The sequence below is a fragment of the Hibiscus syriacus genome, unplaced genomic scaffold, assembly GCF_006381635.1.
Source record: "Hibiscus syriacus cultivar Baekdansim isolate YM2019G1 unplaced genomic scaffold, ASM638163v2 tig00110637_pilon, whole genome shotgun sequence".
Classification (NCBI taxonomy): Eukaryota; Viridiplantae; Streptophyta; class Magnoliopsida; order Malvales; family Malvaceae; genus Hibiscus; species Hibiscus syriacus.
Genome location: NW_024062808.1, coordinates 1,844,115 through 1,988,293, shown reverse-complemented (window position 1 = coordinate 1,988,293; position 144,179 = coordinate 1,844,115). Strand labels below are relative to the sequence as shown.

Sequence of the window (144,179 nt, the reverse complement as noted above, 5' to 3'; positions counted from 1 at the left end):
AATTAATCGGATTAAAATAAAATATTAATTAAAAGATAAGGGATTAAATTGATTATTTACCTTAAATATAAAAATAAACATGCAAGGATTAAATTATAAATGAAACAAAATTAGAAGACAAAATTAATATATGCAGAAGTGTAATTCCAATGACTAAAATAGAAATTTATAAAATATGAAGGGTCACGGATGGGGTTTAACCACTCTAAAATTACACATACACCCTTCCCCAAAATGACACTATTCAGAGAGTGGTATATAAACCCTATAACCGATCCTTTTAGGGCCATTTTTACCCATTTTTCACTTTTGGGTTCTCTCTCTAAAGAGAGAACCTTCTCGCCTCTCTCTAAACTCTCTCAACAGAAAGAGAGCCGGCCGCCGACAACCACCGGAAATAGCCACCGTCGGCCACCATTCACGGCGGCCGGAACTTGGAAAATAACCTAAATTGAAGCTTAGCTTCCCCTAAAGCTGAAACCGAGAGTTGTTTACCTTAAAAACCCTCCGATCGTTCTGAGGTCGTATTTTCGACGATTCAACTCTTCGAAAATGGAGAGTCCGACGGTTGGGGGTAAGTTCCTTTTCTTTATTTTTCTTTTGGTTTGCTATCTTATTGTTGTTGTTGTCCTAGTTATGCGTTGTTGTTCCCGTATCTTTGCTTGCTCTGTGTGTTGTTGGGTTGTTGTCTTGTTCCTCATTCTTCCCTTCTTTTTTTTCTTGCAGGTTCGGTGGTGGCTTTTATAGCCACCACAGTGTTCGGTTAGGACCAGTCCAAAGGGGGAAGCTTTGGAAAGTCACCAAACTATGGTGGTGACTCACCCTTAGAGCAGCGACGTGTGTGGCTTCGTGGCGGTTCTAGAGACTTCGGCGATGGTGGTGTCGTGGCAGCAAGGAGTCGGCAACTGATGGTTGGGTCACTTGGCGTTTGAGGCATCGGCAGCAGCTGGATAGTTGAGGCAGCGACGGTTGGGATGTAAACCCTAATTGAGATTAGGGTTACACATTTGGGTCTTGTAATTGGGCCTTGGGATTTACTATTTGGGCCTATAAATAAATAAAATTATTTAATAATAATAATAATAAAATAATTATAATTATAGTTATTATAATAATAAAAATAAAAAATAATAAAACTGAGATAAAAATTTAGTGTCTTCATATAGAGTATGAAAAGATGTAGAGAGAGTGAGATATGGATTTACCGAAAGAGTGACGTGGTGACATTCTGGCTCTGTTATTGAGCTATCAACGGAAGCTGCTTTTGTACTCTGGATAAATCAGTGACGTTGTTGAAGAAATGGAGGCCAAGGGCGATTTTACCGAAATATCACTCTGACAAGTAATAATTACCTATCAGGCACCCTTTCTCCTAATTTTACTTATCTAGCACCCTTTTTGAAAAGGCGCAGATGACGGGGTTCTGTCCGAGCTGGCATCACGTCATGAAAGGCGTGGGTCACCATTTGCTCCTTATCCAAGCTGGCGCCACATCAAGACAGACGCGGATCATCATCTATGCCTTTTATTATTGGTACCACCCGAGTAGCTCGGCCTTTAAACCATCCTCTCCCCTAAAAATAACATCCCGTCTATGCAAACATCACCACATCAATTCATTCTATTTTTTGCTTCATTAATTGCTTCTATTTTTGTTGTAAGGTAAAATTATTTTTTATTATATGATATTTATTTTATATATGATTATTTGAAAAAAAATATTGTACTAATTATTTTGTATTATTATTTTTTACGATTGTAAATTTGGAAAGTGAGATCATACCTCGAGACATTTTTGTATATACGGTAACAATATAAATTATATTATTTAAATTATTATAAAAAATTTTAAATTTTTTTGATTAGTTTATATTTTAATTCATATATTATATATTTAATTAGGTGTATTTCATATATTGTTTTTGCATATATGAGACTCTCATTCTTTCAAACTCTTATAATGACGCGTATTTCAGCTATTGTTTACTATGCTATAGAAATTCACGAAGATGAAATCGGCATCGTCTTCGCATCAAATCATTCTGTCAGAATATCCTTCAAGAGAAACATAACTCTTGAGAAGCTGATAACGAAAATTTCAAGGAAGGTTCATGTTGGAAGTACTAGAAGATTGTCCTCACTTCAGTACAGATTTCCAACCGCAGTATTTCCGTTAACTTATATAGCGTTCGAACTATCCAACGATGAAGATTTTGTTATGATGGTTGATTCTCAAAATCATTATTCAGACGACGATAAACAGATGTATGCGAAATTTGTTGAAGTGTGTGTTGTTCGTGGTATGTCATTATGCTCCCACTATGTGCTGGCTCAACAAGGTGATCAAGTTGGCAACCCACTCAAGTAATATGTAATTATTTTAACTAGTTAATGGGAAATCCACATCATGGTGCCATCCCATCAAGTTTAATGGGGAGACATTCATCGACAACTTCTTACGATCTGTATCGAGGTGGCTCCACAAACAATCCGTATGACAACTGTCGTAACCGGGTTTTGCCCGGGCACGAATTGTTTTTTACTTGGTGGGAAAAGTGATATGAATAAATGGTTTTTAAAATGTTTTGGGAGTCGCCATCGGTCTTTTGGGTCAGGTAGGTCGAATACCTAAAAATTATTTTTAAAAGAGTTTTTAAGAAAACATCAGTAAAAAGATAAACTGGTTTGCGTTTTAACCAAAAATTCGTTCTTTTTGATAATAAAAAGGGATTCGTGGTCGATTACATTTGGGGAAGGACTAGCACCCCCACAACGCCCAAAATTGGTACTCATTAATTATAAATTGTCTCTATTATTGGAAATTTAAAAATTTTAAAATATATTTAATTCATAATCCTGCTATTTCAAATTTATTAATATAATTTTAAGAAAATATATATATATATATATATATTCATTTTTATAAGATATTTATTTACTTAGAAATATCAGAAAATGACTTCTAGGTGTTTTAAGACAGCATATTTCTTAATATTAAAAAATAAATAAATATTAATAAAATATTTCTCTAAAAATAATTAAAATAAATTAATATATAATTTATAAAAATAGGATATTTATTTATTTAAAAATATCAGAAAATGACTTCTAGGTGCTTTAAGACATCCCATTTCTTAATATTTAAAAATAAACAAATATTAAAATATGATTATTTTTCTTAAAAGTAATTTATATAAAATTAAATTTATAAATAGGATTTTTATTTAATATATATATATATATATATATATATAATAAATAAGTAAATAAATATTATTTATTATATATATTTATATGGCTACATAATAATTAAAATAATAATTTAAACATATCAAAAGTAAAAAGGTAATAAAAATAAAATAAAATTACAATAAAATAATGATCAAAATAAAAGAAATTAAAATTATAGCATCATATTCATAAATATATAAGCTTAAAATGTAAAAATAATAAAACTTATGATTAAAATGAAAATTATATAAAGATTACTGATCAAATTATAAAATATAAACAATTAATGGACATAATTAGAATCATAAAAAAATAATTACTAGTAGTGTAATTAACCCTTATTAATTAACCAGTGATTAAAATATAAATTATTAAAATCTAAGGGACTAAATATGTTATTTACCCTAAAGATATATAATTATACTGGAAATGACTGAAATAAAATAAAATAAAATTAAGAGACCAAATTAAAATGATTATAAATCGATTTAAGTGACCAACTCGTAAAGTTATAAAACTGCAAGTATTGCGGAAAGGGTTTACTCTTTTTGAAATTACATAGAAGCCCCTCCCCCAAAACGGTGTCATTTGGGAGAGGGTATATAAACCCTTTAACCGGCCCAAGAGAGACAACTTCTCTCATTTTTCTCATTTCACTTCTCTCTCTATAAGAGAGAAGTTCAAATTTTCTCTCAACTCTCTCTTCAATTCCCTCACCGGAGGGAAAAGTATATGGCCGGCAGCCGCGCTCCAGCGCCGACCACCACCGTCGGCCACCATTCACGGTGGCCGAAAAAATCCCACAATACACCAAAATAAAGCCCTAAATACCCCAAAGCCAAACTTGGTTTTAGTTTCCCCTAAAAATCTCCTAATCAGAGTAGATCTAAGAAAAAACCGATGGTTTTACCTCGGTTTTCACACGGGTTTCGATGATGTTTGGGTTTTCCGAGGGTAAGTGGTTCTCTCTCTTTTTTTTTCTTTATTTCTGTTGTGGTTGCTCTCTGGTTTTTGCTTGCTCTCTATCTGTTGGTTGATGTTGATAGTTCTTGGTTGCTCTCGTTTCCTTGCTTGCTTTTCTCCCGTGGCTCTCTGTCTTGCTCTGTTGGTCTCTCCGTTGTTGGTTTTTTTCTTTCGCATGTATGGTGGCCTTTATAGGCCTTACCGGTGTCTTCTTCGGACCGGGTAAGGATGAAAGCCTCGGTGAGTCACCATAGCTATGGTGGTGACTCACGATAGGGCTCAACGTGGGTGGATTTGTGGCGTTCTGGAGACTTCGTCGGAGGCGGCGTGGCAGCAGGGGAGCGTCGGCAGCATATGGTTGGGTCATCTGGCAGTGGAGTGTCGGCAAGGCGGTTGGAAACAGAGGTGACGCCGCGTGGATGTTCTGGAAGATTGGAGGAGGCGGCTGGGAGCTAGGGTTTAGAAAACCCTAGCTAAAATGATACAAACCCTAACGGGTTTGGGTCTTCTGTTGGGCCAGATTGGCTTCTGTTGGGTCTGTGTCGTAAACCGGTCGGGTTTGATATATTTGGGTCTATAATATATAATAATAATAAGTTAATAATAATAATATAATAATAATAAAATAATAATATTAAAAATAATATTAAAATAAATAAATAAATAAATAAATAAATGGATAAAAAATTAATATCTTCAACTGCCCCTCTTTGCTCATTCTTGTATTAACAAGAATAGGGCAAAGATGAAAAGATAATAATTTTTTTTATCCATTTGACTTCACTTGATGGCAATGTTGAACAAATTCTTCTTTGGGATTAATTCTTCTCATTACGAACTCTTCCACTAAGGATGACAATTCATCTTCTTCTATGATGTAATCTAGCAAAAAGTTGAACACATTCTTCTTTTTCATATGAGTTCTTCTTATTATGAACTCCTTCTGGAAATGCTGATTTTCAAAATAGGGGTTGTTAATTCAACTTCAATATATGATGAATTAAGGCAAGGTTGAACAAATTCTTCTTATTATGAACTTCTTCTCCTTCTTCAGATGAGTTCTTCTCATTATGAACACTTCTGGAAATGTTGATGCTGATCTATCTCATTCTGTGATAGAATTAAGCAAAAAATTGAACAAATTCTTCTCATTATGAACTTCTTCTTCCTCTTCAGATGAGTTCTTCTCATTATGAACTTTCTCTGGAAATGTTGGTGCTGATCTATCTCCTTTTGCGATAGAGTCATGCAAAAGGTTGAACAAGTTCTTCTCATTATGAACTTCTTCTCATTCTTCAGATAAGTTCTTCTCATTATGAACTTTCTCTGGAAATGTTGGTGATGATCTATCTCCTTCTGCGATAGAGTCATGCAAAGGTTGAACAAGTTCTTCTCATTATGAACTTCTTCTTCCTCTTCAGATAAGTTCTTCTTATTATAAACTTTCTCTGGAAATATTGATCCATCGAGTGATGGAAATTTTTGTTTATAGTGAAACTGTCTCAAGCGAGACGAATCTTGTTTTAAGAAAAACAATCTCAAGTGAGATAAATTATTGTTTCGAGTGAAATTGTCTCAAGCGAGACGCATTTTGTTTTAATAAAAATGATCTCAAGTGAGATAAATTACTATTTGAAAACATCCTACACTGAAGGTCTTATGGATGGCACGTAGGACTTATAAATTTGGGAAATAGTTTACTAAGTAAGAAACTTTGGAAATCATTTTCTTACTATTCAACAATTTCATTTTCAGAAAATATTAAATGAGAAACTTTGGAAATCGTTTTCTCATTATTTTTGAAAATAACATGTTGATTGGGTAGCATGCCCCAATCTCAAGATAATGCTTATTATTGTGGATTGCGTCCATCCATTCTTCAGATGTTTGCGTGATTCCTGCATTTGAGGTTTTGAATTCTATCTTCTTCTTGTAAGGTAGTTTTCATCATGAATCATCTTTTTCATACTGAGATCTGAAAAAAACCTTATGTTTGAATGTAATCAAATGTATTAAGGCCATGCATTGTCTATTGTGCAAATGATGTTCTTATGAATGCATGAATGTTGAGTGTATTTTTTACTCCAAAGTGGAAAACTTGGTCTTCCTTCACTTGGTCAAAATGTCATTTCAAGCTGGCATTAAAGTCTTAGAAGAAATGTTGCATTCACAAAATTCTTGCTGCAGTCAAAACTATGACCTTGATGCCCCATTTTGTCTTTAATAAAATTGACTTTCTTCATCTAAACTTGTGTAAGAATATAATAAAGCTTTCATCTTTAAAAGAGAATCTATCATCTTTGAGAAAAGAATTTATCATCTTTGAAGGGTATAGATGTAGATATGCCTGACTCAGCAGGGATTAATTAGGATAGTAGAGTCTGTTTTGATTTGAATCTTGAAACTCATCACAAGGAGGATTTATCCTAATTCATTTCATGTCTCCACATCTAATCAGATCTCAAACAAGGCAACTTGGACCATATCATGTCGAAATGCTTAACAACAACCTGTCGTTCAACCTTAGTTGGATCCACTAGTTTTTTGTTGTTAAAATTTCTACTTCCCTTCTATGGAAAGAAATCTTCATCATATCACACTTCAAAGCTTGGTATTGAAGAAGATAAACTTCATCTTGGATCCATAAATGGAAATGCCATATGATTGCAATATTGGTTCAGCACCATAATTATTGGTTCGTAAAACATTTGACAACACATTCATTTTTTCCTATGGTTTCTGCTCAGATGTTCGTCAGTGAAGCTCTTTCATAGTGTTCAGAACTTTTGTATGATGTCACAAGACCGCTTGAGAACAAAACTCAATGGGAATATAAGTGAGATTTTGGCATGTTTCATGACCAAAGAGTTGGTCAAATTCACAAAATATGCTAGTGTCGAATTGAATAAGAGATATCAACTGATCTTGACATCATTTCGGGCAAGGGAAAAGGTGATACCGATCATGTTTTCTTCTATACTGATTGTTTTAGGAAGTAGAAACACATCAACTATAGGAGCCATGTACAGAAAAAATGTTCATGGAAGTCTTGTTGTTGTAGATGAAACGTACATGTTAAACCAAATAGATGAAAACTCAGTTCATCCTAACTGGCAATAATAACCCCAGTAACAACGGGAATAAGGGTAATATACTTAAGATGAGCTTCTTTCTTCACTGTCATCAAGTAAGCAGAAACTGATGTGAAAAATGATTTCGTAGCCTCAACAGCATGATTGAAACTAACTGCCAGGAATCTCAAAGAAATATTTCCAATCATCACCGACACATAGAATACAAAATTCAAAGCCGAGATTTTGAGGAACTGAATCCTAGATCGAATGATCTATAAGGGGACCATATTTATCCATGCAACTGTGATGTAGCTTAACAAAGAACACGCTGTCATGTGACACATGGTTAAGAAGATTGGGTATTTGAAACCATACTTGTTGAGTAGATATTTGTTCAACACCAGGACCCTAATGCAACTGTCTGATGAACGAATCAATTATGTATAGTCAGCTCGATTGTCACTGCTTCACTATTTTCATTATTCATTCCTTTCTGTCTTATTGGAAATATTTGTTCAAAACAATGATATTTTCACGTGATGATGTAGACCTTCAGCATACCCCACTATTTGCTAATACAAGCGTTCAAAATATGTCAATATTCCTCATTCTGATTGAAATGGGCTTTCGAAATGCCCCAACATTTTGCTCTTGATTCACTCTCAATGTATATTTGATTGGAATATCATGATCCCCACGAGGTCTAATTTTTCTAATGCCCGATTGAGGGTACTTGTGGTTTTATTTTTGCCCAAATCTGTTAATCTTGAATACTCTCATTCTGATGTCGCTAAATAGCAGTTGTTCAGTAGCTTAAAGAGTTTTTCTGTTGTTGCCACAAACTTTAAGAAGTAATCAATCATTTTGAAGGAAATGTCTAAGATATGTGACTCTTCTTAATGAGGTGCCCATTTTTTAATCTAGAGGGATCTACTCGGACAGAGTGGTATAGATCGCTTGGTAATTCATTCCAGGTCGACACAGTGAACCTTGTTTTTAGTGAAGGCTTTTTTTGGAATATACTTTTCTCTGATTATGAAGCGATCTTTTAGGATGATTTCACAGATATTAATAGTTCTTCTGATACCGAGGAAATCCTTAATTCTGATTCTGATGAGGAGAATAAAATGTTATACTTGACGAAAATGGGGTACTCAGAGGCTGAGGCTTTAATAACCATGGAGAAATGTGGTCCAGATTCATCAATTGCAGAGTTGACAGATTTTATATGTGCTGCTCAAATGGCTAAGGTTGTTGACACACTTCTTCCGGTAGAAGATAGGAAGCCATTATGCAACGACCCCAATTACAAGAAAAGGCAAAACTCGGGCTATGATTTTTTTAAAAGGAAGAAGCAGATGAAGCATAAAAAGAAGCTTATTAATGAAGACGATCATGCAGTTCATCTTCCAAATCCAATGATTGGTTTTAGGGTTCTTACCAAACCAGATCAGATAACTTAAAGGACACTTCCAGAAGATGCTATTGGGCCTCCTTATTTCTACTACGAGAACGTGGTACTTGCTCCAATTGGTGTTTGGACCGAACTATCACGGCACTTATACGATGTAGAGCCAGAATTTGTAGATTCAAAGTATTTTTGTGTTACTACACAGAAAAGGGGCTATATTCATAATCTACCAATTGAGAACAGATTTCCTCTTATTTCGCTTCATCCACGCACCATACATGATACTTTTCCATTGACAAAACAAATGGTGGCCTTCTTGGGATCCAAGAACAAAGTTGAACTATTTACAAACATGTACAGGAAGTGCCAAATGGACAGAAAAGATCCGTAAGGCTCTTAAAGCTTATGACGGTGAGCCACATTCGAGTGTCCAGAAGTATGTTCTTGATGATTGCCGAAAATGAAATCTGGTAAGGGTTGGAAGGAATAAAGTTATTCCACTTGAACCTGAAGAGGTGGAAATGCTTCTAGGTTTCCCTAAAAACCATACACGAGGAGGATCTGATAGAGACATATCCTGTCTCTTTTCTCTGAGATCAGTGATGCAGAGATTGCCTTCTACTGTCTTGGCATACCTTTGAAAACAGATGTGCAAGAACTAAATGGTGATCAGTTGGAGCAATTGATGAGTAGATTTGGCAAATTTGACCTTGTTGTTGGTGTCATCCAGTGTAACAACCTTACTAGAAGAAATAAACATCATCGGGATGAACTAGACGATTTTTGTTAGTGCATTTTCTTGCAATGAATGTTATAGTGACTGTATCTTCTGTTGTTCCCAGATACTCACTTCTATATCCCCCTCTTCCCGAACCATGGAAAAGTTTAGTTGATAGTAAAAATGGTTATCGTTACTTTTGGAATCCTATAACCAATGTTACCCAATATGAAAGGCACACAAGTGTAGAATCTATTCTGATATCAAATTTAAGTTCAACAATCTTCTGGAGGACATAATGAATATAATCCTGACAAGGAAAATAATCGACATGGAAGAGGCAACAATGATGCATCAAGATCTGAGCCAGTATCACGGTAAAACCAGAGTGCAGATGGTGGACTTGTTCATTCCCATAATACACCTTAATTGGATTTATAGCTCTGTGATGTAATCTTCTAGAGAACATGGATTGATAGTTGGGGAAAATAATTTGTCTGGTGATGCTTATTGCCCTCAGCATGAGATAAGTGATAATCTTTCTTGATGAATTGCTAATAATGTCACAGGAGAGCGTCATAAGTTCAATTCTCCAGACTTTCTGGCTTCTTGGACCACTTACTTTCAAGAAAGTGAAGTGCTTCATCATTCTGGCCTCGTTTATTCTTTTTCTTCAATAGAGGTAGAATAGACAATAACTTGCTACAATGACCTTCTTCATTTGAGACTATCATGTTTGAAAATGTTTTTTCTCCTTTCTTTATCAAAGAATGAAAGAATTTTGTAAAATGTTGCCTATCACAGGTTCACAATAGAATCAAATCATAACCATGAATTTAATGAATATCAAATAAATCAATTACACTTTTAAATAAAAAAAATCATAGTCCTATGACAAGTGTCAAAATTATTGATTGATTTAAGGTTTAGGTTAATTCTGGTAAAGTAAGGTCTCTTCAGGTTGGTCTAGGATATATGTATCTTTGAACTTCCACTATCTTGCAGGAATGGTTGTTATGCTCATCTCATAGAGATACTTCTTGACTCCAGAATCTCAAGAACATCTTTGGGATGTGCGGTGCTTCATTAAGAGCTTAAGATCGTCTCTTATGTTGTTGTTGCACCATTCAATATTCGAGCCGCCTTTTCAGGTTTTCAACTTGAATCCTCATTTGGTTCCAAGATGTTATTTAAAAATTTACATCTTGAACCCCTCTTTTATCATTTTTTATATCATACATTAAAGATTTTTTTAAAAAAAAACCAATTTTTACAAATAAAAAATCAATCTTGAAAGGCAGAATGAAATCTGAAGATAATCTATTTCACATAGAAATTCATGTATGATTAGAATGGACTTTTTAGGTACGTAACATAGGCCAAGGCTCATGGTTACAAAAGAAAGGGATAAAAAGGCTCAAACAAGTATTTAAGGGTAATTGAACCAAGGATCAATTCATTCTGATGCCTTCAATATTGCCTTTCTTGACTTGGATCTGCTTTGCTTCTTGTCATTCTTCTTTTGGATCCCTTTAGACTGTTAATTTTATGGGTTCATTTCCATTTTTTCACATCTTGCTCTTCTTGTTGAATATGAATTTTTGAATTAATTGCACTTGATCAACCTTGTAGCTCGAGGCTCAATAAGTCACCCATCTTGATTCAATTTTTTCATTTTTTCCTTTTGTTTTACTTTTTTCCTCTTTTTTTTGATGGATGAGTATATGACTTCAATTGCTTTGAGCACCTCCTTTTCCTCTTGCATTTTGGAAATTCTTTCGTTATTCTTGAATGGATTGATCTTCAAGCACTTTGCATTTGATCTACCTTGTAGTTCAAAACTCTCTCCATTTCATGAAGATTTGCCTTTGTAATTGACAATCTTTATTCCTGTGAGCAGATATCCTTCTTCTTGCCCCCCAATGTGGAGGGTGATCCTTGGTTAAGGTTGAATCAGAAGAAAAATCATTTAGGCTCAAAAGGGGACAATAAGGGATATATATACATATATTTGAAAAGATAAATGAAACAATGTTGTTTGTCATCTCATACACAGAAGCATTTTTAAAAAGAGTTATCCCCAGGGGGATGAATATTCAAGATTAATCTTTATTTACATGAAAACAATATAATTAATGCATGATATATTTATGTAAATCAATATTTTTTCTTCTTCTTTGAGTATGCCCCAATCACTCAAAATTATCTTCGATAAGTTGATCTATGATGCCTCATCTCGTCTTTTCTTGCAGGAATATTCACGAATAATTTGAAAGTTTGGTTCTTTTGAGGTCTTTTGGTTCATGATGGTTTTGTATTTGGAATGACAAATGTGTGACTTTTGAAGTCATGTATATAGTGGAGGGTAATGAACCAATCAACTCTACCCGAGAAGGTAAACATCTGGATTTGGTGTCTCAAAAATAGGTAAAGGCATTATTCCTGAGTCTCAGATAAATGTATGGTTAAGATTAGATTTTGGTGAGGATAAAGTAATTGACATTGGATAAGATATGGAAGGTATAATTTTATCACTTGCCAAAGATCTATAATTCTTGAAAAAGAATATTTAATCTACTTGATATTAAAAAAATTCAAGATTAAAATTTAATTCTTTGCTCATAACCATAAAAGCAACACAACTTTATTTATTGCACAAAAACGGAGAAAGGAACAAAAACAAATTCAAACAAGATGCTGAAAATAGAAAGTACTACAGTGGTAGATAACACTTCCACTTGTTTATGCATCATTACTTCTCTAATGTTGGGTGTGTAATAGGATCAATGTCATTGTCCTCATTTGCCCCCCACTTCTTGATCATTTCTCTTATCTAGTCTCGTTTGGATGATTTCTCAGACGTAGCAATCTCTAATTTTTTCTTAGCAGCTTTGTGGTCAGATCTTATCTCCTCGTTTATCAGTTTGAATTTGGGCTCAAAACAATTCTTATTGGTGACAATAGCTTTGTCCCAATTCTGAACATATATTGCAGCTGTGATTGGCGTAGTATTCGTCATGTTCTCTAAACTGCCCAAAGTTTCATCTGTCCTTAGGAAGTCTGATATGGGTGTTTGAGATGGTTGCATCTTCCTAGTTTATTTTTTAGACCTATGGGCCAATCTCGGATTACATTCATGAGAACCTTTTTGCTTTGATTTCCTTTCCCATTTTCTTGTGTCTGATATTCTTCACAGGATTTGATCACATTAGTCTCAGTCGAGGCAATAATTTCTGAGCATTGAACTTTAACCCCTTCTTTTACCTTGCATTTTTGAATCGCTTACTCCAAAGGATCTTGGAAATTTCCCTCAAGGTTACCAGGAACCTTACCTGAACAATTTGAAATTCCAGTTTGGTTTATCCAAGAAACATCTATAAGTCCAGTTCTCATTTAGAGGCCACTGTGGTTGAACAAGTCGTGGAGTAGTTAATCTGGCTGAGAGCATTTTTAGATGTAATTTTTCACTTGAATAGTAGAAGGAAGGAAATTGAAAACCCTGCACATTCTTTTTTTTCTTGATCACTCTACCACGTTTAATTGAACAAGACCTCACTGCATTAATCTCAGCTTTTTTCTCGACGTCAGTATTGTCAGAGCCTCTTATCTTGCCATTCTTGATAGCTATCTCGATCATTTCTCCACTCATGATGATGTTAGAAAAAATTATTAGGGGCAACCCCTACCATGTGATTAATATAGGGAAATTTTAATGTACTGATGAACAAAGTAGTGAACTCCCTTTCAGTCAATGGTGGATGCACTTGAGAAGCAACGTCCTTTCATCGTTGTGAATATTGTCGAAAGCTTTCATTGCACTTCATATTCATGTTTTGCAGAATTGTTCGATTAGGGGCCATATCAGCCATGTGCTTGTATTGACCCAAAAAAGCTTGAGTTAAGTCTTTCCAAGAACGTATTTGAGTACATTTTAACTGATTATACCATTTAGATGCGGACCCATATAAATTGTCTTGGAAATAGTGGATTAACAACTTTTCATTCTCCAAATAGCCAGTCATAAAACGATAGTACATAGTGATATGATATGAAGGGCATGTGGTTCCATTATACTTCTCAAAATCTGGAACTTTGAAATTTGGTGGGAGAACTAATTCAAGGACCAAACTCAGCTCTTTGGCATCAAACCCATAAAATGACTCAACCGTCTCTCTAGAAGCATCACAAAATTCATTTGGCTTCAACCCAGAAGCAGTAGGACAATCAGTGGGCAATGATGCTCCTGCTTGATATTGTTAGTTCTTAACAGTGAAGTGAACTGGTGATTGGATTTCCTGATGTACAGAGGTGTGCTCAGGAATATGAACAAGTGTAACACCCAAATGATTTGTGGGGTTTTCAACAAGACTCTTTCCAGTGGTCTGGTGCTTCCCAATCATTTCTTTCATATTGTTCAGTAGATCGGTATGGGAATTTGTGATATTAGCTTCAATTTGTGCCAACTTGCTTCTTAATTCTTTCTGCCTCTCGTTTTGCTCTATCTCAAATTTGGATAGCCTATCCTCAGTTTCTTTAGACATTTTTCTTATGGCGTGCTAAGCGTTCTTGCTACAAGGAAGAACCAAGATCACTTCGGTTGAAATCCTTATTTTAATGAATGAATGTTTTAATGATATAAGTTTGAAACTATAGATGTAACTGTGCAACGATGCAAATGCAATTACAACGATGCAAAAATAAGAATGCAAATTGTGCAATACAAAAACAAATAACAAATGCAAAATGAAAATGTAAAGATGTAAAATGCAAATGCATGTATGAAAAGGTGTTGCTCAAGAGTGATCATCTTAGAACATATTTCATTGAACACATAAGTTTCCGTGCATCAAACAAAACTTTACATATAGGGGACAGCTTTCAGTCTTATCTTCAACAAAACTTTACATATATGGGAATATTTTCCCATTTTCTTCTCTAAAGTCAAGTTAGTCTAACAGCTTATGGGCCATATTGCTTGTCTGGAGTGCTGCTTCTTCCATAACATTCTTTTTCATCGTATGTGTCACTTCTCGGAGTTGCTTGTTTTCCCTTGTAAGAGAACCTTTGTGTTCAAGAAGTTTTTGGACAAGATATTCATATATGTTGCAATTCGTTTTCAGTTTGGTGACCCCTGTTATCCACTCTTCTGGAGTGTTTCCTATGCCAGCATTTTGAAAGGCTTGACTGATCTTTTGGAAATCTTCATGCATGGTTTCCAATTATGTGCTCAATTTCTTGTTTTGGTCCTTCAAATAACATGCTTGAGCTTCATAAAAACCTCCTTTATTCTGAATGTCCCGACTGATGCTCTTACCGTAGACTGCTTTTGGTATCAATCTGGCAGGATCTTCGTGTAATACTTTTGGTATTAATATAACATGATCTCTGTGTGCATTGCTCGCTTTTATCCTCTGAGTTTCTTGAGGATGTCTTTTCTTGGCCGCGTCATATTTTGTTTGATCATAAACTTTTTGTGCATTTATGAATTCTTTTGAATTTGATGAACAATCTTTCAAGTAAACACATTTTGTTTATGCCATGATCATGCAATGCAAACAAAAGAAATCAATATAAACAAGTTAGAGCAAAACAAAATGTATGAAAAATAAAAATGAGAAAGAAAAAAATAAATTGATTAGTATCAGTTAATGAAAAGAAAAAAAATCCTATCTATCATGGTACATAAATCCTAATCTCATGCTTTCTAGTTCCATGCTTTGTTTGGAAGAATTAACCTAACTGCATGATTTCTAGTTCGCATGCGTTTATTCAGGAAATAAAATAAATTAAAAGCTAGAGTTTATTTCTCCTTTGTGTATACCTACGGACAGGGTTTAAGTATTGTCTTAGATAAGGAGAATTTCTAGGGTTTATTATATACAGGGTTTCAGTTCTAGGAGTATATGTACTCGAATTGTCCTTGTTGATGCCCTCTTGGGCTGCCAACCCTCAATCCTAGTCTACTACAGACTTAAGCGAATCGAGTTCAATTCGAGAGGACACATTTCCCTATGCCTGACACGGAGAATAAATTCTCCCGAAGACATAGAGCATATGAATCCTGAAAGCTACTTGCTAGGTCTGACACGGAGAATAAATTCTCATGAAGACGTCGCTTTCACTCCCACTTAAAAGGGACAAGCTTGATTATAAAGCTTATGTTATGCAATGTACGTGTTGTGTGTGAGGAGAAATGTTCAAACCTCTGACAAACAAATAAATAATTAATAAAATAATAAAGTTTAATATATGAAAATAATAAAAAAGAATTAATAAAGAAGAATATATAATAAATATTATGAAAATCATAAAATATTTTGAAAGAAAAGAATTATAGATAAAATAAATATGAATTTTTAATTTCTAATTGATAGAGACAATTTATAATTAATTTCAAAACTTGACCTAGTCCCCAGTGGAGTCGCCAAGCTGTCGTAACCGATTTTTGCCCGGGCACGGATTTTTTTTTACTTGGCGGGAAAAGTGATGTGACTAAATGGTTTTTAAAATGTTTTGGGAGTCGCCATCGGCCTTTTGGGTTAGGTAGATTGAATACCTAAAAATCATTTTTTTAAAGAGTTTTTAAGAAAACATCAATTAAAAGATAAAATGGTCTGCGTTTTAACCAAAAATTTGTTCTTTTTTATAATAAAAAGGGATTCGTGGTCGATTACGTTTGGGGGAAGGATTAGCACCCCTACAACGCCCAAAATTGGTACTCATTAATTATAAATTGTCTCTATTATTGGAAATTTAAAAATTCAAAAATATATTTAATTCATAATCCTATTATTTCAAATTTATTAATATAATTTTAAGAAAATCTATTAATATATATATATTTATTTTTATAAGATATTTATTTACTTAGAAATATCAGAAAAGGACTTCTAGGTGCTTTAAGACAGCTCATTTCTTAATATTAAAAAATAAATAAATATTAATAAAACATTTCTCTAAAAATAATTAAAATAAATTAATATATAATTTATAAAAATAGGATATTTATTTATTTAAGAATATCAGAAAATGACTTCTAGGTGCTTTAAGACAGCCCATTTCTTAATATTAAAAAATAAATAAATATTAAAATATGATTATTTTTCTTAAAAGTAATTTATATAAAATTAAATTTATAAATAGGATTTTTATTTAATATATATATATATATTTTAAATAAATAAGTAAATAAATATTATTTATTATATATATTTATATGGCTACATAATAATAACATAATAATTAAAATAATAATTTAAACATATCAAAAGTAAAAAGGTAATAAAAATAAAATAAAATTACAATAAAATAATGATCAAAATAAAAGAAATTAAAATTATAGCATCATATTCATAAATATATAAGCTTAAAATGTAAAAATAATAAAACTTATGATTAAAATGAAAATTATATAAAGATTAATGATCAAATTATAAAATATAAACAATTAATGGATATAATTAGAATCATAAAAAAATAACTACTAATAGTGTAATTAACCCTTATTAATTAACCAGTGATTAAAATATAAATTATTAAAATCTAAGGACTAAATATGTTATTTACCCTAAAGATATATAATTATAGTGGAAATGACTGAAATAAAATAAAATTAAATTAAGATACCAAATTAAAATGATTATAAATCGATTTAAGTGACCAACTCGTAAAGTTACAAAATTGCAGGTATTGCGGAAAGGGTTTACTCTTTCTGAAATTACACAGAAGCCCTTCCCCCAAAACGACGTCGTTTAGGAGAGGGTATATAAACCCTTTAACCGGCCCAAGAGAGACAACTTCTCTCATTTTTCTCATTTCACTTCTCTCTCTATGAGAGAGAAGTTCAAATTTTCTCTCAACTCTCTCTTCAATTCCCTCACCGGAGGGAAAAGTATCTGGTCGGTAACCGCGCTAAATACCCCAAAGCCAAACTTGGTTTTAGTTTCCCCTAAAAATCTCCTAATCAGAGCAGATCTAAGAAAAAATCGATGGTTTTACCTCGGTTTTCACACGATTTCCGGTGATGTTTGGGTTTTCCGAGGGTAAGTGGTTCTCTCTCTTTTTTTTCTTTATTTCTGTTGTGGTTGATCTTGGGTTTTTGCTTGCTCTCTGTCTGTTGGTTGCCGTTGATAGTTCTTGGTTACTCTCGTTTCCTTGCTTGCTTTTCTCCCGTGGCTCTCTGTCTTGCTCTGTTGGTCTCTCCGTTGTTGGGTTTTTTTTTCTTTCGCAGTATGGTGGCCTTTATAGGCCTTACGGGTGTCTTCTTCGGACCGGGTGAGGATGGAAGCCTCGGTGAGTCACCATAACTATGGTGAAGACTCACCATAGGGCTCGACGTGGGTGGTTTCGTGGCGTTCTGGAGACTTCGTCGGAGGCATCATGGCAGTAGGGGAGCGTCGGCAGCGTATGGTTGGGCCATCTGGTAGTGGAGTGTTGGCAAGGCGGCTGGAAACAGAGGTAGTGCTGCGTGGATGTTCTGGAAGATTAGAGGCGGCGGCTGGGAGCTAGGGTTTAGAAAACCCTAGCTTAAATAATATAAACCCTAAAGGGTTTTGGTCTTCTATTGGGCCTGTGTCGTAAACGGGCCGGGTTTGATATATTTGGGTCTGTAATATATAATAATAATAAGTTAATAATAATAATAATATAATAATAATAATAATAAAATAATAATAATAGTAGTATAAATAAAATAATAATAATAATATTAAAAATAAATAAATAAAAAATGGATAAAAAATTAATATATTTAACAACATCGCGTCCAGTTCAAGGGGAATGCATTCATCTACCAATTTCTTTGACCTAAATATGAAGATGCCCTCGATGCAGCAATCTGTGCAATACCCATTTGACACGATGCCTTCAAGCTCCAAGGGGAGGCATTCAACTGCGAGCTTTTTCGACCTTAATGTCAAGATGCCTACAAGTTCAAGGGGAAGACATACAACTACTAGCTTGTTCGACCTAAATGTCGACATCGTGGAGGAACCCTTATCTCCACTAGAAGAACCTCTTCGTGAGTCGGGTGCGGATGGTGCTAAGATTGGACTATTTGTTCAGTCAGAATACCGCGGTCCAACATAGACTTCGATAATTATGATGTATATGAAGTTCCCAGAAATGCAGTACACACCGAACCTCCATCACACATGTATGGAGCTGACTATGGTGCAATATACGAGCCAAAATTTATGGATATGCCTAATTTCGGTGATTATGGATTTAACTCATCAGTCAATGATGGCGAGTTATATAAAGGAATGGAGTTTCCATGCAAAGAATAAGCGAAGATGGCAATTAAGAATTACAATATTCGTAATTTTGTTCAGTCCAGAGTCGACCGTTCTACCACCAAAAAGTATATCTATCATTGCGTATTGAAGAGGAAGAGGAAAACAATATATGGGAAGTAACTATATACAACGATCTTTACATATGTTGTGCTGGAGGGATCAACCAGGATCATCCCAACTTGGACTTTGACATTATCTTCCAAGCCATTATGCCCATGGTAAAAGCAAGCACCTATATAGCTATTGCGATGATGATTTCAGCTATACAATCGCAGTATGGGTATACCGTTTCATACAAGAAAGCATTGAAGGTAAAACAAAATGCCATTAAAAAACTTCACTCAGAATGGGATGCATCTTACAATGAACTACAATGTTGGTTTAGGGTAGTGTACAGATTGAATCCTGGGACAATTATCAACTTCAAAACTTGACATACATACCATAATGATCGAGTGCTTCGATATCGATGCCAATTCTACTTGCTTTTTAAGACTTACTCACAGTGCATTAATGATATGAAATACTACAAGCCCATTGTCCAAATCGACGAGACATTCTTGTATGGAAAATACAAGCAAGTTTTAATATTGGTAGTTGTCTAAGATGGTAATCGCACCATTCTTCCAGTTGCTTTTGCCCTTGTTGGAGGAGAATATACATATTCTTGGGCTTTTTTCCTCATAAACTTACGCTTACATGTTATCACAAAGGGGAAAAATATGTGTCATTTCAGATCGTAGAGTTGGGATTAAAGAAACAATAGATTCTTTGGGTCCAATGTGGCAACCACCCTATGTCCAACATCAGTATTGTATCTGACACATTGCTGCTAACTATCATGGAAGGTTCAAGAATAATTATGAGCGCCAATTACTTGTGCGCATGAGTATGTCAAAATGCTATTTTTTATTTCTCAATCATTTTCATTTTTTATGGAAGCAAAGTTATTAAGTTCTACAATTGATGCTCAGGTTACGAACTACTACCTAAAACATTTGAGTCCATGCTTTAAGAATTGTGAGGAAAGAATGATGAATGATACAATTACATCAGCCTCATCAACAAAGAAATGTGGACAAATGCATATGATGGTGGATATCGATATGGACACATGATGACCAACTTGGCTAAGGCTATCAATTTGACCTTAAAGAGGGCATGCAATTTACCAGTAACGACTTTGGTAAAAATGACATATTTTCATTTGGAAGCACTTTTTGCCAAGCTCAGGATTACAATATCAAACTTAGATGCAAAACGGTCATGTCTATCACCCAAGATTAGTTATATATCTACAAAAAATAATTGATGCATTAAATATAATGTTTGTGACAAGCTTCTCTAGAATCCATTAATTATTTCGTGTCACAAAGATGTCGTGACCTCTTCAAGGGATTCAAGCTAACTCGTTCAGAGTTAATCTACGAGACAGATGATGCGACTGTAGGTTTTTTCAAGCTCTGAAGTGTCTACACTCTCTTGTCATAGCATCTTGCTCTCATACCCGTCAAGACTATATCTATTTTTTGGATCCTGTATATCGACTTTCAGAAGTTTTTATGGTATATGAATTTGAGTTCCCCCATAGGTAATGAGAAAGACCCTGATGAGGTTCAAAATTGGCTTCCGATTGTACCAGATTTGTCCTTATTGAGGGAGCCAGGTCATCCAAAATCCACTCGAATTCATTGTGATATGAATATTCATGAGACATCTAGAGAAAACAAAAGATGTGGGCATTGTAGAAACCTAGGACACAATAGGAAAAATGTCCATATTTTTGTCATCAAGTAACCGTTGATGTTGTGCTTGATGTAGTTGTTGTTTATGAAATATAAGTTTATGTTATTTAATTTTCATTTATTTTCAGTTAATGTCATTTTAGTATCACCGATTAATTGGAAACTAACTAAATTAAATAATAAAAACAATTCGAACAAACTAAAAACAAGAAAATGATACAACAAAAAATTATAAAGAACTAAATAATAAAAACAATTCGAACAATTAAGTAATAAAAAATTAAGAAACAAAATAAATAAAAAATTTACAATTGAAAGTAAACAAAAAAATTAAATAAAAAAAATAATGAAGTAAACAACTCTATCGATCCGGCGTCTTGAATGTGTTCCACAGAGCGGTAGCTGTCTGTGTCGAAGAAGATTTCTTCGTATAACTTGTTCTGACTCCTCACTCTCATCATCATCATCATCAAGAGCATATACATTTTGTTGATGAGAGACGAAAGTCGATGTAGCACCTCCATATAATAAGGACCCTGGAGGTGTATGACTGAATATCCCACCACTCACAGAAAACCGTGAAAATTACAAAAAGACCGACATCGATGAGTGAGAAAACTGTATAGTAGGTGTCTATGCATGTGGTGAAGCTTCACCCGTCAAATAACCAGCATATGAACCCCAAGTTGGATCTACAAGCATGGAAATATAATATCCGCCATGAGGGATCATATAACTCTGCAACGGTGGCGTCTGACCTAGCTGCAGTGGCATATGAAATGGTTGTGGTGCCATCTGATATGACTGCGATGCCATCTGAAATGACTGCGGAATGTACAATAGTATAGACGATGGCTACTATGATGGTTCTGGTGTTGCAGCTGAGGACGAGTCAGAAGCGTCTGCTCTCCGTCCATGAGTCAGGGACGATGATATTGTGATGGTGGACGTCTTTATCGACGTCGATGAATGCTCACACCTCGTGCTTCTTTGAAAAGTAGGAATAGTTTCCCATTCCTGTTGAACCACTCATAATAATCATCCGCAACCGAGTAATGATCAACATAAATGAGTTATGTTCGGGAATTTGGCCACATCAATCCTCTCATATCATTACCCACTCAATGTGCTTCAGAAGCCAGTCGACTTCTTTTTTGCCTCGTCTATCGATGAGATGCAAATCGTCGAGATTCTTAGGTGCTTCCAAAATAGATTGTACAAAACCAAATTCACGGAGCATGCAATCAGTGGGATGCCACTCAACAATAGCATAACATATCAGAGGGATCACCTCTATCCAGACATCTAATGGGCCTCTTAAGTGATGTGGGATGCAAATCCTCATCTCTTCAGTAGAAGAAAGAGTCCATTGAAACTAAAACAAATATATATAATTCTTATCAAAATAATATTATAATTATATAACAATAATTAAAAGTACATTTTTTATTTAAATACATACCTCTGTGCCAGCCTTCTGATCAATGAGTAGCCTAATTTCTTCCAATTCATCAAGTAAATCCCAATGATCTTTTCTTGCACTTGACCACCTATTCAATGAAATAGTTTTTACTATATACTAAAAATTTATTAATATACGAAATCAATATTGAAATTACCTCAATAATAGCGAGAAGACTAACGAGTTTTTCATCACTGGACATAAAAAGGGCATGCGATACCACACCTAAGACTAGAGCAGAAGGAGACATCCGCCCATAGCATTTTTTCTATAGTCAGTAGCTCAACACATTTCCCTATATTACGGAGCCCCAACTGAGTGTGCCATCATGATGAAAATTTGCGAGGTGATGCAACCACATACAATGAACTTGGTTGCAAATTTTTCAAGCATCATGATCCCTTTTATGAGCTGTAGTATGCAAGCCCGTGCATACATTTTAACATGCTCCTTGGAGGCGTCACCACTCAAATGCTTGAAAGTTGTATCTAACCAATTTAACAAAATTCGACCACCATTTGGGACACCTCAAAGATTCTTCTCGCACAAGGAATGATAGTCACTATCCGCCACCCCAGAAATCGCATCCCTATCTACCGGAATCCCCAAATGCATGGAAATATCTTCCAACATAATTTTGCACCCTTCACACGGAAGATGGAATGTGTGTGTCTCTAATCTCCACCGCTCAAACAATGCAGAAATAAGGTTGGATTCAAGGTTACAGTATCCTTCATATTTTGCTATGTAACTGAATCCAACATCAACTAAATATGGCCATACACGAGTAGGTATATCTAACTTAAGGTTACAAATGAATAGATCTAATATACAATCTCTCTCCTAATTTAATAAATATTATAGAAATTAAAATATAAACTAATACTATACAAAATAAATAAATAAAATATTAACAATAATTAAAATTACAATAGAATTTAAAATTGTTACCGTATCAGTAAAATGCCTCGAGATATGATGTCCATCTAAACGTAGCAATCCACCTTCTATTTTATAGCTGCAAAAATTAATAAAAAGTTAGTATAATAAAATTTAATAAAATAATTATTTATTAATTTATTATAATACAATAAAAACATGTTACCTTATTAATAGAAAAATTGATACTTGGAATAATGAGAGAATTTGAGATTTGAGAGTGGTTTGGAGGTTGTGTTTGAAGGAAGAGGGGATGGGTATTTATAGGAAGAGGGGAGGGGGTAGATGTATTTCCCATAAATATGGGAGGTGAACGGTTGGGATATTAAAAGATAGGCACGGATGGTGATCTTCGCCTTACGTACGCGTGGCAGATGCCTCAGAAAGGCGCAAATGGTGATATGCGCCTATCCTTTAATATCCTAACCGTTCACCTCCCATATTTATGGAAAATTCGTCTAACCCCTCCCATTTTCTTATAAATGGATGGTTGTTTCTTCATTGGATATGGAAGATCATGTTTGTTAGCAAATACAAGCAACACAACATTTTGTAGCTTATCCTCATTCAACATTCTATGTAGTTGGATACTTAAACTTTTTCTTTAATGGATGGTTGTTTCTTCATTGTGTTTTTATTTGTTTTGCTTATGGTTCTTAATGACTTAAGGTTGTAGGAGCTATGATAGTATTCATTCATTAGGAAAATACTTAGTGTTCGAGAGAAACTAAGTAGCTCATCTTTAGTGTTTGAGAGAAACTAAGGAGGATCAACATAAGCAATGGTTCTTAGATAATAACTAGACCTAATCTATATTTAGACATAAGGTTAGGATTTCAATCGAATAAAAGGAATAGTGCTCGGTCGAGAGGTTAGATGCTAGTGCTAACACCGAGTGGTATTATTGTGACATATTCTATTGATCTGAACCAATGGGATACCTGCACCTGCTAAAGCCGAGAGGTATTGCCAATGCATTCTCAACCTGTCGAGTCCCTTAACTAGAGATAGTGTAGGACACCTTTAGTAAACTATGTTGGGCAAGTAAGACGTAGAAGTAGGATCATCCTGAGAATATAGACGTAAGTTTCCTGAGAATATAGACTTAAGTTTCCTGAGTGACTCTTATTATTCATTCCTATAGTAGCTTGTTGTGTGAGGATTATCAAGTCATTTTATTCAAATCCAGTGTTTACATTTTCTTTGCCTTTATATTTTTATTTGACTTCACTACACTCAATTTATTTTGCCAAGACATTTCCATCCATTTTGCCACGACATCCCTATTTGCTCCCACATAACACTATCATTCCATCTCCACCAACATATATTTCACATTGCCTCAGTATTCTCATTGGTACATATCATCACACTAACTATACTTAGATAAAGTAGTTATTTGATTTGATCGAACTTATAAATTTCCTCCATTCCCTGTGAATATGATACTCACTCATCACTTTGTTACTTGTTCAATTTTGTATACTTGCACATATTTCACAAAACGCGTACAGTAGGTTTTATTGATAAATTATATTATGCTCGATTTGGTTTCTTTATGATTACTTACTAGTTTCCCTTTGCCTTTTTTATTTTATTTATTTATTAATTTTACTTTCATTTTTCCATTGCACTGTTCATTCCATGGTGTTTATCTGTGACCAATCTCTATATAGAAGGATGGTAATATGGAACGAATGGTTCAAAATAAGGTAGAAGACAATGTATATGTTCTAAGATGGTCTGAGCAATCCCAATTTAAAAATTGAGATAGCTTACCACCTGGATATGTGTAAGATTTAATTGGTTACACTCACATTAATGTTCGTCAAAATGATTTAGGTGAGCTTAAGGAGATCTGGGAAATATTGGAAGCAGTTGATAAGCAATTTTTTTACCAGTGGTATGGTGACATCTCCTATCTTTTAGATGTACCAATTGACCAAAATTTGTTTAGGGATCTTGCACAATTTTAGAATCCCGCCTACAGTTGCTTTATTTTTGGCTGAGTGGATCTGACGCCTACCATAGAGAAGTATCATGCCTTGATTCATTGTCCGAGATTCCAAGTAGACAGTGTGTACACTAAACCTCCAAACACTCTATATTTTAGAAATAAATTGCTTATGATGACTGGGATGAATGAATAATGGGTCATAAGAAGCATCAAGAAAAAAGAAGATAATGAATGCATCATCTGGACTGCTTTTAAAGAGGTAATTGATCTTCATTCCTACAAGATAAAGAAGATTGACTTGTTTACTTTGGGTATTTATGGGCTAGTCATATTCTCAAAAGTCCTTGGGCATGTTATTGTGTTAATGGTTGATTTGTTCGAGAGATTGGACATGTGTGTGGACCCTATTCCAACTATTTTAGTCGAGACTTTTTGTTCTTTAAACTCTTACAGGCGAAAGGAGGAAGACGCTTTATAGGATGTTTACCACTGTTGCTAGTTTGGATCCTCAATCACTTCAACGACGTTGATAGAGCGCATGGACGAGTATTTCTAGAAGGGTTTTCGCTCTTGAAGGATTTCATTTCCCGAGAATGACATGGGGGTTTCATTGAAGAAAAATGGATTATCATTTTCAAAGATATCAAAGATGGTGATATACTTTGGCAATCTTCATGGAATATCTCTTCAGACATATTATATAGGTGTGGAGAGTAAGATTGGGTTCAGTTGTAAGGCATATAGGGTTATGTGGGATATGCACATATATTAGTTTCTCCTTACCCTAAATGGTATGATGCTAATGTCCAATGTGAGTATCACGCAGGGGTACCTGGATATTTTATAGAGAATAGCATTTCCTTTAAGAAGATTGTCCAAAGGTTAAGGCAAAAGAACGCCATCAACTTTGGTGATAGTGAGTAACCAAATGTGGCTCATAACCCACTACCAAACCATGTAGGTACAAGGTTCAATGCAATTACTGAGGAAAAAGGAAAGAATATCATAACAAGGTGAGTGAGGTAAAATCACTTATGCATTGGATATGGGGTCAAATGATCAAGACAAGTCGTTGGTCTCTAATCTGGCAGTTACAGTTAAGAGCAAACATGTATGCTAATATCACAATTATGAGGGACATATCATACAAGACTATTATGAATTTTGAGCTTTGATACAAAAAATGATGGACAACAAAGAGATGAAATTTTATAAATGATCTGTTGAAGAATAACGCTAGTCTTTTCTCCCATTGTCTGAGCTAGTTGATTCATGCATCACGAGGCCATCTGTCTGGGGCTCGGGACCATATACAAGATATATCATCTTGTCAAATGAGTGTAGGCTATTGTAAACTTCTTCAAAAATGAGTGTTTCGTGACTGTACAAGATTGTATCTCTGAAAGATGAGTAGGAAGGAGGCAACGAACATAGGAGGATCAATCCTATATCTTTTTAATCATACTTCACTTCTAAAGTCTCTAGCTCAGAGTCAATTTCCTTGAATGAGGTCAGGTGCTCTTTAAGAGACAAAATTTCTGCCAACTTAAGTGAATAAAGACGTTGCTTTAGGTGCAACTTGTTGGTCAATGATTTTTGCATGCAAAGTTGCTCCAATTTCACCCACAATGATTCAACTGTTTTTTCTTTTAACACATCCTATAAAATTTGATTTAATAAGTGTAAACGAATATGAGAAAGAGACAATATTTATGCTTTTCCTTATTCATCCATTGTGTTTTCGACTTCTCATCAAATCCTTCTATTTCATCGTCGAGATCTAATTGTGCAAGAACATCCTGAATCTTTACCTGCTATAACGAGAACCTAGTGTTCAATCCAACAACGGAATATCATACTTCATTGTTTCCATAATCTTGAACCTGAAGATCTGATATCAATTTGTTATAATATCAGAACGATGATTATCGGTAAACAAATAAACACGGTCGAAAAACAAAAAAACAAAGAACACCAAGATTTACGTGGAAAACTCAAAATGGAAAACCCACGGGCAGAGGAGAAGAATTTTACTAATATGAAGGAAGAAAATACAAGTGGATTTTGGTAAAAAAAGAACTTTATTTCTAGCTCTGACCCTTAATATCTATTTATAGGGACAGACACTTGATTACAAAGGAAAATCAAATAAATTAGAAATCTACTTTAACAAAGTTTTTAATTTTTAACCAAACTGGGTTTCCTACTTTCCCAATATTTATATATTAATTAATTTGTGCCACTTTAAATTCGAGTTAAACTCTAACAATAATAATTAAGTAGAGTATAACATGTCTAAACCGAATGGTGAAAGGGGGTACAAATCAAAATTATTTTTATTTAAACTTTGATTTGAGTTATTGTGACTTTTATTTAGGTTTCATGAAAATATGAACTGAGGATTGAAAAGTAAGAGGAAAAACTTTCATTATTTATATGATTCAATGTAAATGGTGATCAGAGGATTATGGTGTCGTACGTCAACAATGGTATCAACGCTGTTAGATTTATTGAGTTTTTGGTGTTTTCAGTTTAAACAGACATTGTATTCACATTTAGAATTGTCATTGGCCTCTAGTGACGGTGTTAGCGGTGGTTAGAATGACCATCGACGTAGTTATCAAATTTTGAATTCGTTCCTATTGAAGAAAGAAATTAAAAGAAAAGAATAAGAAGAAAAAAGAAAAGAAGAAAAAATGAAGGAAAAATAACTTTTTAGTTATACTAAAATAATATCATTTTGGTATAAATTTTATTTTTTTTGTAAGAATACTGGTTGTCATTTCATAAAATTGTTAATCGTTTAACGGTAGAATGACCAAAACAGGAACATATCAAAAATCGAATAATTAAATTGAATTTTTTTTAAACTTTAATTATCAAAAAAGAGTTAAAAATAGTTTAGTGATGGATGATGTAATTTACTCATTAAATTATCACAAAAGACAAGGTAAACTAAATAATCTAAACTATTAGTTTTTGTTTATTTTAGTACCTATACTTTCATTTTTTTTAAATTATACCTAACATTTAGTTTTTGTTTCATTTTAGTATCATGTTGTTACAAACTTAATGCGTTTAGTATCTAAACTATTAGTTTTGGTCCATTTGAGTTGTCGTAACCGGTTTTCGCTTGGGCACGAAATTTTAATTGGCGGGAAAATAATGTGGATAAAAAATGATTCTGATTTAAAAAATATTTTGGGATTCGCCGTCGACCTTTTTGGGTTAGGTAGGTTGAATACCTAAAAATTATCTTTTAAAAGAATTTTTAAGAAAACATCAGTTAAATTTAAAAGATAAATTGGTACGTGTTTAACCAAAAATTTATTCTTTTTAGAAATAAAAAGGGATTCGTGGTCGGTTACGTTTGGGGAAGGATTAGTACCCCCACAACGCCCAAAATTGGTACTCATTAATTATAAATTGTCTCTATTATTGGAAATTTAAGAATTCAAAAATATATTTAATTCATAATCCTGTTATTTATTAATATAATTTTAAGAAAATATATTAATATATTTTAATTTTTGTAAATACGATATTTATTTACTTAGAAATATTAGAAATGGACTAGGTTCTTTAAGACATTCCATTTCTTAATATTAAAAAATAAATAATTAATTAAAATAAAATAACATATATAATTTATAAAAATAGAATATTTATTTATTTAAGAATATCAGAAAATGACTTCTAGGTGCTTTAAGACAGCCAATTTCTTAATATTAAAAAATAAATAAATATTAAAATATGATTATTTTTCTTAAAAGTAATTTATATAAAATTAAATTTATAAATAGGATTTTTATTTTCAAAAAAATAAGTAAACAAATATTATTTATTATATATGTTTATATGACTACATAATAATAATAATAATAATAATTAAAGTAATAATTTAAATATATTGAAATTGAAATGATAATAATAAAAATAAATTGCAATTAAATAGTGACTAAAAATAAGAGAAACAAAATTTAAAATATCAAAATTTAAGGACATAATTCGAATTATCATAAAATATAAATACTAATAGTGTAATTAACCCTTAATTATTTAAACAATGATTAAAATAAAATTTATCAAAGTTATGGGGGCTAAATCTGTTATTTATCATAAATAGATATATTTACTGATTAATGATTAAAACATAATAAGGTCAAATTCGAAGACAATACTAATATGCTCATAAATGTAATTCCAATGACTAATACGTAAAATTACAAAATATAGAGGGATTGCGGTAAGGGTTTGGCCAGTAGTGAAATTACGCACATACCCCTCATCAAAATGGCATCGTTTTGATGAGGGTATAAAACCCCTATAACTGGCCCACTAAAGGGCCATAATTTCCCATTTTTCATTTTGGGTTCTCTCTCTTTAGAGAGAACCCTCTCGCCTCTCTCTAAACTCTTAACAGAGAGAGAGTCAGCTGCCAACAACCACCGACAATAGCCACCGTTCACGGTGGCGGAAACTTGGAAAATAGCCTAAATCGAAGCCTTATTTCCTCTTAAGCCTAAATCTAGCATATTTTCCTCTTAAAACCCTTTCAATGGCCATAAATCTAAATAAAACTGAAGGATTATATCTTCGATTAAACGGTGGTTTGACGACGTTTGGCTTCCGACGACGCTTGGTAAGTCTCTTCACTCTTTTCTCGATTGCTTTTCGTTGATTTCTGTCGTCGGTGTTACTGTAATTTGCTCGTTTCTCTTGTGTGTGTTTGCTGCTCGTGTTCTTTGCTCTGTCCGTTGCTCTCAGGTTCTTGTTCTTTTTTTTTCTATTTGCAGGTGGTCGATTATGATTTTATAGCCACTCTGGTGTTCCCTTCGATCCATGTAAAGAGAAGAGATTCGGTGAGTCACTAAACTATAGTGGTGACTCACCTTTAGGGTTTTAACGTGGAAGGGCAGTTGGTGATTCTGGAGTCTTCAGTGAGGCGTGGAGTCGACGTGGGGCGGCTGGAATGTCAGCAATGGTCGATTGGAGCACTTGGCAGCAGAGCGGCGGTGGGCTTCTGGCTGAGAGGCGGTTGTTCTTCTTCCCAGCGGCAGCTGGGTGCATGGGATACAAACCCTAATCAATTTAGGGTTTTGTTGGGCCACCGAGGTTAGGCCTGGAACTATAATCAGGCCCCGAAATTGGCGTTGTATTTTTTATTTAATAATAATAATATATAATAATAATAATAAGTAAACTGAAAAATTCTTTGTTCATTCTTGTGTTAACAAGAATAGAGCAAAGACGAAAAAGACAATATTTTTTTTTCATTTGGATTCTTTTGAGTAGGAAGAAAATGTTGAAAACATTCTGTCCAGAGGTCTTGAAAACATCATGCACTGAAGGGCTTACAGATGACCCAAAGGTTTTGAAAACATCATGCACTGAAGGGCTTACAGATGACCCGAAGGTTTTGAAAACATCATGCACTGAAGGGCTTACAAATGAACCGAAGGTTTTAAAAACATCATGCACTGAAGGGCTTACAGATGAACCGAAGGTTTTGAAAACATCATGCACTGAAGGGCTTACAGATGACCCGAAGGTTTTGAAAACATCATGCACTGAAGGGCTTACAGATGACCCGAAGGTTTTGAAAATATCGAAAAGCTCCCGAAGACTTTTTGAAAACATCCTGCACTGAAGGGCTTACAGATGACCCGAAGGCTTTGAAAACATCATGCACTGAAGGGCTTACAGATGTCCCAAAGGTTTTGAAAACATCATACACTGAAGGGCTTACAGATGTGGGAAATAGTTTACTAAGTAAGAAACTATGGAAATCATTTTCTTACTATTCAACAATTTCATTTTCAGAAAATATTAAATGAGAAACTTTGGAAACCGTTTTCTCATTGAAATAACTTGGTTGATTGGGTAACATACCCCAAAATAATACTTCTTTTGTGGATTGTGTCCATCTATTCTTTAGATGTTTGTGTGATTCATATATTCGAGGTTTTAAATTCTACCTTCTTCTTGTAAGGTATCATGAATCTTCTTTTTTCATACGAAAATATGGAAAAAAAAACTTATGTTTGAATGCAATAAAATGTATCAATGTAATGCATTGTTTATTGTGCAAATGATGTTCTTATGAATGCATGAATGTTGATACAATCTTCATTTGACTTCAAAGTGGTGAACTTGGTCTTCCTTCACTTGATCATTTATTTCTAGGGTTACCTTTGGATATCAGTGTAGCAATGTATGTTGTATTTCTGAAGAACCATCTAATCAATCTGCATCTTTGTGTCTTCTTTGTTTCATGAAAGTCTCAGAGAAAATGTTTCATTTATGGAACTCTTGCCGTAATCAGAATTATAACCTTGTTGCCCCATTTTATTGTGGATAAAACTGACTTTCTTTGTCTGGACTTGTGTAGAAATCCAATAAAGCTTTCATCTTTGAAAAGAGAATATATCATCTTTGAAGAGAAAAGCTATCATCTTTTAAGAGAAAATATATCATCTTTGAAAAGAGAATCTATCATCTTTGAATAGTGTAGATGTATATATACCTAACTTAGTAGAGATTAATTAGGAAAGTAGTGTATGTTCTGATTTGACTCTTGAAACACATCACAAGGAGGATTTATCCTAATTCCTTTCATGTCTCCACATCTAATTGGGTCTCGAACAAAGCAATTCAAACCATATCATGTCGAGATGATTAACAACAACCTATTATTCAAACTTAGTTGGCTCCACTAGTTTCTTGTTGTTAAAATTTTCAGCTTCCCTTATGTGGAAAGAAATCCTCATCATATCTCACTTTTAACTTTAGGGTCGAAGAAGACAGACTTTATCTTGAATCAAAAATGGAAACCATATGATCACAACATTGGTTCAGCATCAGAATAACTGGTTCGTATAACATTTGATAATACATTCATCATCTCATGTGGTTTCTACTTAGATGTTTGTAAAGCATTTGACAACACATTCATCTTTTACTGTGGCTTCTGCCCAGAGGTTCGTAAAATATTTGACAACACATTCATCTTTTCTTGTGGCTTCTGTCCAGAGGTCTGGTCAAGGAAGCTCTTTGCATAGGGTTCAAAGCTTTTGTATGATGTCACAAGACCACTCAAGAACAAAACTTCAATTGATCTTGATATCATCTCAGACAAGGGCAAGTGTGATATCGACCACGCTTTCTTCCATAATGAGTATTGTAGGAAGTAGAAACACATCTGCTATAGGAGCCATGTACAGAAAGAGGTCCATGAAATTCTTGTTGTTGTAGATGAAACGCACATGATAAACTAAATAGATGAAAATTCAGTTTACCATGGCTAGCAATGATAACCCCAGTAACAACGGGAATAAGAATAACATAAGCTGAGCCTCTTTATTCAATGTCATCAAGTAAACAAAAACTGATGTGTAAAACAGCTTCGTGACCCCAACTGTATGATTGAAACTAATTGTAATGAATCTTAAAGAAATATGTCTAATTATCATTGAAACACAGAATACAAAATTCAAAGCTGAGAGTTTGAGGAACTGAACCCTGGATTGAATAGTATGCCTAGGGACCATCTTTATCCACGTAACTGTGATGTATATTAACAAAGAACATGTTGTCATGTGACACATGGTTAAGAATATTAGGTATTTGAAACCATATTTGCTGAGTAAATATTTGTTCAACACCAGGACCCTGATGTAACTGCCTGATGAATGAAGCAATTATGTATAGTCAGCTCGACTGTCACTGCTTCTCCATTTTCATTCTTCATACCTTTCTGTCTCATTGGAAATATTTGCTCAAATCAATGATCTTCATTATATGATGATGTGGGCCTTCAGCATGCCCCAGCATTTGCTGATATGAACGTTCAAAATACATCAATATTCCTGATTATGTTTGAAATGAGCTTTCAGCATGCCCCAACATTTGCTGCTTGTTGATGTGAGCTTTCAAAAATGCCCAAATATTCATGCTGACGTGGGCCTTCAGAATGCCCCACATGAATCAATTATGTTTGAAATGGGCTTTCGAGATGCCCCAATATTTTGCTTCTGATTCACTCTCAATGTCTGTTTGATTTGAATATAATAATCCCCACGAGGTCCAATTTTGACAATGCACTGTTGTGGGTACTTGCGGCTTTATCCGTGCCTCAAATCTGTTTATCTTGGATACTCTCATTTTGATGTCACTAAACAGCAGTTGTCAAGTAACTTGAGGAAATCTCTTCATGTTGTCAAAAACTTAAAAAGTAATCAATCATTCTGATTGAAATGTCTGATATATGTATCTCTTTTGAATGAGGTGCCAATTTTTTGGATCTGGAGGGATATAATCGGACAGAGTGGTATAAATCGCTTGGTAATTCATTTCAGGCTGACACAATGAACCTTGTTTTCAGTGAAGGCTATTTCTGGAATATACTTTTCTCTAATTATGAAGCGATCTTTCAGGATGATTTCACAGATATTGATAGTTCTTCTGATACCGAGGAAATCCTAAATTCTGATTCCGATGAGGAGAATAAACTATTATACTTGATGAAAATGGGGTACTCAGAGGCTGATGCTTCAATAGTCATGGAGATATGTGGTCTGGATTCATCAATTGCAGAGTTGACAAATTTTATATATGTTGCTCAAATGGCTAAGGCTGCTGACGCACTTCTTCCAGTAGAAGATATGAAGCCTTTATGCAATGACCCCAATTACAAGAAAATGAGAAACTCGGGGCAATAATTTTTTGGAAAAGGAAGAAACAGAGGAAGCTTGAAAGAAGCTTCTTAATGAAGACGATCATGCAGTTCATCTTCCAAAACCAATGATTGGTTTTGGGGTTCCTACCGAATCAGATCAAATAACTCAAAGAACACTTCCAGAAAATGCTATTGGGCCTCCTTATTTCTACTACGAGAATGGAACTTGCTCTAGTTGGTGTTTGGACCGAAATGTCACGGTACTTATACGATGTAGAGCCAGAATTTGTAGATTCGAAGTATTTTTGTGCTAATGCGCTGAAAAGGGGATATATTCATAATCTGTCAATTGAGAACAGATTTCCTCTTATTCCGCTTCCTTCACGCACCATACATGACGCTTTTTCATTGACAAAAATAATGGCCTTCTTGGGATCCAAAAACAAAGTTGAACTGTTTACAAACATGTACAGGAAGTGCCAAATTGACAGAAAAGATATGTAAGGCTCTTGAAGCTTATAACGATGAGCCACTTTCGAGTTTCCAGAAGTATGTTCTTGGTGAGCGCCGAAAATGAAATCTGGTATGGGTTGGAAGGAATAAAGTTGTTCCTCTTGAACCTGATGAGGTGGACATGATTCCAGGTTTCCCTAAAAACCATACACAAGGAGGAGAATCTGCTAGAGAAATGTTCCCCAGTGGTATCAATGTATTGTCTCTTTTCTCTGGAATCAGTGATGCAGAGGTTACCTTCTACTGTATAGGCATACCTTTGAAAGCAAATGTGCAAGAACTGAATGGTGATCGGTTTGAGCAATTAATGAGTAGATTTGAGGGATTCGACCTTGTTGGTGGTGGCATCCAGTGTAACAATCTTACCGGAAGAAATAAACATCATCGGGATGAACTAGAAGATTTTTGTTGGTGCATTTTCTTACAATGACTGCTACAGTGACTGCCTTTTCTGCTTCTTCACAATACGCATTGTTATATCTCACTCTTCCCGAACCATGGAAAGGTTTAGTTGATGGTAAAACTGGTTGTCTCTACTTTTAGAATCTTATAACCAATGTTATCCCATATGAAAGGCCCACAAGTATAGAATCTATTCCAATGTCTTATTATGTGCCATGAGTCCTCAAATTCAAGTTCAACAATCTTCTGAAGGACATAATGGATACAATCTTGATAAGGAAAATGATCGACATGGAAGAAGCATCAATAATATATCAAGACTTGAGCCAGTATCACGGTATAACCAGAGTGCAGGTGGTGACTTGTTCATTCCCATAATACACTTTAATGGGACTTATAGCTCTTTGATTTGAGGGTCTACTGGGAGACATGGATTGATGGCTGGCGAAAATAATTTGTTTGGTGATGTTTATCACCATCAGCATGAGATAAGTGATAATTTTTCTTGATGAATTGCTAATAATGTCACAGGAGAGCGTCACTACAAGTTCAATTCTCCAAACTTTCTGGCTTCTTGGACCACTTTCTTTCAAGAAAGTGAAATGCTTCATCATTCTGTTCCCATTTTTTCTACAATAGAGGTAGAATAAATAACAACTTGCTTCAAGGACCTTTCTCATTTGAGACTATCCTGTTTGAAAATGTTTTTCCTCCTCTCTTTATCAAAGAATGAAAGAATTTTGTAAAATATTGCCCATCACAGATTCACAATAAAATCAAATCATAAGCATGAATTCAATGAATATCAAATAAATCAACTACACTTTTAAATAAAAAAATATAGTCCTATGGAAAGTGTCAAAATTATTGACTGATTTAAGGTGTAAGTTGATTCTGGTAAAGTAAGGTCTATCAGGTTGATCCAGCATATTGAGCTTCCACTATCTTGAAGGAATGGTAGTTATGCTCATCTCATAGAGATATTTTTTAGTTCCAGAATCTCAGGAACGTCTTTGGGATGTGTGGTTCTTCATCAAGAGCTTAAGATCGTCTCTTATGTCATTGTTGCACCACTCAATATTCGAGCCACCTTTTCAAGTTTTCAACTCGAATCTTCCTTTGGTTCCAAGACGTTATTTAAAAATTTACATCTTGAACCCCCCTTTTTATCATTTTTCATATCATGCATTAAAGATTTAAAAAAAACCAATTTTTGCAAATAAAAATCAATCTTGAGAGGCGGAATGAAATCTGAAGATAGTCTCTTTCACATAGAAATCCATGTATGATTAGAATGGACTTTTCAGGTACATAACGTAGGCTAAGGCTCATGGTTTTGAAAGAAAGGGATAAAAAAATGCTCAAACAAGTGTTTAAGGGTAATTGAACCAAGAATCAATTCATTTTGATGCCTTTAATCTTGCATTGCTTGACTTGGATCTGCTTTGCTGGGGGTTTTTCCATAAGATCCATTCATCTCCAGCATTTCTTGCGCTTCTTGTTGAATATGAATCTTTGAACCTATTGCACTTGATCAACCTTGTAACTTAAGGCTCAAATGAGTCACCCATCTTGATTCAAGTTTTCCTTTTTTTCCTTTTCCTTTTTTTTCTCTTCAATAGGTTTGAGCACCTTCTTTTCCTCTTGCATTTCGAAAATTCTTTCGTTATTCTTGAATGGATTGATCTTCAAGTACATTGTATTTGACCTACCTTGTAGTTCAAAACTCTCTTTATTTCATGAAGATTTGCCTTCTTATTTAAAATATATTTTGGGAGTCGCCATCGACCCTTTTGGGTTAGGTAGGTCGAATACCTAAAAATTATCTTTTAAAAGAATTTTTAAGAAAACATCAGTTAAAAGATAAATTGGCCTGTGTTTAACCAAAAATTCATTCCTTTTAGAAATAAAAAGGGATTCGTGGTCGGTGTCGGTTACGTTTGGGGAAGGATTAGCACCCCCACAACGCCCAAAATTGGTACTAATTAATTATAAATTGTCTCTATTATTGAAAATTTAAGAATTCAAAAATATATTTAATTCATAATCATGTTATTTATTAAAATTAATTTTAAGAAAATATATTAATATATTTTTATTTTTATAAATACGATATTTATTTACTTAGAAATATCAGAAAATGACTTCTAGGTGCTTTAAGACAACCCATCTCTTAATATTAAAAAATAAATAATTAATTAAAATAAAATAATATATATAATTCATAAAAATAGGATATCTATTTATTTAAGAATATCAGAAAAGGACTTCTAGGTGCTTTAAGACAGCTCATTTCTTAATATTAAAAAATAAATAAATATTAAAATATGATTATTTTTCTTAAAAGTAATTTATATAAAATTAAATTTATAAATAGGATTTTTATTTTTAAAAAAATAAGTAAACAAATATTATTTATTATATATGTTTATATGACTATATAATAATAATAAAAATAATAATTAAAGTAATAATTTAAACATATTGAAATTGAAATGATAATAATAAAAATAAATTGCAATTAAATAGTGACTAAAAATAACATAAACAAAATGTAAAATATCAAAGTTTAAGGACATAATTTGAATTATCATAAAATATAAATATTAATAGTGTAATTAACCCTTAATTATTTAAACAATGATTAAAATAAAATTTATCAAAGTTATGGGCGCTAAATCTGTTATTTATCATAAATAGATATATTTACTGATTAATGACTAAAACAGAATAAGGTAAAATTCGAAGACAATATTAATATGCTCATAAATGTAATTCCAATGACTAAAACGTAAAATTACAAAATATAGAGGGATTGCGGAAAGGGTTTGGACAGTAGTGAAATTACGCACATACCCCTCATCAAAATGGCGTCGTTTTGATGAGGGTATAAAACCCCTATAACCGCCCCCTAAAGGGCCATAATTTCCCATTTTTCATTTTGGGTTCTCTCTCTTTAGAGAGAACCCTCTCGCCTCTCTCTAAACTCTTAACAGAGAGAGAGCCGGCCGCCAACAACCACCGACAATAGCCACCGCCGGCCACCGTTCACGGTGGCCGAAACTTGGAAAATAGCCTAAATCGAAGCCTTATTTCCTCTTAAGCCTAAATCTAGCATATTTTCCTCTTAAAATCCTTTCAATGGCCATAAATCTAAACAAAACCGAAGGATTATACCTTCGATTAAATGACGGTTTGAAGACGTTTGGCTTCCGACGACGCTTGGTAAGTCTCTTCACTCTTCTCTCGGTTATTTTTTGTTGCTTTCTGTCGTCGGTGTTGTTGTGATTTGCTCGTTTCTCTTGTGTGTGTTTGCTACTCGTGTTCTTTGCTCTGTCCGTTGCTCTCAGGTTCTTGTTCTTTTTTTTTGTTTGCAGGTGGTCGATTATGGTTTTATAGCCACTCTGGTTTTCCCTTCGATCCGGGTAAAGAGAAGAGATTCGGTGAGTCACCAAACTATAGTGGTGACTTACCTTTAGGGTTTCAATGTGGAAGGGCAGCTGGTGATTCTGTAGTCTTCAGTGAGGCGTGGAGTCGACGTGGGGCGACTAGAATGTCAGCAATGGTCGATTGGAGCACTTGGTAGCAGAGGGGCGGTGGGCTTCTGGTTAAGAGGCGGCTGTTCTTCTTCCCAGCGGCGGCTAAGTGCATGGGATACAAACCCTAATCAATTTGCGTTAAACACAATGTTTTTAAAATCGAACCGGACATTGAACTGGTGAAGGTACTAGTTCACTAGTTCAACCGAGGTTGAACCGGATTTTTATATAAAATAATATTTTTTTTAATTTTACATAATATTCAAAACAATACTAATATATATGTAACACTTTTTTTAAGTTTACAATATTAAAAGGTATAAAAATATCACAAGTCATAACATATATAAATTAAAAATCATAAAATCAAGTGAAACAAAATGATTCAAATCAACTACAACATAATATTTAAGGTAAAACATATTAAATAATAAATATAATTATATAATTATAATTAAAAAAATAAAATTAGGGCTTAAAAAATCATAACAAATGATGTCATTTGGTTTAATTTAAAAAAAACAATCTCACATGGTTAAGAAACATAGAAGAGCATCCCAAAAGTTTAAAGAGTAAAAATATGATAACAAAACAATCTTACATGGCTAAGAAACATAGAAGAGCATCTCAACTTACTTCTATAAATAATAGAGGTAATTTGACATTCAAAATCATTGAGTCTTTTGGTGAGCACAGAGCGAATTATTTTTTCGCTTCAATTGAGCTCAAATTTTAGGCTTCAATCGAACTTTTAAATTTTTTTTGAGTTCGAGCCTTTTTCGAGTTCAAGTTTTAATATTATATTTCGAGTTCGAGTTGAACTTGATAATTTTTAGCTCGTGAGTTTTTTAGTCGAGTTGAGCTTACTTTTTTCGAGTTCGAGTCGAGCTCAACAATACTCGAATTTGACTTGGCTCGTTGAATAAACGACGTCGTTTGATTTAATTTTTTTTTTAAAGAAAAAAATGAACCGACGGTTCAAACCGGTTTTGCCGATTTTCAGCCGGCTCACCCTAATTTTATCGGTTTTCAGTCGGTTCATTGCCAGACCGATTTTGTGAGGTAACCGGACCAGACAAGCTACCGGTTCACGGTTCAACCGGTTGAACCGGTCGGTCCGGTCCGATTTTGATAACCATGGTTAAACATGTATGCTTGATGAAAACCATATGGGGTCAAATTGTAGCTTTGGTCCTCAAAATTTGAATTTAGTTTTATTCCTATCAAATTGCCTTGAGCATGCATAGGGATGGGCATGAGACCTAAAACCGATGGGTTTCGACCCGACCCGATCGGGTTGAGGTTTTTTTAAAAAAAAATGGGTTCGGTTCGGGTCGGTCTTGGTTTTTTAAATGTGATGTTCGGGTCGGGTTCGGGTTTAGGGTGAAAAATACCCGATCCGACCCGACCCAAAAAAATATATTTTTATCTAATTACAATAATACCCCTCTCTATATATATTTTTCAATTAAGTCACTGTTTTATTGAATAAAAATAATATTTTTTATTAGTTCGGGTCGAGTTTTTAAGTTATATATCGAGTCGGGGTCGGATCGGGTGAAATCTTGTTTCATGCTGGTCGGATCTCAGGTGGAGGAATCATTATTCTTGGGTCGGGTCGGATGGATCAAAAATCCGACTCATGCCCATCTCTAATCATCTATGTTTTATGAAAAGCAGATTGGTCAAATTGTAGTTTTTGTCCTTTTTCTATACTAAGATTCTGGATTTTGTATTTTTACTGTAGTTTAGAATACTGTCTCACTTCTGTCAAATTGTTGATGAAAAGCAAATTATTAAAATGATAGTTTTGGTCCTTTTTCTATACTCAAATTTAGGATTTAGTCTCTCTACTTAATTTAGAATAATTTGGTTTTTTACTTTTTATAATATCTTTGTCCAAATAGATAAATTTTTAATTATTCCAGTAAAATACAGATGTTGACTTTCCAAACAAAATATCATATCAACTCCATGAGTTAAAATCAGCATTTATTAGAAAAAATCCTATTAGTAGAGTATATACAATGGTGAAATCTCAAATTGGAGCGTAGTAGGAGGACCGAAACGATAATTTGACCAGACAAATTTGATGAATTTGCACAAGCATACGAGTATGAGTTTTTTGCATGGATTGTTCGTGCTAGTTCCCATGTACTATAACTTGTATCATTTTGCAGGCAAAATATGCAATTTCAAGTGAACCCAAGAAACCAAGCTCCATTAGTTTATCTTCATTACAACCACCCAGAACCTTAATTCTTGGTTTTAGCAAGGGTGGTACTGCAGTTAACCAGCTTGTTACCGAACTCGGTTCTCTGGAAGACGAAGCCCCAGTAAATCCTAGCCGTGTAAGAGAACAGCCTGGGGTTGATGAATCATCTGTAGTCCACAAAGAGATTCAGATGATTCCGACCACGAAGGAAAGCTTATTAAACAGCATCTCGGAGATTCATTACGTAGATGTGGGCTTAAACTCTTCTGGTGCATACATCACCGACAAAAACGTGATCGAAAGTATATCGAAGCGCCTTGTGCATGGAGGAGCTCTGGGGATTCGTTTTGTGCTCCATGGAACTCCAAGACAATGGTGCGACAGCAGGCGGACTTGGATACGGGACGAAAAGGACAGGTTGTGTCATTTGCTTGAATCCGAAGCTCAGAGAAGTGGTGGCAGATTAAAGGTGTGTGAGAGGTTTTATTTTGCCGATAGAGCTCCTGATATGCAGATGCATTTTGAAGTTATTGAGAAGATGGATGTTAGTTGATTGCTTAGTGTACGCGTTTCTCAGTTGTATATAATCTTGAAAAGATGGTTGATGTTGGCCTCTTTGTGTTTGTTTCTCCTTAAGCGTCTTTTTTCTCCGTAAATATATAAGGAAATGCCAAACTTTGCGTCGCCATTGCTGGTGCTGCCTGAATTTTGTTGTTGTTTTTGTGTTTCGTCGAGGAAGACGACGGTGAGAACCAAAGCTTCGAAGAAAACACACTATAACGGAGAGCAAACCCTTAGAAGTTTAGAAACACAAGAGAGCTAGCCAGCCCTATTTAAAGTAGATATTGAAAGCAGTTTAGTAACGGTAGGCATCATTTAGAAGAAAATAATAATTGAGTGACCAAAAAAGAAACGAGGTAATAAGTGGATGAACAAATTGGTAATTTATCCTAATATTTAAGGCAATTACTTCGAAATTCGTACATAATTCAAATGGTTTTTTCTGTTCAAAATCCAACCCGAAGGGGCACAAAAGAGCGGCCGTGATAGATGAGAGCTAAAGAAGAACACTCGAAGTTGCACTCGCTGTGGCGTTCGGTAGAGAGAAAATACTTGTACCTTCTCCGACAAAAGAACACAAAAGCTACTCTCCTCCAAATCCACGCTTTCATGCTCCGTCACTCCATCGAAACCAACCTTAATCTCTTTACCAAGTTCATCACAGCCTGCGGTTGTATCTCCTGTCTTTCCGCAACCAAACACGACCGCCGCAATATCACGTTTTTGACCCTCGCTAAGTCTTGTGCCTTAAACATGGCTACCTGGGAGGGTTTACAGATACATAATCACGTGATGAAATTTGGGTTTTGCTTGGATTTGTATGTTTCGACGGCTTTGCTTGATATGTATGCGAAACTTGGAACCATGGGTTCAGCAAGAAAGGTTTTTGAAGAAATGCCTGAGAGAAGCGTTGTTTCGTGGAAAGCTCTGATTTGTGGCTATGATAAAGCTGGGGATATGGAGAGAGCAAAAATGATTTCGGGTGAAATGCCAGAGGAGGATTCTGCCTTTTACAATGCTATGATTGATGGATATGTTAAGTTGGATGATTTGGGTTCGGCTCGAAGTTTGTTTGATAAAATGTCGGATAGGGATGTGATTTCGTGGACTAGTATGATCAATGGATATTGCAATGGTAGTGATGTTGTTTCTGCTAGGAATTTGTTTGATTCCATGCCTGAAAAAAATCTAGTATCTTGGAATGCAATGATCGCCGGGTACTGTCGTAACAGGCAACGCATGAAGCTTTGAAATTGTTTCACGAAATGCAATCAACGACGTTGTTCGAGCCAGATAAAGTAACCATTGTGAGCATTCTCCCACCTATTGCTGATTTGGGCGCTCTTGAGCTGGGTGAGTGGGTTCACCATTTTGTTCGTAAGAAGAAGCTTGATAGAGCAACCAATGTATGCACTGCTCTTGTTGATATGTATGCAAAATGTGGAGAGATAAATAAAGCGAAAAAAGTTTTCGATGAGATGCTGGAAAGGAAATAGCTTCATGGAATGCTTTAATAAACGGATATGCAGTCAACGGATGTGCCAAAGAAGCACTGGAGGTATTTTCAGAAATGCAGACTCGAAGAATTATGCCAAACGATGTGACCATGATTGGTGTTTTATCCGCTTGTAACCATGGTGGTCTGGTGAAGGAAGGTAAGAGGTGGTTTAAAGCGATGGCGGGATTTAGGCTCACCCCGAAAATCGAGCATTATGGTTGTATGGTTGATCTGTTAGGGAGGGCAGGATGCGTGGACGAAGCTGAGAAGTTGATAGAAAGTATGCCCTATGAGGCCAATGTGATTATCCTCGATTTGGCAGATTGTATTAAACTTGGATCGAACTAGTTCCCGTCTGGTTGATTTTTAATTCAAGTCACTTGAGATAGTTCGACTTTAACATTCGAAATATATGGTTTCGAAATAATTTTTAAGTTCTCATGAGGTCATTTGTAACTACATAGAAGACATTTTTGCAATGAACACGGGAGACAGAAAAGATGAGGTACAGGAATTACATCAAGATCCCATGAAATTTACCCAAACCTAAAAGCAGACTCCAATAAGCAACATATTGCGAGACTAAAGGGGAGCACTGAACGATGGAGTGCAGTGTGTTTAGTTACCATCCAAACTGTCATCGTATGGAGCTTACGAATATGTGTGATTAGGAAAGTGCTGTCACATGAAGGGTCAATCTGGATAACTTGGGTCTATTCCTATGTTATTAAGGAGGGCTTCTTTTGGCAGGTGGTTAGTCCTCAGGGGTGTAGCTAAACTTGAAGACGCTTATTGCTCGGGCACAGTTTGAAGGACGTCTTCACTACAACCAGACGTGCCTCATCTCATTGATTAGGAAACTGTTGCTACATTAAGGGTCAATCTGGATAGTTTGGGTATATTCCAATGTTATTAAGGAGGGTTCCTTATGGCAGACGGTTAGTCTTCAGGGGTGCAAGCAAACTTGGAGAAGCTTATTGCGCTTGATGGATAAGGCTGCTGTCTCTATCCAAGGGCTGTTAGGAGCCATTCTCCTCAGTTGTTCTAATTTAAAATGACACCTGACCTGTAAGGGATTAGGTTTCTTGGAGCGATCAGCCTTATCCCTGGGATGGGTATTACAACCCAAGCAATGACCGGAGTAATAGATTGATTAATCAATTAAACATGTAAGGATTAAATTGAGTAATAGATTGATTACTGGGATGGGTATTGTAAATAAGGATACATGTTTAATTGGAATCTTCAATTTGCGCCTGCTAGGTAATTGTTGTTGGTTGATCAGTTTAAAGCACAGAGTGACACACACCTATCCATACCATTAATGATGTGTACCGATATACATCATTAATATAAAATTATAATAAAATTAATAAATGATCATTAAATTTATTTAAATAATTTCATTTTTCATTGAATTTTTAAAAATTATAAAAATGCATTAAAGTTCAGATTTTATTAAAAATTAAGTAATGATCCTGAAATATTTGTTTAGGAGGTGACGTGACATGTTAAATTAGAAAATATTTTATTTGACCTTTCAATTATAATTAAAATTTTGTTTTTGATATTTTTAAGTAATAAATTTAAAAAAATAGAAATTTAGATTTTTTTAAAAAAATATATATAAAAACCGTTTATTTTTTTATCATATTATCTCAAAACTAATTATGTGTTAACAGTGATTTTGTTTGTAGAATTAAAAAATTATAATTTTTGAGATCTAAAAAATTGAATTATCAAACAATGGAATTATTTTATTAAATGATGTGACTCAAGCATTTGACTTTTGCTTAAGAAGTTCAGAAAATTATAGTATCAACTGAATAAAAAAATTATATCTAATCTTAAATAAAAATAATTGAAACAATTCTTAACACTATATCAAGTAATTTATATGGTATAAATTCAATATTTATAATATTATATTAAAAATAATATTTAATTGATTTATATCTATTTTATTTTCAATTCGAAGAACATAATAAAAAATATTTTAATTAAAATCAACAATAAAATAAAATTTTAGTTACAATTAAAGGATAAAATAAGATATTTTCTATTAATTTAACATGTCACTTCACATCTTTAATGATAGATAATGATCATTGTGCCTATTTTGTAACAAAATTTAAAGTTTAATATCTATTATATAATTTTTAAAAATTTAGTATTTAAAAATATCATTTTGATATAATTTAATATCTATTTATGAATTTTAATTTATAAAATTAACGATGGATATAACATGTGATGTCTATTTTAGATTTTTCCTAATTAGTCTTTGCTAAGATATGAATAGTTGAACCCGTCTTTAACCTACTTGGATCGAAAAGAATATTGTATATCAAAAGTAGAGGGATTACATTTTAAAGTATGAAAATGTACGGGGGATGCGTGATAATTAGACCAAATAAAGACGCTAGAAGTAACTGCTAAAGTTTGCCAGGCCATCTATCCAAGTCAATACTTGTTTTCATCTAAACCATCCATCGTAAATCATCAACGCCCAATATTCGTCGTTCAGATTTTCTCACGGATTACAATCCCAACTTAGAACTCCCACTTGCCCCTATAAATCCCTCACAATATTGTTCCACCCCGACAAATTCCCAATTGAATAGTCTAAATCTTTTGTTTTTGATTGAAGATGTCGGGAAGAGGAAAGGGGGGCAAGGGGCTGGGGAAGGGAGGAGCAAAGCGCCACCGTAAGGTCCTCCGCGATAACATCCAGGGCATCACAAAGCCGGCGATTCGACGCCTTGCTCGACGGGGAGGAGTGAAGCGTATCAGCGGCTTGATATACGAGGAAACCCGCGGAGTTCTCAAGATATTCCTGGAGAACGTCATCCGCGATGCCGTGACCTATACCGAGCACGCAAGGAGGAAGACGGTGACCGCTATGGATGTGGTCTACGCACTCAAGAGGCAAGGTAGGACTTTGTATGGATTTGGCGGGTAGACGAGTTTAGGGTTTATGATTGTAATCGAAGCAGAATTTTAGGGCTCAGTCGAAAATTACAAGTTGGGTTATGTTGTAATCTGTAATTGTTCTATCAATTACGTACTCTGGTGGAATTCCGATTCATATGGATGATGGCCTAAATGGTCCTTAAGCTATAAAAAACCTTTCAATTTGGTACTTTTACTTTCAACGCGTCTGTTTTAACACCCAAAGGTCAAAGCTTACGGTGAACTAATAAAATAATTATTCAACCTTTAAACTATTACATGACAACGTAATTAGGAATGAAGTCTAATGATGTGATATTACTCAATGATACGGTGGTGTGGTGGTGTCTGTACAAATAAACTTCATAAAAAAGTAATTGAGGTTTTCTTTACATTAGAAGTGAAAAGTTAATAAAGTAATTTGTGTAAAATAAGATTATAAGTCATTTTTTTAAATTTTAGTTGAATAGGAAAATAAATTATATTGATTATTTATTTTTTGTCAATTAAATATTAGAAAATAAATAAAACATTTTTCTAGAAAAATAATTACAAAGAATAGACCCTTATTTTTTAAAAAATAATAATAAAAATATTTAAATTTTCAAATAAAATAATAAAAAGTTAAATATAAAAATATCATTAATTATTAAATAAAAATATATTTGATTTTAAAATATTATTTAAGTTAATTTATTATTTTATTTTTCATTGAAATTACAACAAAAAAGGCAATCAAAATGATTATTCGTGTATCAATAAAAATTAAGATAATGAGAATTTGCAATTATTGGAATGAGAGAATGATGTATACTTTCATAATTTTTTGTATAATTAATATTTTAATAATTCAACTGTCAAATATAGGGGTGTGCAAATTTGACCTGAGATTTCGGGTACTCGGAGTGTAGGGTACTCGAATCTTCGGATAATTGATTTTTCGGCTCATGTCTCGACTTTGATTTTGTGAGTACCCGGTAATTGGGTACTCGAATTTTGCAAGTATCCGATTATTGAATACTCAGACACTCGATTTTTTTAATTATTTTAAAATTATTAATTAAAAAAACAAATTTAAATGTATATATAATATTATTAATAATTAAATATATAATAATATAATATTATTAATAATATTATATATATTATATATAATAATATATTATTAATAATTAAATATATAATAATATAATATTATTTTATATATAAAAAATCCTTAATCGGGTAACCGGGTACTCGAAAAAATTCAATTTTGAGACCCCGACCTGACCCGGGGAATGTCAGGTCGGGTACCTGACCCGGTTGGGTATATTTTTTTTAGAAAATTACCCGGTTTTTTTAGTTTCGGGTTGGTGGATCGGGTCAATTGTGTCGGGTAATTTTGTACACCCCTAGTCAAATATCAATATAAACATACTTTTTATATATTTAAAATTATAAATTAGTGTGATCTTTATCATATTGCTATATCGATGTATAATTTAAGTGAATATAATATAAAATATGACCATCAAATTATCGAAATATTAATCTATGTAAAATTTTACAAATATATAAATTACTTTAACTTTATACTTGTAACACCCTAATCCAATCAGACCCGAAGATCCATGGATTACAATGCCACATGGAACCATCAAAATTGTCAACCCGAAAATTTCGTTAAAGCATTTAATAACCATTCATCATAATTTAAACGGAATCGAAATCAAGTTCACAAAATAATGGAGTCTCCCAAAAATGTACAAACACAATCCATGAGTTTGAAAATCAAAATAGAATTATGACTCGAATAGTCAAGGTCCATATAGAATACATGCCCTCTACAAATACTCAAGATATATTCTACCGTCGTCGGGTTTGGAATGAACAGATGTGATAGGCTCCCTCAAAGATCCTCTACTAACCTGCACGCGGAAACACATTCCATACAATGAGCTCACAAGCTTAGTACCACGAAAATTACTATGCAATACTACATGCATTCATTTCATGAACATGTCGAAATGTAAAGTCATAAACGTGTAAGAGTACATATCAAACATGAGGTAGGCCAAGTGAAGTGGTCGGAGGAATTTATGTGCATCTTGAACAACACACTAGCCTATCTAGAACGTGATAGCTTCAGGGTAAGAACCGAGATTTGTGTGCATCGAAAAGTATGGCCCTTAGTCTACCTTGGATCCTCAAGAGTTTGGGGTGAGGTCTGGAATTTACGTACATCGAAAGCTCACATCCCGTACCCAGTCGAGCATAGGGTACGATTTCAGAATTTACGTGCATCGAAATTCGTATCAGTACGACCCAGAATTTATGTGCATCAGATACGTACCAAACAAACAATATCCAGAAATTTACAAAACAAAGGACGATCTTCATAATGCTAGAGTAACTCGGGTGTCCTAGTCGTTTCCCGAGCATCATACAAAGGTTATCTTATGTCACTCTTGCTTGGTTTTTATGTGAGAAATGAGTTAAATTGTTTGTTTTCACTTGTATTAGATACTTATAGCTTATACGAAGTTAAAACACCTTGGCCCGAACACCCAAACCAATTTACAAAAATTGCCTAAAAATCACCATGGGCATCGATATTGGGCCAGTAAATTATGAATTCCAAAATTCTTTTAGTAATTATTTTGCATTTAATTTTTAGTGTGAGACTTGGCTCCACTAATTTCTGTGCAGGGATTCCAATAACTGAATTCCATAACTTTTTTGCTTGTTCCAAAAAAACCAGTATAGTGTAATAAGACAACTTATTGATCAAAGTCGTGAATAACACACATTAATATTCGTAGTTGCCAACTTTGTGGGCCACAACTTTAATTTTGATGGTTCAAGTTTTGGTTGACATCGTGAAGTTAATAATGATGATCATGAAATCAATGAGGTAGGTAAATTTTTCAGTATTTCCTTTTTATCTTAGATGATTAGAAAATCGTTCTTCTACCTTTCTTCAATCTAAGACGATTCAAATAGCGTAGTAAAAATAAGATAGCAAATAAATTTGTCTTTGAGATTTATCATGTCGTTTAAATGGGTTTATTTAATCTCAAAGTGGATAAATATGTTTAATAGATATTGTTGTTAAAGTAACATTAGTTACTGATTTTATTTCAAAATTTTAATTCTATTCGGTAACAAAATTAAAAATAAACGAGAATACATTTTCTATTTATTGAATTTATAGTTATGTGTTTATAATCAATTGGGATTTTAACAGAATTGTTGAGTTAATCGATCGACGGAATCGGCCAAGAGGGGGTGAATTGGCAATTAAAAATTTCGTGGAAGCTTTTGCAGAAAAATTGAAAGTAATTGCACAGCGATTTACAGTGGTTCGACTTTCTTAAACAAAGTCTACGTCCACTACCTTAGCTATCCACACTAAGGATTTTCCAACAAATTCACTAATTTGTTCTTTCTTTTGAGGCCAAAGAGATAACCTTACAAAATCCCTCAAGAGTATACCCCAACTCTTGAGAACACTCTTTTTCCCAAAGAGAAGATTACAAATTTGCAAACTTACAAGAAAACCTCACAAGGTAAGATGTTTGCACAATTCTAGAACAAGAAAAGAACACTCAAAAATAATTACAAATGAGCACAAATGGCGTTCTTGAAAGCAAAATGAATATTGAAAGGAAAATTGGCTTGATTTGCACAAACTTGGTGTTTGATGCTTTCTCTCTTGTTTCTCTATAATTTCTTGTTGATCAAGGGCTTCAGAACTTTTTTAAATACACCTTGAATCACTTCTGAACGTTGGTGATAATTAGTGGAGTCAATAGAGCCGTTTAAGTGTGAAAACAATTAATTTTTCTAGGTGGAGCGTCTCATGCATCGATGCATGATCAAGGATGCATCGGTGCATTCGTGTAAAATTCAAATATTTTGACCGTTGGAACACTTGATGCATCGGTGCACCAAGTGTGCATCGATGCATGAAATGCATTCGATGTTTGAAAAATAGCCTGGTGCATCGATGCATGGCTTGTGCATCGATGCATCAAATGCATTCGATGTTTTGAAAATATTAAGAGTGCATCGATGCATGCAGAGTGCATCGGTGCGTGGAATGCATTCGATGTTCAATTAATTCATCGATGCATGAACTGATGCATCGATGCATGAACTGATGCATCGGTGCATGCCTTTAAATAATTGATTTAAGGCTTGTTTTTGGTTCAAAATACTTTGTGAAAATTGTTTCAAAAATAGTTTAAGTACAAATCACAATTTTACACATTTAGTAAGGTTTAAAATTGATCTTGAAAAACTTGGAGTGATAATTTGATATTCGGTTAATTGAATCGAATATAAAATTGTAAAATCATTTGTAAAATCTTAAAATTCATTTAACTTAATTTGTTATATCGAAATATCAAAAAAAATTTCAACAATCTCCCCCTTTTTGATATAACAAAACATTTATTTTTCTTCTTCTCCTTTTCCTTTGGTGTCTCTTCAACTTTATTAAGGTCCACCTCATCTTCAAGCATCATCGCATGAGTGAGGAATGAACCGATAAGTTCTTCAAGAGTTAAGGACGATATGTCCTTAGACTCGATGATTGCTATCTTCTTTGATTGCCATGATTTTGGGAGGGAGTAGACTAACTTCCTCACAAGCTTTTCATTTGAGATGATCTCTCCATATGATTTGAGACCATTGACAATCGTTGAAAATCTATCCGTCATAGCTTTGATGTCTTCATTTGGTTTCATCCTGAAATTTTCATAGCTATGCGTTAGAATACTAATTTTTGATTTCTTTACCTCATATGTACCTTCATGTGTGACTTGAAGCTTGTCCCATATTTCTTTGGCGGTTGTACACGATGAAACTCTTCCGTATTCATCTGGTCCAAGAGCACAAAAAATAATATGGATGGCTTTGGAGTTGAGCTGGAACATTCTTGTCTCTCATTCACTCCACAACCTTGGATGAGTGATAGGCTTGATGTATCCTTCTTCTACGGCATTCCATGCTCCCATGTCACTTGCTTGAATGAAGAAAGCCGGGGCATGTCAAATATGATTGCCCACAATTGAAGAAAAAGGGTCAATCAAAGAATAAGCACAAGGCTCATGTGGCTACATGGAGCGATGAAGAAAGTTCCGATGAAGAGGAACAAGAAGTAGCAAACTTGTGCTTGATGGCATTCGGGGAAGATTCTAAGGTAACCTCTAACTCATCCGATTTTGATGATTTATCTTATGATGAGTTATTTGAGGAGTACAATGGGTTGGCTTCGGATTATGAGAAATTGTTTTTAAAATATAAAAATGATGTTTCAAAATTGAAAAATGAAAACAAACTCATATCCAAAACCAACAACGATCTTGAAAGTAAAATCAAAGATTTGCAAATTAAACTAGAAGAGTTTGAAAAGAAAAATTTAGATTTGCAAAATTTACTTTCAAAGATCAATGATGATCATCAAAAGAAAATTGATGATCTTAAAACTTCTTTTGATAAAGTTGGAACAAAACATTTTGAAAAAGGTGGAAATTCAAAATCCAACTTTGTTAGAAAAAGTTTTAGAAACTACAATCATAGAGGTCCCCAAAGAATCTCTAATGGAAAAATCATTAGGAGTATATGGGTTCCTAAAGAACTCATTACTACTAAAGATAAAAATATTCTACACAAATGGATACCTAAGGGGACTAGGATTTTGGAAACTAATGAATATGGACCCAAAAGAATTTGGGTACCAAAAATCAAAAATTAATCTATGTTTGTAGGGAAAGGAGCATTACTACAAGGCACGGGAAACAAATTCAAATTCATGGTACCTTGATAGTGGATGCTCAAGACATATGACCGGAGACAAAAGCCGGTTCATTGAGCTTAACGCCAAAAATGGAGGAGAAGTGACTTTTGGAGACAATTCAAAAGGTCATATTGAAGGTATTGGTACTATAGGTAATACCTCTTCCATACAAATTAAAAATGTTTTGTATGTGAATGGATTAAAGCATAATCTTTTGAGTATTAGTCAATTGTGTGATAAAGGATTCAATGTCTTATTTGAAATTAATGGTTGTAAAGTCATTGACATTGCATCTAATCGGATTATGCTTGTTGGTCATAGAATAGGAAACATTTACATGGTGCATTTAGATTCTATTGATATGACTAATTTATGCCTAGTTGCTAAGGATGAGCATGATAGTTGGTTATGGCATAGGAGACTAGGTCATGCTAGTATGAGTGTTTTGCAATGGTTAATTCAAGGAGACTTAGTAAGAGGGTTGCCTAAGCTTAAATTTGATAATGATAAAATCTGTGATGCTTGTGCTAAAGGAAAACAAAAACGAGTTTCTTTTAAATCTATTAATGATGTATCAACTAGTAGAGTATTACAATTGATCCATTTAGATCTTTTTGGGCCAACTAGAACTACTAGCTTGGGAGGAAAACAATATGCATTTGTCTTGGTAGATGACTATTCTAGATACACTTGGGTTCTATTCTTAAGTACTAAAGATGAAGCATTAGAAAATTTCATCACATTTTCAAAAATAATCCAAAATGAAAAGGTTACTCTATCACTAGTGTTAGAAGTGATCATGGAACTGAATTTGAAAATCTTGGATTTATTGAGTTTTGTAATTCTAATGGTATTAGCCATAATTTTTCAGCACCTAGAACCCCTCAACAAAATGGAGTTGTTGAGAGGAAAATCGAACTTTAGAAGAAATGGCTAGAACCATGCTTTGTGAAAATAATTTGCCAAAATATTTTTGGGCGGAAGCCACAAATACCGCTTGTTATGTTGTAAATCGAGTAATGATTAGGCCAATTTTAAAGAAAACTCCATATGAAATTCTCAAAAATAAAAGCCTAACATTAGCTATTTTCATCCTTTTGGATGTAAATGTTTTGTTTTAAACAACGGTAAAGAAAACCTTGGCAAATTTGATGCTAAAAGTGATGAAGGAATTTTTCTGGGTTATTCCTTAAATTCTAAAGCTTATCGTGTATTTAATAAAAGAACTTTAGTTGTAGAAGAGTCTATACATGTTGTTTTCGATGATAATCCCCTTCCGAGGAAGGATTCTTCTATTAATGATGATGTAGGTATTGTACAAGCAAATGACGTTAGACATGACGTTGGAGAATCATCATCAAAGGAAGAAACAAAAGATGAGGAAACTCATGATCCCCTCGAGAATCCAACCAGTGAAGAAAGGGAAGTATCTTTTCCAAGAGAGTACAACTATGTCAAGGATGGTGAAATTATAGGTGATCCATCAAAAGGGGTAACTACTTGATCTTCTCTTAGAAATATCTGTAATTATGTTGCATTTATTTCATGCATAGAGCCTAAGAACATCAAAGAAGCATTAAAAGATGAACATTGGATTATGGCTATGCAAGAAGAATTAAATCAATTTGAGAGAAGTAAAGTATGGACATTAGTTGAAAGGCCTAGTAATAAATCTACTGTAGGTACTAGATGGGTTTTTAGAAATAAACTTGATGAAAGTGGTAATATAGTAAGGAACAAGGCTAGACTTGTTGCTCAAGGCTATACTCAAGAAGAGGGCATAGACTATGATGAAACATACGCTCCCGTAACTAGGATGGAAGCAATTAGAATGTTATTAGCATTTGCATGTTTCAATGAATTTAAATTATATCAAATGGATGTTAAAAGTGCATTTTTAAATGGTTTTATAAAAGAAGAAGTGTACGTGGAACAACCTCCAAGTTTTGAAGATTCAAATTTTCCGGATCATGTTTTAAAATTGACAAAAGCTCTTTATGGTTTAAAACAAGCTCCTAGAGCTTGGTATGAAAGATTGTCAAATTTTTTAATTGAAAAAGGTTTTTCAAAAGGAAAGGTTGACACTACATTGTTTTTAAAGAGAAAAGGTAAAGATTTATTAGTAGTTCAAATTTATGTTGATGATATAATATTTGGTTCTACTAATGATGTTCTTTGCCAAGAATTTTCTAAGCTAATACAAAGTGAGTTTGAGATGAGCATGATGGGGGAGCTCTCATTTTTCTTGGGACTCCAAATCAAGCAAAGAAAAGATGGCATCTTCATTAATCAAGCTAAGTACGTCAAAGATATGCTCAAGAAGTTTGGACTGGAAAATGGGAAACCTCATGACACTCCAATGAGCTCTTCTACAAAGCTTGACTTAGATGAATGAGGTAAATGTGTGGATGTTAAATTATATAGATCCATGATTGGCTCATTGCTTTATCTAACCGCAAGTAGACCGGATATTATGTTTAGTGTTTTCTTGTGTGCTAGGTTTCAATCATGTCCTAAAGAATCACATTTACTAGCCGTTAAGAGGATCTTTAGATACCTTAAGGACTCTCCTAGTATAGGTCTTTGGTATCCTAGAGACTCTAGTTTTAGCTTGCATGCCTTTTCTGATGCGGATTATGGAGGATGCAAATTAGATAGGAAAAGCACCTCCGGTACTTGCCAATTCCTTGGAAATATGCTGATTTCTTGGTTTTCAAAGAAACAAAATTGTGTTGCATTATCTACCACTGAAGCGGAATACATTTCAGCAGGTAGTTGTTGTGCACAAGTTTTATGGATGAAACAACAACTTTTTGATTATGGAATTGAAGTAGGTACCATTCCTATCAAGTGTGACAATACTAGTGCTATTTGTCTCACTAAAAATCCCATCCAACACTCTAGAACTAAGCACATTGAAATAAGACATCACTTCATTAGAGACCATGTCACTAAGGAAGATGTAGTTCTAGAATATGTTGATACTTTGCATCAATTAGCGGATATCTTTACAAAACCCTTAGACAAGGAAAGATTTTGGACACTTAGGAGAGAATTAGGTTTAACTGACCTATCTTCACTTAGTGTTTAAAATAATTTTAGCACTTTTAAGAATAAATGAAAAATGCTTATAAATAATAATTTTTGATTGCATTCTTACTATTAGTTAGGGGGAGTTTGTGATTCTTAGTGAAAAATAATTTTATGTTCAAATAAAGTTTAAAGATTAATTTGTTTGATTGAACATAATTAATTATTGATATATGAGTTGCCATTACCATTAGAGCCAAATTATTTAGCATTTTAAGTGTTTAAAACGGATTTTTGACATTTTTGTGCTTCATGCACCGATGCATTTAACAATGCATCGATGCATCCTTGAATATGCATCGATGCATAAGACCATGCACCGATGCATCTGTCGGGTTTTAGGTTTAAAATCTTCATCTTCTTCATTTTTCTCAAAATCTAAAACACTAAACACACGGCCGTTCGTCCCCCTCTCCCTCAAATCTCTATTTTTGCTCAAAATCTTCGCGAAAACATCAGATTCTTCAAGTTTTTCATCCTACAAACCTGCTACAATCATTAAATCGCACAAAACATCTCCACATTCCTCTCAATCCGAATTTTTCAAGGTATTTTTTACAAAAACTCTATTTTATTAATTTTTGAACTTAGGACTAGTTTAGATTAGTTATAGTTTAAAATAATTATCGGGCATTGGTTATATGATGATTCTAAACTAGTTTCTACAACGAATTTCATCAAAAACGCATAATTTTTCAAAATTATTTGGAAATTTCGAATTAAAAAAAATTATTATTATTATTTCGAAAGTTAATGATACTTTTGATTCAATTATGTTAGTTTCATGAAAACTATGCGTATTATGATATTAATTTTAAATAGTTTTTCAAAACTTTGCCCATTAGGACTTTGTTAAAGAACCTTGAATTATTGAGGACTCATTTGAGTTTTGGGATTAATTGTTGTGCATACATGTGTTTTAAAATTGCAGGTGATATTCATTTTCAAATTTCCCTTACCATGTCAAATCCTAAACGCCCTAGGTCATCCTCTAGTCGGTCTCACCAAAACCGTCCTCCCGTTCAACATCCTAATCCCGTTCCTCCTCAACCTAATCCTAATCCTCAAGCTCCTAATGGCTAATTGAGTGTTTGTTTCAATACGCCAGAGCGTCGTAGAAACGAACTTTATAATAGATACATTGTGTCTTTCCAATCCTATCGAATTCGGGAAAAACGTATTCCCTCGCTTCAAGCCATGAACAAAATTGAATTTGAATACCTCCCGAATCTTAGAAGGTGGAAGTTTGATAAACTCTTTTCTCTTCAACCCATCGTTTTTCATCAACTTGTCCGTATTTTTTATTCAAATGCGGTATGCATTCAAAATGAAACCCAATGTGGAACCATCGGTATTAGATCCTACCTTTTAGGACAATACATTGTGGTTGATTCCGCAACCATTGCTACTCATTTCGGATTAGATGATAATGGTGCTTTTGATGAAAAAGAGAATGTGAATTATCCCTATATCCCTCATACGAGTGTCAGTTCTCTTCGAACTCATCACAACCGTTTTCTTCACTTCATTATTTCTTGGTGGTTTAGACCATCGGCTGGTCGTTACTCCACTCTTCGTAATAGGGATTTGTGGTGGATGTACTGCATTAAAAATAAAATCAAAATAAATCTTCCACAAATTATATTCAGCCAATTAGTAGACATCGTTAATATTGTCCCTTCCAAACATGTTGAAACCTTAGCCTACGGTTGTCTACTTAGTAACTTGTTTATCAAACTTGGTTTAAACGTTTCTCTCGACACTCCTATCCCTCTCCAAAATCAAATCAACCTCACATCTTTGAAGAAAGCAGATTGGATTCAGGATGAGCGAACCGATCTTTGGGTCTTTCGACCCAATAAGCCAACTCCGGGAGCTAGTTCTTCTCGAGCTGCTCCTAGTTCTTCTCGTTCTCCTCCTCCTCCTTCAGCTTCTGACGCTGATGATGATCCAGAGCTTCAAAGGCTTATGAGAGATATTGACGAGGAAGTACCAGCTCGACAAGATGATCAAACGCCACCTTATTTCCGATCTTTTCTAGAGTCGTTTGATCTACGTTTTGCCTCCATTGAGTCTACGATTTCTGAGTTTCAGAGGGAGATGCGTGATCGTATGGATGCTCTGACTCTTGAAGTTCGAGCTCATTATCCTCCTCCTCCCGATCCTCCGATGGAGTAGACTTGCTTGTCATGTTTTCTTGTTTTTAAAACTTGGATTGATTTTTATTTTTGTGCTTTGTTTGGTACTTTGAACTTGATTAGTTGTTGGATGTTTGTTTGAGGATGCTTGAACTTATTATATATATTTGGTTTGACATTTTAACGCTTTCTGTTTATTAATTTTGCATCATTAGAAATTTATGACCAAATTATGCCATTTCACATTTTATTATGAATATTGTTTATGAAAACTAATGGCTAATCTCTCTTTTGATTGTGATCTTAGCAGCCTATTATTAATAAATCAATTGGCTAATGTTTTTCAAAATTCTTGTTTAAAACGTTTTTATAGAGTCTTTTTGATTTAACAAAAAGGGGGAGAAAATTTAAGATGTGCTATAGTAAGGGGGAGTAAGTTTTTCAAAATCGATTTCAAAAATAGTTTAAGTACAAATCACAATTTTACACATTTAGTAAGATTTAAAATTGATCTTGAAAAACTTGGAGTAATAATTTGATATTCGGTTAATTGAATCGAATATAAAATTGTAAAATCATTTGTAAAATCTTAAAATTCATTTAACTTAATTTGTTATATCGAAATATCAAAAATGTTTTCAACAAGAATTTATTCTATTACTATTTATTATAGAAATCATTTAAAAGTAACAACTTTGTTACTGATTTGTTTCAAAATTTTAGTTTTTAACTAAAATTTGTTGGTATAATAAACATGAATTTATTTTCGATTTATTTTTGAAACTATTATTAATTCTAATTTCACGTCTTAAATAAAAAAAATGGGTAATCACATCGATTCACTAAACTCATAATATGGAGTATTAGTTTGCTCATGCTTTAAATTAAAATTCAACGGTGAATCACAACGAGAAGCTTCTAAAATTCTATGGATAGAATTTCAAAACATGACAATAAAAGATGTTGTTCTATTTGGTCATGTTTATTTTGGTCAAATATTGGATGATCCTCCTATTATTAGAGAGAAAGAGATAAATATTGTTACCGCATTAATTATTGTTAAAGCTTGAGAGCAATTTAACTTTATATATTGGAAATACACCCTGAATAGATTGTCAAATACATTGTATAAAGTTTATAATATCCATAAGATGGATAAAAAGACTATGGATGATATTAGACCATAAATACAAAATGGAAGATGCTGATGCTAAAGAATTATTAATGATCAAGTTCTTAAAATTTATAATAATGACACAAATGAAGGATAATAAATAATTTATTATCTCCATTGATGATAGTAAAAATATTGATATTTGTTTTGTTAAAAGAGCAAAAGCAAAGTTATAGATAAATTTATTCTCTATAAACAATAAATTGAAAATTAACTTAATAAAAAATTAAGATGATAATAAGTGATAGTGGTGGTGAATACATTGAATCATTTGGTGAATATTGTTCAAAATATGGTATTATTCACATAGTAACACTATCATACTCTCCTCAATCGAATAGAGTAGCCAAAAGAAAAAACCAGACTTAAAAGAAATTAAGAACACAACACTATGAAGTTTTGAGTTGTCACAGAATCTGTGGGAGAGAGGAGAAATTGTTCTATCAACTAATTACCTTTGAAATAAGATTTCAAGAAAAATAAAAATAATAAGATACTATAAGAGTTATGGAGAGGTCAAAAATCATCATACAAACACTTGAAAAATATGGGGTGTCTTGTCAAGGTAATGACATCATTACTGAAGCAAATGAAAATAGGTCCTAAATGATGTATTACATTTTTTTACTATCCTATTTATCTTAGAAGAATACATCGATGCTCGTTGGATATTTGATATTCAAGATACCAAAAGTACAAGTATATACGCATTCACTTTGAGATGAAGAGTCGTATTATGGAAATCCTTAAGAAAATGATTATAACTACATTCACAATAGAATTTGAGTTTGTAACTCTAGACAAGTCTTAAGAATAAGGTAAACGAATTTAAAATTTCTTAGAGGGTATTCTTGAATGGGTAAAATATGTGCCCATAGTATGCATATATTGTGACTAGCATAAATTTCATGTATAATGGTAAGTCGAGACATATGTGTCGTTGACATAATACCATTAGACAACTGATCTCAAATGAAATTATCTTTATTGATTTTGTAAGATCAAGCAAACCTGCTAACTAAATGGTTAAATAGAGATCAAATTGAGAAAACATCTAAAGAAACGTGACTAAAACCCATGAAATTTAAAGACATTGTGTAACATCCCAAACTACGGGTTAGTGACCAAATTATAAAATTTCAGAATTTGGTGATTAAAGTAGAATAGTTGAATAGTTCAATGATTTATGTGGAGATATTTCCTGAAAGTTGTTAGTAATTATTAAAAGAATTAAAGGGCAAAAGGGTAGTTTGACTTGGAAATTATAATAAAATGATATATAGGCACGTGGGATAAGGATGAGGAGATATTTTCTCCACTCCATCTTCTTCTTCTTCATCATACGAGAGAAAGAGAGAGCCAAGCTTGCAAAGGTAAGTTTTTGAATTTGTTGATTATTTGTTGATTTAAAGCTTGGGTTTTGATCATTAGATGATAATTAAGCTTAAGGAAAGCTTAAGTTATCTTAAAATCAAAAGATAAAGGAGTTATGATAGATTAAAGAAAATTGGTTTTTAAGAGAATTTGTGGAAAAGAGTTGACAAGTTGAATTTGAAGTTTAATTTGACTTGTCATCTATGAGAATAAGAAGTTAGAAGTGTTATAATTAAGTTTGGATAACATGAAAAATTTGGTATGATTATTGATTTCTATATGGAGAATAAAATTTTGAGGTTTAAGATGAAATAAATGGATATAAATTAGTTTAAGTATGTATATTTGAGTTAAGAATAGAAAAGTGAATGAAACATGAAGAATTGAAGAGGAAATAGTGAATTTTCGTGCAATGAACAATGATTTCTGGGCAGGTGCATCGATGCACTATGAGTGTGTACCGATGCACTAAGACAATTTTGAAGGTACATCGATGCATTAAGGGGTGCATCGATGCATGGGAATTTCGAAGTTATTTTGTGTACCGATGCACCCATAGTGCATCGATACACCCCTAAAGGAAAAATGGAATCTTGGTTCATTAAACTAGCTGGAGTTATTAACATCAAGTTATAAGGTTTAGGATCCTGATAATTGTTGTGAAAATTATATTTATGTAGATACAGAGCCTAAACGAGTTCTGGAACAATCAAATAATTAGGATCAAATCAAAGCAAGGCTAAGGTGAGTGCAATTTTAATTTTACTTATGGTATTGAACGAACATCGGCTTGCGATGAGTCAATGATGGAGTTACTATGGTAAGAAGTGACTCCTAAAATGTTATTTGATTTGTGATTCTTATATGTGCATGAATACATGAAATGGGTATAAGTTATTATATATGTTATATGATCTGCATAAACATAAGATATATGATATGATATACATGACTATATGCATATGTGATACATGCTATGAGACATGATCAATGTGAAATGAGATAAGTTAAGTGACTATATGAAAATGTTACATGATCTACATGCTTACATGAATATGCAATATGTATTACATGTTATATGAAATGACATAGATGTTTATACATACATGTGGTATGTGACAGAAGAAAAGGTATATGTGATCACAAGAGAAATGACATGAGTTCATGAACATATGAAAAACAAGAATAATGCCCATGGTATATGATATGAGAGCTATAGGTATAGTTGGTATGCCAAGAGTCGAGGGTTCTACGTGGTCCTTCGGGACGTATATGTATCCTTTGGAACATTTACAGGGTCTTTTGAGACACATATGTGATCCAATGGAATATGTATATGGTTCTTAAGGAGTGGTCCTTCGGGACAAATACAGTACATAGGTCCTTCGGGACAAATTTCATAGCCCCTGGTAGGACCCCATACGAGCTGTGGTGACAGCATAGTGCACAACCTTAATGTACTCGAATACCTTGAGTTCTCAGTAATGTACATGGGCTTACAAAAAGGTATAAAAGTGTTTGCATTATTACATGTTATCATGCCATTATTATTTACATGGAATCATATGTGATATGATTGAATGAGTAGAAGATATGTTCATATGGATATGAAATGCATTATTTTTATTATATGTTTATATGCCTCACTTAGTGTGTGATTGTTTCACACGTAAGTTTGGGAAGCGAAAAGAGAAATAAAGAGGAACAAGATAGGTCAATTCTCCTTACCAAAGATCAGATCAGAAATGTAAATTGAATTATATGTATTTGTTAGAAAGAATTTAGTTGTCATGTAATAAGAAAAGATTTGTATTGGATACGCTCTGATCGAGTTTTGAAATGATTTAAATGTATATGTGTAAATGTAAATGTAAATGTAAATGTATAGTAATGAACGGTTAAATTTTTACGAGTTTTATGAACGTTTTACAAATTCATTGTAGCAATGTATCGATGCATTGTAGCACTATTCATGGTATTGTTCATTACTGTTCATTATTGTTCATAGTATTGTTCATACCATATTTTACTGTTCATAAATACGTTTTTGACTCAAAATTTTATAACGAACACAATTCAACAATATATGATCGTATTTTCTTAATAAAAGATCAAAGGTTATGTTATTTTACAAGAATAAAGGTTTTGAAAAGTCAATGTGACATCTCGGACTCGTATCCGGGTCGGGTACGGGTTGGGTTGTTACACATTGTGTGAAGGAAAACCCTACCTAGTTGATTAAAGATCCCAAGACCTAGTTTCAAAGAGACAACCTAATTACATAAATTGTATACAATCACTATAGGGTCTCTCATCCCAAGCCTGTTACTATGATGTAAACAATGACCAAATTGGTATAGGCTAAGCAAGACTTTTAATGACAATTGTGTGCTTCGAGGAGTCGAGCAACATAATTCATTTAATTTTGAATCAAATTTAACTATATTTTTCTCTTTTTCAAATCTCATTCTATAATTTTTAGTCCTTTCTCATCTCAATCTAACAATACAATAATATATTGTGTTTTGTTTTTTATCATTTTCTATTCAAAATTAAGTTTTGTATCATACTCACATTTAAAATTTTATATTTATTCACTCTTAGTTATATTATAATGTTTTCTTAACCAACAATAAAAATAATATATTTGACAAATTTTAATCATTTTTATGAATTATTAATATAACATTAAAGTAATTATTTAAAACAATAAAATATATTTTAATTTTATAAAGATTTATTTTTGAGATTTCACTCAACCTAAAAATATGTTCGAGACAGATATGATAATAGGAATGTCAAATATGTGTATATTCAGAAACACCTTTAAATCCAACGAGACTGGTTTAAATAATAAGCAGTTTGATATCACTTAAACAAATCTCGAGTTTGAGTTCTTAATCGACTGAACCGTAGTTTTTTCGGTTAATCAGTCGGTTAATTTTAGGTTCAATCAGTTAATAGTTAATATTTTTTTCAAACTTTGATTATATGTTAATCCAGTTCAATCAGTTACCAAAATTATTAAAATTTTAATATATTATATATATTATTTATATATGAGAGTGTTTAAACTTCGATTTTAACTGAATTAACTGACCAAATTAACTGAAATATATAAAATATTTAATATATAATATATATTATTTATAAATTTTGATTAACCTACCGATTAACCAAACTTTGTTTGATTTGATTATTTTTTCGAAAAATTTCAGTTCAATTAACATTTAAAAGAAAAAATTTCGGTTAATGAAATTTTAGAAGTTAGGTTCGATCGGTTTTAGGGGTGTTTATTCGGTTAATTCGGTGTCCGAACCGACTGAACTATCATTTTCGAATTAACCGAACTTTTTTTCAAAAATATTAACCGAACCGAATAAATTTCGGTTAATTCGGTTAATTTTCGAATTAACCGAAATTTTTTAAAATTTTAGAATTTAATATTTTTTAATTAAAAAAAACAATTTACAATTAATTTAAATAATATCTAATTATAAATAATATCTAATTAATTTGATTCAAACATTTTGTATTTAGTTTTGATATTATTTTAATTAATTAATATTGATTTGGGTATAAATGGATTTTAAATGGATTGTGCCTTTTAATATAATTATATTTAAAGGTTAATTCGGTTAATTAACCGATTTCGAACCGAATTAACCGTTAACCGAATTCCAAAAAAATCCTTAACCATTCCCCAACCGAATTAATTCGGTGGCCGACCGAATTAACCGAACTAATTCGGTTCGATCGATTAATTCGGTTAAAACCGAATTTTGAACACCCCTAGTCGGTTTATTGAACCGACCAATTGATCACCCCTATCCTAAGCTATTGCTCATGCCCTAATTTTTATTTTTATAATTGATGCCTCTAATATCTATATTTATAATTAAGGCCCTTATTTTTTTCTTTAATTCCATAAGTCTTTTAGTTTTTGGCTCTCTTCTTCTATCTCTTATTTATTCATTTACTTTTGAATTAAATTTAACTATATTTTTTTTATCTTTTTCAAATCTCATTCTTTAATTTTTAGTCTTTTCTCATCTCAATCTAACAATACAATAATATATTGTGTTTTGTTTTTTATTATTTGTTATTCAAAATTAAGTTCAGTATCATACTCACATTTAAAATTTTATATTTATTCACTCTTAGTTATATTTATAATGTTTCCTTAATCAACAATAAAATATATTTTTATTTTATAAATATTTATTTTTGAGATTTCACTCAAAACCTAAAAAATGTTCGAGACAGCTATGATAATAGGAATGTCAAATATATGTGTATTCAGAAACACATTTAAATACTAACGATGATGGTTTAAGTGGTAAATAACTTCATATTACTTAAATAAATCTCGAATTTGAGTTCTTACATATACAAAATATCTTAGTTAAAAAATTCACCTACTAAAATAAAGAGTGTGATATATCTATCTAGAATAATAAAAAAGGAAGCCTTTAGAAACGGGAAGAAAGAAAATCACGTTTAAATATTTGTTAAATGTGGAAACATATTTGTGGTGAGAAATGTTTTAAATTAGAAAACTTGGGTTGTGTCAAATCTACTCAACGAATCTTAACAAAAAAGAGGACACGTGTGATCATGCACAAAGATTATTACGCAGGTGATGAGTAGTACAACGGGGAATTTTTATGAAGAATTATTTAATTTCGGCTAATTTCTTTCTCTTCGTTTTTCTTAATATTTAAATAATTATAAGATAATATTTATTTATAATTTATAATTTTTATAATGTACATATATTTTATATATGTAGTTATTTAAATTCAAAATATTTAAAATTTTAATATTCTTTTTAACAATTGAGATTAATTGATTGATTCTCTTACTTTTCAATTTTTTTTCTTTTAATATTCTGAAATTATTATAAGGTAATTTAAAATCTTTCGTAATTATTAAAAACTTAAAGAAATCCATTTTAACCTTTCCAAATTCAAAATATTGGTGCAGATCTAACGGACGGATAAGTCTTGAGTTATTTAGATTATGGAGTGTAATTATATTTAATTTTTCTTAACATTTAAAATTAATTATATATGGTTAACTCTCTATAACACCTTTTAGCTTTAATATCTTGTTTAACACTTATATTACACTCAAATAATCAATTTGATACCTGTATAACTTTTATCAATTTAATATCTGTACTATCATTTTGTATACCAGACTATCCATTGTATTTTTCTCATTAAAAAAACTAATTAAAAACAATGATATTATGTCATGTGTAATATTTAAAAAAAAACATTAAACAGTTCATAGATTTTATTTTTTTTAGATTTTGTTTAAATTTTAAGCAAAAAGAAATCAAAGGTAGAATGTAATTTTAAAAAAAGTAATGTGATATTCGTATTATTTTTCTTAAGGTGACCCTTCAATTCAAAAAGTAAACTCAATGTGGTTCTTTGACCAACATTTTTTGTTAGAGAAAATCGCCTCAGTGACCAAAAAAAAGTTATAATATACGATTTTAACCAACTTTTTTTGGATTTGCCAAAATGACCAACAAAATCGCAACGCGAAATAAAAATCGCAACGCGATCCCCAGAATCGCAAATCAGTTTCCAGAATCGCAACGCGATTCTTGAAAATCGCGATGCGATAGTACAAATTCGCATTGCGATTTTCCATAATCGCAACGCGAATATGAAAATCGCAACGCGAACACATAAATCGCAACGCGTATCCGTAAATCGCAACGTGTATCCGTAAATCGCAACGCGTATGGGTAAATCGCAATGCGTATCCGTATATCGCAACGCGTATCCGTAAATCGCAACGCGTATCCGTAAACCGCAACGTGTATCCGTAAATCGCAACGCGTATCCGTAAATCGCAATGCGTATCCGTAAATCGCAACGCGTATCCGTAAATCGCAACGATAATCCGTAAATCGCAACGCGTATCCGTAAATCGCAACGATAATCCGTAAATCGCAACGAGAATCTGTAAATCGCAACGATAATCCGTAAATCGCAACGAGAATCTGTAAATCACAACACTGAAATTTTGGGTATATAACACTGAAATCATAAACTAAATCCCTAAATCGCAACTCATTCCATCTCCATCTATCACTCTCTCCGGCGACATCCGTTCCTATATCCAACGACATCCTTCCCCATCCGGCAACAGGTCTTAGTTTCGCATCTCGTTTGTTTAGTTACAACCATGAAATCATCTAATGTTGATCATGTTTGGATAGATTTGTGTTTTGGAGGGTCATGGGATAATGTTAATGGTGTTTTACAATATATGCCTTTACCCATAAATCTTCAACTAAAATTGTCTTTACAAAAGTTAACTTATGAAACTCTAATGCTACGTGTTTCAAATAAATTGAATTTAGAGCCCCTAAGTGGATTTAGGCTATCTTATCAGAGAAATGGTAAAGTTTATTTGTTAACCGACAATGAAGATGTTGAACGATTCATTGCTTACATTAGTGTTTCACAAGATGATGTTACATTGTATGTTGTTGAACCTAGAAGTAGTATTGTTGGGTCAGTAGCGGGTAGTAATCAACTAAGTTTTTCTCAAAACCCACAACCTTTCTCTAATCCAAATCCCAATCAACTTTCAGCACCAAATTCCGGTTTTCGTATTGACCAGTTAGACGATGATGAGCCAACAGAAAAAATTGTGAGTACTAGTCAGTATTCGAAATTTGGTCTTGGTCAATATCCGGACTTTGATATTGGTCAATACACGGATTTTGATGATGTTTCAGAAGAAGAAACAGACCATGCGTGTAATGATATTGATATTGGTCAATACCCGAATTTTGATGATGAAACAGCCGTTGCCGAAGAATGTAATGTTGATGATAATGAGGAGGAAGTTACGACTGTGAATGAACATGTTGAACATCCATTCTGTAATTCATATAATCCTGAAGAAGAAAAAGAAGAAGAAAAAGTCCCCGAAGAAAAGAAAATGCCACGGGCGTATAACTGGAATATGCCAGAATTACTTCAGATACCGGAAGAAGAGTTGATAAAGAAAGCAGTTGATTGTTACACAAAAGTTATTCGTATCAAGAAAGATGATTGTTTTGATACAAAGGAAGACTTGAAGATAGCTTTATATACGAAATGTGTGGAAGATGGCTATCAACTAAAAGTTAACAAATCAAGCAAAGATCGTTTCGAAACAAGGTGTATGATTGACAAAAACTGTACGTGGCGTATGATTGCAAAGAGAATAAAAGATTGCAAAATGTTTCAAGTTAGGACTTTTATTGATAAACATACATGTTCAAGAACCCAAGTTTTTCCTCACCATAGACAGGCAAACAAAAAGGTGTTGGGTGGTTTTCTGGCTGAGTTAATGTTTTTGAATGGCAGGGTATATCGGGGACATGAAATTATGACTGACATGAATGCTCGGTTCAAGATTAGTATATCATATTCTCAAGCTTGGAGAGCCAAATGTTATGCCTTGGAATTGTTGAGGGGGTCGCCAGAAGCATCGTTTGCCCAACTGCCGGCTTATTGTCACAATTTAAAGCTGAAAAATCCTGGGTCGGTAACTCATATCAAAACAGATAGAGATGGACGCTTTGAGTTGCTGTTTATCGCCATTGGTGCTACGGTTAGTAAATCAATATAATTTTGTTGACTCATTTTTGTTAGTTACATGCATTTCACATTTAAATGATTATATTTCTTGTGTATATTATTTTGTAGATTCGTTCGTTTATTACTTGCATGCGCCCAGTTATTATAGTTGACGGAGCACATTTGAAAGGTCGATACCTTGGAGTAAACTTATTAGCAGTAGCCATGGATGCTAACAATGGGATATTGCCAATAGCTTACGGGGTTGGCAAATCTGAAACCTCTGATTCATGGACATGGTTTATGGGGCATCTTAGGGATTGCATAGGTCCTATTAGCAATCTGACAATCATATCCGATAGGGCAAACTCAATTGACAACGCTGTTAGAAGGTGTTTCCCAGATGCTTTTCATGGACTTTGTGGTGTTCATTTGTATAGAAATCTAAAATCAAGGTCTGCTGGTATAAAAAAGCACAAATGGACATACTGGAAGGCTGTAAAAGCTTATCGGGAAGTGGATTTCAATAAGCATATAAATTGTTTAAGACGTGTTTTGCCTCAGTGTGCTCAAACACTAGAAGATGTCGGGTTTGAAAGATGGTCAAGAGTACATCAACTTGGAGCAAGATATGGTTTCATGACGTCTAATAGTGCAGAATCAATCAACGCTCTAAGTCGTCATTCCCGGAAATTACCCATTACTATGTTAATGGAGTTTTTTCGAGCCTCTATTCAACAGTGGTACTACAAGAAAAGAAACCATGCAGGTATTATTTCTTTGAATTCGTAACTTATCATATTTATATATTTTACTAAGTATTGTTTATTTAAATTTACAGGAACATTGGAACATCGTGTTACACCATGGACTGAAAAAAAGATAACGAAACGTGTTGTGAAGTCAACGTCATGGAGAGTTGAACCATGTTCAAACACTTTGTTTCAAGTACTGGATAATAACTTAAATGGGCTAGTCGATCTAAATGCAAAGACGTGTAGTTGTATGAAATGGCAAACATCTGGTTATCCGTGTGGCCATGTTATAAAAGTTGCTCTTCATTTAAACCAAGATGATTCAAGCGCATACGCTATGGATTGCTACACTACAGAAGTTTATCGACAGACTTATGCCGAGATTGTCTACCCTATTCCACATCCTTCTGAGTGGGACATACCAGATGACTTACAAACAGTTTTGCCACCAGCCATGGACAGAAGGCTACCTGGCCGACCAAAAAGTCACGATCGTATACCGTCTAAGGGTGAAGAGAAGAAGAGATCGACATGTAGTCGGTGCAAGGAAAGTGGTCATACAAGGTTGACATGTGGATCACCAGTGCCATCAAAATCATCTTTTCCTCTACCAAAATATGGATCCTCATCAAAATCCAAAGCTCATATGGTGTGAACTTTGTATTATGTAAACGTTGTTATTCAGTTGTATTATGTAAACGTTTTAACATTTAACATTTTATGTGTATTATGTAAACGTTGCCATCAAAAGCTCATATGCAAACGTTGTATTATGTGGATTTTATGTGTGAACTTTTAACATTTTCAGTTGAATTAATGACTCAGGCCAACCATTTTGACTTAACCAACTCTTGTTATTCAGTTGTTATCACTATTAGGCATGCATTTGACTATCGCAACACGGAAAATACAATCGCAACGCGAAATGAAAATCCCAACATGAAAATCGCAATGCGGAAATGAAAATCGCAACGAGAGAATCGCAATGCGAAATGAAAATCGCAATGCGAAATGAAAATCGCAACGAGAGAATCGCAATGCGAAATGAAAATCGCAATGCGAAATGAAAATCGCAACGAGAGAATCGCAATGCGAAATGAAAATCGCAATGCGAAATTAAAATCGCAATACGAAATGAAAATCGCAATGCGAAATGAAAATCGCAATGCGAAATGAAAATCGCAACGAAAGAATCGCAATGCGAAATGAAAATCGCAATGCGAAATGAAAATCGCAACGAGATAATCGCAATGCGAAATTATAAACGCATTGCGATTTTCATTTCCGCATTGCGATTTTCATTTCGCATTGCGATTCTCTCGTTGCGATTTTCATTTCGCATTGCGATTTTCATTTCGCATTGCGATAGTCATTTTTGCCTTCAACATAATGCAGATTGAAATCAACAAAATCAACCATTACATTTCAATCAATTAAACAAGCACAAATAAGAATTATGTTCGCATCAATTACACAAATCAACTTTTACAAATCATCTTTTACAAATCAATTAAACAATCAAAAATTGAATCAACTTTTACAAATCAATTAAACAATCAAAAAACAATCAATTAAACTATTGAATCAACTTTTGCAGCTCGACATCATTTTCACGCAGTTCACTTCTGAGATTAACCTGCAGAAACCAAACATTTGTTCAAACAACACTTTCTACGCAAATTATTGAATTCTAATTACTTAACCAAACATTTTCATTTATAAGTATATAAACTTACCAATTGTTTATGGACATTTTTATAACGCGGATGCAGGTAGGCAGCGTCTCGTATATATCGATTTAGCCATATAATGCCGAAACCACAAGCCTACTGCAGCTTTATCTCTATCGGTGGGAGGTAGATACTTGATGCTTCCCGTCGTCAAACGCTCCAACGCCAAGCATACGAGAGGACCACAATCTCCTCTGGCTCCGCTCGTTTGTTGTGGCGCGGTCTCGTCTCTAATAACTGTAATATTGAGCTTCTTTGGCTTCTTGTTTCCAGAACGAGTCCAATAATTGATCGCATCCAAGAATTTAGCCAAATGAGAGCTCCATCCCTTAATAACATCTCTTAAATCAGCCAATGATATGTAATTTATCATGCTGTCATACACTATTGTCTTAAGGGATGGGAGCTGAAGCTCGACGAGAATCCAATGTTTACGTTCCAAAACAGGGATAAACACCTGCAATCATAAGTAATAATTCATTCATTTGCGCACTTATTTCATAAAACCTTTAAACTCAATCTAAAATAAATACTAACCTTATCGACCTCCCACCATGCAGGATAAAGTTTAGCTTGTCCATTGCCCAAATCAAATGATTCATCTCGTGCATTCTTCAAGTGAACGGCGTGAAAAGACGTCGGCATTATTGTATATCGTATATTTTTATTTTTCTTAAGTTTTCTTATTATTAGAAGACGTGTCACCCACGCATCGATATGCTGTTTTACAAAAAAAGACATATATTAGTGACTTACATAAATTTAAAAAAAAAATTAATCAAATTGAAATATAAGAAAAATATAAGACTTACCCCCCCATCGAAATAGCCATTGTCTTCGACCCCTAATAATACGCCCCACCAAGGCCGTTCAAACAACAAAAAGATATCATCGGTGAGCTTGCATATGTCAGTGAAACACCCCTTGCTCCGCTCATGTAGATAAAAATCAACTGCGGTCTTAGCCCAAAGGGTGTTATCCAAATTGTGTCCGGTAGTTGTTCCCTCTCCTCTTCAGATACCGGTATGGTACTGGCCGGTAACTCATACGAGAGCCAACTCTCATCCATCATGTCCGGAACCGGTGGGGGTTTCTCAATACTTCGATATATTACCCCATGTGAATCGGGCTCTGGAATGGTGGGAGGGACCTCTTCAACGATGACAGTTGCCTCTTGAACGGTGGGAGGGGACTCTCGAGGAATGATATGGGGGGCCTCTTCAACGATAGGAGTGGACTCTTGAGGGATGACAGGCGAGTCGGGCTTCTTCTTGCGGTGTCTTCGCACTATTGGGGTGTACGGAGACTTAATAGCACGTGCACGCTGTCTGATGCGTGAACTCCGTCGTGCAAGCATAACCCGACGTAAAGCATCCACTCTATCGGGCCGCTAAATAATTAAATACAAAAATCAGTAAATAAACAGACATGATATTTAAACAGTGAAAACAAAGACAAATATGTTTCAAACTTGCATTGTATTCACCCAAGTCATTATTCTATCATAGTTCACAAAATGCATCAGATAACAAAGAAAAATATGTTTCAAACTAATACCCTGAAGTTAGTATTTGTCTTTGATTTGTCTATTGGTTGAAGTAATGCAATCCATTCAAGTTTCAATTTGCAGAAGAAGAAATAGTTTACTTTCGCAACACGAAACTTAAAATCGCAACGCGAAACCAAAATCGCAACGCGAAATGAAAATCGCAACGACAGAATCGCAACGCGAAATGAAAATCGCAACGAAAGAATCGCAACGCGAAATGAAAATCGCAATGCGATTTTGGTTTCGCGTTGCGATCTTGTCGTTGCGATTTTGGTTTCGCGTTGCGATTCTGTCGTTGCGATTTTCATTTCGCGTTGCGATTTTGGTTTCGCGTTGCGATTTTAAGTTTCGTGTTGCGAAAGTAAACTATAAATTCTTCTGCAAATTGAAACTTGAATGGATAAATTTACTTTCAACCAAAAGACAAAACAAAGACAAATACTATTTCACAGTGTTAAAGAATACACAGTTTAGCAGAATTGGCAGCAACCGAACAAATTTACTTTCAACCAAAAGACAAAACAAAGACAAATACTATTTCACAGTGTTAAAGAATACACAGTTTAGCAGAATTGGCAGCAACCGAACAAATTTACTTTCAACCAAAAGACAAAACAAAGACAAATATATTTCACAGTGTTAAAGAATACACAGTTTAGCAGAATTGGCAGCAACCGAACAAATTTACTTTCAACCAAAAGACAAAACAAAGACAAATACTATTTCACAGTGTTAAAGAATACACAGTTTAGCAGAATTGGCAGCAACCGAATAAATTTACTAAGCAATCTAAGTGAAATGGCTAATCTAAGTGAAATTACGAGTAAATTTATCATTAAGTTAAATATGGAAAATCTTAAACTTACCTCGTTGCGTAGAGTATGAACCTCATTCTGCAACGATACTATCATCTCACGTAGAGCGGCAACCTCACCACGTAAAGTTGACACCTCCACACGCCATGCACCATCGTTATCGCGTAGAGTACCGATCTCCTCACGCAAGGCATTGACCTCATCACGTAACTCCCTTGACTCATCCCGTTGAGGTGGAGGTGGAGAACAGGGAGATAGGAGTCGTGGCATCTTTGCCGGTCGCCTATCATGAGGTGATGGTGGAGAAGAGGCTCGATGATGTGACGGGATAGGTGATGGCTCTCGTTCTAGAGGTGTATAGTCGTCACGATCGGGTGATGGCTCTAGGTGAGGTGATGGCTCTCGAATTGGAGGAAGTGGATGCTGCTCATCATCCGTGCCATCAAAAAAACTCTGACTAGCTTGCCACCAATCAGTGGCAAGCTCTTCCTCCGTGGGTGACAGTCTTTGTAATGGAATGTTGGCCTCCTAAAATATAAAAACTCAAACAAAGTTAAACGTCTACTATTAATAACTTGTTTATATATATGAAAGTATTTGTGTTAACTTACATTATTTATTGTGGCATATGGTATTAAGTCTTCCCAATCCAACAGAGTTTTCCTCTTCCAGGAAATAGCCCTGGGAATATCATTTGACGTTTTTATTGCATATGTACGCATGCTGGGGAAAGCCTCGAATATCCAAATCTACAAACAATATAATAACAAAATTAGTAATTGTTAAATAATTAATTATAATTTTAGAAACATTATATAGAAATTCTTACCTTAAAGGCCCAAACAAAGCCTGACAAAGTGTATTTGGACCCATCGCCCCGCAAACTTTTGCGGTCATCAAAGGCAGACGACAACTTAGTCCAGGTAGCTTTCCATATATACGAACCCCACGGAAACAGATTCCATGCATTCAGGTCCTCTACCAATATTATTAGCTCCCGATGAATAGGTTGTCTGGCCTCTCTGCCTAAAAAGCCGGCATACACAAGTAGTAGAAGGCATACTCGGACAACATCGACGTCTTCCATCCGAGTGAAACCAGCTTTCTTATTAAATAATTTCTTCAGGTCGTCGACATGTAGGTTCGGCTTCTCCATTGACTCATCCGGAAAAACCCGGGATAACCATGATGGGCGGGCGATATGACGAGTGTACCGGCCTACATCATCGTGTCCGAATCGTAGACCAGTGATTAAGCAGAACTCCTTCCGCCCAAAGCAAGTATACGCTGGTGGAAAATGAAACCATATCTCTTCCTCACCACGTTGTATACTGTCGGGTAGATTTGATGTCATGGTCTGAAGCCACAAATGGGTCAAATTAGCATCTCCACCCGGATGCTGTACTCTCAGCCATGGCCCGAAGCAGGTTTCCTCAAACAATTGTCTTTGAGCAGGTGAAAGCTTCTTTGCAATTGTAGTGGCCAGGCTGACTTTATTTCTCAAGGTCAATTGAGCCGAAAAAAATTTCTACAAAAACAATAAACATACCAAGTTAGATATACCAAAAACTACACTGTGAAGATATACCAAAAACAATAAACATAAAAAGTAGTAGTTTATTCTTGAAACTAAAATTTGCAACACTGTTTTGTCTTTTGGTTGAAATGAAAATCGCAACGAGAGAATCGCAACGCGAGATGACAATCGCAACGAGAGAATAGCAACGCGAAATGAAAATCGCAACGACAGAATCGTAACGCGAAATGAAATCTAAGTGAAATGGTTAATCTATTATTGAAATGACCAGTAAACTTATCATCAGTTTCAATATGAGAAACCTACAATAATGCAAACATTTCAAAATAAAAATAATTAAAAAACTAACCCTCGGAGGTTGATTTTCCATTTCTGAATATTGTGAGGGATTTCTGACCGTGAATGGTTGTGAGGGATTTCGCCGGAGATGGGGACGGAAATCTTCGGAGATGGGGACGGATTTCTTCGCCGTAGAGAGTGAGAGATGGAGATGGGACTGAGTTGTGATTTTAGGTTTTAGGTTATGAGTTGCGATTACGGGATTTTGTCTTAATATTCTTTTTGTAATTTGAAAATAAAATACGCGTAGCGATTATAATGGCGCTTTAAATATCGCGTTGCGATTTACGGATACGCGTTGCGATTTTATGTATTATCGTTGCGATTTACGGATACGCGTTGCGATATACGGATACGCATTGCGATTTACCCATACGCGTTGCGATTTACGGATACACGTTGCGATTTACGGATACGCGTTGCGATTTATGTGTTCGCGTTGCGATTTTCATATTCGCGTTGCGATTTTGGAAAATCGCAATGCGAATTTGTACTATCGCATCGCGATTTTCAAGAATCGCGTTGCGATTTTGGAAACTGATTTGCGATTCTGGAAACTGATTTGCGATTCTGGGGATCGCGTTGCGATTTTTATTTCGCGTTGCGATTTTGTTGGTCATTTTGGCAAATCCAAAAAAAGTTGGTTAAAATCGTATATTATAACTTTTTTTTGGTCACTGAGGCGATTTTCTCTTTTTGTTATTGATCGTTACGGTGGTGATGTGGTATTCTACGATGTTGATGTGGCAGTCTACTATAGTTGATGACGTGGTATATGGGCTAAATTGATTTTTTTGATTTTGTTTGAGGGCGATTTCTTTTTCAAGTTCAATAGCTTATTTAGGTTTTTTTTGAAAGATCAAAATTATTTTAAACTATAAATATAAAACTATCCAAATATTAAAAAATAAAAATATTAAAAATAAAATAAAACAACTAAAAATTGAATATACATAAAAAATACTAAAACTATTATAAAAAAATTTTAAAAAAATTGAATATATATAATATATTATAAAAATAAGTATTTATAAATTAAAAAAATAAAAATATTTTTAAATATATATATTATACATAACATAAGAGTATATGCATATTACCAACACTTACACAAAGTATTCTTACTGATTAATCGAGAACTATAAAATTTAAATTAGTTAAGACTTATAATTTTTGAATTATTCGAAACTTATTATGTTTTCTAATTACTTTTTTTTGTAAGTATCGACTAATTTAAAAAGTAATTATAAAATAAATTTTGACTAATCCAAAATTTGTAAGACTCGACTAATTTAAATTTTGTATGTCTCGATTAATCCAGTAAAAAACCTGGTATAATTGTTGTTGATATGTTTACATATTACAAATATATATTATGTATAATATATCTTTTTAAAAATATTTTTAACTTTTAATAATTTATAAGTTATCATATAAAATATGATATATATTAAAAATTAAAAAAAATAATAAGAATTTTAGTATTTTTAATATAAATATTTAATTTTTATTTGTATTATTTTTATATTTAATTTTGAATATTTGAATAATTTTATATTTAAAATAACTTTAATTTTAAAAAAACATTAAATAAGACTTCGAATTAAAAAAACTAATTTGACCTTCGAACAAAAAAATCAATTTAGTCTAACAAAAAAATCAATTTAGTCTATCTACAATGTCATCTGTCACATTATCAGCCACAATTGATTGTCATGTCAACATCGTGAGCCACCATATCAGCACCGTAAACTACCGCGTAAGCACCGTAACGGTTAACGATGGAAAATGTTGTTTTCTGAGTTGAAGTGCCACATTGAAAAAAAAATATGAAAGTCACATTATTTTCTTTAAGTACAGAGACATTTGATGCATTTTTGCCTAAATTTTGTTACATATAAAGTTTCTTTAACCTTAAATTTTTATAATTTCATTTTAATTGTGTGACGAAAAACTTTTTTTTACATAAAATATCATGTCTAGATTTTATTTTAATTAAAAATATGTTATAATATCATCATGATTATCGATAAAAAAAATAAACAAAGTCGAAAACAAAAAAAATCAAGATTTACGTAAAAAAAACTCAAAAGTGAAAAAACATGGGCTGAGTAGAAGAATTTCACTAGTATAAAGAAAAAAAATACAAGAGGATTTTGGTGAAAGAAAAACTTAATATATAAGCCTTACCTTTGGTAAAGTTCTCTACTTTTAATCAAATTATGATTCTTACTTTTTCAAATTTAAATATTAATTATATGTGCCGCTTTGTATTCGATTCAAACTCTAACAAATCTACACTTTGATGCTAATTCTAAAAGTGCGAAGGTTTTGAGACAAAACACCCAAATTCGATAAGACACCAAAACTCAACAAAAAATAATTTTTCACTTTTACGAACACGTTCTTCATCTCTTCCACAATACCCCTAAAAGGGGCTATATTCTGTAATAAAATACCTGCACAATAGCTTTCTCTACAAGCCTACAAGCTTAGCGTTGGTTTAGCTTCCAACTAAGGCTAAGAGCTTGGCATGGACACTGGTCGAATCTAAGCTTTTTCTAAGATTGGATTTAGTCTTCACTTCGACATGGTTATCATAAGTGTCAACTTTGCTAACAAATATATTACCACGAGCAATATCATGAACAACACGATCCCAATCTTCAATGATAATTCTATCTTCAAATTCTTCATGCTCACAAAATTGAACTTTTTTCTGCTTCACATAACCATTCTACCTACGGTTATCTTGTTAAACAAAAAATCTTCTTTTGCTTAATTTAGTAAAGACGTTTTTACCAGTAACAACGTTATTTGACACAGAAGATGAAACATCAGCTACATTATCTAAAATTATTGAACCATGTAGAACATAAAACTTACCAGTATTTTTTTGCACTTTCATCACAACAAGAGAGCCCTTGTAAATATTCATAGCTCCACATTCACTAGAGAATTTGTACCCTTTTGAATCTATGATACCTAACGAAATTAGATTTCTACTCAAATCTGGAATATGTCTCACATTACCAAGTGTTCGGACAATTTCATTGAACATTTTAATCTTTATTGTGCCAATGCCTACGACTTTACAAGGGACAATATTTTTCAAAAATATATCACCTATAGATATAGCTTATACATTGCAAACCAGTCACGATTGAGACTCATGTGAAAACTTCTACCAGAGTCAAGTATTCGCCCATAAATTGTTATAGAGTTGTTATCAGTCACAACAAGGAGTTCTCTGTCATCGCACTTCTATGTTACACCGACCTCATCAGATTTTCTAGAGTTATGCTCTTCAGCTTATCTTTCGATATTATTCTATAACTTGTAACACTTTGTTTTAACATGACATTTCTTTTTACAAAAATGACGAGTTTTGTCTCGATTGGAAGATACTAATCAACCCTTCCTTTACTGTCATAAAAATGCTCACTTCCATTATCTGAGTTAGTCGATCCATGCATCACGAGACCCTCTTCCTAGGGTTTGAAACCAGATATAAGATGCTTCATCTTGTCAAACGAGTGCAAGCCATTGTACACCTCTTCAAGAGTGAGTGTTTAACGACTAAACTGAATTGTGTCCCTAAAAGATAAGTAAGAATGAGGCAGTGAACACAAGCGGATCAATCCTAAATTTTCTTGATCATATTTTACTTCTAAAGTCTTTAGATCAAAGACAATTTCCTTGAATGCGATCAGGTGCTCTTCAATAAATGAACATTCTGCCAACTTGAGTGAATAAAGACATTGTCGCAAAGAAGTAGCCATTTTTTTCTTTCAACACATCCTGCAAAGTTTGATTTGATAAGTTTAAATGAATTAGGGAAAGAGTTTTACGGTCCTTATGTTTTTCCTCATTCGTCTATTATGTTGTCGGTTTCTCATCAAATCCTTTTATTGCATCGTCGAGATCTAACTATGCAAGAACATCCTGAATATTCAACTGCCATAGCGAGAACCTGATGTTTCAATCTAATAGTGGAATAGCATACTTTATTATTTCCATAATCTTGAACCTGGAGCTCTAATATCAATTTATTATAATATCAAGAGAATTATCGGTAAAAAAATAAATACGATCGAAAAACAAAGAACATCAAGATTTGCGTGGAAAACCCAGAAAGGAAAAAACCACATGCAATGAGAAGAAAACCAATTTGAAGGGAAAAAATACAAGGCAATTTTTGTGAAAGAAAAACTTAATATCTAACTATTACCCTTAGTGTCTATTTATAGGGATATATACTTGATTACAAAAGGAAACTAAATATAGTATAAATCTACTTTAATAAAGTTCTCCACTTTTAATCAAATTATGATTCTTACTTTCTCAAATTTAAATATTAATTAATTTGTACCACTTTGAATTTGACTTAAACTCTAATTAGATTTTATTATGATTCTAGTGGTTAAAGATTACTTGATAATTAAGTTTATTTAATAAAATAAATATTTAGTTTAGGTAAGAATTCTTATGAAAAAAGAATTCTTGGTGACTAAATATTTGACTTTAAAACTAGATATTATGTCTTAACCTTTAAGGTTACGTGGGAGAGAATTATCTTAGAGACATGTAATCTTTTTTGGGATCTCTGTAAATTTTGGGGTTTATGTTACATAGATAATTTTGAAGGGATGTTGGAAGAGTGTTTTGGGATATATCAGTTTTTGGCATCTACCGGTTTTTGGGATACATGTATTTATACCCTTCGTGTTTAGTTCATCTCGTTTGTGGAGGTTGACAAGATCGAAACATGTTAAATCCCGTCTCCTTTGCATATCTTATTTTATGTTAATATTACTTTGGTTATTTTTTACTCTCAAGTTCTTAACAAGTTGTATCAGAGCTATGGCTCAAGCTGTGGACTTTTGAAGGAATTTGTTGTTACGACTTTTGTTAGCGACTTTAGAGACATGCAAGATGAATTTGCTGCAACGAGTTTTCAGTTGTAGGGAAGTAATTCTCAATTGGTCAAGTGGGAGATTTGTTATAGTTTGACCCAAATTATAATCGATAATTAAGTTATATTTTATTAAAATTCTAGTGGTTAAAGATTAATTGGTAGTTAGGTATATTAAATAAAGTAAATATTTATTTTAGTCAAGAATTCTTGGTGACCAAGCATTTGGTTCTATAAATAGAGATTATGTTTTAACCTTTAGGGTTATATGATAGAAAACTATTTTGTAGATATGTAATAATTTTTGGGATCTCTGCAAATGTTGGGGTTAAGGCTGTAAACGAGCTCGAGTATTGCTGAACTCGACTCGACTCGACTCGAAAACTCTAAAATAAAGCTTGACTCGACTCAAAAACTCGTGAGCCTAGAATTTTCAAGCTCGACTCAAACTCGAAATCATGAACTGGAGCTTGTAAAAGGTCAAAAAGAAAAAGAATCTTGAACTTAACTAGATTCAAGTCTTAAACTCAAACTCGAACCTAAACCTTAAATACATGAAAACTTATATTATATTTTTATAAAAAAAAATCAGCACATAAATTTTAATATTATTAATGTTAAACTTATATTTTTTATATAACAAATATTTGTAAAAATTAATTTTGGATAAGTAGAGAATTTTATTTTAAAATCATTTGAAATCAAAGTTCCCTCCAACAAATGAATTCCAAAAACAAATTTTAGCTCAAAAACTTTGGCACTTCAAAGAATATTGAATTTCAACCGAATAAGAGAGAAGCATATTAGTAGCACATGAAATTCAATAAACCCAAGACAATGAATCTTTATGCAATGTAAAAAATGAAACATTATAATTCATACGCATAAAGTCTTTACAAACGTTATGCATTGGAAACTAGGTGTCAATTGTTAGAAATATATCATTTGTAAATTTAAAGCACATGCATAAACATTCAAATTTAGGGTCAAAAATCAAAGTTTGTATAAACAAAAAATTAAAACCAAAATTTGACCAAAATCATTATGATGACAAACATTTATGAAAAGTCATTAAAACTTTAAAATGTCAATCATAACATATTTTTAACATATATGAGATAGAGAATAACACATACTCATTTAAGCTTAAAACTCATGCATGCATAAAACAAATAGGTAACCAATTATGAAAAGTCAACAATACTAAGTGTAGAAGTTACCCATTCCTTATTTTGTGTGGGTAGAGCATTTGAATTTCTTCATTTTCATCACTATTGCTCCCAGACACCTACAAGAGACATTTAATTGGATTCTGGCATCCAAATTGTTTTGGATCCTTGATTGTTAGTTCTAATCTCCCTTGTTCCCTTAGGAACTCATACTTGTCTAATTTTAAAATGTTATCTAAGTTTTAAAGGACAAGACTGTTCCATGTGACCATGGAAATGACAATATGAGCATTTTTCCATTTTTAGACATGATGAATTATTCTAAGAAATTAATTCTTTTTCTTTTGTTAAGCTTTCAAACTTAACTTTCAAATCAATTTTTTTTCTAAATCGTTGATTTTGATTTTTGAAAGCTCAAAATCATTTTCAAAACTTCATTTTGTTTTTCAAAATCAAGCATAATCATTCGGGCCTAATGCACAAAATAGAATGTGCATGGCCTTGACCTTTTGTTGGAACTTCTTCTTTTCTTCTTCACTCTAATCTTCCATCTTATTGGTTGGAGTTACCCATTAGGATAGAGTTCCAAGCATCTAGATCAGTGGCTTGAATAAAGGACATCACCATATTCTTCTAATATACGTAATTTGCTCTATTGAAATAGGGTGACTTGTTGATCGGTTTAGAATATTCAATTACTAAAAATTGAATATATATATTAAAATACTAAAACTATTACATTTTTTTTAATTTTTATATATAATAGATTATAAAACAATTACTTATAAATTATTAAAAAAAATATTTTTAAAAAGATATATTATACATAACATATGCATGCAACATATATACATATTATCAACACTTATACAAAAATATTCTTATTGGATTAATAGGGAATTAAAAAATTTAAATTAGTCGAGACTTACAAATTTTAGATTAGTCGAAACTTATTATGTTTTCTAATTATTTTTTGTAGGTCTCGACTAAGTTAAAAGATAATTATATAATAATTCTCAACATAAAATATAATTAGAATACATAGCAAATTTTGACTAATCCAAAATTTTTAAGTCTCGACTACTTTGAATTTTTTAAATCTCGATTAATTTAGTAAGAACACTTTATATAAGGTTGATGATATGCCTATATATAAAATTTATATATTATGTATAATATATGTTTTTAAAAATATTTTTAATTTTTTTATAATTTATAAGTTATCATTTTATTACTTATGATATATATTATTTTTTTAAAATTTAATTATGGTAATTTTGTATTTTTAATATGAATATTTAATTTTTTAATAATTTAATTTTTATTTTTTATATTTAATTTTTTTGAATATTTAAATTATTTTATATTTAAAATTTAAAATAACTTTTACTTTTAAAAAATCAAAAAATTCATTGAAATTAAAAAAACAATTTGATCCTCAAATAAAATCAAAAAAACTAATTTAGTTCATATGTTATTTCATCTATCACATTATTAGTCACAATAAATTATCACATCAGAATCTTAAACTTTCACATCTGTATTATAACGATTAACGACGAAAATGTTTGTTAAATAACCACATTAAATTTATTTACTAAATTAAATAACTACATAAGTCCGCATTAATTTTCTTTTCAAAATACATGAGCCCCTGATATCTTTTTAATTAAAAAATGTAGATATTTCATACCCATTCGACCTAGCCAAATACTACCACCCTTGGAGTTGTGGGCAAACTCAGCTCAAAAAACGGTTTCATACTACAACCCTAAGGTAAATAAACAAAATATGAAAGGGCAAAACTGGAAAAGAGAGAATAAAAAACTTTTTTTTTCTTTCCTTCCTTGTTTGGTTGAGAGGCGTTTTTTCCACAAAAAAATTATCCAAACAATCAATAATTACATGTTAGACATTATTTTCTTTCTGACACAATGATAATAAAACGCATTTCAAAATACATGCCTTGTAGACGTTGGCGGAAGACGTGGATCATCAAGGCGTTTTTTTGAGGTTTTGTCTGAGTTGACGCCATGGTGGAAAAGTGCATATTATAATCCGCGCCTTCGCAGGGAATTTGACATGTGGAGGAAGGCGTCTACCATTAAATTACCACCTACCTCTTTAATACCGCCCGTCCTCTTTCCCCTCCCTCCTATAATTACCCTCCAATATAACACTCAAACCACACCAAAAAATTTTATTCTCTTCTTTATCAATTCTTGTAGCAAGCTTTCAGTAAGTTTTGCTATCGTTTTTAGAAGCTATAAATTTTTTATTATATTATAATCATTTAATAGTTGATTATTTTATTATTATTTAATTTACTAGTTTTCTTATTACTTTTTACAGTTATAAAATGGAACGTAGGTTGCTGCGTTTAGATGAGAATCATATCTCAAGTTATTTTACCGACACGATAACAATTTTAAATTGTATTATTTTAATTATTTATATATTTTAGTATTAGTTTATATTTTAATTTGCATATTATTTATTTAATTAGGGGAATGTCCGTATATTATATCCATTTATTCGTAACGCTAAGTTAGAGATTTCGAGTTGGGTCTGGCCGTATTTAGCTGAGGCTAGATTCAGTTACATAGAAAAATATAAAGGGCACTGTAACCTTGAATCCATCCTTATTTCTACACTGATTGAGAGGTGAAGACCAGAGACAGACACAATCCATCTTCCGTGTAGGGATTACACTATTATGCTGGAGGATATTTCTATATATTTGGGGCTTTCGATAGATGGGGATGTTATTTCAAATGTGATGGATGGTAATTGACATTCCTTGTTTGATGCGTATCTTGTAGGCATCCCACCAAATTTCAATGGTGGTCGAATATCATTATCAGGGTTGGCTACAAATTTTCAACATTTAAGTGGAGGCTGTTCCGAGGAACATGCTAAAATATTTTCCCAGAGTTGCATATTACAACTCATATGATGGATCTTGATGCCCGATAAATCTTGCAACCAAGTTCATTGTATGTGGATGCGTTACCTCGAATATTTTCATGTTACCGGTGGACTCAGTCAGGGCTCCATAGTTTTGGCATCTCTGTATAGAGAAATGTGTCAGTCAACTGATTATCAAAAAAATGCTATCAGTGAATGTCTTCTTATTCTTCTCCAATCATGTGCGTGGTATTGTATGCCATTTTTATGTCCGATCATGAATAACATGTTAGTCTTCCTGTTATTGTTGAGGTAAATTCAATACTGAGTTCATATATAAATAGTTTTTTGAGTATATAATGAAATAATTTTTTTACATTAAATAGGTGGTTATGTAAAAGAAAAATTATTGTGATATATTAGACGAATTGGAAGAAATTCAACTACTCATTAATAAGAAGGATGGTACAAAGGTATGTATTTAAATTTTATATTTACCTTTAATTATCGTTATATAATTAAAATATTATTTTGATAAGAATTATATATATCTGTTTTAGTTTGAACGTGCTTCTTATTCTACTCAAGAAATGAGGTTTTGCATCCCACCTCACTTGAGTTGCTCATTAGATGTATAGATAGCGATGGTCCCTCTGATATGTTATGCTATTCTCGAGTGACATCCAATTAATCACGTGCTCTGCCAATTTGGTTTCGTACAACAAATTCTTGAAGCACTTAAGAATCTTGACAATATGCATAACGTCAATAGACAGAGCAAAAAAGATGTCAACTGGCTGTTGAAGCATAGCTAGTAGATAATGATTTGGGAGGATCGACATTAATGCATTCTCCCTAGGGAGCCAATTTATATGGATCGTTATTCGGCTGCGAGTGACTATTATGACTGGTTCAACACGAACGAGAAGACATTCCTATTTTTCGAGGAAACACGAGGCGAGAGCATTCATTGGCGTCAAGAAAATTATCCACCGTCACAGTATCATCGTCCCTTAACTCATGGACAAAGAACAGACGCTTCCAATTCATCCTCAGCTGTAACACCGGAACCATCACAGCAGCCATCGTCTATACCGACTTACATTCCCAGCCCATCACTATACATGGGTACACCGATGATTTTGATGGCACCTCAACCATTTTAGATTGAACCGCAGTCATTTTAGACGCCACAGCTGCATATTCAAATGCCACCACTGCAGGGTTTTATGATACATCTTGGTGGTTATTATACTGTCATGCTTATAGATCCAGCGTGGGCTTTATATGTTGCTTATTTGGAGGGTGGTGATTTACCACAGACATAGACACCTCCGGTTCAGTATGGATCGCAATTATCGATGTCGATTTTTTTGCAGCTTTCACAGTTTTCTAAGAGCGATTGGATGGTTAGTCATACACCTCCATGGTCCTTATTTTATGGAGGTGTTGCATCATCATTCGTCCTTCATCAAAAAAATATAGATGCTACTGCTGCTGCTGATGATGATAAAAGTGAGGAGGAAAAGCAAGTTATATGAAGAAACCCTCATCGAAATAGACACATGTCGCCCTGTGAAACACATTCAAAATGCAGACATCGATAGACTTGTTTAGTTTGTAATTTTTTTATCTAATTTTCTTTGTTTATCAGCAAATGTATTGTATTATTAACTTCTTATTTATTTTGTTTCTTAATGTTTTTATTATTTAATTATTTGAATTATAACGTTTGTATTTAATGTTTCTTTTTAATTAATTTAATTATTTTTACTATTTAGTTTGTAATGTTTTTATTTAATTTTAACTTAATTATCTCATTATTTGTTGATGCTCAAATGACATTAATTGAAAATAAACGAAAATAAAATAACACAAACTGAGATTTCAGAAACTACAATTACATTTTGATGCTCAACGGTTACGTGATGATAAAAGAGATGAACATTTTTTCCTATTGTGGCCTAGGTTTCTACAATGCCCACATATTTTGTTTTCTTTGGTCGTATCTTGAATATCCATATCACAATGAATTTGAGTGGATTTTGGAAGACCTCTCTCCCTCAATAAAGACGATCCAGTATAATTAAAAGTCAATTCTGAACCTCATATGGGTCTTTTTCATTACCTATAAGGGGAACTCAAATTCATATACCTTAAATACAGTTGTAAGTCTGTATACTGGATCAACAAAATGGTTATAGTCTTGACAGGTATAAGAGCAAGCTGCTATGACATGGGAGCATGGATACTTCAGAGGTTGAAAAAACCCACAGTCACACCACCTGTCTTGTAGATTAACTCTGAACGAGTTAGCTTCAATCCCTTGAAGAGGTTGTGGCATTTTTGTGACAAGAAATAATTCATGGGTTTGAGAGAAGCTTGTTACATACATTTCATTTGATGCAATAATCCTTTTCTGTAGATTTACAACTAAACTTGGGTGATAAACATGATCATTTTGCATCCAAGTTTAAGCTTGTCCCCCGAGCTTGGAAAAAACGCTCCCAAATGAAAATATATAATTTTAACCAAAGTTGTTACTAGTAAATTGCATGCCCCCTTTAAGGACAAATTGATATCCTCAGCCAAGTTGGTCATTAAATGTCCATATAGATATCTATCATTGTATACATTTATCTACATTTATTTGTTAATGAGGCTGATGTAATTGTATCCTTGCTCTTTTTTTCCTTAAAATCTTAAAGCATAGACTCAAACATTTGAGGTAATAGTTCGTATCCTGCGCGTCAAATGTAGTACTTACTGTTAAGTTCCCATAAAAATGAAAATGATTGAGAAATGAAATTAGGCATTTTGATATACACATGCGCACAAGTAATTGGCGTTCATCATTGTTCTTAAATTTTCCATGATAGTTTGCGGCAATATCAGATACAATACCGATGTTGGACATTGGGAGGTTGTCATATTGGACCCAAAGAGTCCATTGTTGTTTTGATCCCAGCTTTGCGGTCTGAAATGATGTAGATTGTTTCCCTCGTGACAACATGTAAACGAACGTTTCTGAGGGGAAAAACCCAAGAATCTGTATCTTCACCTTCAACAAGGGCAAAAATAACTGGAAGAATGTTGTGATTACCATCTTGGATAACTGCTAATAGTAAAACTTTCTTGTATTTTCCATACAAAATGTCCCATCAATTTGGACCACGGGCTTGCAGTATTTCACAACATTAATGCATTGTGGGTAAGTCCAAAAAAGCCGGTAGAATTGGCATCGATTGTGAAGCACACGATCATTGTGGTATGCATGACAAGTTTCGAAGTCGACTATTGTCTTAGGATTCAGTCTGCGCATTACCCTAAACCAACTTGGTAGTTCATTGTAAGATGAATCTCACTCGTCGTGAAGTTTTTTAATGGCATTCTGCTTTTCCTTCCATTCTTTTTTGTAGGAGACGGTGTACCTATATTGAGATTATATAGCTTAAATCAGCACCGTAATAGCTATATGAGAGCTTGCTTTGACCATGGGCATGATGGTTTCGCAGATAATGTCGAAGTCCAAGTTGGGATGATCCTGGTTGATCCCTCTAGCATAGTATGTATGAGGATCGTTATATATTATTAGTTATCATATGTTGTTTTTCATCTTCCTCTTCGATAGACTAACCATCCAGTTGCATCCGTTATCACGTTGAACATAGTGGTAGACTTACTTTTCGGTGATGAATCGATTGACTTTGGAGTGAACAGAATTACAAATGTTGTAATTCTTAATTTCTATCATCGCTTCTTCTTTAGATGAAAACTTTATTCCTCTATATAACTCACCGTCATTGACTGATGAGTTAAATTCGTAGTCACCAACATTAGGCATATCCATAAATTCTAGTACGCACATTGCATAATAGTCAGCTTCATACATGTGTGTTAGAGGTTTGATGTGTACCATATTCATGGGAACTTCATCTACATATCATCATCGGAGTCTATGTTGAACTGCGCTGATTATGGTTCAACGAATAATACAATCTCAGCATCATTCGCACCTGGCTCACAAAAAGGTTCTTCTGGTGGAGTTGAGGTTCCTCTGTGATACTGATATTTAGGTCGAACAAGCTAGTAGTCGAATGCCTTCCCCTTGAACTTGAAGGCATCGTGTCATACGGGTTTTGAACTAAGAGTTGTGTCATAAGCATCTCCATATTGAGGTCAAAACAGCTCGCATTTGAATGCCTCCCCTTAAAACTTGAAGGCATTATGTCAAATAGATACTAAACAGATTGTTGTGTTGAGGGCATCTCCATATTAAGGTCAAAGAAATTGGTAGATGAATGCCTTCCCCTTGAACTGTAAATGATGTTGCCATACAGATTGTTTGTGGAGCCACCTCGGTAAAGATCGTAACAAATTACTTATAAATGTCTTTTCATTAAACTTGATAGGATGATACCAGGATGTGGATTTCCCATTAACGAGTTAAAATCATTACACATTACTTGAGTTGGGCTGTCAGCTTGATCAGCTTGCTGAGCCAGCCCATAATGGGAGCATAATGACATACCATGAACCGCAAACGCTTCAACAAATGTGGCATACATTTTTGTAATAGCGTCTGAATTTTGATTCTAAGCATCAACCATCATAGCAACGTCATCATCATTGGAGAGTTAGAACGCTGCATAAGTTAACAAAAATAATGCAGTTGGAAATCTGTACTGAAGTGAGGACAATCTTCTAATACTTCAAACATGAACCTTCTTTGAAATTTTAGTTATCAACTCCTCACAAGTAATGTTTCTCTTAAAGGATAAGCTGACAAAATAATTTCATGCGAAGATAACACTAGTTTCATCTTCATGAATTTCTCTATTATAGTAAACAATAGCTAAAATACGCCTCATTTTGAGAGTTTCAAAGATTGAAAATCTTATATCTACAAAAACGAATAATTATGTCTAATATACGATCATTCTCCTAATTAAATAAATAGTATAAGAATTAAAATGTAAAGTAATACTAAAAAATTAAAAATATTCACAATAATTTAAAGAACCCAATTTAATATTGTTACCGTATAGGCAAAATGTCTCGAGATATGATAAAAAATATCTCGAGATATGATCATATCTTCCATTTTATAACCGCAAAAAGTAATAAAAATAATTAGTAAAATAAAAATTTCCAAATAAATTAAATATAAAATAAATATATTATAATAAAAAATAATTTAACATTCTAAAAATTGTAACAAAATCTATTTGATAGAAGGAATTTATAGAAAGAAGAATGTGACTGTAATCGGGAGTATTTATAAAGGAAGGAATGTGTCGTTCAAGATTTAAGGTAGATGCGGTAATAATAAAAGGGGGCAATAATTGAGGAGAAATAATCGAAGGCGTGCTTCATGATTCGTGCCTCTCTGACGTGTTAGAAAACCCTGTAAAAGTACGAATTACAATTCACGTTTTTTCATCGTGATTCTAGTTCAAACAGAATTTTAGGAAAGCACGCTTCATGATCTACGCTTTCCATTCATGTCTGTAAGGCGCATATCTTGAAACGTACTTTATTATCACTATGTCAAAATAAATATTAGATCGATAATATTTGAAGAAAGAATATATAATAAGAAATTATCAATTGTTTGGGTTAAAACTCCGGTTTACCATAACTGCTCTTCCTTCTTCCTTCTTCCTTCTTCCTCAGCATAAAAACCTCAAAAAACTCACTTTTTTCCCACCAATTCTATCTTTGTTTTTGTCTTTGCCTTCATAAAACCAGATTCCTTCTCTTCTTTTTAAACTCAAAATTTTCGTCATTGTTTTTCATTTGAAGCCTTTTGATTTCAATCTCAACAGGTCGAGAAGGAACGGAGGAGAATTATCTACGTTTTGATTGATCAATGGTCTTTCGTTAGCTCTCGGAAAAGAAGAATCTGAAGCGAAACTGAAAATCAAACTGTGCTGATGGCTTCTTCCTCTGCTTTGAAATCTCAACCTCTCCATAACTTTCAATTACATGGACCCAAATGGGCCATGAACCACACCAACAATCAACGCATCCGGAAACTCACCGATTCCGCTCAGAGATCTCCTCATTGCTGCGAAACCGATTCCGATGTTATTTGGAAGAAGAACACAGTGCGGGAAGCTCCTCCGTGTAACGGAGCTTCTTCCGGCTCCTCTCGAGATCTTAGGATTGGAAAATCGGGGAAGAAAGTCATCAACGGGTCTGGTGTTTCGGTTGCTTCAGAGAAGGAAATAATCCACGATTCTGGTGTTTCGGTTATTCCGATAGAGGGTAGATCGAAGATCTATATACGCCTGCGAGCGAAGACTCAGAAATCTGTTGTTGAGGTTCAGGAAACTGGAAATCAGAGCTTGAGTGTGGAAGACGTTGAGGAATTTGTTCCTAAGACTTGGAATCTGAGGCCTAGGAAGGCGATTACTAACCCGCAGAATCAAAATGGAGGCGGGCCTAAGATCGTAGCTTCGGCTCTCGAGAACAAAGCTCAGAGGCCGGATTCGAGCCGGGCTAGAAATGCAACTGAACCGAAGGCGGCTGAGAAGAAGGCGAAGAAACAGAAGTTCTCGATTTCGCTAACTAGAGAAGAGATTGATGACGATATCTTCGCTATGACCGGTTCGAAGGCCTCTAGAAAGCCAAAAAAGCGACCCAAGAATGTTCAGAAACAACTCGATGTAAGCTTTTTGATTTGCTTCATTATATATCTTCTGAAATTTGGATTTTTTTTTAAATTCTTTTTTGAATCTTTTGCAGTAAACAATTTTTCTTCATCATCTTTCTTCTGAAATTTTGATTTTTTTCTTCTAATTATATTTTGAATCTTTTGCAGTGCTTGTTTCCTGGTATGTGGTTAGATTTGGTAAGGCCTGATTGCTACAAAGTCCCTGATCCTCCTTTGAAGGTCTGATTTTGCATATTCAAAAAGTTTAATCTTTTCAGTTACGTGCACAAGTTATTCCGAGCAAAGGTTTGATTTATTTGTGATTGCAGGGTTAGATGGGGGTGCTGCTAAAACTGTGATTTTGGAGGGTGGGAATAAGGATGACTGCTAAACACCTTTTTTGCAGTTGTAGAATGAGCTTGTAGAGATGAAAGGGTAACGAATGAGTCTTGTTCTTGTGCCTTTTTGTCTAATTTGCGATGAGGTTAGAGGGATGGTGGGGGACGGTATATTATGAAACTTGTTATGAATAGCTACAGCCTACAGATTGTAAATATGACTTGTCAAACTCATAAATAGGGTTTTAACCTTTCAGTTTATGTAAAAGGAAATCTTTTCTAAGGTAGATCTTTTAGATCAAGTAGACTTTCATTACTTGTTAGTTATGGAACTGGTTAAATTTTAGAACATAATGACAGTTTATGGATCCAGAAAGTTTGAGACGCATGCTTGTTTTTGATGTGCACGGGTTTCTTTCTCATTTTGTTCTTTCCAATATGCACCTGTTGTTTTGTTCTTTCTCATTTTGTTCTTTTTAACATGCTTCAGTCGGATAAAATGTTCTCGGTTTGCCGACAGTTGATTGATTGGTGAAACACATTACAAATTATTGGATAGTACTTATGAGCTTTTTTTTGTTATTGATGGATAAAGTAGCTAGGGCTACATGATAGTAGTCAAACGATTAGGTAGATATGAACATGTTTAAGATCATAATAACTGTTTATCAATCAAGAAAGTCTGGGATGCAGACTTGTTTTGATGTGCATATGTTTCTTTCTTATTTTGTTTGGATAGTACTTATGAGCTTTGTTAGTTATTGACGGATTAAGTAGACAAGATCACGTGCTATTAATAAGCCAATTCAGTGACCGAGTGCACGCTACAATAAACGGTTTGAGTGGTTCTGAGCATGTGTTAGCAATCAACAGTTTGGACAATTTTGAGCATATGGTTACGAGATTTGTTAGTTATTGACGGATTAAGTAGATATGACCACGTGTTAGTAATTAAACAATTAAGTAGATATGAACACGTGATAGTAATCAACCCATCTAGTAGCTCTGACCACATGATATAATTAATGATTGAGTGGTTCTGCACGCGTTTTAGAAATTAACAGTCTTGTGCTGAACACATGTTAGCCATCAACAGTTTGAGTAGCTCTGAGCATGTGGTATTAAGTGACGGATTAAGTAGTTATGAGCACATGAGCATGCTTGAGCTACTGTCTTATGTTAAGAATACAAAATTCTTAAGGAGAATATAATGGAAACATATATGGTAGGAATGCATCTTTATGATCCATTTGCAACATTGGATCTATATTTCATTCGTGCTTCTTAAATGCACATTTGTTGAAGGAAAAACAGCTAGTTTACGGGCTTCAATTTATTTAGGGAACTGTCATTATTTAGTAAAAGTAATTAGTTCTGTTTATCCTTTCTGTTTTATCTCTAGATAGCACAAGTGATAAACATGCATTGGTTTCCATTCAAGGCAATATGCGTGCTTGTTCATGGTAAAAGTAGTTTTTTTTTTCATTCTTTCTGTTTGTCTCTTCATAGCATGAGTGACAATTACGCTCCAGTGGCCATTCAAGGCATGATGTGTGCCTGTGAATAGGTCAAGATATTTGAGTGTAATGCCCTTCTAACTGGCTTGCAGGCATTGTATCTTTATATAGGGCCGTGGCTGGGGCGGCGCGAACTGCGCGACCGCGCAGGGCCCCCAAAAAATGGCCCCAAAAAAGTTTATATATAGTGACGTTTTTTCAATAAACGCCACTATTATTACGGTTTATTGATAAAACGCCATTATAGATAGATCCATCGCGGCGTTTGTCAAGAAAACGCCACTATTGTTTCCCCGAAATCGAATATATCTAGAAAATAGGGGCCCCTTTATAAGAATTTGTACAAGGCCCCCGAAAACTCTATCACGGCCCTGTCTTTATATTCTTACATGCTATCGGAAAGAAAAATTATGAAAAAAAAGGTTAATTCAACGGCTCTTGATTGGTTTGACATGAAGTTCAATTGTTAATGAATTATAAAGTTTGTCTTGTGTGCCTTTCTTCCTTGAAGAGATTGTGAGGTAGATGCCTCACCATTATTTCTAAGATACGTTTAATCAGAAAGAATTACATGTCATAAAAGCCATGCATTGTGTTACTTAAATCTTTTATAACTGAGTTCAACGCTTGCTTTGAAACTGCATTCGTGAAAAGTAAAAGTGGTCGGTTTATCTCTATTTACCAGATCTAAGAAAAACGCCCTTTTTTTTATCTTCTTCATGCCCTTGATGTCATTCTCTAACTGCCTATTTGAAATGTGTGGAAAATTTGTTTGCGTGTAATGGCTAGATGTAAATGACTGATTGGGTTGGAATTTCATGAAAAATATCAGTATTGGAAACTAAAGAGTTTGGTTAGACTATTATGAATGACCTCCATTCTTTTTTTTTTTTTTTTTGATAATTAATGACCTCCATTCTTATGTGTATCTGAGTATATTTTCCCTCTAAAGAAAAAAAAGGTGCTTTTTTGTAACCCCTTGACAAGCTTCATATGGAAACTCTATAAATGCCAAATCCTACTATAGCAGCAGCATATTAATAGGAAATATCATGAGGTTTGCTGTTTTGTCAGATTTGCAGTGTGATTGCTAGCTGTATCAGCTATTGGTTCCTTCATAATCCACGCGCTCACACTCACATGCGCATGCTAGAGAAGAGCACGGGCCTTAAATTTGTTAGGATGTCTTTTCTGAGATAAATGATGATTCCATCAGTTATTTTGATATTTTTACTGGAAGTCTCTGGTGGGCAATGACTCATACGCATCTGGTTGGAAACATTGAATACAAAGGTGTTTATGGTTAGATGCTCAGCTCATATGAGAGGAAGTTCATTAACTTCCATAACATTCATGTGTTTTTTACTTTGATTTCTAGTTCAGTGTTCCATCTAAAATGATGGGTTACTGTTTAAAACTTCAGCCTAACTGAAAGGCCATGTCATCCCCCCCCCCAAAAAAAAAATTGTTGTGGTCATCTTGGAAATGTTCCACGAACACGCACGCTTTGACGACATGCAAGGTATTATGCTTCGTTCTGTTTCCTTTATTTTTTTTTGGAAGGTAACCTTTATTGACTGTGTCAAGTTTGCAGTTTCCTGCAGATTATAATGTGCCATCAGAACAATAAAGATTCTGAAATGGATATTGATTTTCCCTTGGGATGTGATTCAAACTCGAAACTTCTCGATGCTGCTCAGTAGCTTCCTGGTTGGTCCTAGCTGGATTCTGGTATAAGATCGCATGCCCCATAGTACTGTCCATTACAGAAAACGCCAAAACATAGAACCAGATGAAAATGGCACTCAGCAGCAGCCTCGAATGTTTTTTGCTACCAACATGTATGTTATTGGGGAGCTTTAAAACTATATCGTTGTGGTCGGCAATGGGATTTTATTTTTGAACTATCATCCTGAAATTAGGAGTATTTAGATGATGATGCATTTTCTTTTTGACAAATGATGTGGAGAAGAGTGGCTAGTAATGTATGAAGTTTAGGTCATGTGGTTTCCGCTTAAAAAGTGGTCCAGCTTTCAACTTTTTACTGTTGTGTTTTCCTTTGTAGATCAAAGGATTTTGCGGTGGGAAAGTACCCATGCCAAACTATCTTACATAGTTAATGGTAGTCGGCACCGCCAGTATAATAGTTTATGATATCCAAGCTTTGTTTCAAAGCTTTGTTTGCTTTTATCATGTGCTAGTTATCAAACATCACCAAAAACTATGATTTAGTTTCATTTGATTACTTTTAAAAATCATGTCAAACATTTATGGTTGTACCTTGTGCTTCCTTGTATGAACCATCTCTTCCAACTTATGGGAGTGACAGATTCATGCCGACAATCATTGTTTGATTTCCTCCGGCGAACTCGGCCTCGACACTTCTACTTCGGCATTTGTCACTTTGTGGCATTAACAAGGTTGCTGGACAAAATCACGTTTCAGAGTAGAATATGGCAAAAATAAGAGCCCAAGAGTACGGCAAATCGGTCTGATAACATTCAAAGCATACTGAACATAGGGAGGGGGTGGGGGAAAACAACTGCAATGCTGGAATATTATTGACTGTAACTTGTGTAATCTTGCCCAGCATAGGATTAAGATTTCAATCCATGCAACCACCAGTACTAAGGGATAAAGTTAATGAATAGAACCCATTCACAACTTTAAGGAGAATGGACAAACAATTCTCGATCAAATCTATAAAAGATACCAGAAACAAAGCTCATCATCCAGAAACATTTTAATTCTCTGCCAAAAATAAGTTTACCCTGATGTTAGTTTGATGTAGAGGCTCTTATCTCCGCTGCCGGAAGATACGACTCCAGCATTAGTTCTGCTCGGGAAGGTGAATTGATCTGAACAATCAAGTAGGTATACTTCCATTTGTTGTCGGTTTTGTCCTTGAACATTTCCGCAAAAACTTTCCCAGCTCCATGAGGCCCACGGATATAGAAATTAACCTGTTTGAAATGGTTAAGAAGCAATCACCAAATCAAAATTTGCATGAGGCCTAGGACAACAATCTTGTAAAGATTAGAGGGTCACCTCCACATGTTCTATGCCATTTTCGTCCGTATAAATCCTGTTTGGAATACGTTGGCGAGCAGCACGATTTCTAGTTTCTTGACCATAGCCGGTAATAGGATGTCCAATCCTCACCCTAACCTGACACAAACAAATGTAATACCATGTGGCATAGAATTAGGATCACATATACTTTGGTTGTCTGTCGAATATATATGCTTAGAGTAGTATAAATATGCAAGAAAAACAGAAACATACTTATAATTTATCAAGCTAGTATATGCTAGATTCATCCAAAATCTGGCCTGATAACCGCTCAATGTTTTTTGTTCTCCGTTTTATTTTAATCTCCTTAGCATACTCCATTCTTATTTATGGCTTCTAAGATATTGTTTTGATGTTCATGCTGGCTGCAGATGTATATTGACAGGCTTCTGCCTAAAGACCCGCAGTTATAACTAGTAATACATGTTGTACTGTTAACATTTCTAGTTTCGACTGAGAACTGATTAACTGAGATAAACTCCAATGCCCCGTTTCAGTGTTGGGTTCAAAGACAAGAAAGCTGTTTTTTACAAACCTGGCTTTCGTTCTGAATCCTTTCCAGAGCTTGGTTGAATATCTTATACCTACAAAACCATGGTTGAATTAGGGTGCAACTTGCAAGTAAAGGGATAAGCTTAGCAACCCTAATCGCCAACTAGGCATTTGAAGCTTACTCTCTTGGTTGAAATATCAACTCCTTGAATACAGCATATCCTGCAGCTGCTGCAATCCCGAGCCCAACAAGGATTATGAGACTGTAGCTAGCGCCCTCCGTAAATGTCACAGGCTTTTCTGGGATATTATATGTAGGAGCATCAAATGGATCCTCAACATTGGATAATTCTTTTCTGGTCTGCCAAAGGGATAAAGACAACAACTCAGTGCGACTGATGTGAAGCTTCAAGTAATCATAAAGCCCACAGAACTAAGAAATGCAACAATTATATGTTGACCAGTGTAGCATTTGATGAGTACATCTCAGAGAAATCTCAATTTAATCGTTCTTTCCTTTGTTGTACACAATTGCCTTTGGAGTCCTACGAGGACAGATGGTATTTACTTGGTATGGAATAAACTTCAGTAGTGATTATGGTTTCTTTAATATTTACTGCAATGCAAGAGTATGATGAAATAATTTAAGTCATTTCATGCACAATTAGGAAAGAAAGGTGATGATAAATTCCGCAAACTTTCTGAAATATTCCTCTTTAGCATCCGGGCATAGATTGCCTCACCACAGAAGTGGATAAAACACGAATTCACTTGCACATTATAATTAGTTAATTACAAGCAAGCATCATGAAAAGTGATTTTGTCAATTAAAACCAACAGATATAAGAACACAAAAAGGCCAAAAATTTAAGCTAAGATCCGAACCTCATATGCTTCTTTCGATTGCTTTGAAGTTCTTGATGCAAAGGATCTAGCAAAGTAAGGAGACATGAGCTTCAATCCACAATTTTCTACATGATGGACCGAAGCTTGAAACCTAACTATACAATCTCCACCACACTGTCCTCTATAAAGAAGAGAACTGCCTGTTGGACATAATTGTCAGATAAAGTAGGTAAACCATTATCGGAGAAAAGAAGATAATGATTATCCTTATGCTAATCCAACTTGGAATTAACTTTTATGCACTTCAAAAAGTAGGCCACTTATGCATGAATCAATATTCTACGCAACAAAGTAACAGAAAGACAGGTGAACATGGAACTTCTCCATAATAGATATCCAATGATAATAACTGTAAAGTTAAATTTCAGTAACAACATGAATACAAGAATCCCATCGACCATAAGCTTCAGGCATTTGAATGAAACTTAGCAAGAAAAATATTCTCTAATAAATTTAACATAAATGTTTCAGATAAACATAGATGAGAAATAACTAACCATTAGCTCCAAGTACACCCTGCAGAACGAAAGAAGAAAGCATTCAGTTTGCACTTTGCAGCTAGAGAGAGAGAGAGAGAGAGAGAGAGAGAGAGTACAAATAGAAACACTTAGTCTGCACACTTCAGCCATTTAGAACAAAAAAAAATGTTAATAGAATGATAAATACTGCCTCACCTTCGATATAATATTTGCACCTGTCACATACTGTCTTGCAAAAGTAGAATTCAGATACACCGGAGACTGCAGTAATCAGTATGTCATCAGAAAATGGTTCAACAACCGATACAGATTGAATATATCTAAGAAACACTCTTAGAAGAATGTCAAAACTATAATCAATCATATTTATCAAATCAAAACAAGGTTTAGGCTCAACTCATAAAAGCAGAGGAAGCTCCAATATATTTGATTCGCTCATAGGCTTTTTGCTATACTAACAAGTACTACTTTTTTTTTTATTAATTAGGACAGAAGTAGTATCTGTTTGAAAGACTCTTAAACTGCAGACGTCGTGCTTGGACCAGAGACCTCTGGGATAACAACAATTTCTTAACGACTTAGCTCGAGCATTCATGAAAATAATTACTAACTTGTATATAACTTATGCTACTAAATTCTATATCCCTCCATCACACTTAACAGCTTCCAATCACCATTGCTACTACTTTGAAAGCTAATAACACAATTAAACAGAATAACATATCAAACAAAGCATTTGAAAGAACAGTAATGTCAAAAATAGAAAACTACCCATAGAAAGCAAGGAATTGAGGAATACATCAACATACCCTTTTAGAAGCTGGCGCAAAATCATTCAGAAAAGGCTTAGATTCCACAAATGATCTGAAGGGACCACGCCATATGCTCTTACTAGATATTACAGACCTCCTAATGTTCTGCATCTTCAAATTACACAAAGCTTAAACCTTTTTTCTTCTACAACTCTATGAAAAATACTATATTTCTTCCTGGATTACCAACAAAACAACAAATAAGAACACGAAAAAGAAACTCAACTAATTCAATTCAAAACGCATCAACCAGTTAAGAAAGACGGGATGCAATTGGGGAAACGAGAAACCCCAGCGGTAGTGGTTTTATTGAAGGAAAATAGCATCAAAGGCCCGTAATTGGGTCTTACGGCAGCCCAATAGTACCCTACAAAAACATGAAACACACCTTAAAGGCCCAGTATCCTGAAGGATATAATGCCAAACGTTTGCAAGTGTAATTATGAGAGATAAAAAGGTAGTTATGTTGTACGACAGTATAATATAAAGCTAAAAAAAGGTGCTAACAGAAATATTAATATTTTGTTACCCCCTTAGACTGATGCGGGTAACCTGATCTGATCTGGAGTGTCATATTAGGGCCACCGGAGCGACCCACTGTAAAAATCTCAGAAAATTTGAAACTTTTATTAAAATATGTAACTCATAAAATGATTTATCAGTATGCAGAAATAAAATAGATTTTCAGACTCGTATATAAAACAAAATACAATTACATGCCCCTAATCACATGTACCATACTCTGCAAGCAACGCTAGACGAACTCCATTACTGCACATGTTCAACCCTTTTAACCTGAAAAGGTGAGTAACAGAGTGAGCTTTGGAAAACTCAGTAATACATAACTACCAGATGATGCTGAAGAACGTGCAGATACAGATAAACATATATTTGTTTATCGGTTGAGACATCTACAGATCTTTATGTTGAGCGGAGATCCTACTGATATTTCAGGTAGTATCAGAAAATGAGTGTTTAGTTTAGGGAAATATTCGAATGACTGAGTTCAGTAGATCAAAATAGGTTATCTAGTGTATCCCTACAAAACCAGCGAAAAGATACATATCTTTTTAAAACAAATTATTAAAAGTTCAAAAATCATAGTAATCCTTCCAACCGCACAGCCAATAATATGTAGGTTCCCCAGAACCATACACCCAACCGCACAGCCAGTAAGGCCCTGAGCACAAAGCCGAGGAACCTGCAGATATACTTCCTCCAACTTTACCCCCCCAAATAAAATATTTTCCGTTAGTAAACGGAGATATCATAAATCAGAACAGAATGCAGGTAAGAAATCAGAACAAATTTCAGATCAGATGTCAGAACATAATTCAAATTGGAAATCATATAAAATATTCATGTGAGTAAGGAACACACTAGAGTTTCCATATATTATTCAGAGATATTGGATAATCTTATCTGGACATGGATCTTCAGTTTACCGATATAATGTAGGAAGTTAGAATCACTATTGGAAGAGTTCATTAACTGACAGATTCATCAGTTCTTCAGAATATGATTTATCAGGATCATATGTTATTTGAACATTTTTCTGAAGCTCTACGAAATCATAAAAGTATTTTGAATCCTTTACATCTAAGTTATTTGTGTTTTCAGATATGACCAGAGTGATTTGAGCTGATAAGGGAGAACTAAGATTAAGGACCTTTACAATCTATGTCGATTGATCGGATTATCGAACAACTCAAGATGAATAGTTCCCATAACTAATGCTAGTTGACTGGTCATTTCATTGCCCTTTCAATGTATTTACTTTTTAATACCAAAATTATTATCCTTAGATCATCTTCGGAATCATCGTTGAATAAATCTTCCAATGGTTTTTATTTTATTTCCATGCTTCCACAATATTATGAAATTCTAACGTGCTTGATTTGTACTTCATGACCCATAAGAACAGTACATCATGTAAGTTCATTAGTATTCCCAAACTTATCCAATTCACTTATTTAATCCTCAATCATTGATCTTACTCAGTAGTCAAGTCTATCCCGGTTACTTCAAAGTTTTCCAGAGTAATTCAGACGTTTCTAAATTTCGATACATATTGTACTTTTGTTCTGTTCAATTTGGTATTTGTGGTTGATTTGTCTAATAAAATATCCACTTCTTAGTACCAAATGCGCTCTAAAGTTTAGCTGAGCTGAGTACTTCCAGAATTATCATCGATCCAAACTTGAGGAGACGAACAAGCATTCAACTGGTACCTATGCCATTCAGGTACTGATATAGCACTAGCGTTGGTTGATCGACTTAATCTGTGTTCCATAACTTTCAAGTGTAGTACAACACCTATGCTTATTTGGATTCCTTAATTAATCCAAGACATTTACTTAGTCTAGGCCATAAGGGTATTTTCATCATTTTCGTCTTTACAAACTTCTTATCCAACTTCCAGGGTCAATTTTTTTCTTTTTACAACATAAGAGTATTCTCGTAATTTACCTTCGTAATTTACCTAATCGAAGTATTCTCATAATTTATCATTCAAGTACCTTTAATGAGATAAATTATAATTTACATATTAAGGATTGATTCCTTTATCACTCAATCACAGAACTTGTAATTCAATAGAGTCTTAACTAATATATCACTTAGACCATATTCGGTTCGAATTCATCCATAATCAAACATGCATAATAGACCAATCATATACATCCATGCATTTATCCATTATCAACATGTTCCATAAACCATAAAGAGGTAGTAATGTATTACCTCAATTTTTGTATCATACTGATCGATAATTTAAACTCCATTAGAATGCCCTCGATCTTGAAATCAATGTCCAAAAATTTTTCAGATAAATAACAACAGAAATTTCATCAGAAACGAAGCTTAATTATGAAAAACAGATCGAATCGAGTGATAAATCAGTGAAAAATAGCTTACCATGTTCGAATTTTGCGAAACAGACTTCGGAATCGGACTCAGGACGTCGAAAAAACATAAAATATGACTTTTCAAAAATTTTGACTTTTTGGTCAAAGTCAACTATCAAAGTAAACAATCAAAGTCAACGATCAACGGGTTGACCCAGTGAGTTGAATAAGCCGAGTTAACTCAGTCGGGAATGCGGGTTGGGTAGGCGGGTCGACCCATTTCAAGCTGTCCAGACATTCCTCACTCTCAAGGGTGGCGCGTGGGGGCGCGTGCGGCCTCGTACGGTACCTAAAAAATTCCACAAAAATTTCTAAAATTATTTTAAGGGATTTTGAGACACTTATCAAGCTTGGTTCATAATTTTGAACGGCAGAGAGCTCGATTTTAAAATGACGGAAACTTTAACTTCCTCACCTCCTCATGCGCCAGCGACGACGGAGACAAAAAGGATATCGGTGGACTCGAAACGATGCAAGGAACACGATTGTGCGGGAGGTGTCGAGTTAAAACCAGTGATACTTCTGGTTAAGATTTACGGAAAACGACGCTGATTCACAACGAGAGGTTTGAGGGGTTTTGTTCATCGATTGACAATGAACACGATGGTGGTTTCGGATTGACGAACGGTAACCAGACGGTGGAGAAATCGGAGCTCAAAGGAAGGTCAACGGGGGAGGGAAATGGGAAAATCATTTTGCAGAAAATATACGGGGGAGAGAGTTTATAATTCAACACATAAGAAAAATGGGTAAATTCAAGATTGAGTCCCTGAATTTCCTAAACTTCTTAAAATAGTCTTCCAACTTTGTGATTTTACACTTTAATCCTCAATTTCTTCCAAAATATCACTTAAATTCAATACTTTATAATTTCTAAAATTTAGCCCCTAAATTAGGTTGTGACAATTCTCCTATCCTTAAAAGAATTTCATCCTCGAAATTCATTCATGTCACATAATTGCATAAATGAACTTCCATAAGTTCTTTCATATCTTCAAGTAGCTTTTACAAAAGTATTGTTCCTCTATAAATCTTTAACTAGTTGAGTATACATTTTCTTCAGAACTCTCCCTCATTTCAATAAAATAATCAGAGCAGATTTATCATTATGGAATCAATTCAACCTTAGTTACGAGAATAGGCCCATAGAACAATAACATATCTCAATTTTATTTCTGGAGTCGGGTCAGAATTTCTCGGATAAGTAACTCTCACATGGCTCGTGAGGTACTTTACATAATTTAGATAGATGTTACTGGTATTCCTTTATGCAAAGGTAGAGCTTGAACAGATAGAAAACTTAGATTTGCTCGTTACAGAGAGGGACTCAACCGTGGAGTTTCGACTCAGAGAAATACGACTGTAGTCTAGGGGCATGTACTGATCAGACATTTTTTGACATTCGACCGGTCGGTCTATTCAGAAAACTGACTTAACCTAAACTCTGATACCACTAAATGTTACCCTCTTAGACCGATGTGGGTAACCCAATCCGATCTGGAGTGTCACATTAGAGCCACCGGAGTGACCCACTGTAAAAATCTCAAAAAATTTGAAACTTTTATTAAAACATGTAACTCATAAAATGATTTATCAGTATGCAAAAATAAAATAGATTTTCAGACTCGTATATAAAACAAAATACAATTACATGCCCCTAATCACATGTACCATACTCTGCAAGCAACGCTAGACGAACTCCTTTATTGATGTTGATAGTTGTATTGGTTCAATCCTTTTAACCTGAAAATGTGAGTAACAGAATGAACTTTGGAAAACTCAGTAATAAAAAACTACCATATGATGCTGAAGAACGTGCAGATACAGATAAACATATATTTCCTTATTATTTCAGACATCTACAGATCTTTATGTTGAACGGAGATCCTACTGATATTTTAGGTAGTAACAGACAATGAGCGTTCAGTTCAGGAAAATATTTCGGATGACTGAGTTCAAGAGATCAGAATAGGTTATATAGTGTATCCCCACAAAACCAGCGAAAAGATACATATCTTTTTTAAAAAAATTATTAAAAATTCAAAATCATAGTATTCCCTCCAAATGCACAACAAATAATGTGTAGGTTCCCCAGAACCAACACCCAACCGCACAGCCAGTAAGGCCCTGAGCATAAAGCCGAGAAACCTGCAGATATACTTCCTCCAACATTACCCCCAAATAAAATATTTTCCATCAGTAAACGGAGATATCAGAAAACAAAACATAATTCAGATCAGATATCAGAACAGAATCCATGTCAAGAATCAGAACACATTTCAGATCAGATATCATAACAGAATTCAAATTGAAAATCAAATAAAATATTCATGTGAGTAGGGAACACACTGGAGTTTCTATACATTATTCAGAGATATTGGATAATCTTATCGGGTGAAGAAACACGGATCTTCAGTTTATCGATATAATGTCGGAAGTTATAATCACTATTAGAAGAGTTCATTAACTGACAGAATCATCAGTTCTTCATAATATGGTTTATAAGGATCATATCTTATTCGGACATTTTTCGAAAGCTCTACGAAATCATAAAAGTATTCAGAATCCTTTACATATGAGTTATTTGTGTTTTCAGGTATGACCAGAGTGATTTAAGCTGATAAGGGAGAACGAATATTAAGGACCTTTACAATTTATATGGATTGATCGGATTATCGAACAACTCAAGATGAACAATTCCTAGAACTAATGTTTGTCGACTGATCAATTCATTATCCTTTCAGGGTATTTACTTTTTAATACAAAAAATTCTTATCCATAGATCATGGTCGGAATCATCGTTGAATAAATCTTCCAATGGTTTTTATTTCACTTCCACGCTTCCACAATATTATGAAATACTGACGTGCTTTATTTGTAGTTCATGACCCATAAGGACAGTACATCATGTAAGTTCATTAGCATTCCCAAGCTCATCCAATTAACTTATTTAATCCTCAGTCATTGACCTTACTCAGTAGTCAAGTCTATCCCAGTTACTTTAGAGTTTTCCAGAGTAATTTAGAAGTTTCTGAATTTCGATACAAATTGTACTTTCGTTCTATTCAATTTGGTATTCGTGGTTAATTTGTCTAACAAAATATCCACTTCTTAGTACCAAATGCGCTCTAGAGTTTAACTGAGCTGAGTACTTTCAGAATTATCATCGATCCAAACTTGAGGAGACGAATAATCATTCAAGTGGTACATATGCCATTCATGTACTGATATAGCACTAGCGTTGGTTGACCGGCTTAATCTGCGTTCCATAACTTTTAAGGGTAGTACAACACCTATGTTTATTTGGATTCCATAACTTAGTCTAGACCATAAGGGTATTTTGATCATTTTGATGCTAAATGTTAATTCAGTCATTTCCGAACTTGTGGATATCCAATCATTCCTGGGCTTGGTGACATTCTTGGGTCATTTCCATTCCAGGGGTATTATGGTCATTTTACAGATATAGGGTATTTCAATTTTTTTCTTCCATATGATCTTATTATTTAATTCAAACTTATCATCTATTCGAGTCATTTCGAACAATTTTGACAAAAAAGTACCCTCGATAAATTATTCTTCAGGTATTTATTTTTAACTCGGAGATTTTCAAGTCAAGTGCATTCTCAGATGTTACAAACAGATCAGGAATTTTCTATACAAAGTCAGAATCTTAATAATTAAATCTATAATTTATCGAGCTAAGTACAAATCCTCAAAGTACTTTCTCATTCAGGGTCAACTCGGATTATTTTTACCTCTCAAGGGTATTTTCGTAATTTTTTAACCAAATAATTTCGGTATTAAAACTTTTAACAAGGATAATTATAATTTAGAGATTCTAGGATTAATCGCTTTCCTGGATAATCTCTAAACTTTAAATTATTCCTTATCAAACTTCTAGTATATTGTACAAGCCATCTTGGTTTTAGAATTTGGTTATCCAGATTTTCTAAGCAAAACTAGTATTTTCTAAACACATCAGTAGTTTCATCAGATCAATATGTCTTTATAAACTTCTTATCCAACTTTCAGGGTCAATTCTTGTCTTTTTACAATATAAGGGTATTCTCGTAATTTTACCTAATCAAAGTATTCTCATAATTTATCATCTAAGTACCTTTAATGAGATAAATTATAATTTATATATTCAGGACTGATTCCTTTATCACTCAATCACATAACTTGTAATTCAATAGAGTATTAACTAATTTATCACTTAGACCGTATTCGGTTCGAATCCATCCATAATCAAACAAGCATGCTAGACCAATCATATACATCCATGCATTTATTCATTATCAACATGTTCCATAAAGCATAAAGAGATAGCAATATATTACCTCGATTTTCGTACAATATGATCGACCATTTAAACTCCATTTAAACGCCCTCGATCTTGAAATCAATGTCCAATAATTTTTCAGATACACAACAAGAGAAATTTCATCAGAAACAGAGCTTAATTGTGAAAAACGGATTGAATCAGGTGATAAATCAGTGAAAAATAGCTTACCGGGTTCGAATTTGGCGAAACGGACTTCGGAATTAGACTCAGGACGTCCAAAAAACATAAAATATGACTTTTCAAAAATTTTGACTTTTTGGTCAAAGTCAACGGGTTGACCCAGTGAGTTGACTCAGCCGAGTTAACTAAGCGCGAGTTGACTCAGTTGGCCATGTTATTCGGGTCAACGGGTTAGCCCATTTCAAGCTGTCCAGATTTTCCCCACTCTCAGGGGTGGCGCGTAGAGGCACGTGCAGCCTCGTACGGTGTCCGAAAATTCCACAAAAAAATCTAAAATTATTTTAAGGGATTTTGAGACATATACTAAGGTCGGTTCACAATTTTGAATAGTAGAGCTCAATTTTAAAACGTTGGAAACTTTAACTTTCTCACCCCCTCACGAGCCGACGACGACGGAGACAAGAAGGACACCGGTGGACTCGGAACGATGCAAGGAACACAATGGTGCGGGAGGTGTCGAAAACGGGTGGTTGGATGGACGTGAATCGACGGAAAACTAATAGCAATCAAGTTAAAACCGACGATACTTCCGTTTAAGATTCACGGCGAACGACGCCGATTCACGATGAGAGGTTTGAGGGGTTTTGTTCATTGGTCGACAATGAACACGATGGTGGTTTCAGATCGACGAATGTGGAGAAATCGGAGCTCAAAGAAGGGTCAACGGGGGAGGGAAATGGGAAAAGCATTATGCAGAAAACATACGGGGAGAGTTTATAATTCAACACATAAGAAAAATAGGTAAATTCAAGATTGGATCCTTGAATTTCCTACACTTCCTAAAATGATCTTCCAACTTTGCGATTTTACATTTTAATCCTCAATTTCTTCCAGAATACCACTTAAATTCAAATACTTTATAGTTTCTAAAATTTAGCCCCGAAATTGGGGTGTGACATTTTTTTAACATTTTTATAGAACGCTACCTAAAATATTATTTTTTACCGAAAATATTAATTTTGCTACCTAAAATGAATATTTCCAATATTAACATTTCCGGTAGAAAAATAACATTTTAGGTAGCGCCCAATATTAATATTTCCAATAGAAAAAATAACATTTTAGGTAACGTTCTACCGGAAATACTAAAAAAAAACATTTTCGATTACATTTTTTCTCTTAACCTTGTATTATGCTACCTTTCTTTAGACATCCCTAGATAAAAGGGATTTTCTCTAGCAAAATATGAAATATATATCTACCATATTTTATATAAAGCATGATGAATGTTATTCGGATCCTCCGAATAGAGGCTTGCCTTGACTTCCATCAGCATCTCGAAGAATTCCGCCACAACTTTCATTGTGTCATTCGATAGTTTCTCGGAAACTCCATGGCTAACAGCCTGTTTGAAAAGACAAAACTAAGTAAAACTTGAGAATATTCCAAAAAAAGAAAAAAGAAAAAAAAGATCTGTTTTAAGGTTGTAGCATGAACCTGAAAAAATCCGAACTTTTGGGTGGCTTTGAGAACATTTATGATCGTATCGTTTCGATTAATCAAAGCTTCCCCGAGGTTGATAATAGGAATGGCAACCTTGCCACTGCTAGGAATGGCAACCTTGCCGGGTCTGGTTTCTGGTGGGCAAATATAAGACTGGGGCGAAGCACCATAATTGCACCAGCTTGTAACAAGCCGCTCCATTATTTAGTCTTATCTGAAGTGAAGACTCAAACAAAAGTGATATATATATATATATATATATCACAATCAAGAGAATTGGATTAGTGAACCATCATAGTCAGATAAACATTTCTGGTAATTTTGAGAACATTATTCTATAGGAAGGTGGAATCTGATTCTTCCATAAGTGCCTGAAATATATGAATATTCCATTATTATGACCGACACTTGATAGTTGAGCACATCTATCAGCCGAATGATTATCCGGAATTGAGTTGGATTGAACCCTAAGAGGAAGATTAAAACTTAAAGACAGATATTGAACTACAAATCGTTCAACCCAACGGATATCGGTTACATGATAAAGACTTGAAGGTAAATGCCATACTAAACAAGTTGGCCAATACTGTTTAATGATGCTTGATAATGAAACAATTGCAGAAAGAGGTATATGGAATTGAATGAAATTTTAGAATGATCATCAATATGCTTGTAATTGTTTGTTTATACACTGTCACAATGCTAACAATGGCTCATTGAAGTATGTTAACCTCATGATGAATCTATATACAGCAAAAGAATAGAGAGTTTCCTTCATAAAACTAAACCCTAGTCCAACAATGGAAACCCATTGGCATTCCCATTCATTTCGATAAATCCGAGCTCGGGGCCCTCGAATTTACGGTGGGAGTTTCAGGAGGTCTGCTATATATATCATCAAAATGAAGACTTATATCCCCTCCTCCGGCTTCAAGATCATCCATGTACGTTGACCGAGATAACCTCCGAGAAGGCCTCAAATCAAGGAATTGATCTTCCTCTTCCACACTTCTCTCAGATAAGTTATCAAACTGACGGTCTGAAGAAAAGCGGTTGAAATCAGGAGGCTCGAGAAAGCTTGTTTCGGGCTGTATACTATGTGAATTGCTTCTAGCCCACCAGTGGCTCCTTGCATGGTGAGGTAGTTCGTTTGTATCGTGATGCTGGAGAACACTCTCATGGAAGAAAGAAGCCGATGATGAAGCTTCAAGATGTGCGTGCAACCGTGACCGACCATCGTAACGGTGTGACCAGCAGTCTTCATCTCTTGCTTCATCATGTGTCATGTTGGTTGGCACCCAATAATCTCCATACCGTTGGTCACCTGGTTCAGATGGCCTCATTGGAGCAGTCTCCCCCCTATAACCAGTTGCACGGCGAGCTCGAGAGGTGGTATAATACCAATCAAGAAGATATGCCTGATTCTTTTGTTCAGCATCAACTACCCATAAAGAACCAAAATTGCGGCCAGCGCCTGGAATATCATGTTGCATATCCCTTGATGAAAGACCATTTCTATCTCTGTATGCTCTCGGAGGGCTTGCTTGCCACAATCTACCGGGAGAAGATGCATGTCTAGTTCCCTGAGTTTGAAACTTTTGGTCCCTGGAAGTTCTAATATTCGACAGGAACTGCTTACCCCGAGCATCCGGTTCCCACGAAGGATAGCTACTTTGGAAACTGCAATCGGAACAAGATTATTCATGACAGAACTATGCTTAAAGGAAAAAATGCAGAAAAGGATATTCTGCACAAATAAAGGGTAGATCATCATAACCAAGATTCACAAACATAAACTTTAGAAAGGGAAACTGAAGTATCATGTTTCGCCAGACACATTTATAAATGAATCTCGAAACTTATCAGCTTAACACAACAATAAGAGTTATCGGAGATTTCGGATATCCCAAACTACTTTCACCAGGCAAATAGCAAAGATGATATGTGCATATCTAGGAAAGAGGATGTATATATGAGTCGAATTAACCATTGCAATGATCATACCTCAAGAATGATTTCTCCATTTTCCCTTGGGAACTCCTCTGAGCGCGAGGTGCATTGTGCGGAGAGCCGTAATTTTCATTGCCATGGTTTGAGAAATCAAAGGCACTAAAACTGCAAAATGGAAAGGGACAATCGGACTTAGTTTCATTTAACGGGACATGATACAGTTAGTAATAAACCAGTCCAACAGAAATCAAAAGAAAAAGAACGCTCTTACCTGCAAGCATGTCCGACACCTTCAATATCCACTGTAAAATCTGCAACAAACTGTAAAATGTCATCCACCCGCTGCAAAATGAACATTAAAAACTTTAGTTCAAAAACTAAGATCTATGGCTAAAGCAAGTGAAAAACTGACAACAGAAAATTTTCCCAAAAAGGAGATGGAAAAGGGAAAACCTTTGGAACAACAAATATAAGCAAGAATGGAGTGAGGAATATCGAGGTCATTTCTTCTAGCAACATCATTCCAGTGTACTGCATCAGAAAATTTTAAAATGAAAAATTTTAAAGAGAAAAGAATAAAAAAAACATTTCTCAAACAATATTTTGTTACTTCGAAATCTATATACCTCTGCCAGTAGTATAACTAAATACTTCGAACATCTAGGATTACAGGTAAAACAAAAAATAGGTAACTAAAATTAGGGGTTACCTGAAATAGAGTTTCGAACTCTATACGGACGGTTTCAGTGTTTTCTCTACCACCCCATCTCTTTGGCATGTAATGTGTATGTTGGACTACCATAGACATTGCTCCTTCATGATCAAGGACCAAAATTTCATCAGTAACGGCAGCCCGGCTAATAGCTGTTATGGTTCCAAAAACAGCTGCGTACCAAAACAAATTCCGACCGAATATCTACAAGTTTGGAACAAGGAAATGTAATTAATAAAACTGATGTAGAAGAGTTCAAAAGAAAATAAGAGAAACTGAAATGGTGGAAGCTCAAAAATATTACATGACCCTCTAGCAAAGATTCCTCTAAAAAGGCAATGATGATCAAGATAGCAGCAAAGCCACCAGATACAAATGAGATAAACTTCGCTATGATAGAAATAATTGGTGAGGGGAACCGGTTTAAATACTCAGAAGCATGCATTACACTGCTATTAATCCGATGCTTGAATAAATGGTCAACCTGTAAGACAAAGATAATTGTGTCATTTCATTTTCACAGTAGGTTCTGAAGAACATTTTTTTATCATGATAAATTTAATTTTTCGCAGAAAAAATATGTAACTTCAAAGAATTGTCTACGCTTACGATTGCTACATAAAAGTAATAACAGAAGCTTGTGAGGATAGACGGTGGATTAATCATTCTTGACTTGGCAGCACCCAAAACAAAGAAAAAAATATATATTTAGCTTTCAAACGAAACGTAGAGAAGGGGGAATGAATGTACCTCATTGAATTCCCTAAACATCCACTTCGACAAATTTGACCATCTGCGGGATGAAGCCGTGCTTGGATGATTATAGAATTGTTCAGCATGCCTTAAGAAGAGATAAACCAGCATGAATATAACAAGGAATGGAGAAAGAATAAGCATCACAAGCCCGACAACCATGAGTCTCTTCTTCAATGTTCTAGGATTATAAATGAAGTCCCTTCTAACACAGAAGTTTCTGCATCCGAAAACAAAGATGAAAATAAACCCCTAGAATTTAGCTTTTTTTTTTCTTTTCCTTTTTTGCAAAATATAATAGTACCTAGTAACATTTGAAGCTTGAAATTCTTCATATTTATATTGTTCTCCTTAAACATAAAACGAGCAATGGACAGTAAAACATTTTAAGAATTTTAATATAGTTCAAATAGTTGTCAAGTCCTCCCCCAAGTTTGTAATGATAAAAAAATGAAGAAATAAATAATTTTTCATTAATCATAAAGTAGAAAGTCATGAAACTTGCCTCTGTTGATGGTAAATCTAAAAGTTGGAAACATATCCATCGATGACAGTGATTATCTAAGTACTGTACATACATAACTGAAAGTCTAAAATTTAATCGTTAAACATACCGATCAAACATGCTCTGCAGCATACACCAATTTAAGGTCCATTCAAGCATCTTTGTTAGCATTAGGCGATGTTGCGTTCCATAAGGGCCAAATTTGACAGTTGGACCGACACCTGGGACCCAGGCTGGTAAAGGAAAAGCAAACACTCCTTTGTTAAGCATTCCAATCAAGTAGTTCTCTTTCCGCATCAATCGCATAACTACGTCATGCGCAGAAAGATCCTTAACCACACAGAGTTGTTGTGAACTTTGTAACCAGACAACCTTTTCAAGGATTGTTGCCCACGGCATGGTCTGAATCTCATTATCAGTAACATGGAGACTGCAAAATAAAATACAATAATAATAGCAAAACCATCAAACATTTTTAAGATGCTAATACCGTAAATGCTCTATCCCAATGAAAAGTTAAAGCTTCTGGTGCATCTTGTAACTTATGGATGCTTACCTGTTATAATAGAAGTGTCGTATTCCAAGGGTATCCTTTAGTTGTGCAAAATATCTCAAAAAACAGAATATCCAGTAGATGGAAAAGAGCCCCAAGTATCCAACAATAATAGCCTTTGAAAGTGTTAAAGGGGTTAATGGGTGTTGGTGAAGAGCTTCCTTAGCAAGATCACACGGCTTAGTTCCAGACTCGACTGCATCCATCCCGCACTTGGCATTGCAGAGACCATTCCAATCAACAAATAATAGGAAGAACCCTGAGAAAGATATAGTAAAGCCCAGGCTCAAAAGTTCGACAATCCATTTAATAATCATGCACCAAAGCCCTTTCTCGCAGTAGTAGCTATAGAGCCGTTCGAAGAACAAGTCCAAGTCAGCAATTAGTTCTACATTCTGAGTCTCACCATTCAGAAGCCCCGAAGGACTATCACTACTTGGACTTGGCGGAACTCTTCCATAGTCAGACAACTCAATCTCAGAAGATACATCACCTAGTAAGCCTGTCGTCAAAGAGGATTCACGACCCCATCTCCACTTCAATATGCCAAGAGAATTTCCAGGCTTTAGTCCCCTGAACATCATTTGTAAATCTTGATGGCAGGGAAAAGATGCCAGTCCATTCCCCAAAATAGGTAAATGTTTAGGCAAGGTTCTGCAGATAAGAAGAAAAGTAGGCAAATTCCCTTTATATGATGAATGTATGCACGCACTCACAGGAACATAAATATGCAAACATAAAAGCAAAACAGAAACCAAGCAACGTTATGGACTGCACAAAACATGACATTGATATCGTTCCGAAACAACGAATAAACAAGACCTGAAACAGACAAAACATCATAAAATAAATACCTGCAAACCATAACTCGAGACAAAACCACAAAACTTTTCTCCAATGAACCAGCACAGGCAACAAGCTACAACAATTTGATCCTAGAAACTTAAATTGCAGGTTCTTTCAACAGAAATAGCAGCAACCATTTGCAAAACCATAAATTATAAAACATGAAACATTAATAAAAATAATAACATATAGGGCAGAAAAACATCAAACGAGATTAAACTGGAGCGTATAAGTAGGTGCCCATTCATAGTTCAACTAAAAGCACTCTTGAACAAAAGGACTTGCCCAAATAATATCCTCAAAACACACCAAAAAAGGAAAGAAAAATAAAAGAAGTATCTGAAACAAATAACATGTCAAGATTACCCATTTAATACAATAAACAAGAAAAAGAAGAAAGTTTTAGAATTTACCTCCTACCCACCAACGAGCAGCTCCCAATAACACCGATAAGAATGAACAAATAGTCAAAAACGGCGAAATTAGCCGATGCCCACTATGAATAATAGCGCAAAAACCAACAAGTAGATGAAGAGCCCAAAGCCATGGTTGTGTAGAACAAAAAAGGAAGGGCTTTTGATATTATTTTGGTAATGGCAGAACTTTTATTCCAATGAAAAAACTTCGCTTTTAACAATAATAAAATCCTATTCTTAAATGTAATTGGGGTAGGTGGAAGACCTCCGACAGTTATAAAATTTAAAAATAAAGATAAAATGTAGTGCATGTATAAATAAATATATAAATACATAGATTAACAGTCTTCATATGCAGTCTTCATATGCGCGTCTGTAATGGGAAGTAATCCCTGCAAATGAATCCCTGCATAAAAATCTCTGTATATAGACAGAAACGTTAGACCCGACAAAATTTAAAAAGATGAAACCATGACGAGAATGATACACAATAGTCAACGATAACAAGCAACGAGAAATAATAAAGTCAAAATGAGTTAAAACCTAAACTAAGGCAACACTACTCCGCTACACTAGTTCTAAGCCTTCATAAATTCCAATGACAGAGACGATAAAAAAAATAGAAGTCATGGAAATTACTACAAAGTCATTAAAAGAAAACGGAGATGATACACCCTATGGATGTGACATGCACTACTCGACTACCTTGATCTTAAGTCTCCATACTTTCCTATCAGAGGTCATGTATTCGGTAAGGGCTAAATCCTTCAAATAAGATCTCAAGCAGTCTTTCCACTTCCGCCTTGGTCGTCCTCTCCTTCTGGTACCGTCGACTGTAATCGACTCTGCTCTTCTAACTGTATCCGACGGTTGTCGCCTAAGGACATGCCCAAACCATCGTAGTCTTCCCTCCCTCAATTTTTCGGATACAGGCGCCACCCCCAAGGACATCCTAATAGCAGAGTTTGGTGTCATGTCCCACAGAGTCCTACCACATGTCCATCGAAGCATTCTCATTTCTGCGGCCTCCATCCTCCTTACGTGATCTTTCTTGATTGCCCAACATTCTGATACATACAACAGCGCTGGTTTTATTGCCATTCTATAAAATTTTCCCTTAAGTTTTAGAGGCACCTTTTTGTCACACAAAACTCCAGTAGCAGCCCTCCACTTTAGCCATCCCGTCTTTATACGGTGTGTAACGTCATCATCCACATCCCCATCTTTATGTATCATAGACCCTAGGTACTTGAAACAATCCTTTGAGGGGAGATCGTGTCCTTCAATGCATACTTCTACATCTTCATCGTTTTGGTTCCCACTGAAGTTTGAACATAAATACTATGTCTTTTCAATATTGATCCTTAGACCTTTTTCTTCCAAAGCAGTCTTCTAGGTAGCCAGTCTACTATTCAGCTCATTTTTTGTTTCAACAACTAGGACAATGTCGTCAGCGAAAAGCATACACCATGGAACACCGTCTGGTGTCGCACAATAGATGTCATCCATAATCAAGGCGAAGATGTAAGGGCTAAGAGCCGACCCCTGGTGGAGTCCGATGTCCACCGGGAAAGCCTCGGTGTCGCCAACTGTAGTCCTGACGTATGTAGTAGATCTACAGTACATATCACGAATCGCTCGGATATAAACAGTTGGGATCCATCTCGTTTCCAAAGTATTCCAGATCGTATCGCGGGGAACGCTATCATACGCCTTCTCAAGGTCAATGAATGCCATGTGAATATCTCTATTTTTTTCCTTGTATTTCTCCATAAGCCGTCGAAGTAGATGAATCGCCTCCGTAGTAGACCTGCCTGGCATAAAGCCAAATTGGTTTTCCGAAACCCTAGTAACTTGTCTCAACCTAGCCTCTATCACCCTTTCCCATAGCTTCATGGTATGGCTGAGTAGTTTAATACCTCTGTAGTTGCCACAACGTTGGGGATCTCCTTTATTCTTACAGATTGGTATCACCGTAGACTCTCTCCACTCCTCTGGCATCTTGGCAGTCGCTAAAATAATGTTAAAGATATTGGTCAACCACTTTACTCCCTCTTCTCCTAGGGCCAACCACACAGTGATAGGAATTTGATCTGGACCGACAGCTTTATCCCTCCCCATCTTTCTAAGAGCCATTTTGACTTCCTCAAACCCAATCCTACTTGTAGGGCAGTCATTGACCATATTTTGATGGTCGACATACCCATCAACGGTACTATCTCTACAGGGAGAGGCTCCGTCATTAAATAAGGCAAAGAAGTAACTACCCCAAACCCTCTTAATATCATGATCTTTCACTAAAAGGACACCATTGTTGTCCTTAATAAACCTAATGCTACCTAGATCCTTCTTCCTATTCTCCCTGGATTTTGCTAGCCTGAAGATGTCGTTTTGTCTTTCCTTGGTGTCTAATCTCTTGTACATTTCCTCGTATGCCTTATCCTTTGCTTTAGCCACCGTTTTTTTTGCTTTCCTCTTTGCCTCCTTGTATCGTTGTTTAGCTCTCGATCTTTCTTCGTCGTCATTGCAGTGTAGATACTCCTTGAAGCAAGTTTGCTTTGTCTTCACCTTAGTTTGGACTTCGTCGTTCCACCACCACGATTCTTTATGCTCCTTGACCTTCCCTGTCGACAACCCAAGGGTGTTTTTACCCACCTTTCTGATAGAATTTGCCATATTTTTCCATAACAAATCTGCATTATTTGAGTTTGTAGTTCCAAAACTTGTATTAGACAAAACCTTACTCCTAAAGTCATCAGCTTTCGCTCCATGTAAGTTCTTCCAAAGGATCCTAGGTTTACCAAGTTTAGCCCTCGTATGAGTTCTCCGCTCGTGTCGTACGCGGAACACCAAAACCAACAATTTGTGTTGTGAAGAACATGCCTCTTCAGGAAACACCTTACAGTCAATACAAGCCCATCGATCCCGATTTCGAACCAGGATATAGTCGATTTGTGTATAATGTGCCCCGCTATGGAACGTAATCAGGTTTACATCTCTCTTGTTAAAGAAGGAGTTAGTGACCACCAAATCGTGTGCAGTAGCAAATTCAAGCAACGTACGCCCCTCCTTGTTCCTACTACCAAAACCGAAACCCCCATGAACACTGTCATACCCGTCGATAGCGCTACCTATATGGCCATTAAAGTCCCCCCCTATGAAAACTCTTTGGTCCTCCGGAATGCTCTTAAGTACTTCATCTAACTGATCCCAGAAGCAACGTTTCTCCTCCTCCCATAGGCCAACGTGTGGGGCGTACACTGAAAGGACATTCACCACTTCCGCTTCTATAATAACCTTACTCATCATGATCCTATCCCGGAATCTACAAAATTCAACTACATTTTCCTTTAACTTAGATGATACCAAGATACCCACTCCATTTCTAGTGTTATCTACGCCTGAATACCATAACTTGTACCCATTACACTCTCTGGCGCGAGCCCCTTTCCACCTAGTCTCTTGAATACATGCAAAATCTATTTTCCTATTACTAAGTATGTCGGTCAGCTCCAGCAACCTAGCATTTAATGTGTCTACATTCAACGAACAGACTCTAAGTCTAGTCTCCTTGACACCACTCTGTCGAGCCCTCCCCCTATCCGTCCTATGGGATCTAAAAGAAGGACATGACCTCAAGTAATCATCTATAGCCGAAGCTATGGGGAACTATGAAAAAGGAATCCAAAGAAGACAAAAGATGCACCAATAAAACACTAGAGAATTGAGGGAACTAAGAAGCCTAGTTGGTCAATTAATTTAATTTTATTGTTATTTTTATTGCTAAAAGCCTAGTGTTAAAAGGGAAGAAAATAGGTCTTGATGTATGAATGGATAAACCCTAGACAACCATTACATATTTCAAATCCACAATACAACAGTAAATTTAAGACACTGAAAATCACTACCCATATCACAATTCAAAAACCCAAATCAAAGAGTAAACTTTGAAAGACAAAGGTAGAAAGAAAAACACTGATGTAACATCCCAAATCAGGGCCAGTGACTAAATTGTAAATTTTGAAAGTTTTGTGTTCAATTTAGAAATGAAATTTAAAAGTCTTGGGATTTAAGTAAAGAATTTTAATATTGGATTAAATAGCAAAGATGGATGAACTAAAGAGGCAAAATGGTCTTTTCATTGGAAAGATTTTTATCTTCCTTTTGAGTATTATAAACGTGGGAAATATGAGAGAGTTCCAGACTTCTCTTCTTCATTCTCTTCTTTTCCACCGTGAAGCCATAAGCAAAGGTAAGTTTCTTCATTAGTTGATTATTTGTTCAACTAAAGGTTTGGTTATGATTATTGGATGATAATTAAGCTTAAGGAAAGCTTAAATCATCTTAAAAATAAAGGATGGCAGAATTAGGAGGGATTAAAGATTAAGAGTTTTTGAATGAAATTCTGGAATAGAGTTCTTTACTCAAATTGGAAGATAAATTTGACTTGTCAATGGTTGAATTAAGAGATATGAAGTGATGGAATTGAATTTAGAACAAGAAGAAAAATTAGTGTGATTCTTGAATTCTATGTAGAGAATTAGATTTTGAAGTTAAAGATGTATTGAATGAGTAGTAATGAGTTTAAGCATGTATATGTAAGTTAAGAATAAGAAAGGGGATGATATATGAAGTGTTTGAGAGGAAATGAAGTAATTTTCGTGCTGAAAAATGATTTCTGGGTTAGGGGGAATCGGTACCCATTCAAAGGGGTACCGATACCCTCTCAAACGACAGAATTCTAGAATGTCATGAGGGTATCGATACCCCCAGTAGGGAATCGATACCCCCTAAAGGAAATTGTGAATATGGGTTTAATAAGTTTGTTTAAGTTGCTAGTATCCAATTACAAGGTGTAGGTATCTAATAATTGCCTTAAAATGTACATTTATGTAGATTCTGAGCATAAGACAAATTCTGGAACATTTGGCAAGTAAGATCGATCAGAGGAAAGATTAGAGATCGAGATTGACTAATGAGACCAGGTGAGTGCATACTCAATAGTATATGGTGTGTGATGGGAATAAGACTTGCGATGAGTCTATTTCCTGAAGTGTTATATATGAATTCATGATTAAAGGCATGAGTTGAATATGAGTGTATGTATGTTTGATTATCTGAATTGATATGTTTTGTATGTGCCATGTGGTTTAGGTGAAAACACGATTAAGTGTTGATGAGAGAATATAAAATAAGTTATGAAATTATAGGAATATAGAAGATAAGTTAAGAGATGTAGGGAAATGGAAAATAGATGTTTATAAAGAGTCATAGGAGAACAAATATAAGTAATATGATAATGAAATATAAGACTATGTGAATACATGGTTATGAGATAAAATATGCAATAATAGGAAAATATGATAAAAGTGAGTTCATGAGAAGTGATATGAGCTAGGTAAACATGGGTAACAGTATATGCATAATGGAAACATGAGTTGGACAAGTACATAGTGGTATGATTTATTATGAGAATTAGTATAATAGAGCTTTTTGATTTAATGAGAGTTAAGGGAACTAAATAAGATTGAATTATAGAATGAAATGGAAATAGTATATCAATTAGGAAACTTGAATATAAAGGGACGATACGAATATGCAAGATAAGTTATATGCTCAATATCTATGGAGCGATATGAAAAGATTATAATGAATATATGAAATTGAATTAAGTAAAGAGATTAAATTAGTACCTAAATAAAAATACTATTAAATGATATATGTTTAGAAATACGCTATAATTTATATAATCTAAAGGAATACAAAGAAATAGAGCATAAGGTAGATGATATGATATCAGTTATTATATACTTATATGATATATGTCATCAGGTAATATGAAAGGACTCTGAAAATTGATATAAGCTATGAGAAAGTGTTATAGGTGTTTCTATGTGTTATATGAAGCATATATGATCATATGTGAACAAGATATGATATGTATGTTTATATGAATATATGAGAAATGATCTAAGCTATATGATATGATATATGTGATTATATGCACTTTGGGATATATGTTATATGATATGGATCTATGTAACTACGTGAGAAAGTACATAAGCTATGTGACATGTAAATGTGACTCATATGAAAATGTTCTATGAGTAATTGAACTATGTGTTATGTGAAATGATAAGTATAAAAGAAAATGCCCATGTTATGTGTCTTGAGAGCTAAGGGTATAGTTGGCATGCCGAGAGTCGAGGGTCTACGCGGTCCTTCGGGACATATATGTATTCTTTGGAACATGTGTGAAGTCTGGTGAGACACATACTTAATCCTTGGCATATGTATATGATTCTTAAGGAATGATATGTGGTCCTTCGGGACATATATGTATTCTTTGGAACATGTGTGAAGTCTGGTGAGACACATACTTGATCCCTAGTATATGTATATGATTCTTAAAGAATGATATGTGGTCCTTATGGACATTATTATATGGCACTACGGTACAATTCTAAGCGGCACTCCGGTGCAATTCTATGTGGCACTTCGGTGCAATTATACGAGCTGTGGTGACAGCATATTGCACAACCTCTATAGACTCACATATCTATAGTTCTCACATGTGTACATGGGCTTTGAAAAGAGAACATAATTTGATATAATGATATGTGTATTTCTCGTGACATGGTAGAAGTGCATATATGTCTTGGTGATATGAGAACAATGTATATGATATATGTATATGATGTGTGATATAATGTGTGCATGATATGATATATATGTGATAGGGGTTATGGTATCTATTACATAATATACATGAATATATGTTGATGTATATGTAAATAAGTTGTATAATTTGATAGCATAAAACAGTCATGCATGATTAGTGGGTATGAATTCCCTTAGATGTGTTTTCTTTATGCCTCACTAAGTCATCGACTTAGCGTTTGAGTGTTTCACACGCAGGTTACAGAAAGTGAATATGGAAGCTGTGAGGAGCAATACAGGTCAGCATCTCCCTTACAAGATTTCAGATCAGAAAATAGATGAGTTAAATGATTTTTGTTATTTTGAATATAGTTGGCATGTACTAATTGATTGAGTTAAATATACTCTGATCAATTTTGGTTATTGTGGTCAAATTATGTAACTAAACTGCTTTTACTCTAAGGAAAGTTTTAAATTTTCTTTGAATTTTGTCAAGAGTCAAAGTTTGAAAAGTCAATGTGACACCTCGAACGCGTATCCGGGTCGGGTACGGGTTGGGGGTGTTATATTTAACGGTATCAGAGCTAAGGTTTAGCCGATTCTCGGCATAAACCTAAGTCTAAAGTGTCATAAAATGTGTATATGCCAACATATAGTGAAAAATTTCTGATATGATTGTGTAAGGAGTATGTTGTCTTGCTAATAGAATAAGAATAGTTTAATACAATAGAAATCCGATCGTGATAATTTTGAAGTAAGTGAAAGGTGATATTCCTGACTGTGATAGCTATTCACCTGCCCTGGCCAGGCAGAATGAAGAGCGGACACCTCAGTAAATGCCTAGTAAGATCAAAAGTTGATTTCAGAAAGCTGAAATCATATATGAATAATGATAGAAAGTTTTCATTGTTTTGAATCGGAAACACGATATTGAGTAGCTTTGTTATTATGTAGATAAGATAGAATATGGTGAACAAGTGTCACTATAAGATTGTTAAAAAGATCAAGAGATGTGGTAAGTATTTGTATAAGAATTCAAGAATAGATGCATCAGTGACAAGTGTATAAGAGATATGGAGATAGAGTTTATGAATTTAAGACAAAGGGATAATATTGTGTATAAGCAAGAGTGTGGCTATAATAAGGGTTTGCATTCTATATGAAAAGAGTTAGCGTTGACTAACCAGATCATGTGATGGAAAATGTATGTGAATTATAAGATTTTGAGATATTGTCAGAACAGAAAAACCAAAGATGAGGTGGATCTGGATACAGTTGTATATTTGGATCATAACAAATGTGGATTTGATAAGTTAAGTAAACTATTGCTGAGATAATTCCGACTGGAATGAATGTATATGAATGGTTCGATGAAGGTTTATGCTTTAGATTGGAATAATTGGTGGTGACTAACAAAATTATGTGATGGTAAGTGTATCAAAGGTAAAGTATTAGAAGATGATGTCAGGGTAAATTAATTAAGTAGGGTGTGAATTGAGACACGATTATGTATTTTGATCACGGAAATATAAGGTAATAGAGGAAACAAGAGAATAAAATTGTATACGGATAAGAGTGTGGGCTGGATAAGTGAGTAAATTGAACTGGTTGGATTTCAACTGAGAAGATGAATATGATTAGTTTGATTAGGGCTTATGCCCTAAATTGGAAAAGTTATGACTGATTAATTGTAATAGTATGGACAATAAAGTTCTAAGATTTGAAAAAAATATAAAGTTAAGTTAATCAAGTATGATGTGGATTTGGATATGGTTTTGATCATATAAATATGATTTCGGCAAGGAAATAAGTATTGATATGTTTAAAAAGGAGCTTTGAGGAAGAAAATACAAGTACAAGAGATGGTAAAAAAAATGAGATTCTGTATAAGTAAAGCAGATTATCAAATTTATGAAGATGTTATGAAGATCAGTAATCAGGGATAAGTATAAACGATATGAAAAGAGTATGAGAGCCTGAAGAAAAGATGTGATATATGTTATAAGGAGATTGTGATGTTAGAAGGAATGAAAGAATAAAGGGATAGGAAAAGACAAAGATGGAGGTTAAACGTTCAAGTAAGACAAGAGGTATATTGAGATATAAGTTATAAGTTGATATTGAAATAATACAATTTTCAATTATTAGAAGAACGAGAATGGGTGATTATTCTTTGAACAAATACGTAAGGGTTATATGAAAAGATTGTGTGTATAATAATACTTACAAGAATTAAGAAATGAGCAAAATCTTGATTTATGTGCAAAGCACATAGAGAATGATGGAAAAGATCAATTGATCCATAATAGTGAGGATTAAGGATTTGGGGTTGCTATCTATATAATGAATAATATTATATGGACTTATAAAGATGTGGATGTATATGAAGAATTGAGTATGGGAAAATGGTAGGTTGTAGAGGTGGCAGGAAATATTAAGGGAAGCAACATGAAAATATTAGAAGACGTGATATTATAAAGGCATGCAGTGAAAAGTCGAGGATGAATTTTCTTTAAAGGAGGGAAGATTTGTAACATCCCAAATCAGGGTCAGTGACTAAATTGTAAATTTTGAAAGTTTTGTGTTCAATTTAGAAATGAAATTTAAAAGTCTTGGGATTTAAGTAAAGAATTTTAATATTGGATTAAATAGAAAAGATGGATGAACTAAAGAGGCAAAATGGTCTTTTCATGGGAAAGATTTTTATCTTCCTTTTTGAGTATTATAAACGTGGGAAATATGAGAGAGTTCCAGACTTATCTTCTTCATTCTCTTCTTTTCCACCGTGAAGCCATAAGCAAAGGTAAGTTTCTTCATTAGTTGATTATTTGTTCAACTAAAGGTTTGGTTATGATTATTGGATGATAAATAAGCTTAAGGAAAGCTTAAATCATCTTTAAAACAAAGGATGGTGGAATTAGGAGGGATTAAAGATTAAGAGTTTTTGAATGAAATTCTGGAATAGAGTTCTTTACTCAAATTGGAAGATAAATTTGACTTGTCAATAGTTGAATTAAGAGATATGAAGTGATGGAATTGAATTGAATTTAGAACAAGAAGAAAAATTAGTGTGATTCTTGAATTCTATGTAGAGAATTAGATTTTGAAGTTAAAAATGTATTGAATGAGTAGTAATGAGTTTAAGCATATATATGTAAGTTAAGAATAAGAAAGGGGATGATATATGAAGTGTTTGAGAGGAAATGAAGTAATTTTCGTGCTGAAAAATGATTTCTGGGTTAGGGGGAATCGGTACCCATTCAAAGGGGTACCGATACCCTCTCAAACGACAGAATTCCAGAATGTCATGAGGGTATCGATACCCCCAGTAGGGAATCGATACCCCCTAAAGGAAATTGTGAATATGGGTTTAATAAGTTTGTTTAAGTTGCTAGTATCCAATTACAAGGTGTAGGTATCTAATAATTGCCTTAAAATGTACATTTATGTAGATTCTGAGCATAAGACAATTCTGGAACATTTGGCAAGTAAGATCGATCAGAGGAAAGATTAGAGATCGAGATTGACTAATGAGACCAGGTGAGTGCATACTCAATAGTATATGGTGTGTGATGGGAATAAGACTTGCGATGAGTCTATTTCCTGAAGTGTTACATATGAATTCATGATTAAAGGCATGAGTTGAATATGAGTGTATGCATGTTTGATTATCTGAATTGATATGTTTTGTATGTGCCATGTGGTTTAGGTGAAAACACGATTAAGTGTTGATGAGAGAATATAAAATAAGTTATGAAATTATAGGAATATAGAAGATAAGTTAAGAGATATAGGGAAATGGAAAATAGATGTTTATAAAGAGTCATAGGAGAACAAATATAAGTAATATGATAATGAAATATAAGACTATGTGAATACATGGTTATGAGATAAAATATGCAATAATAGGAAAATATGATGAAAGTGAGTTCATGAGAAGTGATATGAACTAGGTAAACATGGGTAACAATATATGCATAATGGAAACATGAGTTGGACAAGTACATAGTGTTATGATTTATTATGAGAATTAGTATAATAGAGTTTTTTGATTTAATGAGAGTTAAGGGAACTAAATAAGATTGAATTATAGAATGAAATGGAAATAGTATATCAATTAGGAAACTTGAATATAAAGGGATGATACGAATATGCAAGATAAGTTATATGCTCAATATCTATGGAGCGATATGAAAAGATTATAATGAATATATGAAATTGAATTAAGTAAAGAGATTAAATTAGTACCTAAATAAAAATACTATTAAATGATATATGTTTAGAAATACGCTATAATTTATATAATCTAAAGGAATACAAAGAAATAGAGCATAAGGTAGATGATATGATATCAGTTATTATATACCTATATGATATATGTCATCAGATAATATGAAAGGACTCTGAAAATTGATATAAGCTATGAGAAAGTGTTCTAGGTGTTTCTATGTGTTATATGAAGCATATATGATCATATGTGAACAAGATATGATATGTATGTTTATATGAATATCTGAGAAATGATCTAAGCTATATGATATGATATATGTGATTATATGCACTTTGGGATATATGTTATATGATATGGATCTATGTAACTACGTGAGAAAGTATATAAGCTATATGACATGTAAATGTGACTCATATGAAAATGTTCTATGAGTAATTGAACTATGTGTTATGTGAAATGATAAGTATAAAAGAAAATGCCCATGTTATGTGTCTTGAGAGCTAAGGGTATAGTTGGCATGCCGAGAGTCGAGGGTCTATACGGTCCTTCGGAACATATATGTATTCTTTGGAACATGTGTGAAGTCTAGTGAGACACATACTTGATCTTTGGCATATGTATATGATTCTTAAGGAATGATATGTGGTCCTTCGGGACATATATGTATTCTTTGGAACATGTGTGAAGTCTGGTGAGACACATACTTGATCCCTAGTATATGTATATGATTCTTAAGGAATGATATGTGGTCCTTATGGACATTATTATATGGCACTACGGTGCAATTCTACGCGGCACTCTGGTGCAATTCTACGTGGCACTTCGGTGCAATTATACGAGTTGTGGTGACAGTATAGTGCACAACCTCTATAGACTCACATATCTATAGTTCTCACATTTGTACATGGGCTTTGAAAAGAGAACATAATTTGATATAATGATATGTGTATTTCTCGTGACATGGTAGAAGTGCATATATGTCTTGGTGATATGAGAACAATGTATGTGATATATGTATATGATGTGTGATATGATGTGTGCATGATATGATATATGTGTGATAGGGGTTATGGTATCTGTTACATAATATACATGAATATATGTTGATGTATATGTAAATGAGTTGTATAATTTGATAGCATAAAACAGTCATGCATGATTAGTGGGTATGAATTCCATTAGATGTGTTTTCTTTATGCCTCACTAAGTCATCGACTTAGCGTGTGAGTGTTTTACACGCAGGTTACAGAAAGTGAATATGGAAGCTGTGAGGAGCAATACAGGTCAGCATCTCCCTTACAAGATTTCAGATCAGAAAATAGATGAGTTAAATGATTTTTGTTATTTTGAATATAGTTGGCATGTACTAATTGATTGAGTTAAATATGCTCTGATCAATTTTGGTTATTGTGGTAAAATTATGTAACTAAACTGTTTTTACTCTAAGGAAAGTTTTAAATTTTCTTTGAATTTTGTCAAGAGTCAATGTTTGAAAAGTCAATGTGACACCTCGGACTCGTATCCGGGTCGGGTACGGGTTAAGGGTGTTACACACTGAACCCAAGAAGTGAAGGAAAACTTTTTCTTTATTTTGTAAGCTTTTTATATTCACTTGGGGAGGTAAAACAAAAGCAAGGAGGCCAAAAGAGAGAGTGTGTGAATGAAAACTTATAAGTATGAAACAAAGAATTAGCAGCAGAGAGTGAAAAGCAAAGGAGAAATAAAGGGACAGGGAGGGGTCACGGCTGTACGGGAATTAAACGGAATTTCAATTCAAATCTAAGGATCCACAGCTTTAAGATCCAAAAGTTGGAATTCAGAGATCTACGAGAGATAGAACATGCAGAGATTTGGATCTGAGGAAGAGAGAAAACGCAAGTCTCTGTATCTTCTAAAAATTCTAGTTGTACACACAATAAAAACATTAATCTATAATAAAGAACAAATAGGAAGATCAATTTTAAAATAAAGTCAAAAAAAGTTCTCACAAGAACTATAGAAAGCAGATCAAGCTAACTAGAAAAGTAAAAATCCATATCCAAAGAGAAGCAGATTAAGCTAACTTATCTCTTGTTGGGCTTCTCATAACTCCATTTTGGATTAATAGTTTATCTGAGCTTTTCTCTTTTTTTAGGGAACTTTTAAGTAATGTAAATTATTTTAAAATATTAATTCAGTTTTTGTTGATAGACCAAGAAGTTAGTGTGATTACAGGTGGTTTATTTTTTCTAATTTGAGTGAAGAGTTATAATTGATAAAAATTAATGTTAACTGATATTAATATTCTCTATCTTCGTAAAAAGAGGTAGAGAGAAATAAATCTGAGATGGGTTCATTTCGATCTTATCATTTCTATCAGCCTTGATTGATAAATTTTATAATGACTTTTAGTGTTCGTGGCAATCTTAGGAATATGATAGCTACTTGTAGGATAGCAGGTTAGGTAAATATAATTTGATGAATGTGGATTTAATTATGATATATCATGTAAGTATGTCAGAAGTTATATCAATAAATCACGATTTCATGAGAGATATTAGACATTCGAGGTTCTTCCTCCATATAAATTTTCATTATATCTTTTAAAATTTTGAGACGTCAGAGATTCAAAGATAATTCTAGGGCCTCCGAGAATATTTTTGACAGAAATATAATAATTTTGGATTTTTAAATTAAACTGATATTACCTTAATTATCACACTTGATTCAACTAAAGTTTTTATTTTAAGATAAAATACTTAAAATATCTTTAATTCGTTATTTAATTCATTATTTAATTTTATAATATATTTATGTCCCATTAAAATATAATACTAATTTAACGATATAAGTGAAAAAGAAAAGTCGGTGAATCAAATGAGTTGTAATCAAAGATGATGTGAAAGGAATCGAATAATGAAACTTTGCATTTTTTATGTGTATTATGTGGACTGGAAACAGACTTGTGCAATACATTTGAGATGTAATAAAAAAATAATTTTATTTCTATTATATTTTTTTAATTTTATTCGAAAGATTTTATAATAATTATTAGTGTATGTAAATAATATGATCATAATGATTATTTGTAGGTTAAAAACTTAAATAAATACACTTAAAATAATAAATTTAACTTTAATAAATTATGTAGTTATATATTAAGAGTCGGGTCGAATTTTATACGAGGTGAGTTGAATAAGGTTTTGAGTTAAAATTTAAGTGGGAAAATTTTGACCCAGCTTAGAGTAATTTTTTTAATATAAATATAGATATAATTGTTATAATATTTTATTTTTATATTTTTAAAAGTAAATTACACTTTTAGTACTTAAATTGTCACTTTTGTTATGTTTTAATATTTAAACTTTATTTTTTTTCAAAATCATACATAACATTTAGTTTTAATTTTAATTTGGTTCCCCGCTGTTAGAAACTTAATGACAATGCTGATATAGATATATTGATTTTTTTTTAATTTCTACGTAACTTTTCTCTTTCTTTGTTAAATTTTTTTAACTAATTTTGTTCAATCAATTAGGTGGTAACATGTGGAAATTAAAAATAATAATAAAATGGCATGTCATGCCACGTTAGCATTGACATTAAGTTTTTAATGATTAGGTACTAAATTGAAACATAAACTAAATTTTAGGTATAATTTTGAAAAGAATAGAGTATTAAAACAAAACAAAAATGATTTAAGTACTAAACGTGTAATTTATCCTTTTAAATTAGGTTCTTATTTTATCAATAAAAATGATTTTTTATATATTTATATCGAATTGAACCGGGTTGAATACAAATTTTTATCCCAAAATTTATGTTGGATCGAATTTGGATGGAGAGAATATGCTTCTAGAATTAGGTGGACAATATATACTTATCGAATCAAATAGAATTTAAGTGAAAAATATATATTTTTTGAATAAGTCAGACTGACAAAAATAATATACCCAACCCTAGGCCGTAGACCGACCCGATTCCATATCCAAATTATAGGTTACACGCTTTACAAACGTATTTATGGTAATAGTACTCCCCTCTTGACTCCTTCCCAACAACTGGGAGTTCACCTTTAGAACCAGACCAATGTCCCTCAAGACCATAACTAAACTCAACCGTTTATTCCTACAGGCAACCCCTCTCCAACAACCTCAAACTCTAAATCAAAACATCCAAGCAATAGCCCATCAGATAAACCAATGTTCCCATTTAAACCAGCTAGAAAGATTATATGCCACCATGATCAAAACAAATGTAAACCAAGACTGTTTCTTGTCGAACCAGTTCGTCAGCGCATGTTCCTCTTTTCGCCGCATGGATTACGCAATCCTAGCCTTTACCCAAATGCAAAGCCCCAATGTTTTTGTTTACAACGCGTTGATCAAGGGTCTTGTTTACTGTCACCATCCTTTTGTAGCTTTATATTATTATAAACACATGCTCGGAGCTGAAGTTTGGCCCACCAGTTTCACGTTTTCTTCACTGGTTAAGGCTTGTTGTCTGGTTTCTGAATTTGGGCTCGGAGTAAGTGTTCATGGCCATGTTTGGAAACATGGGTTTACCTCACACGTCTTTGTTCAAACCGCTTTGGTTGATTTTTACGCGAGTGTTGGGAAAATTTTTGAATCGAAAAGGGTGTTCGATGAAATGCCTGAAAGAGATGTTTTCGCATGGACCACGATGATTTCAGGTTTCTTGAAGGCCGGGGATTTGGGTTCTTCGATGAGATTTTTTGATGAAATGCCTGAAAGAAGTACCGCAACATGGAATGCTATGATCGACGGGTACGCGAGAGTAGGGGGTGTCGAGTCAGCCGAGTTATTGTTTAATCAAATGCCCGTAAAGGATACTATTTCATGGACAACGATGATCAACTGTTATTCTCAGAACAAGCGATTCGGAGAAGCATTAGCTCTTTTCGATGAAATGAGGAGATATAAGGTTAGTCCAGATGAAGTGACCATGGCAAGTGTTATTTCGGCTTGTGCTCATCTTGGGGCACTCGATATTGGAAAAGAAATACACAATTATGTAATGCAGAATTCATTCGATCTTGATGTCTATATCGGATCTGCATTAATCGATATGTATGCTAAATGTGGGAGTTTAGAGAGGTCACTTTTGGTGTTCTTTAAATTAAGAGAGAAAAACCTGTTTTGTTGGAATTCAGTAATCGAAGCGCTTGCAGTTCATGGCTGTGCTGAAGAAGCACTGGCAATGTTCAACAGGATGGAGAGGCAGCGGGTCAAACCGAACGGGGTTACTTTTGTTAGTGTTCTTAGTGCCTGCACTCATGCAGGACTAGTCGAAGCAGGCCGTCAGAGGTTTTTAAGCATGAGTCATGATTATTCGATCCTCCCTGGAGTTGAACACTTTGGATGTATGGTTGATCTATTGAGCAAAGCCGGGTTGCTCGAGGATGCTCTGTTCTTGATACGGAGCATGAAGTCGGAACCGAATTCTGTTATTTGGGGTGCTTTGTTAGGTGGGTGTAAGCTTCATAAGAATCTGGAAATTGCTCAGGTTGCTGTGGATGAACTGATGGTTTTAGAGCCGTACAATAGTGGCTATTACACTCTTTTACTTAACATGTACGCTGAGGTTAATCGATGGGGACAGGTTTCAAAGATCAGGCAAAGGATGAGAGAATTAGGCGTGGAGAAGCGATGTCCCGGTTCTAGTTGGATCGAAATGGATAACGAAATTCATCGGTTCGCCGCATCTGATAAGTCCCACCTTGCTTCAAACGAGATCTACTCGATTCTAGCCGAATTAGACGTCCAACTGAAGCTAGCATACTTTATTTGTGATATTTAGGCCGAAGTTTTTCTTACGACACTGCTGCAAAATGGTATATCATATAAATTTATCGAGTGACATGATTAAAATACAATCTTCTTGCAGCATGGACTTTGTGATGTATGTTGGAGGGTCTGTTTGGGCATTGGATTGGTGTCCTCAAATTCATGAGAATCCCAATAGTCTTGTCAAATGTGAGGTGCTTCCCTACTTCTCCCCTCTTGTATCCACTTGCTTGTGGGAACCATTCATTGATTATGTATTTAATCTTCTGCGCTTTTGCTTTAAATGTTTTTCCATCATGCTTCACATTATTCAATCCCAACTTAGTTCTACTTATGTATTTCAAATGAAAGAGGCAAAGCTTATATTTGTTCTTAAATAATGGTTTAAAATTTTCCTGCATGCTTTATAAGGAGGATCAATAATTTTTATCACCATCTTATTGCAGCAATCTTGTAAGACAATCCTTGTTGTGACATTTTTGTTTTCCTTCTTTTTCCCAGTTTATTGCTATTGCTGCTCATCCTCCTGAATCTTATTATCACAACCTGGGCGCCCCACTTATTGGTAGAGGCATCATTCAAATATGGTGTGTGCTAAATGTTAGGGTGAATGACGAAGAAGCTGTTCTGTCAGAGAAAAAGCCAAAACATAGATATCAAAATACAGGATCAAAGAGGCCTAGAGGAAGACATAGAAAAAAGCCAATAGATGAACCTCAGCCTGATCAGGTTAAAAGGCCAAAAGGCAGATCTAGAAATAAATCAATTAGTGAATCTTCTAACAGTGATCTGAATGTCCAGCCTCTTTCTGTTCAGTACCCAGAAGAATCCTTTCAGTTTGCTTCTGTGGACAATGTTCCTGGAAATACAGAAGAAGATGTTCCATATAAGAATCATCATAAAAAACAGAAGGGTCTTAAAGAGGCAATATGTACATATGATGCAATCCCTAAAACTTCTATGTGGAGTAAAAAATTGGAAAGTAAGGTACAGAAAAAAACTAACAATGATGGTAAAATTCAAAATGAAGAATCAGAACCTTCTTCTGCAATCAACCAACATTTTCATTTTAACCCTGGGCTAGATGCTACCGCACCAAATAATGTTTTAGGCTGTAATTTGTTTGAGGTCAGCCCGAGTTCTTCTATTCCAGGGGACCTTGCACTGCCAAGAGCTGTACTCTACTTAGCTCACAATGGAAGAGTTGCTTGGGATGTGAAATGGAAGTCATATCATATAAATGATTCTAAATGCAACCAAAGTATGGGCTATCTGGCTGTATTACTGGGAACTTGATCTTTGGAAGTGTAAGACATCTGCCTTTCTCAATTCTTCTGCCTATCATGGTTTAGGACTGAGTTATAAAAGAATAAGCATCATTATCTTATACAATGCTAATAGAACACAGAAGTTCTTTAAGTGGGTTGTTCTTTTGCCACACCTGATTCACCAGATTAGGTTAGCTTCACAATTTGATGTCTGGAAGCATTGCGGTTAACAGCCTGCTCATGGATTCTTTGAACTCCTAGCAGCAGATTGGATTGGAGAAAATCCCAAAGAAGTATATCTTGATATTCTTGTCATTTTGAAGTTTGAAAATAAGGAAATATTTGGAATAATTATAATAGTCATAATCATTGTAATATAAAATCCTGAAGTAGATCGTAGCAAGTCAACTAGATTGTTATGGAAGAATTAAATTAAATTCTGCAATATTGGAAAGACTGAGAGCATAAGATGCATATAAATGGGAGGGGTAGAAAGTGTGTCAAATACTTGAAATGTAGAAACTGAAAGTACCAATGTGAACATTGAAAAATTGACTGCTTGTTTCATTTTACAAGCCTCTTTTTCCCCTAATCTATTATTGATTTTAGCTTTACAATTACATGCCAGCTCCCACTGTTTCTTGTTTTAAATCAGTTCCATATTTTTCACTTTTGCATTAGGTTATATCAATTAGTTGAGTACATGTTTCATTTAGGTTTATCATTGACAATTCCTGTTGATGCTGCATCTTGATTCCATCAATGTGTTGCAGGTGGGAAGTTCATCTTCCAAATATGGTAAAAAATATTTATACATCGTCGCCTAAGCAGGGTACTGATCCTCGATTTGTAAAATTGGATCCAGTTTTCAAGTTCTCAAAGTTAAAATGTGGTGATATACAGAGGTAATTCGCAAATCTATAGTTTCTCCTTATTAAATTATTCCAAACATATGCGTGCGTGCGCTACTCTAATATTGCACTTCTCTAGAGCTTCTAAAACATGTGAGAAATAGAAAAATTCTTATGATGCCAACCAGGGTTGTTCTTTGCTATGCTTACAAAGAAAATGGACAGACACGGGTGGTTGTGGGCATGTGTACTATTAGGCAGCATGGAAACCTATTTATATATAAGCAGTTATAAGACAATAGGCAGTGCAGTATGTCTTGGTTATTCTTGGGTGGACTGCATCTGCGTGACACATTCCAACTGATTGCTCTGGTGTTTAGAATGATAGAATGCGCTGCATGTGGAATACAGGAGTTTTTTTCCCTTGTTAGAGAGGGGAAACTAAAGAACAAAAATATTCATAAATTGCAGTTGAATATTGTACTTCTGAGATTTTATTGTTAAACTAATTTTAATTGGAGCTTCCCAGATTATCGATCATTGTAAAAGAAAGGAAGAATTAGTTTCACTTTACACCTATGCTACTAGCTATAACAAGGTGGTGAAATTGTTAGAGAGGGGAAACTAAAGAACAAAAATATTCATAAATTGCAGTTGAATATTGTCCTTCTGAGATTTTATTGTTAAACTAATTTTAATTGGAGCTTCCCAGATTATCGATCATTGTAAAAGAAAGGAAGAATTAGTTTCACTTTACACCTATGCTACTAGCTATAACAAGGTGGTGAAAATTTTTCATTTAATATTTTTTTCATTTAATTTGTATAATATTATTATCATTAATGCAGCTTGCCTCTTGTCGGTTAATTAATAAATAGTTGAATATAGGACACCACCAGGTTTGAACTGCCTGACTAAATAGACCCATGAAATGCATCTTTGAACCATTGTAGTTTTTCAGTTGTTTCAACTATTTTTCATTTTGTAGGGATTGAGACAGATAAGTTTTCCCTCCAGATGGGGAAAGTAGTGGGGAATGTCTGCTAAATTGTTCAATGTTCAAACTGTTCTATTTTTCTGATAATCTGACATATTAAGATGCAGCTTTATTACTAATTTCACGTAAGTGATATATGCATCTTCCTCATGGAGGAAATTGATTTGTAAACTTAGAATGCAACCGGATGGTTTATTAAAAAGCTTTATTTGGTTGCTTCTACAAACTTATCCATTGATCCGTGGAATTATTTACTTAGTACTACGACCTCTTGCTACTCTTGGTTTTCCTTTATGATTTTGTTGTGTGTTCGATTCTACTTTGTGTATCACTAATTCAAAGGCTCCTATTTATTGTACAGCATTCCTCTAATAGTTGAGTGGTCAACCTCACCTCCCCATGATTACTTCCTAGCTTGATGCCATGATGGAATGGTATAATATTAGTTAGCTATTTGTTTCATATTCTTTTTCATATAAACAATTACACTTATATAGTATTTGATTGACTCTTGAGAGAATCAATATCATGCCTTAGCATAAGGACATAAAACTATTCTTTTTGTTTTCAAATTTAGTCTATAATCAATATAACTTTTCCAGGGAGTATTTGCAAATAAATTCCTCCTGCATTAATATGTTGATTGAATGTTTATTGGGATTTTTCCTATTATTATCGCTTCAATGACTAGGGTTATCATTTACTCATAATTTTGTGTTTTTTCTTGGCATCAAAACTGACGTAGTTAATATCAGGTGGCTTTGTGGAAATTCTCTGCAAGTGATTCACCTAAAATTAATGGTAAGACATTAACAAAAAGTTTTGGTTATTGATGTGATTTGAATAAAGGCTTTGATTATTGGCTTCAAATCTACATTTGAATTTTATTTCTCACTTTGTAATTATGCAGATACAAGACCCCTGCTTTGTTTTAGTGCAGATACAGTTCCAATAAGATCAGTTGCTTGGGCCCTGTCTGGAAGGTTAGCGATGTATGTAGTTTTCCCTTTGCAGACTAAATTTATATGGCTATATATGTAGCAATACTTATGTTCACTAACAATATCTTTTTGGAATTTGGTGGCTAAAATGCAAAGAGAGAGAGAGAGAGAGGAGGGGGAGGGGGCAGCCTTTCATAGATATTATGCCATCCTCCTTTTTTCTATATGTTTCCAAGGTTATGGGCAATGTGTTCTCTGCTGGACAATTGCTAATGAATTGGAACTACTTGATTAACCTGTTCTTTTTGTCAGTCAACCAGATCCAACTTCCTTTCATTAAGATTACTGAAATATGCTAATGATCTAGTTACAAATTCCGTTAACCTACTCTGTGGACTTGTATGTTTGATTCTGTGAGGCTTGCTTTTGTTGTAAATAAAAACTCTACTATTGAATTTTAGTGACATGGAGAGCTCAAATGTTATTCTTACCGGTGGACATGGAGGCCTTAAGTTTTGCAACATATGGTAACCTTGATAACTTGTTCTAGTTTAGGTTTGATTGTTTTGTATCATTATCTTAGAACTTTTTGTTGTCATGTTTCCTATGCATTCATCTCATTTGAATTCTGATGCTTGGTGGCTTTATACTGTTTTTTGAGATTGTACTCTTTGACTAGATTGAAAGTTTAATTGAACTTCAACATCTTAAATATGCTATGTTGCATGGAATATATCAATATCGTAGACTAACAGTTTATGTTTACTATTATTTATTTCATTTTCTTTAGGATCCCTTTTAAGTGCCATAAACTTCCATAATTTAGTGAAGCTTACAGAGTCATAGGAGGTTCAGCTGAAGTTACAGTTTTTATTGACCGAGAAGTGAAACTAATTTTATTTCTCTCACCACTGGTGAATGGAGTTTGCTTGATTCTCTTCAATGTTCCCTCTAATTCATTTTTACACCACAAATTAGAGTAACGACAGTTGCATATATATTTTCTGGATCATTTATGTAGCTATCGTTGAGTGGATGATAAATAAATTGGCATGCTCGGTGTTTTCAAGGGTGCAACACTCATTTTAGGTTATTTGCATGAGGCTTTAGGCCCAAAATAAGCATTTGCTTGAGTGAAGTAATGCGTGTCATATGCCTGTTTATGCATATAAGGCTAAGATATATAACTATGATAATGAACTCTAAATAGTTATCTCGGTTAGCTACAAAACATGCAAAATTTTGTTTCTTTATTGGCCTAATGCATGATTTCCTTAAGGCTTATGATCCTATCTTTGTTGTTGAATACTCTAATATTGAGAAGTATATTGTCCCCTTTTTTGCTAGTGAAGGTACAATGAATGAGAGTTTTTTTTTGGGTGAGATTATTGTAGAAACAGAGTTTTCCGGTTCTGGTAAACAGGGTTTTTTTATTCTGAAATTATTTTTATTCAAAGAACAATTGTTTATTACACAAGAGGATACATGGGATTTTTATATACATGAATTAGAGACCTAGATAAGATAGGAGTCGTCTTTTCTACAAATTAGGAGATAATTTTATAGATTAGGTTAGGATTCAGAGTTTAACTTAAACACTACTTACAATTATTTTCGCCTATCCACTGTGAAAAAAAAAAACTCAAGTGCACTGGATTTGTGCCTCGCCTGATAGGGCAGGAGGCACTTTTGTTGTTTGGTGCTAAGGCGCAACACTAGGAGCATGCCTTGACAACAATGGGCATTTGTATTGCATTTTATGCATATTTAATTGATGAAACCAATTACGATGAAAAATTGTACACATCAATCTAATGCATAACTTGATCTATACACGTGCTTGACTTTCTTTGGTTGATCTTGCTTAAATAGGAACTTGCAAATTTTTGCATATTCTAGAGTTCAAGTTCAGTTGGAACCAGAGTAATTTCCTATTTTCCTTTTAAGTTCTGAATCATTCAAAGTCTGAACTTGGAACTTGTAAAAGAATTGTAATCCTCTAGGATTTCGATTGGGACACATTTGCATATGTTAATTGTTAAATTGGATTCCATTGTTGTTTTAAGAGTAGTGACTAGTGATTCTGAATTGTGGGTTTCTTTCAACTAGATGGCACTTAATTCGTGTTCTCTTGGTATTTTATGTTGTGCGTATGTATATTTATGGTTGTTGCAGTGAGTATTTTACTCTTAAGAATTTTTTCCGTTCAAGATGCTATGGTAGCATGACTACATGTTCCTTAAGAGCTCTAGTTTTATGATTGTTTGCAGTGATCCATTTCTTCCATTGTGGGATGTCCATCCATTACCAAAGTTCATATATAGCCTGGACTGGGTGCCAGATCCAAGGTAAGTTGTACATGACGGCTTTCCTATTATTTTCATGGTAATTGATGGTCTTCTCTTCAACTAGAATTGAGGCAAAATTTTGTCTGTAGATGTGTTATGATATCCTTCGACTACGGAACAATGAGACTGCTCAACTTAGTTCCTGCAGCATGTGATGTTCCTATATCTGGAAAACCTTTTGGGGCAAATAAGCAAAACCAGGACTGCACGTTTATAATTGTTCATCCTTTGCTATCTGGAGTGTACAAGTGTCGAAATTAACAGGTATTCTATTTCTAAGGAGTGATTTTCTTACGGCATTAGATTTTCACTTTCATTATAATGACAATTGCTGTGGATCTATTATGCTAGTCAGTAACTCAAATTGAAAAGGAAAAGAAGCGTGCAGAAAACCAGTAAACTTTTTAAAGCACGAGATACACTAGAAAAAGATCATATAAAAGATTGCAAAGTCAACGAGTGTATGGTTAACACTGTTTGACTAGAAATGTGTTAAAAATTGTGTAGCCATGGGGTAGAAAGAAAATGTACTCCAACCTACAAGGTAGATTACTAATAACATGGGCTCTATATTCTTTAGATTAAATTGTTTGAGCATAAAACCGGTCTGCATGTAACAAACTATTTGTTATTTCTTTAGTTCGTGAGATTAATTATTGATCTTGTTTACTGTTGAATAGAAATTGTCTTTTGAGTGGTATGGTATATCTTACTGGTGAATATTATCCTTTTCTTACTAGTAAAGATATATGAAATAAGTTTCTTACTAGTAAAGATATGTTATCAAATAAATTGTCATTAAAGATATATCTTTAAAAGCTACATTTCATATTATCTTTACTGCTGAATATATCAAATAAATCTAGATTAAGGTGGGATGATGAACAACTTGTTTTTCAAACTGTCATTTCCAAATTTAGATTGACTTATTAACACAAATTCTAGGCTTGGTTGCGTATTGTGGTGCAGATGGTACTGCTACGTGCTTTCAGGTGAGGTACTTCACCTTATTTCCAAAGTATAAATATTTTTTTTTCTTTTCTTTCTTTCTCCAAGTAGAATTGTTTTGGGGACTGGTCAAGAATAATTCATGAGTTGTTATTACTTCTGCATTTCTCAAGTAATTCATGTTTACTTCCACTTCCTATGGTACAAAGCCTTTCAATTTAAATCCCAAGTTGTTGTAAATTCGTAAGCAGCTTCTTTAGGTTGTCTCCATTGATACTATTGTTTGTATAACCAGCTAACATCTCAAGCAGTGGGGAAAAGATTTTCACAAAATCGAACCCCGCATTTTGCATGTGGATCCTTGACCAAGGAGGATTCCGCTGTAGTAGTTAACACCCCCTTGCCAGATATTCCTTTGCCATTGAAGAAACCAAGTATTGGCTGTAGGGAGGGCCAAAGAACCATGCGTACCTTCTTAACCAAGTCAAACCCAGGCAAAAATGATAAGGATAGTAAGGCAAAAGTTACAACTTCTAAAATTTTCAGGTATGATTGCACTACTAGGTTGCCAATTGGGTATTCCAAGTTTCTTTCTTAACAGCCAACAACTTGTTGAATCTGTTGCAGTCCTTAGCGAAGGCAACGATCCCGGCACAGAATCTGAACCCGAGGAAACATTGACAGCTCTGAAACGTAAAATCAAACAAAAATCATTGGCACCAAACATCGAAGAAGCAACAAATAAAGAGGAAGATGAAACTGGAAAAGAAGTTGAAAGCAAAATTGAGACATTTCCTCCCATGATTGTGGCAATGCATAGAGTTAGATGGAACATGAACAAGGGTAGTGAGAGATGGTTGTGCTACGGTGGAGCAGCCGGGATTGTACGATGTCAAGAGATTAGATAGAAATTGTTAAAACAACATTATGTTCAACAGGTTATTAATATTTGCTTAAAAAGCTAATCTAGTCTTAATAATCTCAATCAATTGTTTATTGCTATTAATATATGTGTTCAAACATTATGTCTAATTTCAACTTTCAATATTCAGTCATGTTTTACTTTGGACAAACAAAACATAATAACCTTGGAAACCATTAACACTATTCTTAACCTTGGGATCGTAGGATCGAGTCCTACGGAAGACATTTCATAATTCAGAGGTCTCCTACGGAAGCTGCTCTCAACCTGGCGTTGTGGGCAGCCTACTATCCTACCTCCCCCTTACCCCATTACATATGAGAATAAGGGTCAGCTAATTTTATTAACTAAAACATGATTATTTCAGGTTCATTGTATACCATAATCCAGTACGACCCGAAGACCGATAGATTAGAATATCACACAGGACCACCAATGTGACTAACCCAAAATTTTCTATAAAAACTGATTGTAAAACATCTGATAAAAGTTCATCTATAGAAATAAAATAAAGCATAGTAAAAAAGTTTACAAATACGGGAAAAAAAGGAGAAAACAAACGTGATATCATCAGCCATTAAAGGATTTCAACTTTAGAAATTCTAAATGGTGAAATTGCTCTTTTAGTTCTTCACCCTTCATCCTAAGATAAAAATACCACCTTTTAAATCAATTGGGCCCCAAACCAAGCCCAACTCAAATTCCAACTGGACCAAGCTATCCTACAAGGCTAATGGGTTTGTCTAAACATTTTCGGGTTAGCTCGAACTACTAACCTGAGATTTGGGGCGTTACAATTCTCCCCTCCTAAAAAGAAATTTTGTCCTCAAAATTTACCTGAATAGAAGAGGTGAGGGTACTGAAGATGCATGTACTCCTCGGTTCCCCAAGTTGCTTCATCAACCCTATGGTTCCTCCACAACACTTTTACTATAGGAATGTTCTTATTCCTTAGCTCCTTTATTTCTATTTCTAAGATCCTACTGGTTTCTCCACTTAGGTCATGTTTGGGCTAACCTTGACCTGCTCTAGGAGTATAACATGTGAAGGATCAGAACAATATCTCTTGAGTATGGATACGTGGAACAAATTGTGGATTGTGCTCTAACTCTGGTGGTAAGGCTAATCGGTAAGCCACTGATCTGACCCTCTCTAGTACCTCGTAAGGTCATATGAAGCACGGGGTCAACTTCTGTTGAACTAAATTTTGATTTTGATATAACACGATTATTATAATATTTTAAATTGTTAAAATTTACAATTTCACAATATTTTATAAATAATTTGTCATAAACAATTTTAAATTAATTTTAAGTGTGAAATAATCCAAGTGTTTTTGAGTTAATCCGCATTTTATAAACTTTTTTCTAAAGCTCAAGACACTCAATTTGTAGCCAAAACATCATCCAATCTCGAGACCCACTACGCAGTCTCAAAACCAAAATTCCATATTGGTTTTTGGTCTTGATACCAAGACCCCAGTCTCGAGATCGAATGATGGGTACCGATATTGATTCAAATAGTATCGATATTGAAGGCTCAACGACTATAATTTTGATAGTTGGAAGGCTCGGTTATCAATACCAATTTGTTGGTATTGATACAAAATGTGCAGGTGAGCATAAATGCTCCAAATTAATGAATCCAACGGCTCTATTCAATCCCCAAAGGCTCCAAATGACTATATTGATGTTAGAAGAAATAAAAGGGACTAAGATTCAAATGGATAATAAGAAGAAAGTCAATTGCAAGATCAAACCAACATTAATAGTGTTTTAGAGCTAAAATTTTCAAATCTTTTGTAACACACTTGTGAGCTTCATTGTTAATTTTACTCAAGTGTGATTCTTGCTTACTGCTTATTTTGTTCAAACACGTTTGCCTTCATAAGGTTTTTCTTTTGTTTGCTAAATTTGTTATTTCTCTTTGGGAAATTTTATAAGCAAGGTTTTGGGGTATAAATCTTATGTGTCTTTGTAAGGTTACACCTTATCTTTAAGGGTTTGCAAATATAGTGGATTTGAGAAATCCTTAGTGCATATTGCTAAGATAATAGATGTAGACTTGGTTTAGAAGTCAAACCACTTTAAATTGTTGTGCAAAGTTTTTATTTTTCAATTGCTTCCACCAAAATCATTCAAAGGCCAATTCACCCCCTCTTGTCATTATTCAGTTGTGCGTAAGAGCTCAACAATTGATATAAGAGCAGGTTGCAATTGACGGTTTAATAACCTTGTGAAGATCTTAGAAGGCTCTATCAACTTCTCCAATCAACCGATAAAGATGGCTTCAACTTCTGACTCCTACAATGTTGACGAATCTCACTCTATCCATAGGCTACCCTTCTTCAATGAAGAAAATTATTCATATTGAAAGAATAAGATAATGTTGTTCATCCAATCCATCGACCTTGCATTTTGGGATTCCATTGTCGATGGTTCTCCTGTGCCTCTAAGAAATCGAAAGGAGTAGACAAGTGAAGATAGAAAGCTTGCCCAATTCAATGCCAAAGGCATGCATATCATATTTTGTTCTCTTGGCCCAGACGAGTATAATAGAATATCTTCATGCTCTAATGCTAAGGATATTTGGGACAAATTGGAGGTGACCCACGAAAGAACAAGACAAGTGAAGAAGTCCAAGATTGACATTTTCACTCTCAATTATGAGAACTTCAAGATGAAACCCGATGAAGACATCAAGACAATGTTCGATCGATTTAACACGATCATTAATGACTTGAAGAACTTTGGGAAGGTCTATCCCAATAAAGAGATAGTGAGAATGATGCTTGCCTCATTGCCTACATCTTGGGAAAGCAAAGTCAATGCCATTGAAGAATCTAAGGAACTGGAGTTATATACCCTTAATAAGCTCAGTGAATCATTACTCACTCATGAGGTGAAGCTCCAAAGAAAGAAGGAAGAAGAAGAAGAAGAAGAAGAAGAAGAAGAAGAAAAAGAAGAGAAGAACAAGAAAAAGAAGGAGGTCGAAATCGCCTTCAAATACACCAATAAGAGTAATCAAGACACAAGTGAAGAGGTGGATGAAGATAAAGAGATGGTCAATCTCTTTAAGAAATTCAAACGATTCATGACATCCAAAGAAGACAAGAAGCATGAATCGAGCAAAAAGAAAGGTCCCCCGGTGTGCTATGAATGCCAAAGAATGGGACATGTCAAATATGAATTTCCTCTTCTAAAGAAGAAGGGATCAAGCAAGAAGAAGGCGTTTGTTGCTACTTGGAGTGATGAGGACATCACCGATGATGAAGAAGATAAAGTAGCCAACCTTTTCCTCATGACCATCCAAGAAGATTCAAAGGTATCCTCCAACCCATCTAATTCAAATTCCTATTCATTTGATGAGTTACAAGATGCCTAAGATAAATTAGTATTAGGATGTGAAGTCATGATTTCAAAACACAAAAAGATTCATTCAATATTGAAAATTGAAAATGATTTACTTTCTAAGACTAATAGTGAACTTGAAAGCAAAGTCAAGGATTTGCAAGAGAAATTAAATATTTTTGAGAAAAAGAATTTAGACTTGCAAAATTTGTTTTCCAAAGTTCATGAGGATCATCAAAATAAAATTGATGATCTTGTAAAAGAATAAGCTAATTTTGACAAAATTATAAAAGTTAATTTGAAAGAAAATATTACTTAAAATCAAATTTTGTCAAAAATAGTTTTTACAATAGACATGCTTATTCCCTTAAATATTTCAAAGGAAAAATGGTTAGGAGTATATGGGTCCTTAAAGGACTCATTACTACTAAAGATAAGGATATCCTATCTCCATGGATACCTAAGGGGACTAAATTGCTTGAAACTAACATTAATCATCCCAAAAAGATATGGGTACCAAAAGTTGCATAATTGTCTATTGTAGGTGTGTTGGGGAAATGGTGAACAATGTCAAGTCATTTAAAGGCTCTAAACACACTATGGAAGGACACTTGAAGAATGGGAGATTAAACAAATCAATCTTAATTCAAGTGGTAAAATATTTTTTAATTTCATGCAGTTTCAATGCTTTTATGTGATTACATGTGTTTTTATACTTGATTGTGTGTCCCCAAGTTGTGCTTAATTGCAATTAGTAAGGGGGAGTTAATATTGCATGAATTGTATTTTTGTGGCATTATATGCTTAATTTAATATTCTTTGGCCTTAATAAATCCTTGAGATATGTTTTGGACCTTGTTTGCTCTAATTAGTAAATTTTTTAAAAAGTCCATAATATACACTAGCAAAGTACCAATAAAAACGCTTTAATTTAGTATCAATATATAACTTTTAGTGCTTAAATAAGTTTTTAGTGCATTTTGTAGTCTTAAAATCATTAGGTACTTATTCCGGAAGTGTTTGAGGTTTAAAAATGTCAAATTTGATATTTCTAAGCAGTCAGTCTCGAGACCAGTAAATTGGTATCAAGTCCAAAATTCCAGTAGCCAAAATCGGTATTGATACCACTCGTGTAGTATCAACACTTGTATGTGAGTCTAAAGACCTCCAGTCTCGGTATCGAGACTGGAGGTCCCTGTACTCGTTAAAAGGGACTGTTTTATCCCAAATTCCTCATTTTTATCAAAAACTCTCTAAACTCTAATCGAAGCACTCTCTCAAATATCCTTTCTCTACTCAAAATTACTTCAAATTCGTGTTGATTTCTTCATTCCTTCATCATCTAGAGTGGATTTGCTTCAACTTTGTCAACCTTTTTTTCATCAAAATTGGAGGTAATCAATTTTAAACCCATTTTATATTTTCAAAATTTATGCTTTCAAAATTGATTTTAAATCATGTTGTTTATTTTTTGACTCTAGAATGATTTATAAGTTATTTGAACTAATTTACTTTGCTTTAACATGTTTCATGAAAATATTTTCAAAAATTTCTCATTAAATGGGTTTCAAAATTTTATTAATGTGAAAAATTTGTTGCAATTGATTGGTCATTGGGATATTATAGGCATGTTTTTCTTGCAGGAGGACAACCCATTCACCATTTTTAGCCTTGAACCATTGTTTTAGGTTTGTCCTCCAAATGTTTGACAAAATTTCCAAAAGAACATTATTTTTTCCTTAGCCGTTGTTTTGTTCAAAAATGCCTCCTAGAACAAATCCCAAGTGTCCTAGGACTAGTAGGACTCTCCTCCAAGGTCAATCCTCAAATTCATCAAATTTTGAAAACTCTTGCTTTAGGAACCCTGATGCTCTTTACTTGTTCAATAGCTTTTATAAATTTAAGAAAATCTATTTTGAGCATACCATAGACCCTGATTTTCTTATGTCTGATGTCCCTCGTCTAATAGGGATGGTTGGACTTGTTTTGCATTCCTCCCAAGGTTGAACCTTGTTCGTGCTTTCTTTGCCAATGGCATTCTTGTCTATGCCCAAAGAAATGAGGATCATATAGTTGGGACCCAGTCTTATCTCATGGGTCAAACCTTTACGATTAGTCCTCTATCCATCGCTGCCCACTTAAATATCGCTGATAGGGATGATGATCATTTTAAAGAAGTTTTTCCTACTAGTTTCGAGAGATTTCCATATGATATCCCTACTCATCTAGATTTCCCACATCATCTCTTGCTATGCCTCATTAGTTGGTTATTTCTTCCTTCGAGTGGTAAGGCTACCCATATACGTACTTGCGAATATTGGTGGTTTTATAACGTTCAGAACACCATTCAACCAAACTTTGCAAAGATCATATTTTTAGAACTTGTTGATGTTGTTCATACAGGGTCCAATTACACCAAGACACTTCCCTATGCTTGTATTCTTAGCTATATATTTAGGTATAAACTTAGAGTGTCTACCTCATTTGACCCTTTTATTCCCTTCGTTAGTGTCATCGACGTTAAATTGGCCCAATTGGGATTCTAATGCTATATCTGGTGAGTGGCATCCTTTTAGAATAAAATTGGACGATATCAACCAGGAAGAAGACGAAATGGAAGAGCCATAAGTTCCACCTTCTTGAGAGAAGGTTTTGATGAATACCATGTATGATTACATGGTTCAAAACTTCAGGGACATACATGCTCGTATGGCTTCCATGGATCATCACTTTGACTCATTTGTGTCTAATACGGATCGTCGGTTGGACGCGATTGAGAATGGCATTCGCTTGATAAGTCATCACTTTATATCTCCTTCTCATTCACCACCACCTCCAAAAGAATAGGCATTTTTATGATATTTTTTTAGGACATTTGCTTTTTCATTTGGACTTATGCACTTTATTACTTATTTTGGAACTTTATGTTATTTTATGTTTGATACTTGATTAATTTGATACTTTATAGATTTATGTTTGAATTATTGATGTTGATATTATCCTTTTGAACTTGATTTTTTTATAATAAGCATAATTTGAATTTTGATTATTTTATATTGAAAATTTGAGTTCCCTATTACACTAACATATTTTCTCTTTTGAAGCTTAATTTGATTTTGCTATAACGAAAATGGGGGAGAAATATGTATACGTGTAAATTTGCTAGCCATTAGCCAAAAATTACAGAAATTGTTTTTCTAAGGGGGAGACTTATTTTTCACAAAATGTAACAAATCTTTTAAAAGCAAATTTTCATTTATGATGTGACAAATCTTTTGATATATAAAAAAGGCGTAGATTGTTGAATTAAAATTTGATTTTTTATATAACATGATTATCATAATATTTTAAATTGTTAAAATTTGCATTTTCACAATATTTTATAAATAATTTATCATAAAAATTTTTAATGTATTTTTAAGTGTGAAAAATAATCCCAAGTGTTTTTAAGTTAATCCGCATTTTATAAACATTTTGCTAACGCTCAAAACACTCAATTTTTAGCCAAAACATGATCCAATCTTGAAACCAATATTCCAGGTTGGTTTTTGGTCTCGATACCAAGACCCCACTCTTGAGATTGAAGGGTGGGTATCAATACTGATTCAAACAGTTTCGATACTGAAGGCTCAACGACTATAATTTTGATCATTGAAAGGTTCGGTCTCGATACCAAACCAAATGTGCAGGTGAGCATTAAATGCTTAAATTTAATGAATCTAATGGCTATATTCAATCCCAACGTCTCCAAACAACTAGATTGATGTTATAAGATATAATAGGGACCAAGATTCAAATGAAGAACAAGAAGAAAGTCAAGTGCAAGATCAAGCCAACATAAATAGTGTTTTTGAGCTAAAATTGTCAAATATTTTGTAACACACTTGTGAGCTTCATTGTTAGTTTTACTCAAGTGTGATTCTTGTTGAGTGCTTATTTTGTGCAAACACATTTGCCTTTGTGAGTTTTTTTTATTTTACTAAATTTGAAATTTCTTTTTAGGAGAGTGTGTAGTCAAGGTTTTGGGGTATAAACCTTTTGTGTCTTTGTATGGTTATACCTTATCTTTAAAGTTTTGCAAATCTAATGTATTTGAGAAATTCTTAGTGTGAATAGCTAAGGTAGTGGATATAGACTTGGTTTAGAAGTTGAACCACTCTAAATTGTTGTGCAAAGTTTTTATTTTTCAGTTGTTTCCACCAAAATCATTCAAAGGCCAATTCACTCCCTCTTTGCATTATTCGATTGTACGTAAAAGATCAACAAATTCCCTTATGCCTGAAGCGAAACACTTTATTCTAAGGATAAATCTTGAGGAGCACTTTATTCCCTAATGCGAACTCTATACCTTACTCTTCAGGTTTACATAAGATCTCTTCATGTTTGAGACCTCCTTTAGTCGGCTCTAAATTAATCAAACCTTATCATTGATTTCTCTGATTAAGTCGGGACCTACTATCTTACCTTCTGTAAGCTTTGCCAAAATAGTGGAGTCCTACACTTACGCCCATACAACACCTCATATAAAGCCATCTGCATGCTTGACTGAAAACTATTATTGTAGACAAACTCCACTAAAGGCAAGTGGTCTTCTCAACTAACCTTAAGATCTATAATGGTGCACCTGATCATGTTCTCTAGGATCTGAATGACACTTTATAACTGGCCGTCTATTTGAGGATGGAAAGTTGTGTTGAAATCTAGTTTGGTGCCTAAGGAGTCATAGAGGGCTTTCTAGAAGTGGGAAAAAAATCGAGGATCTCTGTATGATATTATGGAAGTCGGTACACCGTGCAACCTCACTATCTCGCAGATGTACAATTGAGCTAGACTTTCCAAGGTATATTCCATCAGAACTGGAAAAAATTGAGCTGATATGGTTAAGCGGTCTATTATGACCAAAACTACATCATGTCTTTGTTTGATAATCGATAACCTTGTCACAAAGTCCATGATCACCATGTCCCAT

At 34.0% G+C, this 144,179-nt stretch overlaps 5 protein-coding genes and 3 pseudogenes across 6 annotated transcripts; 6 read left to right on the top strand and 2 right to left on the bottom strand.

The window, feature by feature from the left end:
* The first annotated feature begins 7,282 nt into the window (after nt 1-7,282).
* Nucleotides 7,283-9,451, top strand: LOC120136859 (annotated as a pseudogene).
* A 31,741-nt stretch (nt 9,452-41,192) lies between these two features.
* LOC120136858 lies at nt 41,193-42,549 on the top strand (annotated as a pseudogene).
* A 2,247-nt stretch (nt 42,550-44,796) lies between these two features.
* On the top strand, nt 44,797-45,291 carry LOC120136694 (histone H4). The gene has a single exon (XM_039152655.1). It carries the CDS (start codon nt 44,852-44,854, stop codon nt 45,161-45,163), a length of 312 nt encoding a protein of 103 aa, XP_039008586.1. The 5' UTR covers nt 44,797-44,851; the 3' UTR covers nt 45,164-45,291.
* Nucleotides 45,292-64,128: 18,837 nt separating this feature from the next.
* Nucleotides 64,129-92,612, top strand: LOC120136900. Of its 2 annotated transcripts, XR_005517387.1 has the most exons (6): nt 64,129-64,133; nt 67,609-67,612; nt 87,934-88,693; nt 88,849-88,920; nt 89,010-89,164; nt 92,130-92,612. XR_005517387.1 is itself a non-coding variant. In XM_039152830.1 (5 exons), the coding sequence occupies exons 3-5, from the start codon at nt 87,959-87,961 to the stop codon at nt 89,013-89,015; spliced, it is 813 nt and encodes a 270-aa protein (XP_039008761.1). In that variant the 5' UTR covers nt 64,129-64,133; nt 67,609-67,612; nt 87,934-87,958; the 3' UTR covers nt 89,016-89,301. The 2 variants fall into 2 exon arrangements, 1 of the variants encoding a protein (XP_039008761.1); XM_039152830.1 differs by lacking the exon at nt 92,130-92,612 and having other exon boundaries at nt 89,010-89,301.
* A 452-nt stretch (nt 92,613-93,064) lies between these two features.
* LOC120136899 (probable mitochondrial import inner membrane translocase subunit TIM21) lies at nt 93,065-96,605 on the bottom strand. The gene is made up of 8 exons (XM_039152829.1): nt 96,294-96,605; nt 95,680-95,745; nt 95,503-95,521; nt 94,985-95,145; nt 94,282-94,460; nt 94,143-94,191; nt 93,584-93,703; nt 93,065-93,498 (listed from the first exon to the last, which is right to left on the bottom strand). The coding sequence occupies exons 1-8, from the start codon at nt 96,405-96,407 to the stop codon at nt 93,313-93,315; spliced, it is 894 nt and encodes a 297-aa protein (XP_039008760.1). The 5' UTR covers nt 96,408-96,605; the 3' UTR covers nt 93,065-93,312.
* Nucleotides 96,606-105,521: 8,916 nt separating this feature from the next.
* On the bottom strand, nt 105,522-111,118 carry LOC120136898 (autophagy-related protein 9-like). Its single transcript, XM_039152828.1, has 11 exons — nt 110,906-111,118; nt 109,650-110,300; nt 109,203-109,523; nt 108,586-108,808; nt 108,140-108,319; nt 107,833-108,039; nt 107,577-107,654; nt 107,395-107,465; nt 107,178-107,288; nt 105,905-106,853; nt 105,522-105,531 (listed from the first exon to the last, which is right to left on the bottom strand). The coding sequence occupies exons 2-10, from the start codon at nt 110,228-110,230 to the stop codon at nt 105,998-106,000; spliced, it is 2,628 nt and encodes an 875-aa protein (XP_039008759.1). The 5' UTR covers nt 110,231-110,300; nt 110,906-111,118; the 3' UTR covers nt 105,522-105,531; nt 105,905-105,997.
* Nucleotides 111,119-125,831: 14,713 nt separating this feature from the next.
* On the top strand, nt 125,832-127,598 carry LOC120136857 (pentatricopeptide repeat-containing protein At1g06143-like). Its single transcript, XM_039152800.1, has one exon. It carries the CDS (start codon nt 125,868-125,870, stop codon nt 127,596-127,598), a length of 1,731 nt encoding a protein of 576 aa, XP_039008731.1. The 5' UTR covers nt 125,832-125,867.
* Nucleotides 127,599-127,665: 67 nt separating this feature from the next.
* On the top strand, nt 127,666-135,846 carry LOC120136856 (annotated as a pseudogene).
* Nucleotides 135,847-144,179: the final 8,333 nt, after the last annotated feature.

Excerpts from the sequence above, each read along its gene's own strand:
- LOC120136900 (XM_039152830.1), top strand. The coding sequence starts at position 87,959 with ATGGCTTCTTCCTCTGCTTTGAAATCTCAACCTCTCCATAACTTTCAA. Across the intron at positions 88,694-88,848 it reads ATGTTCAGAAACAACTCGAT|TGCTTGTTTCCTGGTATGTG; the intron begins GTAAGCTTTTTG and ends AATCTTTTGCAG.
- LOC120136898 (XM_039152828.1), bottom strand. The coding sequence starts at position 110,230 with ATGATGTTCAGGGGACTAAAGCCTGGAAATTCTCTTGGCATATTGAAG. Across the intron at positions 108,320-108,585 it reads TGTTTAGGGAATTCAATGAG|GTTGACCATTTATTCAAGCA; the intron begins GTACATTCATTC and ends TTTGTCTTACAG. Across the intron at positions 107,466-107,576 it reads TTATATTTGTTGTTCCAAAG|CGGGTGGATGACATTTTACA; the intron begins GTTTTCCCTTTT and ends TTCATTTTGCAG.
- LOC120136694 (XM_039152655.1), top strand. The coding sequence starts at position 44,852 with ATGTCGGGAAGAGGAAAGGGGGGCAAGGGGCTGGGGAAGGGAGGAGCA.
- LOC120136857 (XM_039152800.1), top strand. The coding sequence starts at position 125,868 with ATGTCCCTCAAGACCATAACTAAACTCAACCGTTTATTCCTACAGGCA.
- LOC120136899 (XM_039152829.1), bottom strand. The coding sequence starts at position 96,407 with ATGCAGAACATTAGGAGGTCTGTAATATCTAGTAAGAGCATATGGCGT. Across the intron at positions 95,746-96,293 it reads TTGCGCCAGCTTCTAAAAGG|TCTCCGGTGTATCTGAATTC; the intron begins GTATGTTGATGT and ends TGATTACTGCAG. Across the intron at positions 93,704-94,142 it reads GGATTCAGAACGAAAGCCAG|GTTAGGGTGAGGATTGGACA; the intron begins GTTTGTAAAAAA and ends TGTTTGTGTCAG.